General features: G+C 43.1%; 1 protein-coding gene, 1 long non-coding RNA gene and 1 pseudogene across 3 annotated transcripts; 2 read left to right on the forward strand and 1 right to left on the reverse strand.

Moving 5' to 3' along the window:
- Positions 1 to 20,432: 20,432 nt before the first annotated feature.
- On the reverse strand, positions 20,433 to 37,868 carry LOC105235535. Of its 2 annotated transcripts, none has more exons than XR_853874.3 (3): positions 37,737 to 37,868; positions 21,263 to 21,463; positions 20,433 to 20,709 (listed from the first exon to the last, which is right to left on the reverse strand). It is a non-coding gene; the product is annotated as an uncharacterized LOC105235535 (long non-coding RNA). The 2 variants fall into 2 exon arrangements; XR_004626041.1 differs by having other exon boundaries at positions 21,213 to 21,463.
- Positions 37,869 to 39,192: 1,324 nt separating this feature from the next.
- On the forward strand, positions 39,193 to 90,278 carry DCLK3 (doublecortin like kinase 3). Its single transcript, XM_002914655.4, has 5 exons — positions 39,193 to 39,224; positions 59,984 to 61,779; positions 77,198 to 77,330; positions 79,827 to 79,994; positions 87,261 to 90,278. The coding sequence occupies exons 2-5, from the start codon at positions 60,409 to 60,411 to the stop codon at positions 87,452 to 87,454; spliced, it is 1,866 nt and encodes a 621-aa protein (XP_002914701.1). The 5' UTR covers positions 39,193 to 39,224; positions 59,984 to 60,408; the 3' UTR covers positions 87,455 to 90,278.
- Positions 90,279 to 125,019: 34,741 nt separating this feature from the next.
- On the forward strand, positions 125,020 to 126,025 carry LOC100482070 (annotated as a pseudogene).
- The last annotated feature ends 18,154 nt before the right edge of the window (positions 126,026 to 144,179 follow it).

Below are 144,179 nucleotides of genomic sequence, written 5' to 3' on the forward strand. Positions count from 1 at the left end.
GTGGGAAATTATGTCCCCCACAGTGAGAGATCCTTGAACAAGTTACCTAAGAAAGGCAAAGGGTATGGATATAAAGAGGAGTGAAGAATTGGGGTCATTAATGAAAATCTAGCATTTCACCTAAATAGTGCTACATCTGGAGAGTTGAATTAGTTCTCATAAAGCTATCTTTTATTACTTATCATTAAACTGAAAACAGCTATTTTGGATAATATACTTTGAAATTAGTTAATTTTGACTGGGTTTTTACCTATAAACACAAAAACTATACACACAGGGTAAAACATTTAAACTGCACAAGAGTATACTATGAATATTAAGACTTCCTGAATTTTTAGTTTTTCTTCTAAACAATATTGCCCTTTCTCTTTTTCACTTAATAACATACTTTATATATATATTGGTACATAATAACATATCACTCTCTCTCCTTTTTTTTTTAAAGTGGGCTCCATGCCCAGTGTGGAGCCCAATGTGGGGCTCGAGCTCATAACCCTGAGATCAAGACCCGAGCTAAGATCAAGGGCGGGATGCTTAACTGACTAAGACATCCGGGTCCCCCCCATTCTTTTTACAGTTACAACATATATTACCTAACAAGTCTCATAGATTGTTTCCAATCTCTTACCATCATAAACAATGATGTAGTTGTCCATTCATCTGCATACATAAGAGACATGTCTGTAGGATAGATTCTTAGAAATGGAATCGTTGGGTTAAAGTGTGTGTGCATTTGAGATTTTGCTAAATTTCCATAAACTAATGGTTAATTTATTCTTCATTTTACAATGTCTGAGAAATGTATTTTCCTATATCCTTACAAATGTGTTATTACACTTTTTGACCTTTGTCAATGGAATAGTTATATCTAGTAATCTGAGTTTAATATTCATTCTTCATATTATTGGAGAGTTTATGAGAACTTTTTCAGACATTTAAAATCCTTTTGTGTTTACTTTTCAGTGAAGTGTCTATTCATACTGTAGTAACTTTGTGTGGTGACATATGGTAACTACACTTATTGTGGTGAGCATTTTGTAATGTATACAATTGTTAAATCAATATGTTGTACACCTGAAACTAGTATAACATTATGTGTCAACTATATTTCAATTAAAAAAAAGATGAAGTAATGGGGACTGGATTTACTTTTCTGTTTTAACAATAATAAATGGACAAAAACAAATGTTTCTTGACAAAAATAATACAGTTTATCTTACACTATCAAAAGTGAAAAGGTCCTTGATATGAATTTGATAAAGTATGTACCTGATTAATATGTTGAAAGTTATAAAATGCTGTTGAAATAAATCAAGTACAAAAAAAATAAATGACACAATGGCACTTAAGACTCTGACCATCAAGAAAGTGATCCTTGAGAGATAGGGGTGAGCCCTATAATGGCCACAGCTTACTTCCTGGAGGGTGTTCCCAGGCCATAATGCATGGAGAAGGAACCCAGGCAGAAAGCAGTAGTCTCCCCAAGCTGGGATGGAGCTGGGAGTCTGGTGAAGCCAAAATGGCTAGAATTCTCAGGGCACAGTGCCAGAAAGCAGTGAATTGCCCAAAGAGAGAACTCTGGATACTGCAGAAGGTGCTGATCAAGTATTCAGCCTAGTACTGTATGTGAGGAAACTACCAGGGGCTAGAGGAAGAATCATTCAAAAGGATTAGAGGGGATAGTGCATGAAGCTCACTCAGGAATAGTGACATATCTGGAGGGATGGAAGTCCACATGCATGCTTAGGTGTGTGCACATGCTATTAGGAACAACTGAAGACGGTCCTAAAGATTCACCTTCTCCTGACCTTGAGGCTCTGAAGAAGCAGGAAGTGAAGGTTAAGGCAGGGTTGTGAAGTGTGCGGTTGAGTGTTAGGCATATGCCTCAACACACACACAGAACTTCTCAGCAAAGACTAGAGACTTTGTGGTTCTGGGAATTTAAGGAAATCTCTGTCTCATCATTAGGTAGCCACTAACGAACTATTGGAATGGAGAACTCAGATTACACATGACAAATACTACAGACTATAAAATTAGTTCACTAAATAAACCACTGCAATAAACAGCAGTTACAAAAAATTCTGGGGAGGGGAGAGGGTCAGATTTCCAGAATTGCCAATTATAACATTAAAAATGTACGGTTTTCCACAAAAATTAAAAGACATGAAAAGAAGCTTGTAAATATGGTTTAATCATAGGAAAAGAGAAATTAATAGAAATTGTCCCCAAAGAAACCCTGATATTGGAATTACCAGGCAAAGAATTTAAACCAACTGTCTTAAATGTGCTTAAAGAGCTAAAAGAGGGGCGCCTGGGTAGCGCAGTCGTTAAGCGTCTGCCTTCGGCTCAGGGCGTGATCCCGGCGTTCCGGGATTGAGTCCCACATCGGGCTCCTCCGCTGGGAGCCTGCTTCTTCCTCTCCCACTCCTCTGCTGTGTTTCCTCTCTCACTGGCTGTCTCTCTGTCACATAAATAAATAAAATCTTTTTAAAAAAAAAGAGCTAAAAGAAACCATGGACAAAGATCTAAAGACGACCAGGAGAACAAGGTCTCATGACATAGGGAACATTGATAAAGAGACAGAACTTACCAAAAAAAGGACACAAATAGGAATTTTGGAGTTGCAAAGCACAACGGAAAATGAAAAATCACACTTAGAAATGTCATATCCAAACTGTCAAAAGCCAAAACCCAAAGAAAGAATCTTGAAAGCAGCAACAGAGAACTGGTCACATGCAAGAAATCCTCAATAAGATTTAAGAGTAGGTTTCTCATCACAAGGGGTGGGTTGATCGTCAGTAGGAAGAGATCTGAGTAGCATGTTTACACATTCCTCCACTGGGGCTAAAGAAATGTACCTAATGCTCGTGGTTGGGGAGATGTTAGAATGAGGGCAAGGCAGGCAACCCTCTGCTCAATACAGGTGTCCACACCTCGGAGCCCTTTGGCCATCCAGGGACAGCCCCTGCTTTAGGTGTCTCTCCTACTGAATGTCAGTTTGCCAGATGTATGGTGGGACCAGGGAATGCAGCACAAGGCCAATCAGCTGAAAGGGGGAGAGGTGTAATCAAAAGAGACAGGGAATGATCTTTTTGGCCAGGATTTTCTTAGTCTACTGCTAAGCATTGTTGCTGTTCACATTGTTCTTTTTGAAAAGAAGTTTCAATCTTGCCTCTTCCATGGACCAAGAATTAGGACCTCTGACTCTGCCCCCTCAAAATTGCTTCTCTTCCTCTCTCTCTTTCAAGGACCCACAGGGCAAGGCCACCCAGATACCAAGATGCTCTGGGTGGGAGGTTTCTTGCTTAGCAGAAGTTGACTTTGCTTACCTGGGTTCCAAACTCACAGCCAAGTTTGCCTGGGGCATGGCTGGGTTGCCTGGCAACAGGGCTCAGATGCCAACAATCTGCTGAACTGACAGAGGGATCCACCCCACACCACCCCCACTCCCCCAAGGTGCTTCTCTTCTTCCGTTGGAGGGTGAAGACTGAAGGCTTCAGCTGCTACCAGCATATGAGTCCAGAAGCCACCGAGAGGCCCTCCTTCCCTCAATCATGGCTTTCTGCTTTGCTCACTTTACAGAATTTACCACAATTAGAATTTATCTTGTTATCTTCCTTGAGAGTTGGAATTATCTGCTTTATTCACTTTTGCCTATTCAGCACCATAGGGCTCTAATACATATTTCTTGAACAGATGAATGATTAAAGGTGCGGAGGTGAGGTAATGGGCCTCCTGGAGTCTGTCTAGCCTTCCCTCACTCCTTTCCCAAGGATGGGGAGAGGCTGGGTTGTCAAGGCTTCAAAATGAGAGAGGAGGAGGAGGAGGTAGGGCTGAGGAGTGCATCCCAGATCAGCCAAGGGGTCTGGATTGGCGGGGATGTGAGGACCACGAGAAAAAAGGATCACAATTGTGGCAGTTGACATTCACAGCAAATAATTCTGTGTCAGCTGTTCTGAGAGCTTACTTTTCTAAAATACCCAGGTGTACTTGGTCCCCTCCTCCTTCTTCTGTTGCTTTCCATGGGAATAGATTGAGTACAGACCCCAGGAGCACACACGTCTCTGCATTTTTCCTGAACAAGTTACCATAGAGAATTTAGTGCCTATAATTGGCATGCTGACCCTCCAAGCCCACTGAACTGGAGCCCCTCAGACAGATCTAAAGGCATTTAGGGAAGTAGGTCTATCATAGCTAACCTGGGTGTGGCCCTATATTTTAGCATGATTTCTCATGATCTCAACTAGGTGCTACCTGGCATTATAGCTGTATCACACTTGAAGTGTTTGCAAGGCTCTTCTTCAACGTAGCCTTGTAGGCAGGCAGCCCACTCAATTCCTCACATTTGGGAGAGAAAGGAGGAACATTTTTCCTCCAACCTACAGGGACTTAAGTTTCTTTGCAAGTTTTGCTCCTCTGAAGGGCTGGGGTAGATACTGCTTGACCAGTCCCACCAATATACAGTATATAGTTCCACCAGTGTAAATTGCTTCTAGGCTGGTCCCAGTTGGTCCCACCCAATGCCGCACCTCACAAGAAAACTCAGAGGGCATTGCTGCTGTAGAAAAAGTGATTCAGTCTTATCTTCTTCCACCAACCAAAAGTTAGGACTGGTGATGGGTATTAAGAAGGGCACATATTGCATGGAACACTGGGTGTTATGCGCAAATAATGAATCATGGAACACTACACCAAAAACTAAGGATGTACTGTATGGTGACTAACATATGACTCTGTGCCTTCATGCATAATGAGGCCAAGGTCCTGTTACCTGGGCTGCAGGATTGCTTTAGGCATGCTCCAAGCAGAGTATGGCAATTTCAAAAGTAGATAGGACATCTCAAAATCTTGAGTTTATGCTCATTCATGCACAATTAACTCCCCAGATTCACTAAGCTTTAACTTGTTATTTTAATACAAAAGCTTATCACTTTATATTACCAGTTTCTTTCCCAAATAGCCCTTGCTATTCCTTTTTGAGTTCTTTCACATTCCGTACACCAAGTCTCTGTAACATCATCTCAGCACAGAATCCCCTAAATGTCCAGTAAAGCACAGACTCCATGGTAGCAACATTTAGGGGACCATGAGCACAAATAAGCAGGTCAGTAAAAGCCAGTTGAGAGGCATACATGAGGTAACCTCTTTGTTTGGTTGTTGTCGTAGTAACTGTTTATAAGGCATTACAGATAAATACCCAGAGCTCCTGGAATGCCTAGTTTGTCACTTTTGGAAGGTGGTTTTTGGTTCAGCACCCATTCCACTTCCATGGAATGGGGGGGAAAGTGAGTCTGCTTTATTGAGAATTGAACAGTGCCTGGAGAGACATCTCCAAAGGAACATCGTTGCTCTGCTCAAATGCTTGCCACATCAGAGTGTTGATTCCAGGAGGGGCCAAGATTTTAGCATTAACTATCCCTTGGGTCAGATAACCCATGAAGCATATTTTAATATATACTTGCAAACACTTTAAATCACCCTCCTTTCTGGCTTTTTGCTCAGTCTCTCCTTGGATCTTACTCCCTTTGGGAAGACTACATCATCTCCCAAGTCTAGGTTTGATCACTTGTTTTATATGTTGTTATTGCCTTTTTACTTGTTTATAACCCCAGCTAGCTCACTGACTTCCATAAATGGGGGATCATGCCTATTTTGATCACTCTTGCATTCCCAGGGCATAACACTGACATTAAATATATTCAGACATAGTGAATATTTATTGTGTGAAAGAATTAGTGTAATCTAAGCAGACATCCATTTTAACCAAACCACTGAACACAGAGGTGGCCCTGAGAATAGGTGTGGTTCCCACTTTACCCTTTTGTAAATTGGCATGCTGAGATTTTTTTCCCTAGCCTTCCTCACTCTGGGTTTATTTTTTATTTTGACAATTTCAAACTTATAGGAATGTTATAATGGAGCCCAGGTCAGTCCCTCCCAAAATAGCCAAAGTGACATATTGATTATTTTTAATTATAGTTACTTAAGAAACAGCTGATGCAGGAAGGACGCTCAGACCCTTTTTTGTCTCCCTGAAAGCAGGAGATAAATCTCCATGTGGAGCAAAGGAGTCACCCTTATTGCCAGAGATGGGGAATTTAAGGCCAAGAAGGCATAAGACACAATTTATTAATTCTTTACTAATTTACTACCCCAAGCCCAAACTTCTTTGTCTTGTCAATTCTTCACAAATTTATTGTGTCTTTGTCTAAAAAGTATAAAAGCTACCTGCTTTGGTCACTTTTTTGGGTAGCACATTTATGAGACCTCTGTATGAATGTATTTAAAATTTTTTTCCTCCTGTTAATCTGTCTTGATCAATTTAATTATTAGACCTGCCAAAAGAACCAGGAAAGGTAGGGAGAAATTTCCCTTCCCTGACAGTTTGGGCACAGTTGGCAAGATCAGATACTGCTTGCTCCCAGAACTGCTGCAGACAAAGAGATCCTGAGACCTCTGACACGAAGCCGGCAGAAGGTAAGAATTCTTGCTACATCAGTCTCCTGGATCTCTGTCTGCAGGATCTGATGGCTCCAAAATACAAGAGTTCTTTTTCTCTTTTTCTAAATTTAGATCAGCAAGAGAAAATATTTGTGGAACTAGTTCCTTGGGTATGGGGACTCAGCTGACGATTTGGTGTGAATACTCTTGGTTTTTATTGATCCTTTTCCTCCCAGAGATGGTTGCTGTTTTTCTTTGTCTCTGTCTGTTGTGCCATTTGTCATAAGGAAAAAAAACCCCAAAGGGTAGGACACAGGCATAGGACCCATCGGCCTGCTTTTCAAGCCAGTCTACCAGATTAGTGAGTTCGCGGTTCTCATCAGATGGACCTCTGTTTAGACAAACTTTGCGGTGGGTCCCCTGTGTAAAAACTGGATGGGGTTTTTCATTTTGTCTCGTTCTGTGTCCTGAGAGGTTGGCTTTGTGACCATTGAGAATATTCCCTCTGTCCTCTGCCATTAGGAAGGCACACCTACCAGTGTGCATTAGTGGCCTGTTACATAGACCTTGAGACACTCAGTTACAAGCAGCATTCTCTCTGTGTGGTTGTGCCAACTCTCAGAGGAGTTTGTCATAAGAGGTCTCAGTCCATAAGAGACCCTTGTCATCTCAACCTTTGTGATCTTGTTAGTGTTGGAAGTTCGCATTCCAATAGAAATTGCCTGGTGTCACATCTTCAGGTGTGTGACTGAAGGTGTCTTACACTCCCATGGTTTTCCTTACACAGTTCTTACCACCTTTAACAGTGAAGGTCTTTGCTGTTTTAAGTTGACTCTGCATCTATTGCACCCTCTTTTGGTTTACCTCTTGTGTCCATGGTTCACCTTAAATAAGGTAGTGGTTGGGGTCACTGAATTGAGACACTTGTTCAGAATAATGGATACGGAAAAGTGGAGATCCAATAGGAAAAAGACTGAGTGAAGAATCTGGAAGCTTCCATGGAGACCATGCCTTTGGAAAAAGCCAAGAACCCTTTCACAACCTTCTGGGAGCTTCCCAGGTGGAATCTGAAACCAGCAGAGAGTAAGGAGAGATGGAAGGAAGAAGCAGGTCATTCCAGGTTGGCGGGTGGCAGGTTTAATAAGGAAGGGGACTCATATATAAGGCTTGTCTTGGGCAGCTCAAGACAAATGTACCCCTGCACTTGCTGCCAAAATCTTAGAAGTTCATAAAGAGGCCCTAACTGGGCTCAGTCACGGATACCGTGCAGGTGTTCTCAACACCACATCGCTATCTTAAGGCTGTGTCCTTGGCGCAGGCTTGGGAGTGGGAAAGGCAAAGGGAACCCACATTCCAAGGATGAGGAGGGGGTAAGGAGTCTCTCTGAGTGCCTGGGTCCAACTCATGGGTCACCTGGTGGGTACATCTTTTTGATGACCTTTCCCAACACCCTGCTCTGTTTCTCCTTTAAGTTTCCACTACTCTGAGATTGTCCCAACTATTTGGTACAGAGTATGTTGTGATGCTGTGGTTTGGTCTGGGTAGGGACTAGCAATTCAGGTTGGCTCAAGGATGGATGGATAGAATTCACCCTAATTATATTATGGGGTTCTGGAAGCAATGAGACCAGAAGAGCAAGGGTTCCCCATCTCCTTCCCCCAGCCACATACAAACTCTCATACAGCTATGAGGATTTCAAGGGGAGACGCCAGTAATTATCAGGGACAGTAGATGGAACCAGGAGTGGGTTGTGTTAGCAAGTAGACACTTGTGTGTGAGAGACAGTAAGTTGGAACTTCTTGACTGCCTCCACAAAGGTGAGGGACACTGGTGAGGGTGATCTGCCGCTTTGGGTCACACGTACAATCAATAGCCTGTCTATGTAAAACTGGAAATGGTTACAGGGTATGTTGTGCATGGAAGCTGTCAATCTTAGGGTAATGGGGGAGACTGAAAATTGTTGGTTTGTGTTAACTATTCAGTTTACTAGGCTAAGAGGGATTGATTTATGGCTCTAAACCCAGTTGGACCAATAAGAGGGGAATCTAGAGATTGGGGTGGAACTGTAAAAATCAGCATCAAAACTGGAAAAGAACTTTAGAGGCTCACTCCTCCTACCTCTCCACCTCTACCCTCATACACACACACACACACGCACACGCAGACACACACACACACACACACACACACATACACACACACTTTATGGCAGAGGAAGTGAGATTGGAAAAGGAAGAGCTGAGCCAGAACTAGAGAACTAAACACCAGTTGTGGTATATTATATCATTCCCGATTGTTAGTTCCTGCTCTTCACCAGGTTTATCATTTGGGTGCCCCTCCCTGGTGGGTGCTCCTGCATGTGGATGGATTACATTTCCTCACCAACAACATCAGAATTGTTTTGTATGTCACAGGAATGGGTTGTCCTTTCAGCCTGGATCCCAGAATGAAGGAGGTATGTGGAACAGATCTGTAGCTGACATGGTCCACATGTAATAAGAATAAATAATAATCCTTTGCTGCTGTAAGCCATGGAGGTCTTCAGGTGGTTGTTGTTGGTGTTTTCCATAGCATAAGTTAACCAAAGTTGACTGGTACAGACATGATATGTTGTGTATTTAGGGGGTGATCAGATCAAGAGGAATCACCTAGGAATCTGATGTAGAGGCTATCCTGAATTAGCTTTTGCTTCATAACAAACTACCCCAAAATTTTATGGCTGAAAACAACAATCCTTTAATTAATTAATTAATTTAAAGTGGGCTCCATGCCCAATGTAGAGCCCAATGCAGGGCTTGAACTCATGACCCTGAGATCCAGATCTGAGATGAGATCAAGAGTTGTTTCCTTAACTAATTAAGCCACCCCTGCACTCCAACAATCTTTCATTTAATTCATGGTTGTTTGGGTCCACAGTTTGGGCTGTGCTTTGCTGGGTGTCTGCATTCAGCTGTTGGGTTAGTTGAGGGCAGACTGGTCAAAGATAGCCTCACTCACATCTCTGGTGTTTGGCTGTTGCTAGCTAAGTCAGGGATAACGGGGTTATTTATCTCTCAACATCTAGTAAACACCCATAGGCTCATTCACGTGGTGGTCAAAAGGTTCTAATCCAAGTGCAGTAAAAGGGCAAGTCCTCTTGAAGTCTCTGCCTGTGTCATGTTTGCTAATGTCCCATTGGCCAAAGTAAGTCTCATGGTGAAGCCCAGATTCAGTGGGTGAAGCGATAAACTTGCTCTGTAATGTGACCATCTGTGGTTGGCCAATATCCTTTTGCAAGGCTGAAGATGCAAGGAAGAGCAGTTTTTACAATCTGCTAAAATGAGATCCTGGACTTTGAGCCTGGTGCTGCGATTGGAATGGGTTTCTGGCATATTTGCTTTGTTTTTGTTTGTTTTTTTAAAAGTTATATATATTTAAGTTTTATTTAAGTAATCTCTAAACCCAACATGGGGCTTGAACTCATAACCCCAAGACCTATAGTCGCATGCTCTTCCAACTGAGCCAGCCAGGCACCACTGGCATATTTGTTTTGGATGAATGGTGACTGGATTCAGATTATGTAAGGCAGGGAAGAGAATATTTGTGACCAAGAGGGAAAACTGCCATAGAATGTATCATTGATCTCAATTATTTGTTGTCCTTCCTTATAAGAGGACGTTTGTCCTTAATGGTTGCCATGTAACTTGCAGTCTCCTCTATGTAGGAGGAAAAGATTCTCTGACCCCAATGACATCAGGCTTCACCAAATATAACTTACTTTGGCCAAGGAAATGTAAATGGAACCAACGAGTTCTGTTTGCTGTAGAAACTTTGGGAGCCATTGTGCTGTCCTGACATTGCTCTCTTTTCTCTGCCATGATAAGGTTTGCTTTTTTCAGCCATGGATCCTATTATGAAAAGGACAAAGAGAGGTTGAAGCTGAGCTGCAGAAGACATGTCAGATGCATGATAAATTAACCACTGATATAAGCCATCAGGGTTTTGTTTGTTACCACAGTGTATCCTAGTAAAAACTGACTGATCTAGTAGGGAAACCTGATCCCCAGCTTAGGTTTCCAATGGATTATTGATGACAGGAGCCTGGAAGCTCCCTGAATCAGCATATTGGAGAAAGTGGTATAGACGGAACTCCATTTGGGCCATATGCAAGGATTTTAACCTAACATCTCTAAGGGTCTAGCAGAGGAGCACAGCTACTCTTCCACTCTTGAGCAAAGAACAGTCTACTGGGGAAGGTTGTCTTCTTTGACCCAGTGTGCAGTTTTGGAAGGAACCCATGTGGAGTGGTGAGGAAGGAAGGGGACATTCACCTAGCCAGCCAGATCAGCCAAATCAATCCTGGCAATCAATGGGTTGACAGATGTTGTAGTCAGATTGACTTCACATCCCTGACATGGTATCTTGGAAGGGTTTTGCTAACTCACATGTAAGCTCTACTCAGATTTAGAGCCAGGTCTGAGAGAGTTGGGCATAAGCAGAATGGATTTCAAAAGGCTTCCACCAGAAAAGGATAAACCTAGGAAAACAATTAGAACTAATGGGTGTAAGACAGCCAGAGTGCTGAGCAGAGATCATTTTGAGTGTGGCAGTTAATCAACCCATTTTGGTGTTGGCATATAGGATCAAATATAAGTCTGTGGCCACTGGATGCCTCTAGGCTTTCATGCTTGTAGCAAAAGACAAAAGATCTGTCTTCGATCAAGTCCAGAATATAGCCATCTTTAGCTCTACATGGCTAATTGGTTCCTTTAAGTTTTCTAAAGAGACCTTTACATGGAACAGGCTGAAAGCTGGCCCCATCTGGGATCCAGCAGATCCACAGCTGAAAGAGCTGTTGAGGACTGTGGATAAAGCACTGTCTTTGCCAATTTTTCACTGAAATGATCCCATGGCTTGTCTACAACTACCAACACCTCACAGTACCCCCTTCCCCTAAACAACAGCTCAGTTCTCAGCAATAAACACCTGCTGCCCACTGGACTCCCTATCTTGGTGGCTTATAGCCACTTCAGACTTAACACCTTCAAATTCAAGTGTAATTCCTGGCCCCATTTGGCCTTTCCTCGTCCTCCAGACCCAGATTTAGTTGCTGGGATCACCATCTGTCCAGGCTGAAAGCTCAGCTCCTACTGTACTTTTTCTTGTGAGAACTGAGACCACTTTCATCCATCAGCTTAACAATCAGGACAGAGAACTAGGGGCACCTGGGTGGCTCAGTTGTTAAGCGTCTGCCTTTGGCTCAGGGCATGATCCCAGCATTCTGGGATCGAGCCCTGCATCAGGCTCTTCCACTGGGAGCCTGCTTCTTCCTCTCCCACTCCCCCTGCTTGTGTTCCCTCTCTTGCTGGCTGTCTCTCTCTGTAAAATAAATAAATAAAATCTTAAAAAAAAAAAGGATGGAGAACTAGATCACCTGTCCACTCCAAAAAATTCTTGCCTGGGAATTAAGGCTTTGAACCAGTACTTCCTCATTTGCTTCAGGGAATTCTTATGACCTGAAGAGCTCCCTTCTCAGGACTATATCTTATTCATGAGGGCAAACACTCACTTATCAAGCTAATGTTTACTTATTGAGAAACTTTAAGACCTTCATCATGCTGTGCCCACTTAGGGTAGCAGAATGTGCCATCCCTAAGTATGTCACATTGGAGTAAAGCTTTCATCACTTGCCCTTGTTGAAACGTTACCCTAACTTGCTAAATTGACTTTGAAAGATTCTTGTTAAGACCAGGATAGGCAGGTCAAACACAGGATGAAGGTCAATGCTGAGGCCTAGTTGAAAAGAGGGCTCAGAAGAGCCTGACTAAAGTTTGGTTAAGGGTGAAGTCTTTGTCATTCTATAGCATAATGGTAAAAAAGACAGTATAGACACTATCATTGTAGACATTGCTAACCAATTGTGGCACTTTTCCTCCTGAGTCCAGACATGATTTTAGAACCCTTCTTAGTGAATTACATATTAATCAGTATTTCAGATATTATTGAAACTATTTGTTAAGGGCAGGGACTCTGAGTTCGGACTGCCTGAGTTTGCATTCAGACTTTTTACCACTAACTAGGTGTGTGAGTTTAGGCAAGTTACTTAGTTTCTCTGTGTTTCTGGTTTCATATTAATAAAATGAGGATGGTATTAGTACCTACTTCCTAGTGTTTTAAGAGAATTAAGTGAGTTAATATTGTCAGGGTATAAGAATTTCTGTCCCCTTCATGGTCCTTCTGGCTAGATTAAGAATCAATTTGCCATAAGACAGATTAATAGGAGAAAATAAAATTTAATAGTGTATGAGTGTACATACAAGGAATCCACACGGACTGGAAATTCCAAAGACAGTCAGGCATAATGAGGTATATATATCATTCTGAACTAAGGAAAAAGGGGTATGGGTTCAGATCTTTAAAGGGAAGCAATGCAATCTTCAGGAAGAATGAAAAAGAGTACATGTTTTGTAAATGAATGTTTGCTAGGCCATTCAGAAACAGTGGGACAAAGAGAGATTTTGTTCAAACAGGCCTTTCTAGGTTCCTCCCTGCCTACCATACCTAGTTCATATCATAATGTAGTTATCTATGGAAATAGCTGTCTTCCTGGAGCAGCTCCTCTATCTAAATTCTTTTAGGCAGTTCTGGGGGTAGATAAAGAACTTTCCCCAAATCTGCCAAGTCTTGATTATTTTAACTCAAAATAATCTTTATGCCAAAGTGGCTCATCTTGGAACAGCCTGTCCTTGGTCCCTACAGTATATATAAAGTTCTTAGAATAATGCCTGGTACAGAGAAAGGGCTAGATAATCTGATGATGATGATGGTGATGATGTTGATGATGATGATGGTGGTGATGATGATAAATTAGATAAGAAGAAACTGAGACCAAGCCACTGGCTGAACTGGCCCAGCTGAGATGGGGTTCTCTCCCATGCTTCCCTATTCATCTTGGGAGCAAGGGGTGCTGGGCAAAGCCTAGGCAGTGAGGTGGTCCCCATGCTGTGGAATGTCACAGCTGAAAGTTAATATGGTCAGGGAATATGATAGATAGGCCTAAACACAGTGAAATGAAAACATTAAACCAGGTCAGGAAGAGATGCCTAGAAAGAATCTTGCAGTTTCCTCAGCCTCAACCTCTACTGCTTCCAGGAGCTATTTTTTCAGACTGAAGTCTCCTGATCCAATGTCGTTATCTGTCATTCATTTTACAAGTGCATCCTCATTTTCTCATTTCCTGGTCCTGTGCATTCCCAGGGTCCTGTACTAGTCTCTTGACACCTGTTTTGCTGTCCTGCTCTGCCCCTTAGCTGCTCAGGATGAGTCTGCCTGTTACTTCCCTACTGGTGAGCTCAGCAAAGGCATCCACAGCGTGAGGGAATGACTCTTGGACAGCGTGGCATTGAGTTCTTTCCAAGGGAGAAGCAGAATCCCCTTGTGATCCAGGTGATAAAACAATGCAAGTGATGGAGGAACTGAGTCTGTAGGCATGCTCTTCTGTAAACTTTCCAGGCTTTGATTTGGAAACTATTGTCTGGGTCTGTGTGGGAGCCATCTCTGGCCCTGGGGAGGGGTGAGATGGTGGCATTTGCTCTCACTTTTCCTTCTTTTACTCTGCTTTTTTAAGAGAGGAAGTGTGAAAAGGTAAATATATGGGGGAAATTAATGGAAGATAAAGATTATTTAGTAAGATGTGTTATGCAGATTCAAGTTCTCACTTTTTCTACTGGTAAGAGTTGATTAAGAACCTAAGCTATCCTCCTCTTCCTAGTAGGGGAGGAGACACCTGTGCAGAGACAGATTTATGTTACTTTGACAAAGGAAATTGACACCCTGCCTTTAGGCAGATGGGGGAAGGTAGAGAGCTTCCTTTGTGTCTGTTCCTTCTCAAATGTTTTCGACTAAAAAATAATCCTTATGCCAAAGTGGCATATTCTGATCTCCTTCAATATTATTTTATGTCCTACAAGATTATCTAATTGGTTTTACTTGTTTATAGGAATATGATTATCTATTTTAAATATACCATGCAGAGAAACGAACATATCATAAGAAGACAACTCAATGAATTTCCATGAACTGAGCACATCCGTGTAACCAGCGCCCAGATCTAGAATCTGCACATGACCAGCACCCGCCTGTGCCTCCTTGGAGTCACAACTCCCTCTGTGATAACTGCCATTGCCTTGACTTTCAACTTCCTACATTAATTAGTTTTGCCTGTTTTTATACCTCATATAAATGGAATTAGACAACGTGTATCTGGTTTCTTTTCTTCAGTTTTGTGTTTGTGAGATTCATATATACTGTTGCTTGTGGCTCTAAATTGTTCATTTTCATTTATTGTTGGGTACGTCAGGGTGTGGATATATCACCATCTATTTAGTTTATTCTATTATCAATAGGCATCTGGGTAGTTTGTAGTTTGTGGGCTATTGTGAATAACACTGCTTACAGTTTTGCACATATCTTTTGGTGAACGTATGTACATATTTCTGTAAAGTATCTACCTAGGAGCTGAGGCGCTCCATCATTGGGTTTGCGTATGTTCATTTTTAGTAGATACTTAACCAAAATGATTGAATTGCTATTGATTTTTTTCAATTTTAAAAATTGTGGTAAAATACCCATAGCATAAAATCGACCATCTTAACCATTTTAAGTGTACCGTTTAGTGGTTCTAAATATATTCATAACGTTCAACCATCACCACCCTCCATCTCTAGAATTCTTCATCTTGTAAAACTGAAACTCTATACCCATTAAATGGTATCTCCCTATTCTGTCTCCCCTATAACTGATTTTTATGTATTAGCTGTTTCTGAAATCTGTGATGCGCTCTTTTATTCAAATAGTTGATTCTGTTTTTGTTCGAATAGTTGATTATATTTTTGTGCATGGAATCTTCCCCTTCTATGAAGTTTTTAGATCAGAAAACATTTTTGCATTCCTGTATGATTTGGTGTGTTGGTTATGTGATTTGGATGAGAATTACCTCATTGTTTTAAAAGATTTTATTTATTTATTCGACAGAGATAGACAGCCAGCGAGAGAGGGAACACAAGCAGGGGGAGTGGGAGAGGAAGAAGCAGGCTCATAGTGGAAGAGCCTGACGTGGGGCTCGATCCCATAACGCCGGGATCACGCCCTGAGCCGAAGGCAGACGCTTAACCGCTGTGCCACCTAGGTGCCCTAGAGAATTACCTCATTTTTAAGAGTTGCCCACCAGTCTTTTAATTATCTCTAAATGAATCGTACTTTAGATTTGTGTGAGAAAATAAACCACACTAAGGATATCTTTGTCTTAGCAGTCGCAAATGTTGTATTTCCTTCAGGTTCTCTACCACTTTCCAATTTTTTTGTTTTGTTTTCTGATTTCCATAGTGCTGCTATTTACTAGTTAGGTGTTGAGAGAGGCTCATGGGGGAAACCTGGCATTTATTAAATGCCAACTAAATATGAGACACTATACAAGGCACATTACCAGTGTATCTGGTATATGAAACCAGCATAGCTCACATTTTTTTACTGCTAATGTAAAGTTATGCAGCAGGGCTTATTCTTCCTTATATTGGTCCCTTATAGGTCAAGGAAAGTCTGAAGTCCAGTATCACCAGTTACATAATAATAAACAAAACCTCCATGCAAGAAAACTGCTATTCAGTCCTTTTTAAAAAATAGGTTTATCGACTAACATAATATAATAAAAAACATTAAAATAAAAAAATAGGTTTATCAAAACATCATTTAGATTCAGCAAAATCCCCCCTCCTAGGTGTACAGTTCTATGAGTTTTGGCAAATGTTTTCAATTGTATAGCCACCACCACCACCACCAGTGTCAAGGTACAGAATTTTTCCATCATCCTGAAAAGTTCTCTCATACCCCTTTGGAGCCAATCCTGTCCTCCATTTCCATCCTTTATGTGATTTTTTTCCCTACAGTTTTGCCTTTTCCAGAATGTCATGGAAATGAAATAATACACTTGAAGTTTTTGTGTCTGACTTAGCACATTTAGCAAATGTGTTTGAGAATCATCTGCGTGGCACCATTCCATTGTAGTAGTGGTCCATTAGATGGATGGACTGTAGTTAATTTCTCCATCCACCAGTTGATGGGTTTTGTGGCGTGTTTCCAGGTTGGGGTGATGATGAGTAAAAGTGTAGTAAACATTCAAGTACAGGTCTTTGTAGTTTTCATTTCTCTTGGGTAAATACGTAAGAGTGGGAGGCCAGTTCATAGAAGATGTGTATGTTTAACTTCATAAGAAATTGTCAGACTCTTTTCCAAATCATTTTTCACTCACCAGCACAGTATAAAAATTCTAGTTGTCCCCATTCTTACCAGCATCTGGTATTATTAGTTTTTTTTTAAAATTCATGTTCATAGGTGCACGAGCATTTCTGCTCATATTTCTACTGCTCCTTTGCTTGGTAATACTGGTTTCTGGTCCTTCCAGGGTAGAATAGGGGAAGAAAGGACTGAGAGGAGCTAGAGCTATCATAAGATGTCTCTGCAGCTCTGGATGTGGCAAGCATATGACACTGACTCCTTTTCTTGCAGGGTGCTTTCTGAATAAAGCCCCATCCTTGGGCAAACCCACAGTTCTCTCTAACCAGGTCAAGTCGTCTTCTTCTTCCTCTTTTTAGAAAGATCTTATTTACTTATTTGAGAGAGAGAGATTGAGAGAGTGTGAGCAGTGGAAAGGGGAGTAGGAGCAGAGAGAGAGGGACAAGCAGACTCCATGCTGAGTGTGGAGCCCGATACAGGGCTTGATCCCATGATCCTAAGATTGTGACCTGAGCAGATATCAAGAGTAGGACACCCAACCAACTGAGCTATCCAGATGCCCCAGGTAAATTCTTTATTGCAGCTGCTAACTCTTGGTTTCTCAAGGTCAGCTAAGATAATGCAGGTCACATGGTTGGACCCTCAGGCAGTATCCTCAGCTTCTCCAGAGCTAAATTCCATTTTTCTTTCTAGGTTGTCCTCCTAGACAACACCTAAGGCAACCCACAGACTAGCTTTTTCTTCTGCATTCCCCAAATCCAGCCCGTGTGAAATACTCTCACGTTCTCTACCTAGACATGCTCAAGGAGTACAGGATAATTCCACTGCAGTGGAATTATGTGTCCAATTCATCCAACCTATTTCTTGCCCTCTGATTCCCTCATGGGAATCAGGTAAGGACCACTGTAGCTCCATAACTGTAGGGCAGTCAGCTTTCTGAACCACTCTTTCCTGTCTCAAAGCAAAGTGAAAATTACCACTCATCTTTACCTCCAGAAATGAAGAGTGAATCTCAAAACTACTCTCTTTTAAGATGTATCCTGGAATCATATTATTTATAAACTGGCGTGTAAGGAATTCTAAGGGTCCTGCAGACCATTTTGGGATAGCTACTTTGAAAGTCCTGCAGGGAGCTCTGTCCTTCAATTCAAATTGGTATCTGATATTTATAAACTTGGGATCTCATTCCCAAACTCCATGTTAACGTTCTGTCATGTAATATAATTTCCATTAATCCTAAAAGCAAACTTGCAATGAAGGTATTATCAGCTCCATTTGATGAGGAGGCTAGAAGTTTAAATTACTCTCCCAAGACTTCCCAGCCCCTGTATGCCAGTGGTAGGATTAAGGCCTAAGTTTGTCAAACTCCAAATTCTGTGTACACTGTGTAATACCACAGAAATAAATGTTGTAGTTTGGGTTATCTGGAAGGACATGCTGAGACGGAGCGTGGGGTTCAAGATGTTTATGGGAATCAAAATCTGGGACGGGAAGGGGGTCAAAGAAGATTGGGCAGAGAGAGAATGCTTGTCCAACAAGGTCTTGGCCATCCTGGCAGGCTATCCTGGAGTGAGTATCCTGAGGTGGCCTGAAATGCCTAGACCCTAAAGTCCCTACCTCAGTCAGTCACCAACATGGACTGCCCCAGGAAGTTGCCTTACTCAGCTGAGGCAGCTTTCTGCAGCTGATCCTGAAGGAAATGATGATGTAGACAACATGTTCTCTCTTGGTGGGCGCCCTGGGTGGCTCATTTCTACATCTGAAGCACACAGAAGATCCAGAGCCCCCCTTGAGGGAACTTGGTCCCCTTCCTAGTGAGAGGCATAACTGGTTGTGGAGTAGGACAGAGGGCAAGATATCATGGGAGCTACTTTTGTGAAGGTCATCTGCTGGGAGAGGTGTCCAGGAAAGGCCCATTCCAAGGAGCCAAGAGGAACTGCCGTGTCTGAGGAATGAGCAGCCTCTGTTGAGGGGAAAGTGAAAGTAGGACTCAAGGGTGAGTGTGGGCAAGGTCAAGAAGGGCTTCAAAGTTGGAAGGGGGTGGGACCTCAGGGCCCCAAACAGGATGAGGAGCTGCCAGCATTGGGGTGTTTAAACCCAGTAAGGGGGTGGCCTCTCTTATGTTTGATCTTTAAGCTGACATGTGAAGAAGGAGCAAAAGTTGTGTAGATGAGAAGTTGGGAAAGAGCATTTGAGGCAGAAGTTATAAGATGGGCAAGGACCCCAAGGTATGGAAGAACTTGACTGAGTCTTGGAATGAGGCCCAAGTTCAGATCAGATTAAAATGAGCGAGTGTAGGGGGAAAGGCCAGAGAGGTACACGTGGGCCAAATCATGTGGGGTTATAGGCTGTGAGGAACTTCACCTTTTACTCTTGAGAGCAAGGGAAGCCATTTGATGACCTGCAACAGTAGGGAGCCATAGAAGAAAGGTGTAGGAATATGTAAAATATGGACCTAGGCTTCCTTGAACAAAGAATGTGTGTTGAACTCTGAAAGGTGATCAGGAGTTAGACAGATGAAGGTAGAGCAGGCATGAGAGAATGTTGACGGCCAGGGATTGCTAAGTTTTTCTATAAAGGTCCAGGTAGTAAATATTTTCAATTTTGTGGGTCATACAATCTCTGTTGATCTTGTACTAGCAAGCAACTATAGACAATATATAAATGAACAGGCATGGTTAGCTGCCATCCAATAAAACTTAATTTACAAAAACAAGTAGCAGGCAGGTTTGGTCTGTGGGCCAGCCACAGTTTGCCAAGCACTGTTCTAGGCCAAGAGAACAGTGGGCACAAAGCCATTGAGGTTGGAAGAAATGAGGTACAATCAAGGAACTGATTCCAGGCAGTGTCACTGGAGTTAGTAAGCCAGGGGCGAGTGGTTTATAAGAAGGGTGGAGGTGTGGGGCAACTACTAGATGATTTGTGGTCTTACAGACCATGCTAAGGATTTGGAATTTTTTTCTTAATGGGAAGTGATTTAGTAATCTACATAATTTTTATTTAACCAAAAACACATATGGAAAAGTGCACATAAGCACACAGCTTGCTGAATTTTTCACAAATGGAATACCCATATAATCAGCATCCAGATCAGAAAATAGAACGTTACTAGAAACGAAGAAGGACTTCCCTTGCACCTGCCTCCAGTCCTCACTCCTTCTTCCAAGAGTAAGCACTATCTGGACTTTTAGCAACATATACTGTATTTGTTTGCCTGTTTTTGTACATTGTATAAATGGAATTACACAATATGTTCTCTGATATCTGGCTTCTTTCACTCAAAATAATATCTATGAGTTTCATCTGTTATTTTCATAGTTGTAGATTGGTCATTATCATTGCATGAATATACCACACTTGGTTAATCTATTCTAATGTGGATGAGCATTTGGGAAGTTTTTAGTTTTTTGGCTGTTACAAATTATGCTGTGTGGAATGTGTGTGAATATAATAAATAAATATATATTTGTGTTGGATATATGCAGTTAATGGTGTAATTGCAGAGTTATGGCATGGATATATGTTCAGTTTTAGTAGGTACTGTAAAATTGTTTTCCAAAGTGATGGCAACATTTTACGTTCTTATCAGCAAGAATGAGAGTTCCAGTGCCTCTATATATTCTGTATACTTGGTATTTTGCCCCTTTTTCATTTTAGCTCTTCTGATTGTTTTGTAATGGCATCTCACTGTGTATTTTCCTAATGAGTAAACAGGGAGCAACTTTTCAAATGTTTATTGGTCATTGGAGACTTTCATGCAGGAGTAGACCCAATCATATTTGCATTCTAAGAAATCCTCTCCAGCTTCTAGTGTGAGATAAGTGAGTGAAAAACAAGAATCTAGGCAGGCAGATGAATTAGGAGATCATGGCAGTCATTGAGGCAGGTTGTGGTGACAGCTTGGACGAGGGTGGTGGTAGTTGAGATGGAGATGGGTCATTTGAGAGTCACTTTGGAGGTAAGTTGACAGGACTTGTGATGCACTAGATGCTGAGGCTGAAAGAGAAGGAGGTATAAAAATTGTGGCTAGAGGGGCACTGGGTGGCTTGGTCATCAAGTGTCTGCCTTCGGCTCAGGGCATGATCCCTGGGCCCTGGGATCGAGCCCCACATCGGGCTCCCTGCTTTGCTGGGAAGCCTGCTTCTTCCTCTCCCACTCCCCCTGCTTGTGTTCCCTCTCTCACTGGCTGTCTCTATCTCTTTCAAATAAATAAATAAATCTAAAAAAAAATTGTGGCTAGAAAATTTCTGGTGAACTCACCAGCCCTTCCTATTCTATATTTAGGTTGCTTTCATTACATATATTTTCTTTAAGATTTTTTTTTTTTGGTTACTTTCCAAAGACTAAAGAAGAAAGTTTTAATTAGTAAAAAGAAACAATACAGTAATTGAGTATGACCTTTTTATTATTCATTTTTTTATGTGATGCTTCTTTCCTATTCTCTAGGGTTTCTAAATTTTAAAGTTGCAGATGACTCAGAAATGAAACAATGCAAGGACCTGGATAAATATTATGTTGGTCGTGAGAGAATTCTCAGAAGCACAGAGACCTTTAGAGACTGTGGGTCTGGCTGGTGGGTGAAGTGTTTCAGGAGATCTTATGACCTGTTCTTTCTGTGGCTTGTCTTCACGCAGATTTTGGGAAGGATGCAAATCCTGTGGGAGTCCAAAGGATCACCTGGGATCTTAAGTGCACCCATGCTGGGAAGCCCTCCTCCAAAGCTGGCAGGGCTGAGAGGGCTTCCAGAGGCCTGAAAAGAGGTAAGAGAAGTGTAGTAAAGTAGGGAGGGGAGGGCAGCCTCATTCCTGGCAAAAGCTCAAACAGGCTATGGTCACGAGCGACCATCACTTTCTTTCATATTTTTCATTCTTTTAAAAAAGCCCCAAATTACTGTTTCCTTCCAAGGTATAAAGCCTGATCTTAACCAAGACAACAAACCTTGTCCCTGGCTTTCAACGAGGCAAGTGCACACCTAAGTGATCTTTAGCCTCCATCCCCCGATCAGCATGACAGACATCAACCATTGCTCATGGTGCTTTTGTCCACGAAGTCCATATTGTAATGGAGGATGTGGCATGGCAGCCATTTATGAATTCTTTCCTTGAGTCCCTTTCTTTGGGGGAGCGTCTTCTTCCCCTGACCTGACTACCCAGAGCACTCCAGGCTTATGGGCCTCCTCAGCCTCGTGTAGGCTGAACAGAAAGAAGGGCTTTGGGAGTCTTATTCGTTATTCCCTAGAATGTCCCTGAGTCATGTTGGATGTTCCATGATTTAGGTCTCAAGGGAGTTGTTGATGACTATTAACAGAGGAATTATTTTTATGTCTCAAAACATATTTTTTCCATTAAGTGAATTTCTTGTGACCAATTCCCATGACATACTGACATCTGTCTCTATGCACTTGAAGATGGACTTTTCATTGAGAATTGAGAATTTTATGATGAGCTCCCACACTTGCACACTTGGGTTTCTCTCAGAACTTCCTTCCAATCCAGATGTTTTCATCTACCTATTTCCCAAATGTGAAAAGAGTAAAATTACATCTGATGACCTTTATTTGGAATCTAATCAGTATCCTCCAGCTGAGGGCTTCAGTTGTGTCTCTTGAAACCTCAAATTCCCACTCAGCTTGTCATAGCCATTGTGACTCTAGGTAAGAGAGAAGGAATATGAGGTGGGATACCAAGAAGTATGAGAAATGACGGTTCTTCTGAGTATAAGTGCTTGATAATCAAGAAACTTCAAAGATACAAAATTGTAGTCTTCAGAGTTAGGTCAAGCTGGACAGGAATGTGCGTGTGATGTTAGGTAAGTTACTTAGGCATTGTATAAAATGGAATCAATAGTATCTATTTCATATCTAACTCATGGTTTTTTCAGGGTCCAAAACCCCTATCAAAATGTCTAACACAGTAGGTATGGGATAAATATTTGTTTCTTTAATCTTTTTGCATCTAAGATTATTTCTTCAGCACAGAGTCTTAGAAAGGAAACTTCTGAGGAAAAGAATGCAAGTATTTTTTTAGAGTCTCAAAGCTAATTATATTTTGAAGACCATACCACTATCAAAGCAATGATTGTGAACGTTCATCTCTCCACATTCATCAGCATTGAGTACTATGGACAAAAAGAAGTTCTGTCTGTTGTTACATATTTTTTTCTCACTGCATTATGTTGCTTTGAGAGCAACTGCAGTTGAACATTTTCCCACAAATTTTTAACACTCCACAGACTTCTGGGTTACCTTCCCTTCTGTATACTGGGGTATTTTGACCAATGTCAATGGAAAAGTCTTGCCTTCTGGATTCTGGGACTTACATAATATCTTCCATAAGTTTTCATTTCAAAATTTTGTGTTCTCAAAACAGTCTCATTGTACTCATCCTTTAACTTTACCGTGAGTATGTTATAAATTTGACCATATAAAATGAATCTTTACCAAGATAATTCTACTGCTGTGGTCTTATACATTAAGATACCATGTAAGATTTCAGCTGGAAAACAGTCTTCTGTTTTTTTAAAAAAAGAATGTTTGAAAATTGCTGTCATACCTACTATCATGGCACAACATTAAAAATACAACTCTAAATAATTAGTACATAAGCCTGTAAAAAAATCACTAAAGATAATATAAAATTTGGAAACACAGTTAAGGAGAATAATCTAGAAGACATGTATAGGGCATTGTATTTGGGAATGGATGAATGGACATTCTTTTTAAGGACATGTTGAATACATAAAACGTTGACCACATGTGAGTCCATAAGCTCTCCTCAGCAATTTTTAAAAAATTGGGATTATGTCCATATACAATTAAGTTAGAAAATGATAATAAAAATATACCTAGACTCTCATGGTTCATTTCCCCTTCTGTGGACTCTTGGAAACAAACTGAGGGCTTCAGAGGGGAGGGGGATGGGGGAATGGGATAGGCTGGTGATGGGTATTAAGGAGGGCACATATTGCATGGTGCACTGGGTGTTATACGCAACTAATGAATCATCAAACTTTACATCAAAAACTAGGAATGTACTGTATGGTGACTAACATAATAAAAATATTATTAAAAATAAAAACATAACTAGAAAAATTATATGCTTGGAAATTAAAAACAAAGATCCTATTTTTAAAAAATTTTAAGTAGGCTCTATGCCCAATGTGGGGCTTGAACTCATGACCCGGAGATAGAGTGTTGCATGCTCTACCAACTGAGCCAGTGAGACATCCCTAAAGACTCCCATTTTTTAAACAACTCCTGGGTCAAAAAAGAAATCATAATGGAATTTATTAAATACTTAGAATGGAACAAAACTTGTGAGTATACTTAGAAAAAACTATAAATCCTTCAAATGCTTATCTTAGAGAGGAAGAAATCCTCCAAATTAATGAACTAAGCATTTAACTCTAAAAGACAGGAAAAGAGTGATGCCTGGGTGGCTCAGTGGTTAAGCATTTGCCTTTGGCTCAGGTCATGATCCTGAGGTCCTGAGGAGGAAACCTGTTTCTCCCTCTCCCTCTGTGCCTCTCCACCCCCATGCTTTTTCTTTCTTTCTCTCTCAAAAAATAAAGAAATAAAATTGGAAAAAAATTTAAAAAAATAAAAGACAGGAAAAGAAAGACAGGATAACCCCAAAAAGTAAAAGGGAGTAGAGAAAAAGGTAAGTGCAAAAATTAATGAAATATGAAACAAGCATATAACAGATTTTGATCAAGCTCAAAGTTCTCTTTTTAATGAATTAAATATGCAAAAAGAGGGAGGGCTCAAATAAATAATATTCAAAAGAATAACATAATGAGAGTGCTGCAGAGATTACACAAAAATTGAGAATGTGGGATGTCTGGGTGGCCAGTCGGTTGAGTGCCTGAGTCTTGGTTTTGGCTCAGGTTGTGATCTTAGGGTCATGGGATCAAGCTCCATGTTGAACTCCATGTCGAGTGTGGAGTCTGCTTAAGATTCTCTCTCCCTCTCCCACTGCCCCTCCCCATGACTTGTGCTCTCTCTCTCTCTCTCTAAAATAAATAAATTAATTAAAAAAAGAAATTGAGAGGGTGTTATGAATTAATTTATACCAATAGATTTTAAAAATTAGACTAATGGGGGAATTTTTAGATAAACACAACTTAGGAAAACCAATTCCCGAAGCAGCAAAGAATTTACATAGTCTGATAGCCATATGATGACTTGAATCAGGCATTCAAAATCTTTCTACAAAAAAAAATACTAGACCTGTCTGACTTTGCAGGCAAATTTTATGANGATCCCATAACACCGGGATCATGCCCTGAGCCAAAGGCAGACGCTTAACCGCTGTGCCACCCAGGTGCCCCATCCAATTTTATATTTACTGCTATAGACAACATAAGAAAACGGAATACTTCTGTTCATTTTAAGAGGCAGTGTAGCACAACCTTGCTAACAAACTCTTACAAGGAAAGAAGGAGGGAAGATAAATTATAGATCAACCTTATTCATAAATATCAATGCAAACATCCTAAAGAAAATATTATCAAACCAAATTCTGCAATGTATGAAAAAAATCAATATATTATTATTTAGTTGGGTTACTCTAAGAATACAAAATTGTCTTAAAAAAGGATTGTCATAATTCTAGGAAATTATGTAAATTAACATATGAAATAATAAAAACCATACGATTGTTCTAGTAGACACAGAAAAAAATTACTAAAATTCAACATACTTTTATTATGAAAAGCTCTTAGTAAACTAGGAATAGACAGGAATTTCTTTAACCTAATAAATGCTATCAGTTAAAACTACAGAAAATATCATAGTTAATGATATAATAAGGAAAGCATTCCCTTTAAGGTCAGGAATGAGTAGAGTACCTTTATAACTTATCATCCAAACAGCACACTTTGCTTTTTAATGAAACTATAAGTTTATTTGGATTTCTCTGGTTTTCCATCAACGTCCTTCTTCTGTTTCAGGATCAAATTCACAAACCTATGTCACTTTGAGTTGTCATGTCTCCTTGATTTGCTCTGCCGGACTGTAATGGTTCCTCAGTCTTTCCTTATCTTACATGACCTGGACACTTCTGAAGAGCACTGGTCAGGTATTTTGAAGAATATTCTTCAATTTGTGTTCCTCTGATGCTTTCTCATGGTTAGAGAAAGGCTGTGTATTTCTGGGAACAAAATCACAGAGGTGGTGCACATTGTGGCTTTGCAGCTCCTCTATTCATGAAGTGAAGTCTATGTTTTCTCTCTTGAATGTGAGCTGGGGTTGAGACTTGTTGTGGACAATAGAATGTGATGGAAATGATGTGATGTGTCTAGGTCTCAAAAGGTCTCACACACTTCTGCTTGTTTCTTGGGACACTGAGCAGCTCCTTTGTGTACAGGCCTGAGCTAACCTGTTGTATGACTAGAGACCATATCGAGCAGAGATAAGCAATGCCAGCCAAGGCTGCCCTGGACCAGATAACCTCCAGCCAAACTATCATCTGGCTACAGGTGCATGAGTGAGCCCAGCCGAGACAAGAGGAACTGCCCATCTGAACCCAGCCTAAACCATTAACTCACAAATCATGACCTGAATAAGTGATTGTGATTTTAGGTCACTAAGTTTTGGGATTATTTGTTACCCAGCCAAACTAACTAATACACTCATTTCCCAGCCTGCAATGGTGTGTATAGTAAGCAAACATAGACTTTGGTGTCAGATAGACCTCAGTTCAAATCCTGTTTTTGTTGCTTATTAGCTGTGTGGTCTCGGAGAGTCACTTCATCTGATTCATTTTTGGAAAGGAAATAACAATTTCTACAAATAGGTTGTTGTGAGAGGTAAATAGAACAATTCATATAAAGCTAGCAACATAGAACTTAGTACATAATAGATGAGCTATAACTGAGGTTCTGTCCAAGAACCAAGGTGATATTGTCTTAAAGTTCAAGGTGTAGGAGGTGCTATCTTTCTGGGAACCAAGTCTTCTGTCACTAATTGTGTGTCATTTGCTTTCGTTTTTCAGAAAAAAAGCATTCTTTAAACCATATCTTGTCTGTTTTCATTACCATTAATTTCCATTTGCACTTTTCAACTTCTGTTTTCCTAAAGACTGAAATACAGTGGCTGTTTCTGCAAGACATTTCCTTGGTGATAACCTTGTTCTGCACCAGAGATCTCTGGAGATCGAAGGCACAAAGTTCTGTAGACATGAAAGAATAAAACAAATCCCACCCATTCCTTTAAACGAAAGTTATCATGCTGCCAAGTGCTGTGGAATTATATAATTATCAGTTTTGCTTTGTTAGATAATTGTGCTTTTTAAATGCTTTCCTGAAAATAGCTTTAAAAAAACTATATTATTCTACCTTCTCTGAAACTTAAGGATAATGTGAGGGGGTTTTGTCCAATTTTCTTGGCCCTAAATGCTGCAAGAAATGATATTATTAAAAGTGAACCAACACAAAGTTAGGACATTTTTTTTTTCATCCTTAGTCTTTTCAGTGACACAGAAAAGTCTGTTTCATTTCCCTGGGTCTCATGTTCTCCACCCACTCTCACTGCAAGTGGGATGGTCTAAAGATTCATGGAAGACTTGCAGCATTCTTGAAATTTTAAACCAGGAAGGTTCTATGCAACTGTAAAGACAAATGCAAGGACTACAAAAGACAATGGGTATCCAGACCCAGCCGTGACTGCCTAGCTTTCATACTGCAAACATAGCTGTGTTGGGGTTGTAGTTTTATTTTTAACATGCTTATTTGGGAACTTACTCTGTATTTTTACTTTAGACCACTCATGGGGATTTGGATCACGCACCTTACCAACTTTAGGTTCAAAAAATCATCACAATTTTCAAATATGACAAAGCATGACATAAAAAGTCAGGATGAACAGCAATAGTTTCAGATCACCTAGGAGAAGAGTATTTTTTTTTCTCACAAGGGTATCTACATCTCCAGCATGAACAGTAGGTCAGGCTCACTTTCTCTCTAACTGTTTTCTTTCCTAACTCCTTATTTCTACTAAATCACAATTGCAGGCACTCAGGAAACCAGCAGGAGTTTGATAGCTCTATTAGTTTGTTTGGACATTGGAATTGGATTATCACATGGAAATCGAATGCTGAAGACTACACTCAAAGTCTTTTGACAGTGACATTGCACACCAAGCCCCGGAGGGTGAATGTTTTGAACTTGGAAGACATTTCTTCCTGCATTCCAGTTCTGCTCTTGTTTGGCTTGGCCAAGAAAAGATTTTTCTTCATGGTCTGGTGCAGTATTTGAATGTGGCCTTTAAACATGCTCCATAATATGATAATCACTTTTCTCTGATGAATAAAGAAATAAAATGTTGGGTAAAGGTCCTACTCAGTGATGGACTCATCTGTGCCACAGCTCAACCTCCCTCTGGAATTTTGCTATCTCATCTTTGATTATTTCCAATTGTGATATATTTATTAGCTTTGAGATAGTAAGTTCCACCTAAGATACTGCATATGGCACTGACACTTGCCATTTGGAATCATAGAAGAGGTCGTATTTATGTTATCAATGACATAAAAAAAACACTTTTACAATCTCATCTTCATCTCTGTAATTCTCGGTAATACTTCTTGAGTGGTCATTCTTGATGGTGGGAAAAGCAGAATTGTTCTTAATGCTCATTCCTTCTCACAGTGTGCTGAGAAAGCAAACACTGACTGAATCACTGGTCTTTGATCATGTTCATGATTTTCACTGGCTCCTTCGACTGGTACCAGGACCAGCAGGCATGCTGGTGACCTCTGACTATCCTCTGTTATCAGGCTGTGTGTGGCTTGGCCCTGAATCTTCCTTTTTGCTTCCCATGTGGTTGTGGCTCCGTCAGTCCTGACCCCAACGCTTGTTTTCCAGTTTACAGCACAGCTGCCAAAACAATCTCTTCTCCTGGAGCGTGAGAGTCATTGAGGACTTTCCCCTCATGTTTGGGTCAAGAGCCGGATTACATTTTGCAGTGGTTTGTCCAAATCCAGGCCAAGGTAACTTCTTTCACACCCACACATGGCACAGACTGCCCTTTCCTCTTGTATCCCACTGATTTTATGTGATTTCCCACATTCTTATTTGATAAGGGACTTTTGCCAATATCCTTCTCTGCTTTCTCTCCAGGCATAATTCTGTCTTGATTGCTGTGGCTGATTTTACAAGATATTCACTCCTGTTTTCGCTGTAAGGAGTAGAGCATGCAGTCACACACCTGCAGCCTTGCTCTTTCTTTCAGCCATTAATGAACAATTTGTCAGTTTCATACCGGGGCATGTAATGTTCTGGGAAGAGTCTGGAGAAACTGGCTAACCTATAACTGTGGCTCTTTCACTCTACTTTGTTTGAAAATATTGAAAAGTGTAGATGACCTCCTGCCATTTTTTCAACTGGGGGTCAAGACAGATTGCTTCTGAGCATTACGGTTCAGTAAATTGATGATCCAGTGATGGTCAGATTTTATGTCTTCACTGTTGAACCTCCTACTTGCTTTTAAGCTAAATAGCAAAAAACCCCACGTGTGTGTGAAATCACATGCCAGTCCCTAGCATCAATCACTTGTCACAGCACAGACATCACATTTGAAACTTCTACTGGAGTCTTCATTATTTACATTATAAACATTACTTTAAAAAACATTATTTAGAGTGGCAATGTTTACAATACTATTTTCTTTACCACTTTTAAGCTTCTATAAAAGGCTTCATACAGCTAGGAAGAGTCAGTGGAAAGAAATAAATATAATTATCTTAAGTACCCAGAGCTGCCATTGGAAATATAGGATGCTCTATCAAGATTGTAGAAGAAACTTCCAATATTTTAAGCTCCAGACAAGAAAGATTGCCCAAGACCATACTGAAAGAATAATGACACCAAAGTTAGAAAGCACAGCACAGTGATTGTGTCTGACTTATCACAGTCTGGTGGGTTCCATGCCAACAGGACAACGAAGTTATGTCTGAGGTGGTGGTTAATAGAAATTCAAACGTAAACTAGATATAAGAAAAACTGAATTGTCTTGAGAAATTGCTTCAGATTTCATGAGCTCCTTCTCTGACATCATGCCAATGGTCAATACATAATGGATAGACTTCAGGGTTACAACCTAATTATTCAACACTACATCTTTTAGAAAAATAAAATCATGGAACTGTCACAAGTATATTCTTACTCTTCATTTTTTAAATTTAGATTGTGGATTGAGGGGGATTCTGAGGTGGGGGGTCACCGCAATCTTACCTGGAATATCTCTTATTGTGGGATCAATCACTCTTCAATGTTTTTGAGGATCTTTGTGTCCTCATAGCCCGGCACAGTGACATAGTGACTGAACATAGTACCTGGTAATTATTTACTGGATGAATAAGTGGATAAATTCATCAGGCAGCAAGACATGGTGGAAGGAGCATGGACTCTGGAGTCAGACAGACCAGGATTCTGATTTTACCTCTGCAACTGATGAGGCTGATCCAGTGTGACCCTGGGTAAGTTTCTTAAGCTTCCCAATTCTCAGCGTTGCTAAGTGTTTAAAACGGCCTCAGAAAAAGGGTAAGATGATCCTATCTCACAGAGTTACGAGGTTTGCGAGAGGTGTCCCTTCGTGGAAGCTCCTGATAGTTCAGAAATGCTTGTCTTCCCTCTTGCATTGGACTTCTCTCCTTGGTGGGGATTTTGAGAATGTTCAGATAGGAGGTAAATCTACTGAGTGGCTGGACACTGGAAGGATTAGATTAAACCAGAATGACTGTCTTGAACCTGAGAATGAGGAGCTCTAATTTTTTTCCAGAAAAAAGTTTTCACAGTAATTATACATACAACAAATAAGTACACTTTGGTGGCTTGCTCTTCTCCATTCCATCCAAAGACAGACCACAGTAACGTTGTGACAATACAGCAGGGGTCTGTAAACTTTTTCTGTAAAAAACGAGGTAATAAATATTTCTGGCACTGTGGAATACACAGTCTCTGTCACAACTTTTCAAAAGCAACATAGACAATATGTAAAGGGACAGATTGGCTGTATTCCGATAAAACTTTATTTACACACACTGGCAATAGGCCATATTTGGCGGTGAGTTCTGTATGGTATATGCAAATCCCTGCCTTAGAGCAGCAACCCTTCAGCTAAATATAAGGACCAGGAGGGGCGCTTGGGTGGCTCAGTCAGCTAAGTGTCTGCCTTCAGCTCAGGTCATGATTCCTGGGTCCTGGGATTGAGCCCCTGTCAGGTTCCTTGCTCAGTGGGGAGTCTGGTTCTTCCTCTGCCTCTCACCTGCTAGTGTTCTCTCTACCTCTCTCAAATAAATTAATACAATCTTAAAAAAAAAGAATCAAGAAAGGTCTGTCCACTTTCTCTCTGTTTATCTTTGAGGATAGCACCCATATCCAAGGTAACCTGTCCTTTCTATTTGATAACTAGATGAACAGGAAAAATCCATCTAAGGCCAACCTAGTCACTGATAAATTTATTTTAAAATTTTATATAAAAGGATTTGAGCCCATAATTTAAGAATTCCTTTATAGGGTTCTCAGTTTCATTGTGTCCAATATATAAGCATCAACCATACGTACGTATACATTTTGCAAATGTGCATAGGCCTATGTACGTTTTTAATTCTGTGTGCCTACATGTCTTATTCTGAATCTTAGGACAGGATATCATTTACTTATCATCTCTTCTTATTTTGACGGCAAATGTGGTAATTCAGTAGAGATTACACATATTTTTATATAACAGTCTAGCTTTCTCAGACTTAAGCCCAGTTCAGTTTTCTAGCGATTATATCTACTGATAGGCCCAGTGTTTTGAGAAATGCTGCTTGTTTCCAAAGAAACATAGTATCCTCTGATACTTGAACTCTTGCCCGGAATCTGCTGCTCTATCTACTATAAGGAGTTGAGAATGCTTTCAGTTTACTATTGCACATTTGAAAACTGATTAGTAGTTTTGCAAATGGGTTTGATTTTATTGCTAGAGTACAGAAACAATGATCTGGGTCTTACTTTTACAGCACTGAGTGCCTTATTCTTGGGCATCAAGAGGGCCCAAATGGCAATTTTAGCAGGAGCTTGTATCCAGAAAAAGTGGTAACATTTTAGATACATTCCTTCAATCATGTCTACACACAGTTGACACAAAGTTTTCTAAACTAGAGTGAGAAGAGAGATTACATGCATGAAGGACCTCCACAGGAAACCCTTTATTTTATTTTAGGCAGTAGTTTTGACTTCTTCCCTTTTAAAACCTTTCACAGGTGTTGACTCAGGCCAAACCTGATGAGTCTTTTAAGCCAGACTGAGGCATTTGGGCTGACTTCAGGGAGATAAGAATCACCGGCTGAATGGAATGTGCCAGTGACTGGGTCAGTTGTCAGCACTGGGGAGAGATCAGATTGGCCATCCTGCGATCACTTCAAATACCCTACTTTCTTTCTTTTTTTAAAAATTTTATTCATTTATTTATTTATTTATTTATTTATTTTATTTTAATGTTTTTTTATTATATTATGTTAGTCACCATACAGTACATCCCTGGTTTCTGATGTAAAGTTCGATGATTCATTAGTTGTGTATAACACCCAGTGCACCATGCAATACGTGCCCTCCTTACTACCCATCACCAGTCTATCCCATTCCCCCACCCCCTCCCCTCTGAAGTCTTCAGTTTGTTTCTCATAGTCCATAGTCTCTCATGTTTCATTCCCCCTTCTGATTACCCCCCTTTTCTTTATCCCTTTCTTCCCCTACCGATCATCCTAGTTCTTATGTTCCATAGATGAGAGAAATCATATGATAATTGTCTTTCTCTGCTTGACTTATTTCACTTAGCATTATCTCCTCCAGTGCCGTCCATGTTGCAGCAAATGTTGAGAATTCGTTCTTTCTGATAGCTGAGTAATATTCCATTGTATATATGGACCACAGCTTCTTAATCCAGTCATCTGTTGAAGGGCATCTCGGCTCCTTCCATGATTTGGCTATTGTGGACAATGCAGCTATGAACATTGGGGTGCATATGGCCCTTCTCTTTACTACGTCTGTATCTTTGGGGTAAACACCCAGTAGTGCAATGGCTGGGTCATAGGGTAGTTCAATTTTTAACTTTTTAAGGGACCTCCACACTGTTTTCCAGAGTGGCTGTACCAACTTGCATTCCCACCAACAATGTAGGAGGGATCCCCTTTCTCCACATCCTCTCCAACAATTGTTGTTTCTTGCCTTGTCTATCTTTGCCATTCTAACTGGCGTAAGGTGGTATCTCAGTGTGGTTTTGATTTGAATTTCCCTGATGGCTAATGATTTTGAACATTTTTTCATGTGTCTGTTAGCCATTTGTATGTCTTCATTGGAAAAGTGTCTGTTCATATCTTCTGCCCATTTTATGATTTGTTTATTTGTTTCTCGTGTATTGAGTTTGAGAAGTTCTTTGTAGATCTTGGATACCAGTCCTTTATCTGTGGTGTCCTTTGCAAATATATTCTCCCATTCCGTGGGCTGTCTCTTAGTTTTTTTGACTGTTTCCTTGGCTGTGCAGAAGCTCTTTATCCTGATAAAGTCCCATAAGTTCATTTTATCTTTTATTTCTCTTGCCTTTGGAGATGTGTCGTGAAAAAGGTTGCTCTGGCCGATGTCATAGAAGTTGTTGCCTATGTTCTCCTCTAGAATTTTGATGGATTCCTGTCTCACATTGAGGTCTTTCATCCATTTGGAGTTTATTTTTGTGTATGGTGTGAGAGAGTGGTCAAGTTTCATTCTTTTGCATGTAGCTGTCCAATTTTCCCAGCACCATTTATTGAAGAGACTGTCTTTTTTCCACCGGATGTTTTTTCCTGCTTTATCAAAGATTAGTTGCCCAAAGAGCCGAGGGTCCATTTCTGGGTTCTCTATTCTGTTCCATTGGTCGATGTGTCTGTTTTTGTGCCAGTACCATGCTGTCTTTGTGATCACAGCTTTGTAGTACAGCTCGAAATCCGGCATTGTGATGCCCCCAGCTTTGTTTTTCCTTTTCAACAGTTCCTTGGAGATTCGGGGCCTTTTCTGGTTCCATACAAATTTAAGGACTATTTGTTCCAGTTCTTTGAAAAATGTCCTCGGTATTTTGATCGGGATAGCATTGAAAGTGTAGATTGCTCTGGGTAGTATGGACATTTTAACTATGTTAATTCTTCCAATCCATGAGCATGGAATATTTTTCCATCTTTTTATGTCTTCCTCAATATCTTTCAAAAGTGATCTATAGTTTCTAGGATATAGGTCCTTTACGTCTCTGGTTAAGTTAATTCCAAGGTAACGCATGGTTTTTGGTGTTATTGTAAATGGGATGGATTCCCTAATTTCTCTTTCTTCAGTCTCGTTATTCGTGTATAGAAATGCAACTGATTTCTGGGCATTGATTTTGTATCCTGCCACCTTACTGAATTGTTCTATAACTTCTAATAGTTTGGGAGTGGATTCCTTTGGGTTTTCCATATAGAGTATCATGTCATCTGCAAAAAGAGACAGTTTGACTTCTCGTTCTTTCTGATAGCTGAGTAATATACCATTGTATATATGGACCACAACTTCTTAATCCAGTCATCTGTTGAAGGGCATCTCGGTTCCTTCCAATACCCTTCTTTCTTATCTTTCTGCTGGTAGTGAGTGCGGACTAGTTAGGGCTTGAATCATGGCTTGGCAGTTTACTTACTGGGGCGAGGTGATGCTGGAGTAAAGGTTGATCAGGGGCAGATGGAGCAGTCTATGGGAAAACATGGCAGTCAAGACAAAACAAGGAATGTGTGCTAGCTGGAGCCCAGAGTGTCCATGGGGGTATGGCAGGAGATGAGGGTTGATATGTAGATAAGATCAGAGGTTGAAGAGCCTTGAAGACCATTCTAAGAGGTTTAGAAGTTAACTCTCAGGACAGATTTTTATTATTTTCATTGGCAGATTTTTAGTGGAGAAATCATGTAACATATACAACAATATTGAGAAAGATTTCTTTGAGTTCAGTAAGGCTGATGATCTGGGAGTAAGTGGAAAAGATGTAGCAGAGCAAGGGAGGAGATACTTGGGCTGGCCTGGATGGGATGTAATCAGAGTGTGAACAAGGCGATGGCAGGTTGGAAGGGAGGAGGAGTAGGGGACAGGAGAGGGTTTAGTGACTGGATGTAGAGTTGACATTCATTCCTGGGTTTATGGCTTGGACAACTGAATTAAATGAGACCAAGAATCCAGTAGGAGGAACAGATCTGGGGGGAAGGATGATAAGTTTTGTTTTGGATATGCTGTGAGAGCTGTCTAAGAGAGGCCTCTGAGGAGCTATCTAGTTGGCCACTGAGCTGATCTTGGGAGAGGGGAGATTAAATTGGTCTGAAGTTGTCACTAAGGCATTGGAGAAGGTCAGCCAGGTCAGTGAGTCTACTAAAGCCAAGAGCAAAGCCCTAATACAGAGCAACTTAAGACCTGAACAGAGGAAGAGACACCCACAAAGCAGTAAAAATGTTTGCTTTGAGAAGGTGGGGTAGAATGAAAAGCGACTGGTACCATAGAAGCCAGGAGAGGAGAGAATTTCAAGACTGATCACATGCTGCAGTGCGATGAACTAAAGCAGGGACTATATGGTGCTCACTGAGTCTGGCAGATAAGATTGTTAGCAGTGCAGTTTAAGCAGCAATGCAGAAAGATAGGAAACAAGTCTCATCCCAGCAGGTCTGAGGAGCTGGGCAGAAGGGAAGGAGTGGAGATGGGCAATGTGCAGTAATCTCTCAGGAGATTGACCTGGGGAGGGAAAGAGAGACATGGTGACAGGTGGGGTTGGGGGGGGTGCCGAGAAATGCCTTATTTGTATGGTAGGGAGACATGTAAAGTGTCACTGGAGAAAGCACATTGCAGATTTGTTCGAATAGTGGTCTGTGTTAAGATGCTGAATTTTTCTTCTTTTCCTTGATCTCAATCTGGAGTCATCCTGGGCAATGCTGGGAAGTAGAGCAATTTCTCTCAGAGGCTTCATTATTCCTTTATCTAGGTCTTTCTTGCAAGTTTCTCTGGCAGTGGTATTCCAGCTGGGCTTGACATACTGGAAATTTTCTAGCTCTTTCCTCAACAAAGCCTACCTGGTGTCCTGGATATGTCAGTCAATTTCCTTGTCATTAGCAATTTCCCCTCTAGGCTTAGAATATCCTAGGCACAGCCTCTGAGAGGTTCTCATTGCCCCACTCCCCAGCCTTTTCTTCCAATCCACTTCCTTTACAGAGGAAGTGTTCTGTGCTTTCCCACAGAGCCATGGCTATTTGGACTAGGGATGGACACCTACCCAAAAGCAGCTGATCCAGTGGTTGGCCAGTGATATAAGTGGCCTGGTCAGAATAAATAAGTTGGGCTGAGTATATTCCCTACTGGAGAAACTGGAGTCTCAGATGCATCAATTGCAGGGGACATTTGAGAGTCAGGTCACGAAGTGGTAGCCAATCTGCTTTTGGATATCTGTGAGATTTCTTCATATATCCTTCAACTATCCTGTGCTCCCTGCCACCTTGAGCTACCTAAGTGAATTTTGATCACTTGCAACCAGAATAGCTCTGATGCCTCGACTAGACCAACAGTATTATTCCATTCTCTTCAGCTATGCTCAATGAGCTGCTAGTTAAGTGGTTCACTCTAAACATGATGGTTCTTTTCTGTCTTCTATTAGACATAAATGATTACAAATGTATGTGATCAATGTTTCTCTTGATATAAAAATAAAGTGATTTCCTTTTTGAATGAAATGATACAGATCATCATTTAGGAGCTAATAACAATGGACTCTAACTATGGTAACTTAAACATAAGAGGATTCACTCTCTTAAAAGGAAAGTCCAAAGTCGATAGTTGATACATACCACCATATGGTAGCTGCATGATGTTGTAAGAGACTCAGGGTTCTATTTCTTCTGCTCTGTAATTCTTAGGGCTTGGCTTCCATCTTCAAGTTGACTGACCACATGACCCAAGATGGCTGCTGAAGCTCCACCCATCATCAACCATCACGTTTGCTAGCTTTTGCCATAATGTTGAGAAACAAACCAGCCCCAAACTCAGTAGCTTACAATAATGGGCATTTCTTTGTCTCACTCCTAGGTCTGCAAGTCTGGTGGGGTAGCCCTGCTTTAGTCTGCAGATTGGCTGAATTCAGTAGCAGGTCCAAGTTTAGGTCTGCTACATGTTTCTTGACATTTTGCTTGGACCAGCAACTACTGGGGTTGTTGGCAGGACGTACAAGGGTTAAAGCAAATCACAGGAGTACATTCCAAGCCTCTATTCCTATTATGTCTGATAACATCTCATGGGCCAAAGTCAGGAAAATGGTCAAGTCTAAAATTGAAGTTTGGGAAGTACAGTCCATGTACCATAAAGGGTGGGTTGTCTAATTCTATTAAGGGATGGGGTGAAAAGTTGAAAAATAATAATTGAACCAACCACAAACACTATGTGTGAAATCCTGGACAAAAGGAGGTTGAGAGGTACAAAGGAACATACCTGTTAACTACATCCATCTTTAAGGAGCCTATTTGAAACTCCCACACAATGCATCTTATTCTATTTCATTGGCTAGAAAATTTCCACGCGACTATTCCCGATTGCAACGGAGCCCAGGAAATGTATTCTTTATTCCAGGCTGCAGGGTGCTCAACTAAACACTGGGGTCTGTTTCTAGGTCAGAAAGAGGGAAGAAGTATTTAGGCAACTAGTGATGTCTTCCACAGCGTTCAACAAGATGCATCATATTTACCTCTCACTGTTGCTAGGTAATCTGACGACTTCAGTAAGGTGTTCTTTGTATATCTAATTAACATATATATGATTATCTAACCAGTAATTAAACACTGCTGGACTGTTGCTTTTGCAAGAAGGAAAATATAAGTCATCTGAGTTCTCTTCCACAAGTTAAATGTTTTTCTCAAACTCAGTTTCAGTTTTATTTATTCCTAAAATATAAATGATGGGGCCAGGAGGAGTGGCTGTTAAAGGCTTCTAAAAAGAAAGTATTTAAGTAGCTGAAGGGCACTTACCTCCAAGAAAAATTTCCAAATAGGCTCTTCCTTCAGGCTTTTGCTTAAATGTCACCTTGTCAGTGAGGCCTTTCTTGACTACCTAACTTAAAATAACAACTTACCCCTTTCCTTCCTTCCTTTTTCTCCATATCACATATAACCATACTTGCTTATTTCATTATCTGCCTCCTCTCGCAAGAGGGTGAGTGACTTGCAGGCAGGTTACTTGTCATTTTGGTCACTGTTGGTGAACTGGATGGCTGACTATGATCGCTTTGGGTGGTCTGGTCATTGTGCCAGCTAGAAGCAGAAGTTTCTTTTTCACACAATGGCTTCATGAGGTTGTCACAGCTCTTCTGAGACTCTGAGGCAACAGCCTGAGTCTGAGGAGAAACGGCAATCTGTTGAAGGTGGACATTTAGAAGCCTGGAACGATATTTGGTCCTAAACTCATCTTTGAGAGGCAGAAACAGCCTTCTTTTAGACTTGTTCTGTGTGAGAAAGACAGACAAATGCTGACATCTGGGACCCGGCATGGTACTCTCAGCTCAGCCTGGGTGTTCTATTGAACTCCAACAATTTCACACAACATCAACATTGGACAAGGCTGCTCTTCGACCTGATGGATCAGGGCAAAATCAAGACCACTTCTGTAATCTTGTCAGTGGCCACGTAGAGAGGTGTGTGTATGGTGGTCCCCTGCATTCACCATCTCTCCCAGGAGGGGCCTGGGAGCCCTTGCTTGAGGATATGGGTCCCCTGGGTCTGAGACCATGACCACAGATATCTGCAAATATGAGGGTTGGGCGGGTGGTGCTTGGAAGGGGTACAACAATGCAAGGGGCACTGAGCAGCCTTTAGATGGTACCAGGAAGACAGGAGGCTGAGGGCTGTTTTGTAGCCCATGTCTTAGACGCCACGGGCGTGGGTGTGGTCAGAGTGTGAGCAGGTCTCTGAATCTAGGGGGCCACAGTATGTAGGTGGCTTCCGGACCTGGGCTCAGCATGCTAGAGTAGTGGGAATGGGGTGGGATGGAGGGAGTGGTGCGGGAAGTGTGGACTCGGAACTGCCAGGAGGAGCAAGGGCTTTGGGGTTCCAGAGGCTGTCTTTGGTTTGCCACCTACAGAGAACGTGGGCGAAGCTCACGTTCAAAGCCGGATCCCGCTTGGCTCCAGGGCGCGCAGGGCGGGGAAAGAGTGCGGGAAGCTGGGGGACCGCCCAGGGGTCCCCAAGGGCCACCTCTAGTCACTAGCTGGCGGAGTAGGGGTGTGGGCTCCGGTTCCCCGCCCGCCCCGCCCCGCCTCCAGGGCCCAGAGCTGCGCGCACGCGGGGCCAGCGCGGCGAGCGAGGCTGCGGCGCCGCGCGGTTGCTAAGCCCGGCGCCCCCGGAGACGTTCCCGGTGGCTGTCGCAGGGCGCGGCGCGGGGCGGGCGGCGGGAGGGAGCGGAGAGAAGGCGGGCGCGGGCGGNGCCGCCGCCCCCGGCCCGGCCTGCGCCGCCCGCCCCGGGTAAGTGCCGCGCACCCGGGCCCCAGCTGGTCGGGGGTGCAGAGACCCCGCTCCGTGCGGGGTGGGGCCGCCGTGCCAGCCCCGTGGGGGGTGCCCCAAACGCTGTGTGTGCGTGTGTGTATGTGTGTGTGTGTGCGTGCGCGCGCGTCTACACCCGCTGGAACTCGCTCAGGGATAGGGGCATAATGCTGTCCGCAGCTGGTTTCCTCTCCGTTGCCAGCCAGAGGGGCCTTCTCGGGAAACGCGTGGGCATCCTTCGAGGTGCGGTGGGGCTGTGGAAGAGTGCAGGCACCCCACAGGCACCTGACGTTTATTGAGCATCTCAGTGTGCCAAGTGCTTTGCTGTAGTTGACCACCTTCCGTCCTTTTCACAACCTGTAAGGAAGGTGGAATTACCCTCATTTCTCAGAACCCTTGGCTTGCCCGACGGAGGTCATATGGGTTGGTAGTGGTAGAGCTGGGATTTGAACCCGGGTCTCTGGAGCTCTCCGACCGAGCTAAAAGAAAGGAAATCCCTTAGAACTAGGTAAGGAAACACACAGAGGAACGAAAGACCATTAGGATAAAGACTACCGGCAAAGCTTTTGGGAATTAACAGGAAAAAAAATGAGTTCGTGAAATCTCCCATCGCTTAATTTCAAATCTAAGACCGCATTTACACTGCCTTCTACGTCTGGCTCTGGGGGCGAGGCGTTGGGAGGTGGAGAGAAGACTGCGCCAGGGCTGGGCAGAGGCGGCTGGGGACACCTTCTCGCAGATCCGCCTGCTGGGAGTTGGGGGTGGGGGGGTGAGGAGAGGTTGTGGAGGGAACTCAGTTGTTATTCATCTCCAGTGTTAGTCATCTCTTCACCTCACTCCTCCCCGTGGATTCCATTTCCTCCCTTTACTCCGTGTTTTGTCTAAGACGACAGTGGTCAAATGGAAGCTGGTCCTCCTGCCATCTCTGGGTTTTACCAAGCGTCTTGGCATTAGATGGTCCTGTGCTTCGGTGACTATGTTAAGCACTGTGAGGTCAGTCTGGGTTACTGCCTGGAGAGGTGGTCTGGTGGGCTGGTGCTGAGCTGACAATCACCATCACAACCAATAAGGCATCTAGAGGAAGAGGTTGCTAAGTACTGGGCTTTTCCTTACTGGGCAAGGGAGCAAGAAGCAAGGGCTGCGGGAAATAACAAAGGAAAGGCGTGTTGGGGTTGCCTGGCAGCCCAAATTTGGAAAAGCATTTCAACTTAATATTTGAATTGCTTTGGGTGGTGGATAGAATGCTTCACTGGAAAAGAAAGGAGAAGAGAAAACGATGGCTGAAAGATGCTCTGTAACTCACTTCATTTAGGTTTAAAAGGTCTTTGAGTCGTGTTCTTTGATGGTGAGCTAAAAAAGTGTGGGAAGGGAGTCTCCACATGAGAACCCCAGGACGCCCCCAGAATAACAGAGATGAAGTCTTAGTTTATGGTGGCCAGGCTGTGGGCAAAGCTTGGAGAGAGAAATGCCGGACCGTCAAGCTTCAGTGCTAGGTTCATTGTCTGTGGTACCCACGGTTTTCCCACCTTTTCCTTTGGTGGCCTCCCGCTAAAGTCTAAATGTGGCCCTTCTGGTGGTGAAGCAGAGCCCCTTTTGAAGATGCATATGTGGGGTAGTTCTTTGGAAAGGATGTTTTGTTAACTGCCTGGTAATGTAGGTCAGGAGAGGGAAACTCAGGGAGAGTGAAAAAGTGGGGAAGAAGACATTCGTACTGGCGATCAGGGAGTGGAGTTCCACCCCAGATGCTGCGGCTTCCTGGTGACCTGGGGACCAGTCACTAAATGTCCTGGGAATGTCAGTGTCTTCAACTTTCTTTATTTAATAATAGTTGTCGAGCTGACCTCAGAGGTTGTTTGATGATCAAAGGGGAAATATTTTCATTGACTCATCAGACAATTACTGAGCAAGTCCATAAAATCAGTACCCAGGGACAACAGGCAGTCTTTCAGGGACGGTGGTGTGTATGGAGGCTTTGTGGTGTAGGCAGTAAGTGATGGGATAGAGAGAATCAGTTCAGTGGTTGTACGAGGGGACAAGGAGGTCTTCAGAGGTGCTTGGGTTGGTCTGGAAGGCTAAGCATTTACAGAACTTGGCAAACGGCAGGGTGCCTTGTAGTGTGTAGTTATGGGGGTTAGAGCTCTTGAGTTCATCGGGACTGCCACCAAATCACTTCAAAGCTGTGTGGTCCTTGGCAGGGTATGCAACTACTCTGAGCCTCCATTTCCTCATTGCTAAAATGGGCATGATCAAATTATTCTGGGGATTTAGTGATGTAAGGTGCTTAACAGATATTATTGCAAATGGAAAGTATTATATTAAAGTTACTTTTTAGGCTGAAGAGATTCTATTTGGGTGCCTTGGGCTAGTGCTTCTCAAATATTCTTAGGCATATGACTCATCTAGGGATCTTGTTAAAATGCAGATTCTGATCCAGGAGGTTGGGGTGGGCCCTGAGATTCTGCTTTTCTCACCAGCCCCTAAGTTCTGTAAGTGTTACTTGTTTGGAGACCACACTTCGAGTACTAGGTCCTAGGCCCCTCTTAGGACTGAGGAGCATTGTGCTTGAGGAGGTGATGGGGCAGGGTTGGGCCTCCTGAGCAGATCTGGTCTGTTGCTGGGGAAGAGACAGGTGGGACTTGTTCCCTGCAGGGGTGATGGATCTAACTTCCCTCAAGTGCCTGAGACCAGCCCTCTGGAGGAAGCTCTTCCTGGACAAACGGCCAAATGGTGCCTATTCTCCCTGCATGCTGGTCTAGATGAGGAAGCTGCTGACCTTGTCACAGTGTGGTTGGGGGTAGGGTGGGGACAGGCATGTGAACGTGTGATTTTTACATGGTAAGACAAGCATTCTGTACAGTCTATGGGTAATGGTGATGGGGATCAGATGGGAGGAAGAAGGAGGAAGACTTCCTACTGGTAGTTATATCTGACCTGGGTTTTGAAGGATGTATCACAGTGGTGGGCTGGGGGAGGAGAGCAGAACAGTAAGGGGGCTGGCATTCTAGGATTAAGGAACAGCATATGCAAAGGTAGGATGTCATGAGACAACTTGGTATGTTCAGGTCAATGAACTAAGCTGTTTGGAGCATGAGAACGATGAGAAGGGCTTAAGCAGGGAGACTGAGCTCCATTCCCGAGAATGTGTTAGTCAGGATAGGCTCAGTTCTGCTGCAGTAACAAATCAACTAAACCATCCTCATAGCTGAACCTGACCAAGGTTACCCGTCACTCACACTCTGTGTCCCTCCAGGCCAGCAGAGGGCCAAGTTGGCAGAGCTTTGCCCACCTTGCAGACACGCCATTTGGAAAATGTGGCCTCTGTAGTCACCAGTGTAGGAGATCATGGGAGAATTGCTCTCTGACTCCTCTGTGCTTCGCTCTGGAACTGATGCCTTGCTGCTTGTGACCATAGCCCGTTGGTCAGACCTCACTGTGAGGGGGCTGGGAAAGGGTGGGGGGTGGCGTGTGTGGATGGAAAGTTCAAAGAACAGCACTGTCTCTCCAACATAGGCCTTGTTATGGACCTTAAGCCTCATCCCGAAAGGCAGAGCTTCTCAAATGGGAGTAACATGTGAATGCCTTTAAAAGAAACAAAATGTTGTAGATTCCTAGTGGCGGCTTAAATTATTTTTATTATAATGCAGTTCAAAGATGTAGTAGCATGAAATAGGACTATACTCTATGCTTGGGGCTTGCATAAGACTGTAAAACCAAAACAAATATATATGTAAAATATCAACACAGCTACAAATCGAGAAATTTGTGTGATGGATAAAGTTATTTTTGCTACAATGAAATCACTGTATCTGATTCTAAAAACAACTGTTCAGGTCTTGAGAATTTGGTGTGCTATGTGCGTGCCACGTGGGTTGCCTGATGGTTCAGTTCTCATTAGTTCTCTATGTTAAGTCTAATTTATTACTTTCTTATTGGCCCATGTTCTCTATGTTAAGTTCTCTATGTTAAGTCTAATTTATTACTTTCTTATTGGCCCATGACAGTTAAAATACTGGTCACCAAGTGTATCATAAGTGCATGAATATACTCCATGAAACGATGTGGCAGCACTTGGCCATCACATGGTTGTTCACATGATCCAGAATATGTTTCTGTTGATTTTCTATGGATCATCTTTAAAAAGATTATCATGGAAATGGAAGCACACAGGTAAACAAACATAATTTGAGAGAACCTGCAAATCCCCTAGAATGTGCTGAGGATCCTCGGGAATTTGAGAAGCAGGTGGAAAAACCCCTGGAATGTTTCATGAAGGAGACAGGTGACCAGCTTTATGGCTCAGAGACATCGCTTGCCCAGGCGTGGGTAGGTGGGGGGTTGGGAGGAAGGCCAGAGACAGGGGGTTCAGGTCCCATGTCCTGAGGGTAGGCACCGAGGCAGTAAGTAGTTAAGGGAACGGAGAGGAGGTGCCAGATTTGAGAGAGATTTGGGAGGTGGAATCCGTAGGACTCAGAGATTGGCTGTGGGAGGTAAGGGGAGGGATGAGGAGTCAGAGATGGCCCATTGCCATGGGGTTGGAGTGGCTGACGGTGCCACTGACCATGGAAACCCACCCAAGTCCACGGGAAGCACAGAAGAGCTCCAGGCCGGAGCTGGTCTACCCACATTCGTCATCCCATCTTTCCTGACTGACTTGAGTTTTCCGGAACTGATTTCTGAGGAACTGGAGTGTCTTGCAGTGTCTGTTTTTTCCTCTCCAGGACTTTTCGTTAATCGTTTGGATGATACGATTGGCTTTGTTAGACTTTCTGTTGTGCCTGCTGCTCTTGACCCACTGGAGCAGGTTCTCTGTGGCCTAATTAGGCACATACTTTGTGTCTTCTCCATGTTTCTGCCTTCAGTGTTTAAGAGCACCAAGTCTGGTGTTTTTGGACAGAGATACTCAAAATTCTCTGAGGAGAGAACAGGCAGCGGCTCAGGTTCAATGATCTCCAGGTAATTATGTAACAAGGAATCTGGACACTCTGCCCTCTGGGGAAGCTGAGGGCAGAGAACTCGAGGGCACCCGGACAGACACACAAATAAAATGTTGCAAGCTGAAAGCAGATCTCTGTGGTGGCCAGAGTGAGATCTTATATTAATTAAAGTTATCAGCATGAAATAATTTAAAATGTAACCTGGTGTTTCCTGTTTGCGTGAATTATTAACCTAACATACCCCGATGGCCGCCTCAGGAGCAAGCCGCCAGAAACGGCTTCCATTCTGCGTGCTCCCACTCACCACCAACTGCTACTCCTCTCTTGGCCTCGGCACAGCCATCACCTTCGAGGCCGAGCTTCTGATGTCCTCCAGGGGACCCACAGCCCAACTGCATCTCTTTGGAACTTGGGACAAATGGTCAGTAAGCAAGTTCTGACCGGTCACCCCCAGATACCACACGCTATGGGAGGACAGGCACTGTGTCTTTTCATGTTGGAATCCCCCCAGACTAGCGGAGCATTGCTCCTAAGGGCTGGCTCCACACCCACGAACTAGTCCAGGGCACATTTGAAAGCCACCGTTAGGCCTCAGGGCTGTTCGGAGGAGTAGCTGTCTTGGCCACAGTGGCCTCGTTTTTGGAAAGTCTATTCGGGGAATGGGTTGGGTGGAGCTGGTTGTTCAATCTAGTTCAGATGCTGTGTTGATTTTAGATTGGGTATAACCAGAATCCTTGGGTCTCTCCATCTGTGGCAGACAGCTCATGCTCCCCCAATATCCATGTGCTCCCCTTCTTTAGCAGACGCTAACTATCAGCCCTGGCCTTACCTCCTGTTCTTATGGTTCCCCTGCAATCCACTGCAACCCCATTTGAGGGCTTTTTCTGGCTGTAGGGGAATGGCTCGCCCATTCTTGAAGAAAGCCAGGAGTGCTGGGGAGTTAACGCCCCTGGAAGCCACCCTCAACCCCTCATGGAGGGGAATGGGTGGATAAATATCAAAGTTACCTTGCCCCTCTGGTGAGACAACCCTTGGCCATGTTTTACCCATTCTCCCAGAAGGTTCCTCTCTGAGCTAAGCCCAGGTTGTCCATAGCAGCGACCAGCTCGCCCATGCTGCTGTAGGTCCTCATTGCTTTACCCTCCTCCAGCGCTTCCCGGGATCACCTCCCAACTCAACTCAAATCCTCACCCCAAGCTCTGCTTTTGGGAGGGTCCAACCCAAGACCCTTTTGGGTTGCCTGGGGCCACTGGACTATGGGTAGAAGTGCTGTGTGTCGTTTCTCTTGCAGAGCAGATAAGAGCCAGGGCACTGCCATTGTGTCCATTCCCCTTGGAGGGTCAGAGATAGAGGAGGGCTGCTCAGTCCACATGGAATTCACATGGGCAAGAACTCTTCTTATGGTAGCTACTGAGCTTGGCATGTATCAGTTGCAGCCCCTACCTACCTACCATGTGGCATCAACACTGTACCTGTGGGGTGCCAACACTCGAAGTCAGTCCATCCTCCATTTTCCCATCCTGTACTGATGCCTGAAAGCTCGGGATCTTACACCTGTGACCTCCTTTAATGCTTCCAGTGTCCAAACTCATTCTCTCTTCTGTGGTTTGATTAATATTAAAGTACAATTTATTTGTGTGTTTCTTTGGCTTTTAAGTCATCTGGAATACAAATTCATTTTACTTCCAGTTATTAACCAATTGTTTTAATATTGAATAAAAATGATTCTTACCTTCCTGATTAGTTTGTAATGATCTTATATTATACATTAAATTCTCACAAGAAGTGGTATCTATTTTGGGGCTACAATTTTCTTTTTTCCTAAAATCCAGCTATTCTTGTGTAAGGACCAAGATCTTGGAAGTGGAGCTCCATAATATATTTTACTATCTTCATTACTTATTCTCATCTCTCTCCTGTCCTCCCTCAAAAATTGCATCAGTACTTAAATGGCATCAAACCTACAAATTACAATTGGGAAGAACTGTTGTTGTTGTTGTTGTGTTTTTTTTTTTTTTGAGAGAGAGAGAGTGGGAGGGAACATGCAAATGGGGTGGGGAGAGTAGGGAGAGGGAGAATCCCAAGCAGGCTTCATGCCCAGCATGAAGCCCGATGTGGGACTTGATCTCACTACCCTGAGATCATGGTCTGAGCCGAAATCATGAGTTGGACACTTAACCAACTGAGCCACCTAGGCGCCCTGGGAAGAACTGATATGTTTAATTGACTAAGACTTCACATTCTGGAATGTAAAATCATTTAAATTTGCTTGTCCGTGTCTCTGACTGGCACTAGGCATCACTAGCCCCAACATCATAGTCTTCCCTTAGATGATTGACACTTGTTAGTAGTAGCATGTTTATATTGTGAGTCTGGATACAAAGATGATGTCAGTGACCTTCATTGAGGCTCAAGACAGGCCTAGGATGTCAGCTGTTAATGTAGAGCAAAATAAAAGAACACACAGCCCTGGTCAGGGTCTCACCTTGTGTTTGAGTCAAGAAAACCAAAATCATTGGCCATATTAATTTAAGAAGGAAAAGGAGACAGAAAGCAATTGAGTGCATTAGATTGAAGCTCCTTTACCTTTTTGGAACTTGGAGTCAACCGATGACCAAGGGTTGCAGACCTTCTCAGGAATGTAATTTAAAGGAAGCTCCTGAGCAAAATTTTAAGTCTGCTGTGTGCTGGCTTTTGAACCTTGGGGTGCTTTCTCTTTAAATCCATTAGTATTAATTTAGAATTCAAAGGTGTTGATCATTTTCTACAAGAATGGCATAGCTGAAGATGTCTTATTGGTTTTCAAGATGGTATTTTCCCGAGATGTCCCATGGTGTAAAAGGGAAACAGGAGTCCACACTCACATTAAGGAGAAATAAAGAACAAATGAAAAAAATCTGAGAACCAGTTGAAAGACCCCTGGGGTTCCCATGTTCCCAGGAACATTTGTTAGTTATTTGCTTTTTTTCCGAGTTGCTTTGTCTATATTACAAAGCAAAGACAGCAGAGGCTGCCTGGTTCTCTTTTTTAGCTTGCTTTCTGCATCATGAGTACAAAGTAGGTGTCTTTGTGAAGCTGTTTTCTTAGAAAGGAAAGTAGAGTGTTGGTGGAGAGGTGGAGAGGAGATGGGTAGGGAGACAGAGTGATATCTCTCTTTATCTTGCCCTCCCCACCCCCATGTTTGCTTGGTCATAAACAGGATGTGTGGGCTTTTAAGTAGTCTTAAGTGAAGATGTTAACAAAGAAAAAAACATACATTATGGGTTTTTATTCTGTTGGGAGGAGGGAGTGGACTTTTACATACCTGCCCGTCCCAGGGGGAAAAAAAGAGGAAAGTTTTATATTCTCTATGCTGCCTTGAATAACAGTCAAAAATTCTCAGCAGTTTCTGGCTAGCCGACTGCCTCGATCTGGAGGCTGGCATTGTGCTTTCTTAACCTACAATTAACTACCATCGCTCAAAATTCAACTAGTAACAGTCATATCCTTTGTGCTTTTTAAGGAACTCTTTCTTGAAGGTTCTTACAGTTCTTTCCCCACCCTTGAAAATACCAGTTTTTAGTGTAAAAGTTACAAATTAGATATTGGGAAATCACTGATGATCACCACACACTGTTCTTTTCATTCACTCACATTTATTTACTGAGGGTCTCCCAGGCCACCCACCCTAGGCACAGTAATTTTAATAAGTTTAAATTGAAATTGCAAACAGCCCCATGTAGCCGGTGGCTATTGTATTAGCCAGTACAGAGCTGGAGGGCTGGGAGACAGGGGTTAGAGCATCAGGTAAATATTGTAACACCAGTAGTGGTAAGCTGGGAGGGAAGCAGCCACAGGGCTGGTGAGTGAGGGGGATGGAACGGTTGAGGGTCTTCATGGAAGGCCTCTTGGAGAAATGATATTAGATGATCGATTGCAGACCAGTTCAAAGGTAAGAAGGTTGGTGTGTGTGACAGCAATACTTTGAAGACACTCTAAGCATCTCTGGGTAATTAATTACCTTTTGTTTTTAATGAAACATGAAAGATGGATTGGCTTCTACGAATGAATTTGAAAAAAACATGTTATAAAACACTCAGTGTTCATTCTTATTTTGAGATTTAAAGGCCTTTCATAATTTTAGGCAATGGTGTGGGTTCATGTTCCCTAGAAGCAGAGCCCGAGTTTGGGATCCTTGTGTATATGATTTTGAGGGGAGAGCTGTCAGGAGAAGGGAGTTAGGGAGGACAAGGGGAGCAGGGGACACAGCTAAACAAGGATGTGGTCTCCGCTGGAGACAACCTCAGCTCAAAACCACGGGAGTTCTGGAGCATGCACTGCACACAGAGCTGGGCCCCCTAGGTGAGGGACTGGTCTTTGGTACCCTTCCCTGTCCCCATCAGTCACTGACTGTGGGCTGCACTTTCGAAGGTGGAGGTGGCTGTGTAACCTCCTGGGTGGGGGTCCTAGTCAACAGAGGGTAATTCTGAAAACTAGAGTAGTGATGACCCTTTTACAGCCAACGTTCATAAGAACTGGTAGGTGGGGTCCACCTCCTGGTAGGGGGATCGAGTTGGGCCTCTGCGTCCATGACTGTGCTGGCCCTATAGAACGTGGATGACTGAGTAGCTTTAGATAGATTTGGGGGCAGAAACAGATGGAAGGTGTAGGATTGCTTTGGTCATTGTGTAACTTCCTGATAATTGTGGACTCAACTGATAGGTTGTTGTCATTAACATGATTATGGATCTGTTGGGTTCTTTCATGCAACACCTGTTTATTGCCAGCCTACCACCTGCCTGGCATTAGGTCCGTGTGCTTGGAATCTTGCCAAGCAAGGTCCATTTATTTAGTAGACATCATCCTTGCCAATGATATATTTTTGGCAAATGTCAAAAGAGCGCATTCCAAGGGATCCTGAAGAAGCTTAACCGCAGAAACTGCCAAGGTTTACTCCTATCAAGGTTCTGAAGGCACCAATCTTTGATAAAAGTGATGCTCTCAAAAGACCTACATGCAACAGTTGGGCTCTTTGAAGGAACTGTACACATTTCTGCCCACTGAGTTTGGTTTCTTTTTTTTTTTTTCTATTTTAAGATTTATTTATTTATTTTAGAGAGAGAGTGACAGAGTGTGTGCCTGTGCACCCACACGAGCGTGAGAGGAGCAGAGGAAGAGAATCTCAGGCAGACTCCCTGCTGAGCGTGGAGCCCCCACGACCCCGAGATCATGACCTGAGCCAAAGTCAAGAGTCAGATGCCCAACCAACTGAGCCACCCAGGCGCCCCCGAGGTTGGCTTCTTAGCAGAGGAGCTGGCTTGCCTTGGTGCCACTGTTGTCAGTGTGATTTAACCATGATGTACTGAGTGTTTACATATGCAGGTGACCTTATGCCTGTCATCTTGTTACAGTCTTCACAGCCATCTTGGGAGACCAGACTGGTGGTGGCCATGCAGGCCCCTATGGCAGCAAGGACCACTGGGTACTCTGCCAGCAGGGATGAAGGCAAGGTCCCTCTTGGTTCTGGCTCTCAGAGTGGGTACTGGGCCCACTGCCAGAGCTTTATGGTGCCTGTTGCAGCTCAGGGTCTTGGCACATGGACCTCCTTACTTTTAGGTTAGAGGAAAACCAAACCCAGTTTGAATTCCTTAAATGAAGAAAAGTTTGTACTTTAATCTGCTTTACCCCAACAGCACTCTGTTTGGAATCTTAATACACTTTGGGGAGTTGTGTTTTTAGATCATCCTGTCTACGGGGATATCAGGGAAAAGCTCACTTGTTTATTGCCAGCTGCAGGAACACTGTGTGAGTTCATTTTGCCCAGTTGGGATGCTGACTGCCTTAACAATTAGGGCAGAGTTAAACTGAGGCTGCTTTGCTTAGGTCCTGTTGATGAGTTGGCATCCTGCTCTGTTTCCTCTCATTGGTCCCACGAGCTTTGCTTTGTTCCGCGGTTACAAATGACACCCCTAAATTTTTCTGAGGCCATTGATTGTTTTTGTTGTCGCTAATTGGCTGTGTGGCCTTGGGCCCATTGCATATCCTCTCTTGTCTACGTTTGTATCTAAAAATTGAGGGTGTTGGGTTATTGGCCTTTTGGTTCTAACATACACAGAGTTTCACCCACACAGTCTCTACTCCCACACATCCTCCTTAGGATTCCCTTTGCATCCTTCTTAGAATGGATCCAAGGCATTACTTTTGCTTACAAAGGATGTGTATTTCAACATAAGCAATTTCTGAGAATTTTTACCAGTAAACACGATCCATTGTGTAATGACCATGTCTTCAATATTTATGGAAAGTTATTCCTCCGTCTGATGTACCCAAACCTCAGACAAAAAGCACAGTGGAGCTACTCAGGTTATTTCTTCCTGAGGGAACTTTGGTAATATGTATCTTTAATGAAATCCATCCATTTTATTAAGTTGTGTTCTTTATTGGCATAAAATAATTCATAGTATTCTCTTATCATTATTTTATGTAAAAGGCCCCAGTACTTTTCCAAATATGTTGTTGTTCCTGAATATAAGGGAAAACTATGTATTTTTTGGGAAACATTTCCTTTTAAGTTGTTTTACTTGTTTGCTATTTAATTATATGTTGTACATGGTGGTTGTCTTATCAAGAGGTCAACCTCATTTAAAAAGTGCTTTTTAAGGAATCCACGGGCTCTTTGCCTCCTTTGGCCTGTATAATAATAATGCTTAGTGGAGGTGTCCACTGGCCCCACAGATAAGCAGCTGATTAACCAGGGTTCAGTGTCTGCAGGGCCAGGCACTTTCCGATGGTTCAAATGTTCCCAGTGTCTCCACATCAATCTGAGATCCATCCAAACCAAAGCATGAAGATGCAGAAATGGAATAGATATGCTCAGTTTCTCTAGAAAAAAGAAGATGGGAGTTTGCTTGTAGAATTCTTTTTGGGGCTTCCCCTATAGAAATGGACTACAGTGTGGCTCTAGCCAGCCCAGTGTGTAGATGTTGCTACGACACAGGCCATTGGAGACTGGTGGTCTGAGGAAGGCCCTTGGGTGTGATTACCAGCCAGAAAAAGGAAAATATAAGGTCTTGGAGGCATCAAGTTAGCTGGAGACTGTACTTTCTCCTTCCAAAGACCTCCCTGAACAGGACTGAGAAAAGCAAAATTCAGCCCAAATCAAGTTTCTTGGGCCACAGCAGACAATTGGGAATAAAAATTCAGGTCATAGAAAACAATAGCCCAGCCTGGGAGCCATGCCCTGTTGGAATTTTACTGAGTGAGAGGTGACACCCCAAGGATGAAATCGTGGGTGAGTTGGGGTGTGTTGGGAGGAAGCAGTAAACGCAGGGGTGAGACAGAAAGATAAGCTGTCCCCAGGGGAAGCTTCCGTCAAAGCAACCCAACATTGGATGTCACAAAGAGGCACAACATTAGCGAAAGGGCCGCATCTGGTGAGTCTCAGCAAACCCAGAGCTGAAGGGGAAAAGAGGAGCATAAAGGCTTCATGTGATGAAACCACTGGAAAGCAGGAGAAGGGTTCATCTGGAGGAAAACCTGTTGAAAAGAAATGGTTATTCTTGTGGTCCCTGGAATGTCTGAGGCCTCATCAGCCCAGGGAGCAAATGAGGCCACGTTAATATTAATGCCCGGCTTGGAGTTCCAGTGGCCTCACTGGCCTACATGGGACCTCAGCCAGGGTCCTCCGAGGCCCCAGAACAGGATGTCACCTGTGCTCAGGTACACTGCAGCTCCTATTCTTTTTCCAGAGGTTAAGTCACTCCTCACCCCTCCACCCCTGCTGTCAATGTGTCCCCAAGGCCCTGCATTGCCTTCATCTGCTGTGCTGGGGAAGGTGGGGTGGCTACCTTTGCTTATTCTTGTGCCTTTTCACTTGGGTCCCAGAGCCTCACACAGGCTTTTGAAACCCAACTCCTTTAGGGTCCCTCATTGATCCTATGCTCCAAGGATCAAGAGAGCAGGTTGCAGATGCCATTCCACTGCCTCTTTTGTCACTGTCTCTTATCTTCTTACTTCCTCCCAGGTATCTGGGGCCTGTGCACGAAACACCCCCTTCTCCCTTCACTCACTCCCTTGCCTGCCTGTTCGGCAGCCGGCGCATGTAGATTCCAGAGAAATAAACCCACCCCTGGGCCAGAGCCACCCCTGGATCCCACGCTGGATTTGATTGGGTCATGCTGCCATGATTTCAGGATTAATCAAAGGAATATGCACTAGTGCAAGGACTTAGTGATCTCCCCCGTCATGGTCTGAGTGTTTTGGTTCCGCTTGCCACTTTGGCGATGTGAGAGGTAGTTTGTAGCAGTGCTTCTTAAACTTCCATATGCATCAGACCACCTGTTAAATTGCAGAATCTGATCCTGTAGGTCTGGGGTGAGGCCTGAAAATCTACATTTCCAACAAGTTCCTCGGTGAGGGCCGGGACCACTCTGGGTCGTCGAAATGGTCATTCCCTCCTTCACTTCTGTTTGCTGTACTTAAGTGAAATCTCAGGCAAGGAAATTCTGACAGGACTTTCTGTTGCACTGCACCAGTGATGTCATGTTTTAATGACATACCATATGTTCCTTACACATATTGTGAAAATAAAAGTGCTGTGGGTTGTAATACTACTTTAAGGAGTTGGTTTATGGGCCGCTTTGAAATTGCTTATAAGTGACTGGCATTCCCAGAAGGATGCACTGGAACTTGTCTCTGTATCTGTGTTTCTCAAGGTGTGGTCCATGAGCCAACAACACAGGCATCACTTGGGACCTTGTTAGAGACGCAGAATCTCAGGACCGATCCTAAACCTTGACTGGCTGAATTAGTTCCTGTACATGAACGCAGTCCCCAGGTGGTGTGTGTGCACACTAACACGTGAGAAGTCCTACCCTGTGGAACACAGTACATCGGGGATGGGAGCTGCTGGCTTAGCCGTTTAGTTGGACGCCAAAGGAGGCACATTAGTGACAGTGGGGAAAAGTTCCTCCCTTGGTCATCAGTTCTCTTTGTCATGGGGTGTCCTGAGATGTTTGGGGAGAGCAGAAAATGCTTTCTGGCTTGCATGGAGCATGAAGATTCTTCAGACAAAATAAAACCAGCAGAAGGGGAAATGAGAAGTGTGATGTGGTGATGGGGTGGGTCGTAGTGCGTGCAGGACGAGATCAGGGGATCAGGGTGCGGGGAAATGCAAGGGTGGGAGGAGGAGTACTACCGAGGGGGTTGGGAGGAGCTTTGGAAGTGAGGAGATATGTAAGCTTGTTCACTCTAAAAGCCTCTTCTAACTAACTCATCACAACTCCAAAGTAGCTGGGAGAGTAAAGTTCTTTTTTTGGGGGGGGGGTTAAACAACAGAAATTTGTTGTCTCCTGGTTATGGAGGCTTGAAGTCTGAAATCCAATGCTGGCAGGGATGGTTCCTTCTGAGGGCTGTGGGGGAAGGAGCTGGTGTAGGCCTCTCTTCTTGGCTTATGGATGACCATCTTCATGTTCACTTGGTATTCTCCCTGTATGATTGTCTGTGTCCAAGCTTAACCTCCTTATAAGGATACCAGTCTTGTTGGATTACAGCCTATCTCAGGGACATCATTTGAACATGACTGCCTCTGTGAAAAAACTATCAAAATCATGTCACACTATGAAAGACTGGGGGTTAGGACTTCAGATGAATTCAAGGGTGGGGGGACACAATTCCACCCATAACAAGGTTGTATAGGCAACTATTAGTTTTGCCTGGTCAGTATCCAGTGTGCTTTCTTCTTTTTCTTCATTGATTTTTTTTTGTTAATTAAGTACAGTTGACACACAATGTTACATTAGTTTTGGATGTACAACATAGTGATTCCACAAATCTGTATGCTATGCTGTGCTTACCACAAGTGTAGCTCCCATCTGTCACCGTACATTGCTATGACAATATCATTGACTATATTCCCTGTGTTGTATCTTTCATGCCTATGACTTATGCAATCCATAGCTGGAAGCCTGTGCCTCCCCCTCTCTCCCCCATTTTGCCCATCCCCCAACCCCTCCCCGCTGGCAACCATGAGTTTGTTCTCTGTATTAATGGGTCTGATTCTGCTTTTTGTTTATTTGTTTAGCAAATTCCTTCTTTAAATCAGTGAGTAGTTTAGGAAAAAAGTATCAAGCATCTGTTAGGTGGGCTATAACAAGGATTGGCAAATATCTTTCACTCAGAGACCATACAAGGTTCTTGTGCCAATAAGCTGGGAGGCACATAGGAAAATTGGCATGAGTAGGTCAGCAGATTAAAAGACAACCCAGACCAGGTGCACCTCTCAGATGAGAGTTGGAAAAGGTCTTTTTAATTACTCTGTTTCTGATGTCTCGGTTGATGTGCTGTTGGTAATAAAGATTAAGTAGTGACAGCATTAATTAAAGACCGAAGTGTCATCAGCAATGACGGCCAATAAATAGCATGGCAGGTTCATCTTATTACCTTACCTTTATTAATTTCTCCGGTTTTGATCAATACGGACATTGGCCAGGCTTGCAAGTTATGAAACGGTAGCATTTTTGAGGCTTAGTGACTTGGAGGCTGCATTCCAATTTTTTATTCGTTTAGAAAACCCTTCTTGGGATGTTTGCATAATCAAATGTAAGTTCACAAATGTTTCTCCTGCCTCATAATCTGCATATGAACAAAATGAGTGTGTTCCCAAACAGCCCCTGGAAAAAGCCCAGGACAAATGATTACTCAGTGAAAGGGAAAATGATTCCAGCTGGTCCTTTTTCATCTTCTACAAAAGAATGGAAGGGAACAGTTTCTCAGCACTGTGTCCTGGGGCCACACGTGATCAATCTGGTGAAACCACTCAGGAATATGAAGTCAATAAAAGGGAAAGTATTTTAGGAGGAACTTCCCTGCCAGGAAAAGGGGTTATACACCACTAGATGCATTGACTTCTTTCTAGTCATTTTTTGTTGTTGAATTGCTTATTGTCAGATGTTTTGAAACACCAATTTCTGTTTCTTTTAGTACTCATAATTTATAAATACTTAAAAAATGATTGGGTATTACTTATGCCTGATAGCGATTTGGTATGATTCTCCCATTTCTTTTTCTCATGTGTCATTATAGCTCTCTAGGAATCAAGGTGAGAAATCCAAAGTTAGTGCTGACCTCAGACATAGTTTTTCTTTGTTAGACATATGGATTAGGATTTAAAAATGACTAGGAAGAGGTACACTCTTTTTGTTCTGATTTAAAAAGATAAGTAAAAGTTTAATTTTACCAGGATAGCTTCTGTTTTTAAAAATCTTGATCCTAAAGTCCATGATTAGCAGCCTAAACAAAGTGTTATTAAATGATCATGCAGGAAACTGGATTAATGTGACTTCCCATCATTGTGGTAGCCTGGTCAGCATGATAAAGTGTAGACCTGACCCTTGTAGAGTCAGGTTATGCTAGCTCATCTGAATTGTGGAAGCAGATGAGAGACGGGATTGCCAAGGGCCAAAGCCATTAGAGGCAATAAGAGCAAAATGCCGGTGCAGTTACTGGCTCAAAACAGTCAGAGAGTCCTAGGATCAGTGAGCAGGAAGTTCATTTAGCCTCCCAGGATTGCTGTACGCTTCGATTTGCTGGAATGTTCCTCTTATTATCCTGTTCTTACTGGTTTCCTATTTCAATCACTACGTGGATGACAAATTCACTTGCTGAGTCGCATTTAGCATTGTTTTCTCTTTGCTCTTGAGATGTACAATGGATTTGGGGGAAATCCAAGGTTACAAGACCTGTTTTCTTTCAGAGAGGGAAGAAAACAAGGACACGCTGGGCACCTTCAGTGTGAGTGAGGTATCATGGTGGGCAGATGTGGAGACTGAGGTGCAGAGAGATTCTATAACTCTCCCAAGGTCACATGGCTAGGAAGAGCCTGGTAGAACTGGGATTTAAGTGAGATCTCTGACCCTGTGTTTGGTATTCTTTGCATGCCTCTAAAATGAAGCTATTGCAAACTCCGAAGAAATGCTCTCCCTTGCCTGTATCAGTCCCTCTTTATAAACACTGCTTTGGCAGATTTCCTTGTAGCAAATGGATGTCTGTGATTGTGCTTCCTTCTATCTCTCTTATTTAATCTCTTTATGAGGTCTGGGGTGTGATGTCTACCAGAGCTGAGAGGAGTAACACTCAGTCGTCTACAGGGAGAGCTGGCAGACTGAGACTTGGTACTTGTGTTGGATGTTAGTGCTGGGAACTGGTTCCCCAAATCTGTGGTGCCTAGTATCATTAATAGTGAGATGTACTGAAGGGTAGACCAGATGTTCTGCAGCCAAGTGTCAGTATCTGGTCTCAAGCATTCACATGAAGTGTTGGCTTAAGGAATGCACAGAGCTTCAGAGGAGGGAGCTGACTATGAAAGTGAAGTCAGGGAAGGTTTGGCGGTGGTCTTACAAGATGGTGAGACTTAGGTGGGTGTAAGGAGTGAGGGGGGTGTGGGGTCAGGATGGGTAGAGGCACTGGATTATGGAGGGCCTTACATATCAAGCTGAGTAGTTTCAGTTTGGTCCCCAAGAAGGCAATAAGGAGTCATTGTAGGTTCTTGAGCAGAGGAGTGGCTCAGTGAAAGCAGTGTCTGTTCTGCTGTGTGTGTGTTTTGGGGGGAGGGTTAGATTGACTCTGGGGAGAAACCCTATAAACATTTGTATTTAGGGTGTATGAGGCAAAAGCAGCAGTATTGTCAAGTCAAGCCAATTTATGTTGCTGTAGAAACTTAGAAAACAGAGTGCTACAACAGCATCTTTTTTCTGTGTCACTTTCTGGGAAGCTGCAGGCTTGACGACCGAGGACTGGGAATTAGGGTGTTTAATTTTCACTATCTGTACCTTCTTTAATTATTTATGGTTGATGTAGGGACAGAGTAGGGGTTATTAACCTAGATCATTTTAGGTTGAGCCACATGAAATTTCCATTTTTTTGCAGGTCAAAATGGAAGTACTGGCAATTTCACATGGTTCCATTTAATCAATTTTGTAAATTGTTGGCAATAAGTAGACACAGGCTGGTCTTTGGCTTTCTGGTTGGCTTGATGTGGGTAGGTACCAGGACACCGCTGCTTATAATTAGCCTAAATGTACCACTGTGCTGTTGTCCTCAGGAGGTGAGGCTGTTGCTGGAGACTGAGACCCAAAGGTTTGCTATATTCCTCCTCTCCCTAATTACAGACCAGGCATTCAGAGTCTCCTGATTTGATTCTCTCATCTTTAAAGAAGAAAACTTTGCTCTGGACTAAGGATTTTTAAAGGGGGAGGAGGGCTTGCACCTTGAGGTTGTGTTTTCCCAGCACTCCCTAGAAGCTTGATGCAGTCAGAACCCGGTTATGTTGGGGACGTGAGGGACTGAGTTCTCACTCTTGCCCCCAGACACCAGAGGTTTTGAATGAGTCTGTGATTGCCTGGGCAGTGGACTGAGCATGCCTGATGGTGGTGGAGCAGAGCTGCTCTGTCTTCATGTCCTTTGTGTCTGTGTCCTGGGATGGGGGCCACTCTTATGGAGCCTCTGTTGGGTTCAGGGATGGGGTGTTCCCAGTTTACTCCCCTCACCACCAGGAATCAGGGCCGGATCTGAGGTAAGGTCTGTTGAATCTGGCTGGGCACTGCCACCTCCAGAGGGCATGCCCCTCCCCCACCCCGACTCTGGGTACCATGGGACCAAGTCATGGATCACCATACCCAAACTTCCTAGTTTCACTGGGACCCTGAGGTCACAGGTCCCATCACGACTCACCTCACTGACATCCTTGGTCACCATTCAATGTGTGAGCACTACCAGTGTCTGTCCTGTTCCATGAGGACTCTTATATGGTTCTCTGACATCCCATGCTGGACCCTTCTCTGGGACCCTCCTGAACCCTCTTCCATGCTAAACTCTTCCTGCATCCCTAATACATTCATCAAATGCTCCCTTGTCTTTCTGGTTCATCCCTGAAAATCCCTCTCCTTTCCCTTCCCTGGAAGAGAGAATTCTTTTCCATTGACTTAGCCTGACAAATATGTATAGTAGGTCCTACTCTGTGAGAAGCACCACAAGGACAACAAATGCCAACACTAGTCCCCTTGCACACACACATTTGAGGGTCATCTTCCTTGGTATCCTTCCTGAATTTTCCCCGTGAGGAAACACAGACTAGTGTTACTGCTGGAGATCTTTCTTTCTTTCTCTCAACTCTTTTGGACTAAAATGGAGGCAGATTACAGAGATTATGAGAAGAAAAGGAATAACAGATGTCCATAAATAGTTGAACTGTAAATGTGAGTATTGGGCTCATAAATTTATGGCGTGTGAGATCAGTACCAGACACTTGTCATCTAATCTGACACCTGTGTCTAGATGGAAATCATCTCAGAACAGATTGTATGTTATAATTAAAAAACAAAAAACATTCTGTGTAAATATGCTGGGCCAAATTGCGCATCCTGGCACAACAGGGGTTTTTGCTACGATTCAAATGCACGTAAAAATAATTATCTTTAATCTCTTTTTAAAGGAAGCATAAACGGCAGATTTCAACATATAGGGTAGGACAGATGGATCCTGTGGGGTAACGTAAGTAATCCACAGCCCACCCTCATGGTGTAACTCAGTGACACATTCTGTCATTTTCCTCTTTCATGACCTGGACTGAAATGGAAATTGAACCACTTTTGCCTCAACTGCTTTATTCTGGCTGGGAACAGCTGGTCAGGAAATACATCTTGTTTTATTCAATTATGCAGTTTATTAGGAAATACATTGAGAATGAGCACATTTTCATTATTAAAGCTCTGAACATTAATATAACCTTTGTTTCTTTCTTTCCTTTTTTTTAAATATCGGGAAGAAGAACCATTTAGAGAAGAAAGTTTCTATACCTACACTGAAATGTCTTTCAACTTTTCTTTTCTTTTCTTTCCCTCCTTCCCTCCCTCCTGCCCTCCCTCCCTCCCTCCCTTCCTTTCTCTCTTTCATTCTTGCATCCCTAAGAAATACCAACCATGTCAGGCTGGTCCATGAATTCTTGTGATGCCAAGTGAATTCTGCCTTACCAATATAATGTATCACTACCAAAATGATAATTATCGTACAAAAGAGATTTTGAGACTGTAAGGACAGTATTAATAATTGGCAATTACTGTACCCTTACTGTGTGTGAAACACTCCTTTAAGTGAACTGTAATTATTTTCCCATTTGCTCACACAAAAACCCTGGAAGGAGGGTGTTCTCATTCCTACTTCCTATATGAAAAAACAGACACATGAGTAATATGCCCACATTCACTCAAGTAGTCAGTGGCCATGCCAGGATTCATATCCAGATCTGTCTCAGAATTGTGGTCATTACCTCTTCACATTTTCACCTCGAGTGAGTTGAAAGTCAAGCTGAGAAAACTCTTCTTGGCAAAGAGGTAGGTGAGATTTGAGTTCTTTAAGGTTCCAGAATGTTCTGACCTCCTGTTGGTATTTCTTGGGCAGTGAAGCTTAGACCTTTTATCTCAGTTGTATATCCCTGAAAGACAGCTCACTTTAGGGTAGCGGAAGTTGTGTTCCCAGGGTCAGGCCTTGCCTAGTGAGGACTCCCAAGGTGTGGCACATACTGGGGGCTCCTGGGAGGCTCGGAGGAGCCACTCAGGTCCAACCAAGACTAGTTCTGCCTTCCTGATCTCTTATAGGGGAGACTGGGGATTAGACCCAAAGGGCACATGCTCCAAGATTTCAAGCAGACCCCCAAAGATCATAGCCCTATAAAACCGTAATAGAATCAGTGACCTTTAGTAAAGTTTTGGTGAAGGCCAAGGGGCTCTTTGAACCCATCACAACTGACACTGTGTTGTCATTTTCCTCTTGCAGGACATCGAGGCCTGTGTGACCATTCTCTAAAATCTTTAAGCTCGAGAATCACGGAGCGGAAGCTGCAGGGGACATGGCTGCCTGCTGGCCGAGGGAATCTGGAGAAACCACTCCTGGGGCCACGTGGCTCCGCAGTGCCCGTGTCCAACCCTCAGAACGGCCTTCACTCCGTGCATGCTGAGAGTAGTACGCTGAAGCCCAGGGTGGTGACCGTGGTGAAGCTGGGTGGGCACCCCCTCCGGAAGATCACTTTGCTCCTCAACAGACGGTCCGTGCAGAGCTTCGAGCAGCTCTTGGCGGACATCTCCGAGGCCCTGGGCTTTCCCAGATGGAAGAACGATCGCGTGAGAAAACTCTTTAACCTCAAGGGCAGGGAGATCAGGAGTGTCTCCGATTTCTTCCGGGAAGGGGATGCTTTCATAGCCATGGGCAAAGAACCGTTGACGCTGAAGAACATTCAGGTAGCTATAGAGGAACTGTACCCCAGCAAAGCGCGGGCCCTGACACTGACGCAGCACAGCCGAGCCCCTTCTCCGAGGCTGAGAAGCAGGCTTTATAGCAGGGCCCTGAGAGGGGGGCACCACTGTGGGGAGACTGAGACTGCCAAGAGCTGTGGTGAGGCTGCCCGATCCAAGGTGGCTATCAGACATCAGGGAAAGGCCCCGGTGGAGCCGGAGCTGGGGGACAGGGCCAGGCCCCAGAAGAAGTGGGTCGGGGGGAAGTGGGAACCTGAGCCCAGCAGCAGGCCACCCAAGGAAGCCACTCTGGAGAGACCTGCCAGCGGAGAGAAGCACCTGGGTGTGGAGATCGAAAAGACCTCGGGTGAGATCATCCGATGTGAGAAGTGCAAGAGAGAGAGGGAGCTCCAGCAGGGCCTGCAGAGGGAGCGGCTGTCTCTGGGGACCAGTGAGCTGGACTTGGGGAAGTCCCACAGGTACGAGGCAGCGGAGAAGCTGGTGAGGACCAGGAGCTGCAGAAGGTCCCCCGAGGCCCACCCTACATCTGGGGAGGAAGGGTGGAAGGGCGAGAGCCACAGGAGCAGCCCCAGGAACCCCACTCAGGAGCTGAGGAGGCCCGGGAAAAACCCGGACAAGAAGGAGGACAGAGACCCTGAAAGTCATGAAGGTCATGCTCAGGCAGCTGCCAGGACCAAGAGGGAGCTTGGAGAAGCCCAGCCGGTCAGAGAGGAGGGGCTGCGGGACGTGAGGAGGGAGGCCAGGAGCGCCTGCAGGAACAGGCCCGAGGCGCCTCCCGGCACCCGCGGGGGTGAGCAGGACGTGGACCGGGAGAAGCAGCCCTGTACGCCTGCGCCAGGGGCCAGAAAGCCGGCCGCTCGAGGGGAGAGGGAGTCTAGGGGCAGCCGGAAGCGGCGGCCCGTGGGGCTCCTGGCGACCGACGTGCACAAGCACTACGAGACCGGCCGCGTGCTCGGGGATGGCAACTTCGCCGTGGTCAAGGAGTGCCGGCACCGCGAGACCCGGCAGGCCTACGCCATGAAGATCATCGACAAGTCCAAGCTCAAGGGTAAGGAGGACATGGTGGACAGCGAGATCCTGATCATTCAGAGCCTCTCGCACCCTAACATCGTGAAGCTGCACGAGGTGTACGAGACGGAGGCAGAAATCTACCTGATCATGGAGTACGTGCAGGGCGGGGACCTCTTCGATGCCATCATCGAGAGCGTGAAGTTCGCGGAGCGCGACGCCGCCCTCATGCTCATGGACTTGTGCAGGGCGCTGGTGCACCTGCACGACAAGAGTATCGTCCACCGGGACCTCAAGCCGGAAAACCTGCTGGTAAGCCCTGACCTCCTGATGGTCGGGAAGTACATCTCCTACGCTGTTATCTCCACATTCTGGAGCGCTGCCTTGATGTTATTTTAACATTCTTGCGCCAGTATTTAAAACTCTGGTTTGCTGAGATACATTGATGTTGATGAAATTATTGAAAAAGCAGCCTTCCAACTTAAATAAAATGGGAAATGTTTCCTTGTTCCTGGGAGAAAAATGCTTCCACCTTGACAGTGACTTGCACAGCCTCTGGCCTCGGTGTCAGCAACAGCTTCTCCCGTGGGCTTTGTGTCACCCTCCCACTGAAACTCCCCCCTTGCCTTTTTTTTTTTTTTAAGGTTTTATTTCTTTATTTGACAGACACAGTGAGAGACAAGGAACACAAGCAGGGGGAGTGGGAGAGGGAAAAGCAGGTTTCCTCGCGGAGCAAGGAACCCATCGCGGGGCTCCATCCCAGGACCCGGGATCATGACCGGAACTGACCGCAGAGGCGGGCCCTGGTGGACCTTCTTTAAATAGCAGTTAGATGAAGGAATGAATTCAGACCATAGCATGCTGCATGCCAAACTGCACACATTCCGTCAGTGGTGGCTACCATCATTACTATTCCTTTAGAAATGACTGTGATGTTAAGGTAGATATCACGAGCAGGCAGATAGAGCACCAGCGAATGGGGATAATGATCTCCATAAGCCACACTTTCGTGTTTTTTTTTTCTTTTTGGCAGGTCTTTAGTCTGTTTTCTTAAATTTCATGCCTGTAGACCCAGCCTGGGAACATCACTCCACGATACATTCATCTGTCTGTAAACTGTTCCCACAAGCAAACAGAAATACCGAGTAAATCAAACTAATTATCTGGTGATATGAGGTCTATGTTGACCACTAAGTTGAGCAACCTTGTTTCTGACCAAATTTATAGAATCGAAGAGACAGTTTGACAGGTTTTCCTGAGAGGTCTGAATTATCTTTGGGTGTCTCCCTTTGAAAAAATTTCATTTCTGCATTAGCTGAGTGTTCTCATCCTTTCTTCAGTGGCTTTTTTGATTGTTTCTGTCTTTGGGTCCAAGTCCAAGTGTTCTCCGTGTGGTGCACTGTGCACTGTTTGTCATGGACACGTTGGAATGAGCTTCTGATATTTTTGGTGAACTGTCTCAGCAGAAGAGGATCTGATTAGAGGCCTGGGTGGGTGCCCCTCTGCTGAACATTTTGGGCGTGTGCCCAATAAAGCTTTATAACGGTTATATAAGTTCTTGAGTATGTGGAATGAGATAAGGTATCCTCTAGGATTGTTTTCTTTTGGGAACAGTCATCTCAGCATGCATTTTCTCAACAAGGTCCCAGAACCAGTGCGTCGAGCCAGCTTATCTCTTGGGCAGTAGAGGCTCTCACTTATGTTACGGGATTTACTTGTCAGCAGTTTTTAAAACAGAGGAAGCACCGGTTTAGATTTCATGGAGAAATTTACTTGAGGAATTAGAGAAACTGCAAGGAACATGTTTAGTATGGACAAACTGACTGCCTTTGAGAGGTCATTTGACAACTCTGCATGGATTTAAATGTCAGGACATGTGTGTTTTTAGTGCCTTTAAGGGCAATGAAGCGTGTATGTGTGTGTGCGCGTGCACGTGCCTGTGTTCTGAGAGGCGCAACTGCAGGGGAGCCATAATTTTCCAGTTTCAATACATGAGTTATTTATTGGTGTTGATTGTAATTTGTATTTAGACCCTTTCTTTTTTCTGATTTCAAAGAAGGCCCACTTAAAAAAAAAAACACCACCTTTTTTTCGTGGTGGCATGGCTCCTTCACAAAGTGCAAAAGGCTCCATATTTGAGCCATCTTTTGTGAAACAGGTTAATATCTTTTCTGTCCTGTGGATAGTTTGTCAGCTTGCATTTGTCAAAATGAACAGGTCTGTCACATTTATAAGCCACGTTAGTCCTTTTTCTGAGAAAGTTCAACATATTGTTACGTCAAAAGTCTAAATGCTCTCTAATGTCAATGTTTTTGGCTTTTCAGACAGAGCTCTGGATAGTGTTGGATTTGGCAGTGGTCTCATTGCTGGGCTTAGAAGGGTGTCATCTCTCAACTTGCTGGTCTGATAAACACATCACAAACTTGCTTGGTCTTCTAAGACTTACTATTCCTAAATACCACTGTGGTGACCACTGTCCCTCAATGAATATTCTTCAGTTGCCTTTAATTTAGTGTTTTGTGCCTGTGCTGAGCTTTGTATTATCAAAGTGATTGTTACTTTATCCTTCAGCGGATGGCCGCTGTCTGTATTAAGACCTGACTTCGCTAAACTTAGGAAAGTGATTTCACGTTAGAACTAATATCCAACTACATGAGTGATTATGACTGTTGCTTCTTTTAGAGACTTTCTGGATGTGCAAAGAGCTCTTTATGAATATAGCAAGCTTATCATGTTATTTTAATCAACAGAAATATTCGTGTCTAATAATTGGGTCCCAGGGTACAATTTTAGGACTACATTACTGAGTTTATCTATTTCTACTGATCACATTTCCTGATAAGATGCTAGTGCTCCTCTTCCCTTTGGGTTATTTCGACTCCTGAGATCTTGCAAAAGAAGTTTTAATTATGAGAACTTCCAGCTTGCAGAAATGTTAATTGCTTTTTCTACCAGTATGTGCTCCCTTGGTAGGGTTGGAACGTGCTGTGTGGTGTTGACAGGGCCCTGGGAGGAGGGGAGGGGGCAGACAGGAGCCAGATAGGTGAGGATGATGAAAGTAGCTCACACAGGGTGGGAAGTGGGCAGGCCAGTCTCCTGATGGCCAACAGCTGAGATATTGCCTACAGCAAAGAAGGCTGAGAGAGTGGGTGGGGAAAGACACTGAAGAGATGTCAGACAGGCAGAGACCCTTGGAATCCAGGGCAAATGGTAGTGGGCAGCTGTGGGGACAGGTCACAGCTCATCATGAATAAAGGCTGTACTCTTTCTGGCCTGTTGTGGGTTCTGGGAAGGAGCAGACTTTTCTAGATTTTTAACTGCTGAATGCAACTGGGACAGGGCAGTGACTGATGTCCCCAAGGCTGGTAAGGAACATCTGGAAAGATAAAAAATGGTCCAACATACTTCTTGCCCATTCTCCCTTGAAAAGAAACCTATCCAGTCACTTTGTTCATTTTAATTCTCTAAGTTCTACTTAGAGATCTACTGGGATGTACAAGAAGGACTCAGTAATTAGTGCTGTGAGTGGTTCTGTGGTGCACAATTCTCCCTGGCCAGCATGACTTCTCTTTTTCCAGTTCCAGTTTCAATCTCCTTTCCCCTTAGCATCTAAGATAGAGATGTCCAGGTCCTCTCCTTAATGGTCCAAGTATTCATGAATGCATTTATATACCAGTTGCATTCACTAAATATTTGGTGCCTATGAAGCATATCTTGTTAAGGTAGTCTTAATAAAATCAAGAAATGGGGATTTCAGCAATAACATGAAATCACTAAAGAAAAAGTGCAGTGATACAAGCCTTTAAGTCATTGGCCAATATTGATCAAGTTTGTGAGAAGACAGGTTCATAAGAGATCATCTTAAGAATCCCAGGGTAAATTCCAGCAGGAGACCTCAGAGTTATGACTGTAGGTTTGTATGAGTGAGAGTGGCTCCATTTTAACAGTTTCCAGGAAGATTAAAAAGTATCCATATAGTCAGTGAACCCATATATTGTATAAGGCTTGACTACCCAGCTAGAAATTTCAGGAAATTTCTTAAAGCCTTCAAAATTCTATATACTGGGTCATTTCGATAACTGAGATTTTCTTCTGTTTGTTCCTTTTGAAAGAGTCACCCACACGGGTGGATGTCTGATAATTTACTGTCTGTAGTAAATTATTAGTGGCAGAGACAACTTTAAAGCACGATTGAAAATGTTGTTGAACGTTGTTAAATTACTTCTAAAATTGCAACTCCATTTCCCCAAGGAGTCCTGAAGTTCAGGTCCTTTAGTCAAGGTAAATAGCAGCAATCTGCTAATGTCCTCTTAATACTTGTGTTCATGTGTGGTGTTGCCACTCTGAGAGCAATTTCTTGTGAGCCATTTGAGGATCTAAGATTAAGTTTCTTAAAAATCTGTATTTTCAAAATGCCCTTAATCTGAGGAAGCAAATTGGTGTCCAGGTTCTAAGATCTGGTTGCCTAATTGCAGTAATATAAAACCCCTGGCTCTGTTTCAGCTTCTTCCAGATGTCCTACATGTTAGGCGTTATGTGAGGATATGGAGAGGAAAGATGGAGAGAAGGAAGGGAGTGAGGGAGGGAGGCAGGGAGGAAGGAAGGGAGGGGTGGGACAGATTAAAACAGATAAAGGCATAGAGATAGAGGTGGGGAGGGGACAACTCAGCTGTGTATCATGCATTAAACCTTGCCGACATGATTGCATGTTCTGACTGGGCCGTCTGGCTAAGGACTGGGTAGAACTGGGCATTCTGTGTGGGTGCAGATATACTGTTGATCCCTCCCCAACCTTTAATTTCTAACTACCATTTTGGGCAAGGAGACTCCACTTTCCCGTATTGAGACAAAACTCTTAAAATCCCTTTCAGTCAGTCACATAGAATATATAGAATCAGGTTAAAGGATTATTTGTCTAAGACTCTCATGTGGGCAGCACACTCAGGCATTTGACCCCAGGTGCCTTTTCAAGGTGGTAAATTTCTCCTGTAGGAACTGTCTCTGATGTTTTGACCTTGTCAGATCCCAGGGCACACTGGAGGCCCATGAATAAGTAATGGTGACCGTGACAATAGTAATTCTGTTGATAATAACTTTGGCTTTACTGCGTAGGACCTTGACCTTGGGAATTTTGATAAATTATGTGCACGGCCATACTATGGTGGGCTTGGTGTTTTAGGTCAGTTCATTACCTTTCTGGGAAGGACTTGGAAGCAGAAACATAGAGATGTGTGCCCATGGAGACACTGCCTGAATGTTTGCATCCAGGGGAGTGGGATGAATTGTAAGGGCCATGAAGAAGCTCAGGAGAGGGAGAGGACACCCTTACTGGCTCTCTTTGTTACAGCTGAGCTACCTTCCAGCTGCCGTGGGACCATGTGACTAACAGTGGGGTAAATCAGTACTTCTTAAATCCACCATGTGCATGGGAATCACCCAGAACTTGGATCTTGATAAGATGCAGATGCTGATTTAGTGGGTGTGGAGAGGCCTGAGATGCTGCATTTATAATAAGCTCCAAGGTGATGTTAATGTTCTGCAGAGCATACCTTGTGGAACAAGGGCTCAAACAATGAAGACATCTAGTTGTCTCAGTGACAAGCAGCCTGGAGACAGGTGGTTACAGGGATGGTTAATGGAGCAGGTCAGAGATCTCAAGGCAGTTTTTGCCATTTCCCTCAGGGCCCCCAAATGTCTACCATGCTCCAAGGATCGCATTGTCACACTCACATAAATGGCAGGAAAAGTGGGGGGTGGACTCTTGCTGGTGTTCTCCCTTTCTCAAGAGGAGGAAAGACTGGCTCAGGAGCTCCTCAGTACACTTCCTGTTCTATCTCATTGGCCAGGATGCATCCCTCAGCATGGAGCCGGCTCAGGGTCATTTTGGAGGGGGGAGCTGCCACGTCCTCCCTCACTCTTCTTCCCACCTCCATTGTGGGGTCACAGGGATGCTACCGAGTCCTCTTTCAGGAGATCTGGGGGACTGCTGAATGTAGGGCAAATCTGGGAGACTACAGCTTTCAGGAAGCCATAGATAAGAAGTGCCCTCCAGGTCTCTGTTTCTAGAATCATCCAAACTTCATGGGTAATTTTTCTGGATCTCTTAGGGGCCCCCAACTTCATAGAAAGTAGGGCCTCCTCATCCCATGGGACAAGGCATCTCTCAAATGCTTTCCCTTCCTCTTGGCCTGCTTTTCTTTAACTTGCCCTGGTGGAGAGATAACAACCCTGCTGTTCTGCACACAGAGCCCCAGTCCTCCTGCTCTGATCCCCACTGTCTCCTTGTCCAGCTGTGGCTGCCTCTGGGATAACCATGCCCTTTGGTCTTGGTTTCCACATGTGTGGTGGCAGTGGTCTCTGGTAGGGAACGAGAAGGGTCCTTGCCATAGGGAAGCTTATTCAAGGGCTGTGCCAAGAATGACCTTGTGGTTGCAGCCACCCTTCCCCGCTAGTTCTTCTGTTTTCAGATTTAGATTTTATGTGTCAGTTTGTCTGTTAGGTGCGGATCAAGCCCCTCCCACAATCACTGGTTGGGGGTGGGGCAAGTGAAAGCTGTTTAGCTTTTAGGTACTTAGGTGTGGCTGCAAAGTGGTAATGTTTCTCATTATTTTACATAAAAGTTTAGTTTTAGCAAATATCAGGAACTCAAGGTGGTGAAGGATAGAATCAGGGAGACTGAAAAAATCTATACTTCCTTTTAGTTAAGTAATTCAAAGGGACCGAATTATTCCTGTGACATGGTACATGGTGCTTGCAATAGACCCAGACCTGCTCCAGGCCCTTTGGTCCTGCTGCCTGCTATATACACCCTGTGCAGTAAGTGTGCTTACCTCTCTTTACAGGGAGGAAACTAAGGCCCAGGGAGGTTGAGTAACTTGGTCAGAGTCACACAGCAAACGAGAAGTGCGATTTGAACCCAGGACGCATCCAAGCTCCTGGGCACTCTACTAGACTGGTGCTTGGCCGATCTTAACATTTTTTTTTCCTGTCCCTAAATGATAAAACCGAGATGAAAAAGATCCTTTCTTGCTGCATGGTTTCAAATCCTGGTGATTGTAGCATAACCACAGAAAGTTAGGTCTGCATGGGAAGTCTAGAGACCTCTCCTATATTGTAGGTGGTAGCATAGGCTCAGAAAAAGTCAAGGTGGGGGCCATCTGGCTCTTTCGGTGTAAGCAGAGCTAAAACAAAAATCCAAGTAATTTCAATCTTACTTCTGAGCTCTTTTGCAAAATACATGTTGGCAGTTCAGTTGCCTGACTTTGGATTACATTATTTCCTTAGAAAGTTCAATGCTGAATGTGGATTTTGGTCGTTTGAGAGTGGGGAAACTGGGTGGGTTCCAGACTGGGAGGCTGGTGGGGAGGAGCATACTCCTTATGTTTCCATACAGAGAGATAGGAGAGTATGGAAATCACACGTCAGTCCAAGCATTGGTTTGGAAACATCCTGCTAGTTACCTCAGTGGTCTCTTTTACCAGGGAGTTATCACTTTGGTCTGAACCTGATGATGATGGCCCTGTTTCTCTTGATCTACACCAGGATCCTCCCCCATGGGACTGCTGGCATCCGGGTGGGCTGACCCTGCTGTGGGGCTGTCCTGAGCATTGTGGGAGCTTTAGCATTTTCCTGGCCTCTGCACACTAGATGCCGCTAGCATCCCCCGAGCTGTGATAACCAAAAATGTCTCCAGACACTGTCCGGTATCTCTGGGGTGGTGGTGGACCACTGTCCCTGCTGGAGAATCACTGCCTATACTTGTTGCACTGAGACATTGACTCTGCGCTCTGTGCTCCCACCTGCTTAGAGCCCATGTCCCATTAGAGCAGGCACAAACTTCATGGTCCTGTCAGTCTGGCACATTGGTCACGATTCTATGCACTTTGCATTTTCATAGAATTCTCACATCAACCCTATGAGGAAGGCCTCACACTACACTGAAGGGATGGCCAGAGGTCCCCCACTGGGGCATGTCTGGCCACAGAGCCTGTGGGGTAGTCCCTGGATGCCCTGTGTTTTAAACTCAGTGCCAGGTTCAGATGTGGCCAGCCCCGCTGATGAAGGAATGGAGGGTGGACTGGAGATTTTTCCTGGGTCACATAAGGTGGGCCCCTGGTCCGGTGCTCACTTCAGGTCACCGCCTGGTTGTCTGATGTGCTGAGCATCTCAAACTCAGGATGCCGAAACTGGGTTTCACATGGAACTTGCGCCTCTCCCAGACCTCTCTGGCCCAGAGCGTGGCCACATCATCACATAAACAGGGTGCTATCTCCCAACTGAAGGAAACAAACTTTGTTTTCTCCACGTCCCCCTCCGCTACTACCCTACCTTTATGGACTACCCCCCCACCCCTGAAAGAGGTGTCTGTCCACCCTGTTTGCAGTTTTCCCGTTCCATTCTATCCTGAACTCCAGGAGGGCTCTCATCCCCATACTATGCCGCAGCCCCCTTCTCTGTCACATGGGGCTGCCACCGGCCCAGCTGCTGGTGGCGGGAACCTCAGTGGCCCCGGAGCCTCTTTCCTTGCCCTCCCCGTTCAAGCCTTCTCTTCGCCCTTAGGATGACACTTCTCCCCACCCGAGACCAAGCCACCATCATCTCCTGCTGGGACTGCGGCAGTGGCTGCTCACTGGTCCTCCCTCTTCCTCTGCAGGCCGTCTTCCTCCCAGGAGCCTGAGTGGTCTCCGAATGTAAATCAGACCCCATAACTCCTCTGCTCAGAGTCAATACGGGCTTTCTGTCACACTCCAAGTTCATTTCTGTGGGCTTCAAGGTCCTGCACCATGACCTGTGCACTTGCTGTTTCCTCCACCTGAAAAGCTTTCTCCTCAGATTTGAATATGGCTCACACTTGACTTTTTTCAAATGCTACTTTCTCAGTGAGTCCTGCCTGAACCACCCCATTTAAAATAGCAGCCCCTGCTGCTGTCAGTTCGAGCACTGTCCACTAGAACTTTCTGCGATGATGGAAATGTCCTGTCTCTGCACAGCCCAGTACAGTAGCCACTACTACATGGATACTTAAGATGTACCTTGTGTGTCTGAGAAACTGAACTTTAAATTTTGTTGAAAATAAATAGCCACATGTGGTTTTTGGAAACTACCAGGCAACACAGCCTTTATCTCACTTTTTATTTTTTTTACCACACTTATCACTGCGGGACCATACATATTCGTTTGAATATCATTTATTAATAGAAAGAAGGTTTTATAAGATTAAAGACGTTACCTGTTTCATCCACTATTCCTAGTACCTAGAACAGTACCTGCCACAGGGTAGGCATCTAAATATTTGTTGGGTGAATATCAGATGTTAATTAAGTAGAAAAGTCCTGGGATGAAGGCCTGTCTTTGGCCTGTCATGGCAGGTCCCAGGGAAGGCTTTGTTTCCACTGATGCTTTCAATCATTGCTTTGTATTTTGGTATCTTTTGCTGTTGAAATGTAAATTGATTCTAGGCATTGATATTTCAGTGTGAGTTGGTTTCTAAGATCATAAAGTCCTCATAGCCAGTTGAAAATGGAACCTTAGAGGGANTGGGTGGGGGGGAGGGTGGCTGCTTGCTGTTTGGTCTATAATCTGCTGCCATCTCCTGTTCAGAGATGAACATTGCAAGATCACATTTAAATTGAGGTTACCTTGAAGCACAGGAGGCTGTTCATTGTTCAGAAGAATAAAGATTCCTCTTGAAGCGTTGAGGCCCTCCAGGTGTTTGTTGTGTGGGTGCTTATGTAAATAATAGAGACCACCTGGATTCAAATCAGGGAACTTTGGTGTGGCTGTGAAAGGGGGTGATGGATGCAGATGGATCAGCAGTCCTAACAGGGCCGTGTGAATTCATCTCTAACACCCTTGCAGTTGGAGAGGAGCTGAAAACCGAGCTCTGGAAGGAACATGACCCAGAGCAGTGAGTTTCGATGGGCCAGAAGACAGAGAAATGGAAATATCGGTGAAGCAAGTTCAGATGTGTGTGCTGGGGTGGTGGGCGGGCTCTCAGCCAAACCTGGCCCACTAGGGTGTAGGGAAGGGGAAAAAAAACCTTTTTGTCTCCATCCTCATGGGTTCTTTGGCAGGACATTGGAAATCAAATCAACAAAAGACAGACAAACAAAAGAAAAACAGACGGCGTGCACGTATGCAGCACACACATGGGAGGAACTCTGGGATGAGTAACTCAAATGGGTAGTTAGAATTTGGGGCTTTATAGAGCATCTTGAAAGAACAATAAATTTTTTGAGAAGTGACAAGATAAAGCAAAAAGGGTTTCTAGGCTTTTAGGGGCAGCAAACTGTGGCAAGTAAAATTAGGGGAAAACTAGTGGAAGATAGGAGTTGTTTAATAATCAGCATGTCAAAGCGGCATAATTTGGGGTGGCATGTTCTGATCCCCTACAAGGGCTTTCTGAGGAAGGGGCATCAGAATGGGACTCTGAGTGGAGTCTTTGTCTTTATGGCAACCCAGCATCCCATCCACTCTGAGGTCTGAGGTCCACTGTCCTGATCAAATCACATGTGGCATGTAGTGTTCATTTCTGGGTGTTCTTTGTTAAAAGAGGCATCGATGAAATGGAGATCACCTAGAACTTGACTGGGCACACGAATCACCCTGAGGTCTTGTCGACATGTAGGTTCTGGTTCAGTGGGTCTGGGCAGCCTAGATCTCTGCCCAGCTCCCAAGCGATGACTGTGCTGTTGGTTCAGGCAGTGAACTTAGTGTAGGAAGGAGCGAGAAAGGGAGGATGATGAGAGTGGGTCTTATAAGGATCAATTGGAGTATCCTCAGATGTGAGTTAGAGAATCCAGAGGTGACCTGGGGACCACAATAGTTGTTTCCCTGTGGGACAAGTGTGTCTTTCTTCATTACCCTCCCAGAGGGCAGACTTAGACAATCGTGTAGGGGATGGTTCAACATAGGGGTGAACCTCCTCGTAAGTTAAACTGGCCACAAATGGGATGAGATGTCGGATAAAATTGCGGGAATCCTTCCGCGTTGAGATTTCAATCAGAGGTGAACAGTCGTTTTTACACAAGTTCCTGTCTGGGTGGAAAAGTTGATGGTTTCAGAAGTCCCACAGATGCTAGAAAGAAGAGTTATCCCGGAGGATGTCACTCATTTGATTTCACGATTAGGGTAGGAATTATTCTGAGGCCAAGAATGGGAGGTGCCTGTTGAAACAAAGCAAAATGAAACTCACACCGTCAGTGCCGGACCTTAAGTGTAATTAAGCTGCTCACGTGGATGAAATAGGTGAGAAGCCTGAAGTCGCGTGGATGGCTCTGAAGGATGTGATGTCCCTACTGAGAGCAGAAGGTGGAGAGAACAGAATTAAAAACACCGGTGGTCTCGACCCACTTTCTGGACGGGACAGACAAGTCCACAGATCTCAACCAGCCCGGGGCTCAGCGTCTGCTGTGGGGGGTGCCATGGGGATGATCCCGAGACAAGGAGCAAGACAAAACTGTGAAGAGACAAGCAGCAGCATACTATGTGTAAGAAAGGCCATGGAATAATATAAAACACGGATTTAGCGTTTGGAAATGCATGCACCAGCATCTGGACATTTAACCTAATAAATGTGCGAAACAAAAGACGGACTTTCCACCGTGTTGCAACTGCTGGTACTTCAGTGGAGCCGGGGTTTGGAGTTGGGGGGTTTCTCTGAGGAAGGGACTAGTTTGTTATTTCTCATGGGGGCATATTTTATTTTGGTGTATCAAGGCAGCCAGATGCTTTTCCTGCTGATCATTTGGTTGGGAGAATATTTACAAATATTTACAGGGGACACATTTTTTCAGCAATTACCCAGCAAATGTGATTAATGTAGGTGATCCAGCTGGAAACTCTAGGCACCACACTACGTTTTTGTTCTTCCCTTCCAAACTCAACTTTCTAGTCTAAGTTATTCTAATCATTACCTCCCCGTCTCCTTCTGGGCTCTATCTGTCTTGCTCTGCAGACCACAGCCGAATCGCATTTTTGACTGCATCTGTGACTTTCCCTTCAGTTAGGTTAATTAGGGAGGCATCGATTAGGTTGCCCTGCGGTAAACTCAGACCCAGTAATTAAGACACATTCTGCTCCCAGAGATGTAAGCTCACTGGCAGAATCCAAAGCAAGTGCAGAGAACTCACTCTTGTCTGGGGAAACCGGGGAGTGCCTGCCCTGTACTTTTGGGTGCTGCTGTGTCCATGGCTCTGTTGGGGTACAGGGAGAGCCAGAGTCTTCCCATTGCCCTCGGCCCCCCAGGCACTGGTGGGAGCATTGGGAACCTTTGTCCCCATTGCAGTAGAGATGGGAGAGTATGTGCCTGCAGACAGGTTGATAATTTCACCTATAGGTGGTCCCAAGGAGCCTCTCCCCTGGGGTGCTGTCAGTCAGCCTTGTCCCTGTTTTATCGTACCTCAGTAATTAATGGCTCAGCTCACCTTTGCTGTGAGCGTTCAGCTTCTATGATGAGATGCAGGGCAGGCAAGAGTTGGGAGGGGGTGAAGCTTACACAGCAGAAGATGGACCAGGGCCCTGCCCCATATGGGTGCCTTTGGTTTGGATAAGGAAGATATCAAGTTCAGCTTCCCATACTTCTCATTTTGGGTCCAGGAGGGGTTCCTTCCAGGGGGGAGGGTGTCTGTGTTCCTGGGGACACTTCTGCTGTGTGGCCAGAATCCCCAGATCACTGGCTGTCTGTCTGGGTTTCAAGACAGCCATAGGGACTGTAATTATTTTTTCAAGCAGAAAATAAAAGTTTTGTTGAGAATGTGCCTTGGAAAAAAACCCCAAAGTATAAATTTACTTAACTTTATATTTAACAAAATTTGTTTTAATTAAAACTATGCATTAATTTCTTCCCTCCATCTTTATTGAGGTATAATTGACAAATAAAATTGTAATATATTTGAAGTGTACATGATGATCCAATACACACATACATTGTGGAAGGATTTCCACACTCAAGTTGATTTCCACGTCCATCACCTCATAGAGCTGCCTTGTTTTTTGTGGCTTTTTTTTCCATAAGGATGTTTAAGATCTCTCTTAGCACATTTCAAGTACACAATACAGAATGATTAACCGCAGTCACCATGCTGTACATTGGATTCCCAGAACATATTTGTCTTACAACTGAATGTTGATACCCTTGGACCACCAGCTTTCCCCAGTCCCTGGTGACCACCGTTCTACTTTTTATTTCTAGGAGCTGGATTTCTTCCTTTCTTCCTTTCTTTCTTTTCCTTTCTTTCTTTCTTTCTTTCTTTCTTTCTTTCTTTCTTTCTTTCTTTCTTTCTTTCTCTTTCTTTCTTTCTTTCTTTCTTTCTTTCTTTCTTTCTTTCTTTCTTTCTTTCTTTCTTTCTTTCATTCCACTCTTCTCTCTGCCCTCTATGGATAAATTCCCCTCTGGGCCTGAGACCTTGACAGCCCCCAGCTTTGTCCTTTCTGTTGAGAGGAAAAGTGCCAGGCAGGATGTGATGACAGGTGTCCTGTGGGTTGCACCTTTCCCAAGAGGCAGACAACAGGAGGGAGGAAAAGATGCCACACTTGCAGAATCTACCATTCAAAGCTCCCTGCTAGAGATTGCGTGGGCTGCTTTCTGTGAACATAAGGTCAGAATGATGGGTGGCAAGGCTGCTAAAGGGGCTTGGAACGCCTTCCCCACAGGGAACCAGCATCTTCCAGGCGTGCACAGACCAGCTGCCAGGTGTGGCTGCCTGGATTGCTGCAGAGTGGGGCCGGAGCGGGGCCCAGGGCTGCTTTAGCTACAGAGCTGGAAGCGGGCAGGTATCGCCTGGCTGTGCTTCGCTTCTTGCCTCCCAGAACGAGGGGCTATGGGCACCTCTGGTTTGTGCCTTTATTTCTTGGTGTCCTGAGATTCGGTCAAGGTGAAGCTCCTGGGGGAAGGCAGCTGCTCTGAGTCTTAACACTCTCTGATGTGTGGAGGCCAGACCTCCTATGAGTCACCCTCTACCTTACTTGTTTGGGTACCAACTAGCATTGCAGAAGGTTGGAGTCTGATGTGCCCGAAGATTTAACCTTTCCCCAGAGTGGAAAACGGCCTGCGTAGCATGGAGGGAACCAATGCATCTTTCACTTGCTGCAAAATATGCTAGATTTGTCCCTTTGCTGTTGGTTTTTATGTGAAATATAACATATCTTTACTTTTATCATGTCTTGCGTGGTAGTCTAAATACCTGCTAGGCTCACCTCTTGAGATTCATTTCTTTTAGGTGAAGACCCATCTCTTCCTAACACATCATCTAGCATGCAGATACCTTGAGGGTGAAGGAGGACAGTACGCATTAGCTGGGCAGTGAGAATTGGTTTACCATGACCAGAAAGCCAGTCACCGGGATTTGTTTGAAAGAATGTGATGCAGGTGGGATCCATTTTGAGGAGGACAAAGGAGAGCAGGGGTTCTCCTTCATTTCAGAGTGAGGGTAGCTGTCTTTTCTGTGCTCTGAAAATGACTGATTTTCCCCTTCTCTAAAACCCAGTGGAAGTGGGGTCTAAAGAATCAGAACTAACTTCTTTTACCTTCATACAAAAATGTTAACAGAACCCATTCTGATTGCGCGGGCTGCTTTCTGTCAGTTCTCATATATATATATATATATATATAGGAATAAATTCCGATTTGTAGCATTAATTCTGTATTATGTGCAAACAAGGACAACAATATCATCCCAGTTTGCCTGTGACTGTCCTATTTTTTATTTAATTAATTAATTAATTTGAGAGTGGGAGAGGGATAGAGGGAGAGAGAGAATATCAAGCAGACTCACCAATGAGCTCGACACAGGACTCAATCTTACAACCCTGAGATCATGACCTGAGCTAAAATCAGGAGTCGGGAGCTTAACGGACTGAGCCACCCAGGTACCCCAGAAATTGTCCTGGTTTTGAAAATGAAAATCTCACATCCTGGGAACGCTTCAGTCCCTGGTAGCCTGGGACTGGTGGTTACTTTAGATGAGGACTTTGTAGGGTAGATTATGAACACTGATTGGAACTCCTGACACAAGCCTAATTGCTGGAAATGATCACCTCCTTCCCCTTTTAAAGGAGAAAACAGAGGCTTAGATGAGTAAAGAAATTTGTCCAAGACAATCCAGAGGCAAATCTTGGATTTGGAACTGAAGACTCCTGGTCTGTTTGGTCCTTAATGCCCCCCCACCGCACCCAAATTAGGGTCTGTACCTATTGTGTCTCCCCTGCTTGTTTACTTCTTCCTCCTAATTCCTAGTTCTTTCCCTTTCCTTTTTTCCTCTGCCCAGATTTCACATCCCCCAGAGGCATTTTCTAGTCCTCACTAACAGTCTGTGCCCAAAATATCATTGATCCTTGTTCTAACTCAGTGGTGCCCAATAGAAGTTTCTGTTATGATGGAAATGTTCTATATTTGCACCATTCAATATGGTAGCCATTAACAGTCAATGGCTCTTGAGCACCTGAAATGTGACTAGTGCATCTGAGAAACTAAATTTTTAATTTGATATGAATTTTAATAGCCATCTGTGGCAATATGGTGCTACCATAGCAGACAGCACAGTGAATCTAACTTGTTGTTTTACTTGAAAATGTGAGTACCCATCACTGAAATCAGGTTGGGTTTATCAACTATGAGCTCGAGTAGGTTTATTGTTTGCTTATCCTGACCTTGCATGCTTGTTGTCTCATTAGTTTTTCTTCTTTGTTCTCATCACAATTTTGGTGATTTGGGGATTTTGTTTTCTTACAGGTTCAGCGAAATGAGGACAAATCTACCACCTTGAAACTGGCTGATTTTGGCCTTGCAAAGCATGTGGTGAGACCTATATTCACTGTGTGTGGGACTCCGACTTATGTAGCTCCTGAAATTCTTTCTGAGAAAGGTACGTGTTATACATTGCTCCATGGGATTCTGGCTCACTTACTAACAAATGCCTTATTTTTAATATTTAATATTTTTCAATATGGAGCAATCAGAAATCTCAGAGTTGGCAATAGGCTTGCACATGGATTTTAATGGGAATATTTGAAACAGATCTTGACAAAAGCATGTAGACCTTTACATCTGGGCTGCCCTTATAGAGGAGGGATTGTGTGTGTGTGTGTGTGTGTGTGTGTGTGTGTTGGCAGGACAATAAGATAAAAGATGATGAAAATTTGCCATGGAACTCAAGCAAGCAAGGCCATTTGTGCCACTGACCCAAGGCCATTTCTACTGGAAAAATTTTGAAGCAGGTCCTATGTTAATCAGCTTAAAAAGTCCTCCACCAAATTTGCATTTTAAGGAACAAGGTGTCCCATTTCAAAGCCCATGAGTAATATTTATTACCAGTTTTTATATTATATGAGGATCCAGTGAACTGTTTTAGTGACACATTCTATAAAGTACATAAAAACGAAACCGTGATTATTATCACATGGCTCCAAATGAGCTGTGTGATATCACATGAATGACTGTTTAGCCATTGTGGCACTTCGGGAGAAATCAGTTTAGGCGCCCTATGTCAGATGGTAAAGCTCTGGAGGGGCTGTGGGGTTGGTGGGGAGAAGGGAGAGAGTTTCCCAGCAGCTGGCACATCAGGGAAGGGAAGACAGGGAGGCAGGAATATGCACGGAGGTTGGGTGGTAGAGCCACTGAGAAGACTGGTCTCGGTGTTGCAGAGGGAAGTTGAGTTGGCTGACTAGGTTGAGTCTGGAGTTTCCACAACTGGGGAGGCTGAGCAGAGGAATTTGGACTCCATGTGGCCGGCAGAGTAGCCATGGCAGCGTGGTGACAGTGGGACAGGAGAATGCTGAGCAACCCTAGACATTTTAGTGGAGGCGTTGATGACCTGGGTAAGAGAAGAAGGAAAACAAATAGTCTCCCTGAATGCTGAGGGAACCACAGCCTTGGTGCTAATACCAGCTAAGACGGAGTGTTGGAAAGCTCTTCTGGGAGATGGGTGGGTGGGTTGAGATTTTAAACACACTGATTTGGTGGACGCATGAGGTGGACAGATGCAGTTGTCCAGTTGGCAGGGAGGTCAGGCGCTGGGCTGAGCGGGTGCTTTTGAGACTCCTTGACTTGGAAACAGCAGCCCAAGTGGGCGAGAGATAAGGAGCTCCTCCTGCAGCTAGCAAGGGCAGCTGGGGACAAATTTCAAGATGGGAGGCCAAGCTGAGCCAGACCCTCCTGAGTGTGAAAGGTGGTACAGAACTGAGAAAAGGCCAGTAAAGTTGGCCAGAGAGAGGTCAGCAATGATTTATCTCTGTAATATTTTTTTTGCTGATTTTTCTTGACACCATTGCTCTGGGGCTTAATAATGAATATCCAACTTCCAGATTACAGCTGCTGAGGGGTTTCCTTTTCCAAAGGTAAAGAGTTAGAACGTGTTTGGAAATGTCCACACTGCTATTACAGGGTTTTGTGGGGATGATTGGGCAGTATGTATCAAAAACCTTTACTGTGTATTACATTGTGCATTTAATTTCTGGGAAGTTATTTCAAGAATATAGTCAGAGATGTGCACAAATATTTAATATATAAGGATGTTCACCACAGAATTATAATGTAAAAACACTTAAATTACAGCATAGAGGATTCATTATATAAGGGGAATACTGACAGCTATTAGAAGTCATATTTTTAGAAGAATCTTTTAATATTCTTTATAGGAAATGGCATGATATATTACATGAATGAAATAGGGTATAAAATATGTCCAATGGAATCCTAATTTTGTCACTGGAAGTATAAATGTGTGTGGGTATGTGTTTGTGTGTGTCTGTGTGCTCATGGGGATACAGCGAGTAATGTCTGTCTTTTTATAATCACAGGAGAGAGCCATTAAAAATATTTTTTCAGTGCGAGAAGATAATGAATGACGAGGACGGGGAGGCTGCTGGGGTGGACCAGGGCTTCTCGAACTATCTCTAGTGAAGGTTTTAAAATTTCTAATATAGTGCGACCCTGCTACACAGGGCGAGGTCATTGCTCATGCCACGTGACTTACCACGTGTGTTTGACAACCCCTGAACTCTGCCCTATACTCCATTCTGTGAGACGTGTCCTTGACCACGCAGCTGGATGTCATGGCCATGCCCCACTGCTAGAGTTTCCAAATGTTTACTTTCAGCTTCTATGTTCATTTTCTCCCAGACCAGTAATAAAGGATTACAAACTGGCATTCGTCTGAGGACCAAGCTTTGGGTAACACTGGTGTCAACCCCCCGTTTGTAGGGGTTGGCAGCAAATGCCCCCCATGCATGTGTTTAGAAGTGGCTCATGCTTACTGAAAGCTGCGGTCCTCTGTCACCTAGAGCTACCCTTCCCCACGTTTGTCTCCTCCTGTCTGATACAGCCTGGTCTCAGTTTCGCTTGTGTCTCTGCCGTCGCACAGGTTACGGGCTGGAAGTGGACATGTGGGCCGCGGGCGTGATCCTGTACATCCTCCTGTGTGGCTTCCCCCCCTTCCGGAGCCCGGAGAGGGACCAGGACGAGCTCTTTAACATCATCCAGCTGGGCCGCTTCGAGTTCCTGGCCCCTTACTGGGACAATATTTCTGACGGTGAGATGAGCTCCCCCAAGCAGGAGAGGAGGCACGTTAGAGGTGGCAGAGCAGGTTAGGTCAGCTGTGTAGTGAGGCGTGCAGGGGCCCACCTGAGATCCGGGCACGGAGGGGCTGTCGACCTGTGCTTCATCCTTTGTGAAGTGTGGGCCTCATGTAGATTTATTTGTGTAGCACCCTGGGGAGCAAGACATGCTGTAGAGTCAGTGAAAAAGTCTGACCGCTGGTTGCAGTCACTAGATACTTTTCCTTAAGGCAGTGAAGGGACCTCAGAACTGAAGAATATCAGAAACCTAAACCCTCATTTGGAAAGATCACAGTCGTCTTGTATGGAAGCAGTGGGAATTGAGCAGATGGGGGAATGCATACCTTCCTTACGAACAGCCAGGCCTTGTGGAGGGGTGTAGTTGGAGCGCAGAGGCTCTGGAAGGCAGGGGGTGGTCTTAGTTACCTTCAGTGGAACAGAGGCATGAGAGGTCTTCCTCCTTTTTGGCCCTTTCAAATGCATTCTTTCCCTTTTTGCTACTGATTTGTCAGTACCATCCGCTACCCTTGTAAAATTGGGAACTAGATATTCGGGGGGTTTGAGCTTATAAAGTAGAATAGCAGTGATAACTTTATTTTCCCTCAATTTCCCCAACCACATCATCTAAGATGAGTTATCAAACTGCCCTCATCCCCAGCCTCAGTCTCCTTACTTGGGGTTGGGGAAGAGGCAAGGAGAAAGCTTCATTTTTTCCTCCTTAAATAAGGTAGGGAGAGGGGTGGTGTGCTGTAGGTAGAGTGAGGGTCTTCAGCTACTCAAGCCATTGGTGACTTGGGAATTGAAGGACTGAAAATCATTTTAGAAAGTTCTGTGCAGCACTGTCTTAGATTTGGGTATAGTGGCCCCTACCCTGAGTTTCATGCCTTAGAGGACCCTAATCAGTTTACATCCACCCCACAGAGCAAGGGGACTCTGGAGCCAAGGAGATGCACCCTCCAGAACCCAGATGCCCTCTTCTTGGTCACATAATCAGAACCCCACAATTCCCTGACTGAATGGTGCAAGCCCAGTTCCAAGACTGGGGAGACCTCTTCACCCAGACACTTCCCATCGTGCCCCAGGATAGCCAAGCAGCCTCTGTTCTGAGGGGTAGAGAGAACTTGGACCTGTTGGTGGGGTGTCCAATTGTCCACACTTGTACATGTGAGTCTGAGAATTCCCAGTTTAAACCTGACCCACTCCCCGCTGAGTCCTTTGAAGATCTTGATGGAGTGATGCTGGAGTGACGCTGGTCAGGGTGGGTGCCTGGGTGCTCACCCAGTTTGAAGTGGGTGAGGTGGGAAAAATCCTGTGCCTGCCATGCGTAAAAGGCAGCTGGATGAGCCAAATGCAGTCAAAACTAGTGGCTCTGACGGCCAGGGTCACCGAGGCAGAGGAACGCGTTAGCGAATTGGAGGATGGGTTAGTAGAAGAAAAAACGAAAATAGAAGCTGGTCTTAAAAAAATCCATGCCCAGGAAAGTAGATTACAGGAGATTACTGACTCTATGAAATGATCCAATGTCAGAATCATCGGCATCCCTGAGGGGGTGGAGAAAAACAGAGGTCTAGAAGAGATATATGAACAAATCGTAGCTGAAAACTTCCCTAATCTAGCAAGGGAAACAAACATTCGTGTCCAAGAGGCAGAGAGGACCCCATCCAAGCTCAACCATGACAAACCTACCCCACGTCACGTCATAGTGCAATTCGCAAATATTAGATCCAAGGATACAGTATTGAAAGTGGCCAGGGCAAAGAAATTTCTCACGTACCAAGGCAAAGGTATCAGAATTATGTCAGACCTGTCTACAGAGACCTGGAATGAGAGAAAGGCTTGGGGGGGCATTTTTAAAGCTCTTTCAGAGAAAAACATGCAGCCAAGGATCCTTTATCCAGCAAAGCTGTCATTCAGAATTGATGGAGAAATAAAGACGTTCCAAAATCGCCAATCATTAACCAATTTCGTAACCACGAAACCAGCCCTACAGGAGATATTAAGGGGGGCTCTATAAAGGTAAAAAGGCCCCAAGAGTGATACAGAGCAGCAAGTCACAACCGATACAAAGACTTTAAAGAGAAATGGCATCATTAAAATCATATCTGTCAATAATCTCTATCAATCTAAATGGCTTAAACTCTCCCATAAAACGCCACAGGGTTGCAGATTGGATAAAAAGACATGACCCATCCATTTGCTGTCTACAAGAGACTCATTTTGAACCCAAAGATGCATTCAGACTTAGAGTAAGGGGATGGAGTACCATCTTCCACGCAAATGGACCTCAAAAGAAAGCTGGAGTAGCAATTCTCATATCAGATAGACTGGATTTTAAACTAGAGGCCATAGAGAGAGATACAGAAGGGCACTATATTATTCTTAAAGGAAGTATTCAACAAGTGGATATGACAATTATTAATATATATGCCCCCAACAGGGGAGCAGCAAGATACACAAGCCAACTCTTAACCAAAATAAAGAGACATATAGATAAGAACACAGTAATAGTAGGGGACCTCAACACCCCACTATCAGAAATAGACAGAACACCCTGGCAAAAACTAAGCAAAGAATCAAAGGCTTTGAATGCCATACTCGACGAGTTGGACCTCATAGATATATATAGAACACTACACCCCAGAACCAAAGAATACTCATTCTATTCAAATGCCCATGGAACATTCTCAAGAATAGATCATGCTCTGGGACACAAAACAGGTCTCAGCCAATACCAAAAGATTGAAATTATCCCCTGCATATTCTCAGACCACAACGCTCTGAAATTGGAACTCAACCACAAGGAAAAACCTGGAAGAAACTCAAACACTTGGAGGCTAAGAACCATCCTGCTCAAGAATGACTCGATAAACCAGGAAATCAAAAAACAAATTAAACAATTTATGGAGACCAACGAGAATGAATACACAACGGTCCAAAACCTATGGGATACTGCAAAGGCAGTCCTAAGGGGGAAATACATAGCCATCCAAGCCTCACTCAAAAGAATAGAAAAATCTAAAATGCAGTTTCTATATTCTCACCTCAAGAAACTGGAACAGCAACAGAGGGACAGGCCTAACCCACTGACAAGGAAGGAGTTGACCAAGATTAGAGCAGAAATCAATGAATTAGAAACCAGAAGCACAGTAGAGCAGATCAACAGGACTAGAAGCTGGTTCTTTGAGAGAATCCATAAAATTGATAGACCACTGGCAAAACTTGTCCAAAAACAAAGAGAAAGGACTGAGATTATTAAAATTATGACTGAAAAGGGAGAGGTCACGACCAGCACCATTGAAATTGCAAGGATTATTAGAAACTTTTATCAACAGCTATATGCCAAAAAACTAAACAATCTGGAAGAGATGGAGGCCTTCCTGGAAACCTATAAACTACCAAGACTGAAACAGGAAGAAATAGATTTCTTAAATAGGCCAATTAACTATGAAGAAATTGAGTCAGTGATAAACAACCTTCCAAATAATAAAACTCCAGGCCCAGACGGTTTTCCTGGGGAATTCTACCAAACATTCAAAGAAGAAATAATACCTATTCTCCTAAAGCTATTTCAAAAAATAGAAACAGAAGGAAAGCTACCAAACTCATTCTATGAGGCTAATATTACCTTGATCCCCAAACCAGGCAAAGACCCCCTCAAAAAGGAGAATTACAGACCGATTTCTCTAATGAATATGGATGCCAAAATCCTCAACAAGATCCTTGCTAATAGAATCCAACAGTACATTAAAAGGATTATCCATCATGACCAAGTGGGATTCATACCTGGGATGCAAGCATGGTTCAACACTCGCAAATCAATCAATGTGATACATCATATCAACAAGAAAAGACTCAAGAACCATATGATCCTCTCAATTGATGCAGAAAAAGCATTTGACAAAATACAGCATCCTTTCCTGATTAAAACCCTTCAGAGTGTAGGAATAGAGGGTACATTTCTCAATCTCATAAAAGCCATCTATGAAAAGCCTACTGCAAGCATTATTCTCAATGGGGAAAAGCTGGAAGCCTTTCCCTTAAGATCAGGAACACGACAAGGATGCCCACTCTCGCCACTATTATTCAACATAGTACTAGAAGTCCTTGCAACAGCAATCAGAAGACAAAAAGGGATCAAAGGTATCCAAATCGGCAAAGAAGAAGTCAAACTGTCTCTCTTTGCAGATGACATGATACTCTATATGGAAAACCCAAAGGAATCCACTCCCAAACTATTAGAAGTTATAGAACAATTCAGTAAGGTGGCAGGATACAAAATCAATGCCCAGAAATCAGTTGCATTTCTATACACGAATAACGAGACTGAAGAAAGAGAAATTAGGGAATCCATCCCATTTACAATAACACCAAAAACCATACGTTACCTTGGAATTAACTTAACCAGAGACGTAAAGGACCTATATCCTAGAAACTATAGATCACTTTTGAAAGATATTGAGGAAGACATAAAAAGATGGAAAAATATTCCATGCTCATGGATTGGAAGAATTAACATAGTTAAAATGTCCATACTACCCAGAGCAATCTACACTTTCAATGCTATCCCGATCAAAATACCGAGGACATTTTTCAAAGAACTGGAACAAATAGTCCTTAAATTTGTATGGAACCAGAAAAGGCCCCGAATCTCCAAGGAACTGTTGAAAAGGAAAAACAAAGCTGGGGGCATCACAATGCCGGATTTCGAGCTGTACTACAAAGCTGTGATCACAAAGACAGCATGGTACTGGCACAAAAACAGACACATCGACCAATGGAACAGAATAGAGAACCCAGAAATGGACCCTCGGCTCTTTGGGCAACTAATCTTTGATAAAGCAGGAAAAAACATCCGGTGGAAAAAAGACAGTCTCTTCAATAAATGGTGCTGGGAAAATTGGACAGCTACATGCAAAAGAATGAAACTTGACCACTCTCTCACACCATACACAAAAATAAACTCCAAATGGATGAAAGACCTCAATGTGAGACAGGAATCCATCAAAATTCTAGAGGAGAACATAGGCAACAACTTCTATGACATCGGCCAGAGCAACCTTTTTCACGACACATCGCCAAAGGCAAGAGAAATAAAAGATAAAATGAACTTATGGGACTTTATCAGGATAAAGAGCTTCTGCACAGCCAAGGAAACAGTCAAAAAAACTAAGAGACAGCCCACGGAATGGGAGAATATATTTGCAAAGGACACCACAGATAAAGGACTGGTATCCAAGATCTACAAAGAACTTCTCAAACTCAATACACGAGAAACAAATAAACAAATCATAAAATGGGCAGAAGATATGAACAGACACTTTTCCAATGAAGACATACAAATGGCTAACAGACACATGAAAAAATGTTCAAAATCATTAGCCATCAGGGAAATTCAAATCAAAACCACACTGAGATACCACCTTACGCCAGTTAGAATGGCAAAGATAGACAAGGCAAGAAACAACAATTGTTGGAGAGGATGTGGAGAAAGGGGATCCCTCCTACATTGTTGGTGGGAATGCAAGTTGGTACAGCCACTCTGGAAAACAGTGTGGAGGTCCCTTAAAAAGTTAAAAATTGAACTACCCTATGACCCAGCCATTGCACTACTGGGTGTTTACCCCAAAGATACAGACGTAGTAAAGAGAAGGGCCATATGCACCCCAATGTTCATAGCTGCATTGTCCACAATAGCCAAATCATGGAAGGAGCCGAGATGCCCTTCAACAGATGACTGGATTAAGAAGCTGTGGTCCATATATACAATGGAATATTACTCAGCTATCAGAAAGAACGAATTCTCAACATTTGCTGCAACATGGACGGCACTGGAGGAGATAATGCTAAGTGAAATAAGTCAAGCAGAGAAAGACAATTATCATATGATTTCTCTCATCTATGGAACATAAGAACTAGGATGATCGGTAGGGGAAGAAAGGGATAAAGAAAAGGGGGGTAATCAGAAGGGGGAATGAAACATGAGAGACTATGGACTATGAGAAACAAACTGAAGACTTCAGAGGGGAGTAGGGTGGGGGAATGGGATAGACTGGCGATGGGTAGTAAGGAGGGCACATATTGCATGGTGCACTGTGTGTTATACGCAACTAATGAAGGNGCATGGTGCACTGTGTGTTATACGCAACTAATGAAGGATAACTTTACATCGGAATCCAGGGATGTACTGTATGGTGACTAACATAATATAATAAAAAAATCATTAAAAAAATTAAAAAAAAAAGAGGCAGCTGGACAGTGGTGTAGAGGAGGGGCTGATTGGTGGGTGCACAGCTGATCTGGAGCAAGAGTCATCCCCCAGGAAAGGTGGGGGGAAGTGGGTGTTGTTGATCTCACGTGATTGAAAAGGAGGCTCAGGGAGCTGGCCAGGGAGAGCCAGCAAACCCCAGAGAAGTCATCTCTCCTCCTTGTCTGCCACCTGGCCCACCAGTTGCTACCCCATCTCTCTAGAATCAGTAATGATCTTGGGCAGAAAATGAAATTCATTTTGAATTTGTGCTATTTTTTACTTAGGTTTCCTTCACATGTTTCTCAATTTTGTCAGTGTGAAGGCATATTTACCAACTTAGGAAGGAGATTGAACAGATTTTATTTAACAGCCCGATGATTGATTTCAAAATGTAAGATATGTGGACATATGGCATGTGGTCTCCATTTGTTCTCTTGCTTGGGGTACCATGGCTGTCAGGGGTAGGCCTGGCCCTGTGACTCTAGAAATGAATGGACATCCTCTAGAGCTGTACTGACCCAACATGGTAGCCCCCTAGCCACTCATGGCTATTGCAATTGAAACGTGCACTCGTTGAAAGTCAAAACAATAAAAATTCCACTCCTCAATCTCCACAGCTATATTTTAGAGAATCTTTTTTTTTTTAAAGATTTTATTTATTTATTTGACAGAGAGAGAGGGAGAAGTAGGCTCCCTGCTGAGCAGAGGGTCCAATTCGGGGCTTGATCCCAGGACCTTGGGACCATGACCTGAGCCAAAGGCAGATGCTTAACCAACTGAACCACTCAGACACCCCTCTGTACCCATATTTCAGAAGCTCAATGGATAGTACAGACATGGAAGGTTCCCAGCATTACAGAAAGTTCTGTGGGACAGCGCCCTCTAGTGTGTGGTGCTGACATGGGTGTTTGTGATCTCAGTTCATTCGAGGGGCAGACAAATTTGGAACAGCCTGCATTCATTTAATTTTCCCCTCCTTCTCGCACTCCCACAGCTGCCAAAGATCTGGTGAGCCGGTTGCTGGTGGTAGACCCCAAAAAGCGTTACACTGCCCACCAGGTCCTTCAGCACCCCTGGATCGAAACGGCGGGAAAGACTAGCGCGGCGAACCTCCAGAAGGAGGTACCCCTCGGCAGTGAGGGCCATGTCCGGAGCCAGCACAAGCGGTCTGCTGAGCAAGCCTCGTAGTGGCCGCCTCGGGTGCTATGCAGCCCCCTTCCCCCCAAGGACAGAGAACGAGACAGAAATCCAGGAGGCCGACTGTGAGGAAGACTTCTGCCCATCATTGGAGAATCAGGGGAAGGAGAGAGATGTTTAGTATATTTTAAAGCATATTTTAAAAAATAAACTTGAGTCTTAATGTTAAATGTTGTAACATATTTTTAGATTTGTATATTTGAAGACTTTAATATGTTTCTTTTGGGAGGGGGGTTAAGACTATCAGCGAGGACTTTTTGGTAGTGATGCTGTGTTTTGCTTCCTCCTCATAATCAAGTTCATGGTATACGACATGAGTGGTGCTTACCGGGATCTAAACTCCCCCTGTGAGGATGAACAAGGTGAATCATGGTCTGTCTGTATTAATAAAATGTGCTCTGACTGAAAAAAGTGGGTTGTATTCTGATGACTTCTTAATGCTTGTGAGGGAACCAGGGAAGTAGAGTTTAGACATGCCTCCTAAAACCATTGTGACTACACCTAAATGTTGCGATGGACCCTTGATTAACTGGCTGCACCTGTTCGTTCGGGATGTGCTGGTCTCGCTGTGCAGCACTGACTGAAAATCCGTTCTGGTGCTGGCGGAAAAATGGAAAGGAGAAGTCACTGACGTATTCTTGCCCCTACAGCACCCCTTTATACTGTTTTTCAGCCGATTATCCCCGAGCCTGAGTCATTTCCACATGAAGTTAGGCACTCAGGCTGTGACTGTGTTAACGTTTGCAGATCACCAGGGAGCCATTTAGCGCATTAATATGTCAGCAGTGCCGTAAATGGATTACAGTCAGGCTCCAAGTTGCTCAGAGAGTTCAGGCACGTTCCTACCTGCAGGGCAGACACACGGAGGGCTCAGGGTACATGTTCTCTGATTCATTCCAGATTTCTGTATGGAAATGTTGGTCTTTTCAGCCAACTCGGGGGTATGCATGAGCCAGAAGCAAAACATAATCCTGATATTTCCCAAATTGACCTTTCTGGGTTATATGTGTAACCCAGCCAGTGGGACACAGAACCAGTTCACAGGCATGGGCTTCTCACCCCACCGCCTCCTCCCTAATGGTGTTGGAGTCATTTGGGCTGGAGGAGCACATCAGGAAACCGGGAAGAGCGAGAGAGTGTTTACTGTAAGGAATCCCTTAAATGGGCATTGGAACATTGCAAAAATGCACCATAGGCTCTGAAGTGATCTAGCAATGGCAACGGCAGGAAATGGCTTCCAGTCCGAGGTGGGGAACCCAAAGAAGAGACTGGGTGATTAGAACCTGGAAACTTGGAGGAGAAACCGCTTGTAGTGGATGCCGAGTGTGCCACCCTGATCCCTCTTGAAGATGAAAGGAATAGGTTGCCGGGCTGGCAGTCCTCAGCAGAAACTATCTATGGGCCTCACTTTCAGCTGAGAGAGTCGCCTCACACCCAGGGTCACACCTCCCTCCTGGGGCAAGCTGTGTCCAGTGACTGGGCCATGCAAGGAAGGAAGGCTCAGCCCCCTTGCCCCCAGTGGGGACAACACTGAAGGGCCATCCCAGCCTCAGCATCCTAGCATCTGCCTCGCCCAGTCTTGCTTCTTTCTGTTCTCAGAGGTGACCGGCCGGAGAATACTCCCTAGGGAAACTTCTGCATGCTAATCTCCAAGTCACGGTCGGCCTCCCAGGAGACAGAGCCTGTGCCCCCCTCTGGAAACGTGGGACTGCTACAAGGTGGTGTCAGCTGGTGCTTTCACCTCAGGGGCTCCAAAGAGGGAACTGGGGCCCACACCCCTGAGGAGAAGGTGCCACCCAGCAGGCAGGACCGTGGACTCTTGTTCTGCAAAGGTGGAGAGAGGCTGGAAGGTGGAACCAGTTACTACTGGAATATCACCAAAGGCACTAAATCCAAAGGAGAATTTTCAGGCCACATTAGCATCATTTGATTCTTTTGACCACTTTCTCTGAGCCATTTCTCCTGTTAACCTCTGTGATGCCATGTTTTTCTGGTCTTCTTCCTGCATCTCTGTCTTCTCCTTTGGGTCTCCTGTATAGATAGGTTCAGTCTTCTTCCAGTTACTGAAAGTTGTTTCATCATTAGTAGCTAGGGAAATGCAAATTATGACCACAGTGAAATAATACTATGTACCTATTAGAATGGCTACAATGAAAAGAGTGACCTACCAAGTGTTGGTGAGGAGTTGGAGCAACTGGAACTCTTGTATATTGCAGGTGGGGATGTTCAATAATCTCCACCCTTTGGAGAACAATTTGGCATTTCCTTTAAAAGCTAACCATATGCCAACCGTATGATCCAGCCGTTCCACCCCTAGGTTCTTACAAGTGAAGATACAGTGTATGTCCCCACCAAGACTTGTACGCAGATATTCATAGGTGCTATGTTTGTAGTAGCTCAGAAGTGCAAGCAGTCTGAATGTCCGTACATTGACGACATATAAACAAATTGTGGTGCATCCATACAATGAATACAATTTAGCAATAACAAGGAAGAAACTCTTGATACAAGTGACAAACATGGACAAAATAAAAAAAAAAACAGAAACAAAAACGAAAAGTAATTAGAGTGAAGGAAAGAAGTCAGACCAAAGCAGATTACATTTTGTGTGGTCCCATCTACATACAATTCTAGAAGATGAGAACTTATTCTAGCAATGGAGTAGATCAGGGGTTGCCTGGGGACAGAAGGGAGGGAGGGATTACAAAGGAACACCAGGTAACTTTGGAGGTGAAGGGTATGTTCATTATCTTGAATGTAATAATAGATCTATGGATATATACATGTCAAAACTTACCAAGTTGTCCACTTTCAATATGTGCTGTTTATTGTGTATCACTTATACCTCAATAAAGCTCTTTAAAAAATGGTTGTAGTTCCATAAAGACAAGTCCTAGACCCTCTTCCTTACCCCCATACTCCCCCTTCACCTGTACCTGCTATCAATTTGTATATGATCCTCACCCCCTCCTCCCAGGCTTCTCCTTGTGGCTCGGACCATCTGTGTGGACATAAATTCCTCCAGACCAGAATGTGTAACTATCACCCCACACCTGGCCCTTCTCCATTGTTCCTTATTGCATGGAGTGGGTCTGCTGAGCAAGTTCAAAACACAGGCACCCTGTTTAATACCTCTGTCCCCCACCTTGAATCCAGGCCAACCCCACTGGCTTTACTTCCTTAGTGTTCCTTGAATCTGGCCCCTTAACTTCCTTAGTTCCTCTCCTCATGGACATCAAGGTTGTTTCTTACTAATTCTATATTGTTACAAAGACACTGCATTCACCATTGTATATACATCTCCTTGTGCACGTATGGGAGAGTTTCTCTTAGACCTAGAAAAACTTCAACTTGTAGGGTATTGCCAACTTGATTTTGAATTGATCTACCTTCTCACAAAAAGCCATGGAAGACCCTCTTGACAGGGCCACTTCATACCTGGAATGTACCCCCTAATGCTTGGCTGCCCAGACTGAGGTGAACCCCAGGCAACCAGGGCACAGAATGGCTCTGGGTCCAGAGCTCCCTGAATGGGTGGACCCTGGTGACTTTGGCAGGGTCATATAATTCAGGGACCGACAAAGCTCAGAGAGGGGTTACAGACTCAACTGTGGTTTCCTTTCTTCCAAGGGGGAGATATGAACTAGTTCCAGTGTGTCCACAAGACTCTTGGAGCCTGTGTGAGTAATGGGGCTCCAGACCTGTAGCTGGACTGTGGAGTGGAGGGAAGAAGCTGCAGCAGGTGGTCCTGGAGGTTTCCGGCCAGGAGATGAGGAAGCCAAACCTGCCTGGGAGAATTCTGGGGACCTGAGGTTCTCCAAAGCAGAGGCTGAGACAGGGACATGTCTTCCAAGAACTGGTGAGTGTAGGAAGGGAGTATGGAAAAGGAGAAAAGCCGAGAAAGCAGGCATTCAAGCCTGAGGACTGCTGTGGCCAATTGAGGCCTGCTCCCCGTTGGGGTGGGGGGAGCTCTGAGATACCCTGTAGGATACACTTCAAATCCTCCCACTCCTGGCCAAGAGAGCTGGGGTTTTAACCACCAATGCCCGTCCTTCCACCGGTGGAGTGATTTTCCTGATGGACGAACTCCCTGCCACTTCCGGCCTGTTTTGGGCTAAAGCTTTCACATCTGTTGATGCCTTCATGCAGAGTCATGGGAAGATGGGGGCACCTGTAGCAGCTATGGCGGGGGACCTCTGGGTAACTGATAGGACAGTGGGGGATGCTGTACACACAGGAAGCGAGGATGCAGGGCCTCCAGGATTTGGGGACGGCATGCATGGTGCTGGTGTGAAGTTGGGAAATGTGGGAGCCACTATACACTTGCTGTGGTGCTGACACTTCCCTTCAGTGTCCCAGAGCCATGGGGGGGCAGGGACATTGTAAAGATGACAAGGATGACAGAACACTGGATCAAAGTGATTCTGGAGAGGTTTTAAGGCCCTTGTGAATCCATGGCATCACAGTGGAGGTTGTGGCATTTGGGGCTTGCTCTTGGATGCTGTTAAATTATCCTTTGGCTGGGATTGTCGCTCACTGGGGTTGGCAGCCTATTTTCCTGGATGTGTGGTGTCAGAGGCACATGGGATCCTTGGAGGTGAGCCATTTTGGTGACAACTTTTAAATGGCTCAGAGAGAGAGGACCCTGAGGCTTCTGCCTGCATGCTTTTCAGAGATTGATTTGGGGAACATGGGGAAAATTATGACTTCTATTTCTTCCAACCCAGCTAGGCGGGGGAGTTCCAGTCATTGGGATGGGGAATAAAGGCAGGTGCCACCAGTGACATCTTACGACGGATAAAGAGCAGGCTTTTAGAAAGGGCAGGTAGGTGGAGGGGGCTGGCAGTACAACAGAGGATCCGGCCATGTCAACAAGGCAGCAGAATACGGGGACCCTCTCCACTCTAAAATGGGGTAGGGTGGTGTGCCATTTGCATGCAGGAGTAAAAGAGGAGTCTTGCTCTTCATTCATGCTTTGGAGTTCACTGCCTTTTGTATATTCTCCTCTTTTTAACTGGTCTTTCTTCCCCTGCTGACTTGCTTTGGATTTCTACTCTAGCTCTGCTGTGTTAGCTCTTGTTGCAAAACAACCAAACTTAATGGCTGAAAAGAATATAAATTTATTATTTCTCATGAAACTTTGGACTGTGATTGTGGACTGGGCTCGGATAGGCAGCCCTGATCTAGGCAGTGCTTTGCTGTTCTTGGTTAGAGGAGGTGGGATGGCTGGGACTCCTCACTCTACATGGTTGCTCATCTTCCAGCCAGCAGGCTGGCCTGGGCTTGATGACATGGTGGTGGAAGGGTTCCAGGCATGAGGTTGGCTTAGCCTTGGAGCTCGCATAACGTCACTTCCACCACATTACTGGCTAATGTAATAGACACAGCCAGCTCAGATTTAATGGGCAAAGAAGCAGGCTTCACCTCTTGATGGAAGAAGCTTGATGAGATTAGACTCCATGGCCATTTTGGCATCTTACCACATCTACCATGCCCAGTAAGGAGCATCAACCATCTTTACTAACCCACTCATCTTTGCAAACCTGAATTTCCATCTCTCTTTTTTTTTTGGCTTTTAATATAACTTTTATTTTATTTTTTTAATAATACTTTTTATTTTATTATGTTAGTCACCATACAGTACATCCCTAGTTTTTGATGTAAAGTTCCATGATTCATTACTTGCGTATAACACCCAGTGCACCATACAATACGTGCCCTCCTTACTACTCATCACCAGCCTATCCCATTCTCCCACCCCCTCCCCTCTGAAGCCCTCAGTTTGTTTCCCAGAGTCCATAGTCTTTGGTGGTTCATTCCCCCTTCTGTTATCCCACCCTTCATTCTTCCTTCCTTCTCCTACAGATTTCCCTGCTATTTCTCCTCTTCCGTAAATGAGTGAATCCATATGATAATTGCCCTCCTTAATACCCATCACCAGCCTATCCCATTCCGCCCCCCCACCCCGAAGCCCTCAGTTTGTTTCCCAGAGTCCATAGTCTCTCGTGAATTTCCATCTCTTAACCCTCATGGTGGAAGAACAGAAACTATTTGGGTTCCTTCTGTCAAGAAAAAAATCATTTGTATATTCAGCTCTTTACTCAGCAAATATGATAGAGTGCTTGTCATGAATCAGGCACTGTACCAGGTCCTGAGAATACGATGATGGATAGAGCATGCTATCCTCTGTCAAGAAGCTATGTCTTGTCAGGGACACAGGCCCCAAAGCTGACCATTTCATGCAATGATTAAATGGAATGAAGGAGATATTCAAAGCGTTCCATATATATTATAATTAATAGTGGTCATTTAGGAGCACAGATGCGGAGCCAGGAACTCTGCCAGGACCCTGATATTTTCTCAGCGAATCCCAGAGACTTTATTTAGTATCCCACCCTGCACCTCTTGCATGAATGCTCATAGCCAGAGTGGAATTTTAAAAACAGGAATAAAATCATGTCACGGCCATTTAAAATGACTTCCTGCTACATTTGGAATGCAACCCCGTTCCTCACTGTGGCCTATAGAAGTTGAGCACACCTCCCACCCACACTGATCGCATCTCCCACCCTCTCCCTGTGCTAGTGCTGCTGTCCTCACTCAAACACCCCAGTGCCTCCTCAAGCCCAGTCAGCGCCCTCTGGGGCCTTCAGACCGGCTCTTTCCTTTCTCTGGAATGATGTTCCTCAGCCCTCTGAGATCCCGGCTCAAAGGCTATCTCCTGGAGACGCTGCCTCCCCGAGACGCTGTCCCTTCCGCTGTTTAATTTCCTCCAGTGAACCCAGTGTCTCAGATGCTTACTTCATTGCCTGATGTCTGCCCCTCCCTATCCTCCACGCTGCTGGAAACTAGACTTCAGGAGGGTGGGGACCTTCTCCGTTTTGTTCCCTTAGGTATCAGCAGTGTGTAGAACAGTGCCTGGAAAATTTAGGCTCATTATTAATATTTGTTGCATGAATGAAGAAATCCCTGATTTACTGATGAGGAAACTGAGGACCCGTGTCACACAGATGGCAGAGCTGAGATCCGAACCCACAACTGTGGAAGGTCGTGGCTCTTCCCACCACGGCATCTTGCCTAGAGAACCTGGGAAACCATACCTCTCCCCTTTTCTGGATCTCAATCCCACGTGTTATGAGCTGGCCTTTGGTGTCAGTGTGGGATCACTGTGGCCACCCGCCTAACGGCAAACACGAAGAGTTGAGTTGCTGTGCGATAGAATCTCCATGGCTGTTCTCTCTCATTCGAAGTGGACGCTTTTCCATATGGTAGCATTTCTTCAATTGAAGTGTGTTTTACAATTGATGAGTAGTTTCCTTGGCCCCTTGAAAGCTCTTCTTAAACCTAGGGTGTATCCTGCAGTGATGGTGTCCTAGAATCTGGAAACCAATAGCAGTGAAAACTCTGTAATTGTTCTCAAGAAAGCAGTGGTACTGGAATAAAGAGTGGAGATTTCTCTCTTTCCCATGGGTTATGTTCTTTCAGTTTTACACAGATACCATACAGAGTAGCATCAGATATTTCTTTTGTTGTTAATGGTACATTTTTTTCTTCCTCGTCTATCTCCCTGATACGATCTGGGAAGTGAATAATAGAAGAACATAAAGATATATCTAGATTTGTTCTGACAAGTTTCATATCACCGAATATACTTGAAGAAGAATATTTGACCTTAAGAAAAATTACATTGAGAAATCCAGCTGCTATTATAAAAACCATGCAGCACAGAGAAAATGATGCTTCATCTATGGTGGTACCAGTGTAATTTATGTCAACAGAAAGCCAATAGTTTCATCATGATCTGAAAGTATATTTCACTTGAGAGATCTTGGGCCCTCCCCTGATCTGACAGAAGGAAGCATGTGCATAAATTCTCAGCTCCAACTTCCCAAAAGAACTTCGGGGGGAGGGGCGAGAAAACAGGTGGTTCTTAGATTGCTCTCCTTTCTCATCAGCCTTCCCCAAGGTTCCAGGCTTTTTTTTTTTTTTAAAGATTTTATTTATTCATTTGAGAGAGAGAGAGAGAGACAGCCAGCGAGAGAGGGAACACAAGCAGGGGGAGTGGGAGAGGAAGAAGCAGGCTCATAGCGGAGGAGCCTGATGTGGGGCTCGATCCCAGAACGCTGGGATACGAAGGCAGGTGCTTAACGACTGAGCCACCCAGGCGCCCCTCCCAGGCTTTTAACAGAGAGATTTATGCAGGAGCATCATGGAGGTAACTCAGGAAACAGAAAATATTTTAATAAGCATTCTTTCTAAAACTAAGGATGTCATTTTAAATTGATATGTTGAAATTGATATTTTTGCAGTTGAATGTAGATTCATGCAGTCTTTTTTTATTTTTTTTAAAATTCAAGTTTAATGCAAGTTACTTAATTAACCTTTTGGCTTCAGTTTCCCTGTCTGAATATGGCAGGTGTTACTATCAGTCTGAAACCACGGGTGTGCAACAATTCCTGCATAATTTTATTTTCTGTCAGCTGAATGTTGTTTTGACTGTACCCCCATCCTGCTGGCGCTGGGCAGTGACCTCAGCCATTTGTTCCACATGTGATCACGGTTCTGGGTTCTTGTCAAATGTCACATGGAGGGGGGCAGCCTTCAGCGATCAGTCCCCCTGGGTTCCTGCTGTCACACCCTCTGTCCCAGCCCACCTCTCTGCTGCTCCCTTGCCACTCCAGGGCTTGGGAATCCTTTGTACAATAGTCCATAATCTGGTTGCACTGACTATTCTTCTTTGGGGTCCTGACCTCTGAGCGGGCTCCACTTGGATCCCTGGGGCTTCTGGAACCTGTAGGATTCCATTTCCTCAAGCCGGGAAGGATTGCTTTGTATGGTTGGGGCGGCGGGGCGGGGGGGGGCTTTCTCCTTTTCTGTCTGTAAGCTCCTTTCTCCCTCCTTACACCCTCCATAGGTCTTCCAGATTCTCCCCTGGGAAGTGCTGGGATTAGGGTGAGGTGAATGAAGATCCCTACTATAACATTAAAATATTATCTATCCTGACTTCTGAGTTTCTTGGTGGCTCTTTAGATTTTGTAGCTGAGGATGGTGCCTCACCTGCCTCACCTTAATGCTGCCATGGACGGATTTTGGACACAAAACCATAAGATCCAACGGTTTACTTGTCTTTTCCGTCTTTCTATGTACCTTTTGAGAATCAGCTAGAATTGAAGGAAAGAGGGAGGGAAATGCAGGGAGGACAAACCATCAATTCATATCTCAAGACACATGGAGCCACACAGAGGTAGAGGGTGGGGCTCTCTCTCGAATGCGGTCCAGCTCTCCTGTCTGCACTGTGGATCACATGGAGAGGCTCCTGGACAGTGTGCCCAGAGGAAGACACCGGCTTTCTCATCCACCGCAGGAAGCAGCAGGAATTCAAATTGTTTTCAGCTCAGATTCTTGGCTATGGAGATGCGGCCACTTGACAAATCCTTCCCGGCTAGAAAAATCACAACAGGAAGGAGAGTGGCCCCTCACCCTCTGGAAGGCTCTTCATTCCCTTTCCCTCATTTCTTTGAGGCTCACCTGCTTTCTTTCTGGTTAGGGCTGCTCTGCAGCTTTGCGCTCATTAAAAACCGAAACCCAAACCAAAAACACCTTTTCAAGAAGAGTCTCCATTCTCCAAAATGTAATCCGTGAAGCTTGATTCTATTTTTACAAAAGGCCCAACTTTGGCCCAAGGCACCCACACAGCACTCTAATTGAGGAGGGGAGCTGAATCTTCAAACCGGAGGGTAATTCCTTTTATTGTGTTTCTTTCTTTACACTTGCCCTCTGGGGTGGAAACCAATCCCAGGGAAAGAGTGGGAGGTTGTGAAAAGTCAGCAGGACTATTCCCCCTGCCTGGAATCAGAGAGCCCGGCCTTTGAAACTGGCAGGCAGTCCCTTTCAAGCTGCCTGGTGAGGCTTTTCAGCCTTCCTAAAAATCACTCAAGGGCTGAACATTGCTGTTTTTTCTGCTTTGCCTACTCCCTTGAAAATAACAGAAGCACCATGGGATGTTTTGTCCCACATTTATGGCTTCTGAGTATTTTCTATTGCCAAGCTCTGGGATGCAGGCCACCTTCTGAAGGCTGAGTGACTGCACGCTGTTTCCACTGTCTGGTTTTCTCAGGTCTGCTTCATTGTCCCTTCTGATCACTCTCAAACAGAATGGAGCCAGCTGTGACCTGTCCTCCCCACACCTCCCTTAGCTCTGATTTGTTCCTTCCTTCTTAGGGTGCTTTTCTTAGCATGTGCATCCTTATAAGCTGCATCTTCATTAGGAATCATGATGTTGCAAGGGCAATGAGCAGCTCAAGTGACTCAGGTAGAGAGGGGGCATACTGCAAAGTCATGGGGGACCCCACCAAGAAGGTCTCACGGGAACCAGAGGTCAACTGCACTGACTGTCCAGCCTTACGGAGAGGTAGCCCAGGGGCTTTCTGCTAGGCCTTGGGCTGGGTATTCTCTCCTCATTTCCTGCACATCAGCCTGCTTCATGCCAGCTTTTGGGTCTTGCTCGCTCACAGTTACGGCTGTCCTGTGCCTTCTCCAGCTTTAGATTCTCTGTGACCTTATAGCATGTCTCCTTGGAGCTAACTGGCTCACCCACAGGGATCTGTTTCCAAATTCCCGGGAGAGGAATTCTGATTGGCTGGCTTGGGTCAGGCGCCCACCCCTAGCCCATTAGCTGTGTGTGATGGTGGTGGCAGGTGGTGTGGGATGTGGGCTGCCCCTTCTGGAGAAGCATGAATGGAGAGTAGTCTTTCTAAGAAGAGGACAGTGTACACTGGGCTGGAGAGAGCCAGCATTTCTAGTGCCATCCCTAGGTGTCATTTCCTGCTTGCTGCCCAGTGCTCCGGGCACACCCTGGTAAGCTTCCCTTTTAAGGGAACACAATGCTCTTCTGGTGGTCTGACTCCCTGATCTTGTCTGTTTTGGGTTCTGATGTTGATCTATTGCCTGGAGAGCAGCACCCCCCCAACACTGAGATTAAATATTAAAACTGTTTCCTATGTGTATTTTTATTAAACATTTATTTCATCTATCCAGAATTTATTTTGGTGCAAGGAGTGAGATAAGGAGTTCAGTTTTATTTTCCCCCCCACAGTGGCTAGCCAGCTGTCCTGACACCGTTTTTTGACTTACCCATTTAAAAAAAATTTAATGAATATCTTATTTATGATATACTAAATTTTCTTATGCATTCAATCAATCAATGTATGCATCAATATATCTTGACTATATTCAGCTTCATTAACCTGTTAACCCATGTTCCAGAAGCCCTGTATTTCAATGACTATGGGCTGCTGCTTCGACACTGTGGAGTCATTGTGTGCGTCCGGTGATTCTTCTCGTTTTTAATTGCAGTACAGTTGACACACAATGTTACATCAGTTTCAGGTATACAGCATGGTGATTTGACAAGTCTATATGTTATGCTGTGCTCGCCCCACGTGCAGCTCCCATCTGTCACCATACGGTGCGATTACAGGATCATTTACTATGTTCTCTATCTTGTGCCTTTCATCCCCAGGATTTACCCATTCCGTAACTGGAAGCCTGGGCCTCCCCCTCCCCTTCCCCAGTTTCGCCCCTCCCCCACCCTCTCTCCTTCCGGTCATTTTCTGATTGCTCCTCCTTATAGATTAGACTGGTCTGGTTTGTATAATATTGGACACTGTGAGAGAGCTAGTGCGGATCTTCCTCTCCATGGAGGGAGCCATCTCACCAAGGGAGACCCTCCTTTCTGTGGAGCACTTCCTGTCCACGTGCATGTCCGCAGACGGAAGCTGCCAGGATCAAGATGCCCTCGCCAGCCTGCCCAGTGCCATGGCGAAGCCATTCTCAGCAGGAATTGTGTACCATGCAACTCCCTACCCACACCCTCAGCTCAGGGGGGCCTCTGAGAAACGAGGTCACCCTGCGGCCCCATTCCCACAGGCGTGGGCATCAGGCCAAGGGCCGCTCTTGTTGGATTTTGCTTTTGGGTGACTGCAACACCATTCACCCCTGTCTCCGGCCACATCGGTTCAGAGCTGCGGTGAGAGCTAGGGTGCTGGAGTCGTCTCTCACTTTTCCAGGTGGGCCCTTGCTGGAAGTCTGTGTGGCAGGCCAGGAGGAGGCCAGAGCTCCTCCCAGAGGGGGCCCTTTTGTCGGTAAAATGCACAGACTTAATTACCACTTGGGTTGGAGGTTCTATACATATTTCTAAAAGGGAGCAATAGGAATGTAAATGATCCTTTCCTTAAGGCAGTATTTCCAGGGCTCCTGGGTGGCTCAGTCTTTAAGCATCTGCCTTGGACTCAGGGCCTGATCCCAGGGTCCTGGGATAGAGCCCTACGTTGGGCTCCCTGCTCTGCTGGGAGCCTGCTTCTTCCTCTCCCACTCCCCCTGCTTGTGTTCCCTCTCTCACTGGCTGTCTCTCTCTCTTTCAAATAAATAAATAAAGTCTTAAAAAAAATAAAGGCAGTATTTCTAAAATGTGGGTTTGTAATAGGTTGAATGGTCTGTCCACAACCCTACCTTCCTCCCCCCTGTCCTGGCTTCTTTCCGCTTCCATGGCAGAAATATACTTCCTTACCCTGTTGTTTTGGCCAAAAGAACGGGAGCAGATGTGATGGGAACAGAGGCTTAGATGTGTCCGCCTGTTTGATGTGGCCCCTGTGCCCCTGTCATCGGCCACAAAAAGAGTGAGCCAGGTTCAAAGATGAGAGACACGTGGAGCAAACCTGAACTTGGCCTGCAGACCCAGAGGGGCTCTAACTGACCCGCAACACTTGTTGATGAGGAAGACAGACAGTTGTCACTGTAAGCCAGTGAGACTTGGGATTGTTTGTCATGTAGCATGCCACCACTGCAGCCCAAACCTGACTGATGCTGAGTCATATATGCGCCCCCATTAGAGGGAGAAAATTCTAGTGAACCCTCTGTGTCAACACAATTTGTCCATTCATTCAACAAATAACACCGAATATGTGTGTGTGTACATTGGAGGGGAAAGATAGAGATAAGGAGAGCAGTTAGGAGTCAGAAGTAAATCATTTTATGTAATTTAACAATTTTTTAAAAGATTTTATTTATTTACTTGGGGGGGGAGAGAGAGAGAGAGAGAGCACGCACAGAAGGAGAGGGAGAAGCAGACTCCCTGCTGAGCAGAGAGCCTGACATAGGGCTTAATCCCAGGACCCTGAGATCATGACCTGAGCCGAAGGCAGATGATTAACCAACTAAGCCACCCAGGCGTCCTAATTTAACAAATATTTCAAACAATACTAGGTATACATTTCTTATCCTTATGATTCATACTTCATCATACAAGCAAAACCAAATTACAAATTAGCTTCAAATAAAGCTACATCACAATTTGTATCACGTTGATGGGATAGATGATGTTTTGTTTCCACTAAATTGCCTTTTGCACTGCAGATATGGTCCTTTCTGTTCTGTCTACATTCTTCTGAGTTAGGTGTGCTTGTACCATTGTGAGTCCCCTGTGACGACTCAGTTTTTACCCCGTTTTTCTACAATTGCTATGAAGCTCGAAGCTGAGTCCTTTGGCTTTTACTTAGTATAAATACTTCCTTGAGGAGGCTGTCCACCAATGTTCTGATCCAGGACCATGCCACAGTTAAAATAGTAGGCCCGGACACAACTTCCTAGCGATATCCTAACAAATGCAAAATAGAGGCCAGGCGTGTTTTAATGATTTTCCTTTCCTTTATCAGTCCAATGATCCAGCATGTGACCGAGTGTGTGTAAAGTGTTTTAGGCCATCATAAACACAAAAACAGATAAACAGCTCACAGGTCTTGGAGAGAACTTCGGATCCTGAGCACAGGCACCCAGTTTGAGATGAAAGCACTTTCTGTTTGGTGTTGCTGAAGAGACAGGCAGACTGACAACGCAGGCTTTCCCCAATCTGGGCAGCAGGTGGTGCTCTTGACATTCGGAATCGCACTGCGCTCTGCAGTGCTGGGTTTCCGGGTCAGCTTTGGATGTAATTTGCAGGTGTTGCATTGCAGTAGGTTTGTTGTTTCTTCGTTTTTTAAAAACACCCTCTCTGCAATGACCTTATCTGGGCCAAATTTAGCCCTAATGCAGCACAGGCTGGTGACCAGGCTGTGGTTTGGTCGTTGGGCTGCGTTCTACCTCTTTCTAGGCTATGTATGCCGTCCTGGTTCTAGCCTAGCAGCAGATGGTTTGCTGGGATACTTTCGGGCCCTCTTTAGACACAGGCAGCCGGCTTCCTGGCTCTAGTCTACTCCAGAGCCCCACACCTGCAGGCTGGAGGGTTGCTTCTAGTGCTACAGCAAGGGGGTGGGTCTGCTCTGGTCCACAACCAGTCTAAGGAGCCTGTAAAAATGCAGTTATGGTGATTTTACCCCTAGTAACATGGAAATCCAGCGTGCATTTTTCTTCAGTGGTGTGGATATCAGAGGGCACTTCATTTTCAAGTTGCTATGTGGCCTTGGTTTTCCATTCAGAAACTTGGAATAGCAGCATCTTCTTGGGGATGGTCGCTTATCAGAAGCCTCACTTACATCCTCTATGATTTATAATGCTAGTCACCCGAGTGCTACAAGATAGATAAATACAGAATCAATCATAAAATTTAAAATGTAGAGATCACCTTACCCATCTTACTCCTTTTACCGTTGAATATCTAATGCATGGGGAGGGGAAATCAACTTGCTCAAGGGAGTACAGTGGGTGTGTAATGAGTTTAGCTCTCCCCCCTCCCAATCCAGTTTTTAAAAAAGTCATAATGATATTTTCCTCCACCACAGCCCCAACTCAATGCACGTCACCATGCCAGCACAATGTCATGGGCTGCTCACCTGCTCTGTCCTACCCAGGTAATGCTTAGTGTTGAGAATGATTGAACCTGCACCTAGAATGAGAGTATTACATATATTCCATCTTCAGTAACCTAATCCAAATCTCGAGGGTCCTAAAGCGTGGAAGTATCATTTTTTACAGATTGAAGATGTATTTGATGACATATATACATTTTTCTGTTTCCAGATTTTAGAGATGCCCATAGTAAGTGTGTGTGTGCGTGAGTGTGTGTGTGTGTATGTGTTTTAAGGCAAGGGCTATTTAACATACAATAAAATTCACCAATGTTAAGTATTCAGCTTGATGGGTTTTGACAACCATGTAATTGCTTTTTGAGGACAAACCTGACTATATATCTAAGTCTTAAGGAGGATGGAGTAATACAATTTGTATACAAAGGAAGGCAAATCACTGTCTCAGGGCTTGTCTGGAAAGGGAGGAAGACTGACATCTCCATGACCCTGTAGGTTCTCTTGAGTTTCTTAAGAGGACCAAGCCCTGGAGTGTCCCAGGAATTCACCGTGCCTCCTACAGCTTGTGGGAGAGGATGCTTGGGGCCAGTGTTATTAAGGTCTCAAAAGGCAAGGGGGCCACACAAAGTGCGATTGCTGCCTACCACAGGCTCTGATTTGTGTGTCCTTGCTGACAGTCTGGGAGTCACCCTCACCAACGTGGTCAAACACCAGGCCTGTCTAGGTCCACTGAGGGCACTGTGTGTGGCTCTGGGCTTCAAATGCTTGGATTTTAATTCCATACTGCAGAGTCTTTACGTTCAGTCTCCATTTTATGTTTCCTTCTGGATCTCTGTAACTCTAGTGGCAGGTTCCTGCAAAGTCTGTTCCTGCCAGTACGTTTGAAGCAGTGTGAATACGAGTCTTGAACTCAGGTGTGCGGGGAGGATCACCTTTCTTATGTCCTAATGCTGAGCCCCATTCTCCTGGGTGGACCGGTTGCTGTAAGCACCTCTAGGCCCTGAGGTTGTGCCAGGGTCCTGGGGTCACTTACAGTAGAAAGCCAAGGCAAGGTCTTTCCAGTCATGAGTCATGGGTCCGCACTGGCTAATGCTGAGACATACCCCTTGTCCCAGCCTGTTGGGGATGTTCAGGATCAACTTGGAATGCCAGAATCTTTGGTGAGGCTTTGAGCTTTGGGTCCTTGGGTCTAGCATTCCCACCCCTAGTATCCCCTTGAGGTCTTGTGACCCCCTCATCCCCCACCCTGACTCAGAGTGCTATCCTCATGACTCAGACATTCCCAACATCATAGATGTGGGACTCATAGATATTCCTAGCCCTGTCCTGCATTCTCTCCTTGCCAACATAAGCTTCTCTCTCTCCACTCCACACCTGGGACACCTAGTATTTATCAGGGAGTCATTACAGAGGACAGGAAAAGGATAAGCTTCTGACCTCAAGTCCCATCAGTATCCTGCTCTGTAAAAAATGCCCTGAGGGGAAGAATTACAAAGGCTACTTGCATGAAATTGAAGGATATTAAAATAGCATGAGAAAAACATAGGCTAATATCTCAAAAACGTATTCTGCCAATGTTTATATTACCCTGATGGACTGTTATGCTTATGATGCTCTAGCATTTTCTCTCTTGCTCACTGTCCAGAATGTTCTGTATCCCCTTCTTTGCTGTGATTTCTCTGGTATGATCAGGATGATTATGGAAGGGGTGTAGTGAATATTTTTACGTGAAAAGAGTCACTTCCTGTGCCTGGTTGAGCTGGAAGAACACACCCTCACAGCACAATAATCCTAGCTGAGGCATCTGTCTTCAGTGATGTTACTGCTCGGTTACCCCACCCATCTTCTCGTGTTTGCAGTAAGATTTTTGAGGAGACCTGGATATTGTTTCCTCGTGGCATTTTAACACTGGGATGAACATTAATTGTAAGGAGAGGTTTGCTCTGATGTATTTGAAAGAGGACTGCAAAAGGTAAAAAAAAGGCCTCGACTTTGTATCACTGGCCACTAAAACATTTCGCAGCTGTAGATTTTCCTTCTGGGTTGAGGACAGCCCTCGGAGATCACATTCAGAGAGTAAGAGGACCCTGCAGGCCCAGGGGGGCAGCTGGGGAAGGCTCTCCCCATCCTCATCTTCTGCCTTTGCAAAGTCATTGAAGGGGAGGACAAGTGGGAAAAAGCACTGCACTCCGGATGGGCTGGAACATTCCAGCACTGGTCTGGCTGTTGGGATGTCTAATACATCCCAGCGAAGCAAATGGGTTAATTGCTTTATTTCAAATGGAACTGAGGTTTGGAGGAATTTTTTCTCACCATGTTCGTTACGAGGACAAGGAAATCTTGACAATTAAACAAGAGTGAGCAGGTGGGAGAAATAACTAAAGGCAGGGTGAGATTTTGACTTTTCTGAACCCTTCTGGTTGAGATTTTGCTGGGGTCTTTAGGCTCTGCAGGCTGACATGTCATCAGGGAGCAACCAGATGGCGCTGTGAGCAGCGTCTTGTAGGGCCACTACCAGGTGAGGCAGGTTATCCTGGAATCTGTCCTTGTCCCCAGGGCACTGTGTTGGGCTTGAGGACTCAGAGTGGCTCTGATCAGGGACGACCTCAGTTTAACAAAGCGCAACAATGCCTGGGTCTGGCTTCTGCTTCCTGACCCTGTACCCGAGGGATCTGTGTTGTATTGGCTTCTGATAAATGCTTTCCTTGACAATCTGGGTTTGGTATCTTTCTCATTTTCTGCGCTGCTAGGTTTAGTCTCTCAAAATGGTATATTTCTGTCAGACAAGATAAGGATTGTGTCACTGTAACAAGATGTTCTTGCTCCTGGCAATGAAAAGCTTCATGGATAAGCTCTAAAGTGTGCAGCCCTGCCCCCGTCCTTACCTAGACTCCTTGACTTAGCTTTGCCCCATCCGTCCCAGACGTCAGGGTGAGAGGGGGTGTAGATGGACAGACCCAGGCAGGGGCTGGAGCTCGGGCAAGGGGCCAGGGGAAGGATGAGACGAAGTTGTTGGGGGGTCAGAGGACAAGGCTGTTAAAGGGGAAAGGTTCAGATTCCAATGCACCAAAGGATGGGATGCAGCTGTGGGAGGGGCTCAGCACATACCCTGCAAACATTCAAAAGGAACACTTTAATACTTCAATAAGGTCCACATTTCTATATATGCCTTAAAAGACTAAATAAAAACATCCTAAATGTTAGGAGAGCCTTGTCAAATAGCTGCTTTGAAAGGTCCTGATTTGTTCCATGGGAGGCTGAGGGAAATCATCTCTTCCTGGATTAACCAGGACACACGCTGAGCAGCATCTGCTGGGAAGCAGTCTCTGATGCGTGTGGGCTGGGGACATGAAGCAAGCTGGGGGCTGTGGCCACATTCAAAGGTACAAAGCAGTCTGGGTTCATTTCTGCCCAAATCTCCATCTGTGAGAAAGACAAAGTTCATTAGGGTTTGAATGTCCATTCTGGGGACAACTCTCTCTCTCTCTCTCTCAACAGCTAACAGCCCTGATTCCTGGCTTAGGGAAGCAATAAATGCTTATGGCTACTTTGTCCAATCTTGCCTGGAACTAGCTGTCATGAAAAGGAGATACGATCTCGGCTGAAATGTTCAAATTGTACAATTTTTCCCCCTAATAACAGAGTTGTTGACAGTTGTGAGGCCTCTACCAATTTAACCTTCTAAAATAGTTAAGGGTCAGCCAACATTTTAAAATCATAGTGTGAACTGTGCCCAAGACACCCTACTGGTTATGGGTTCCAAAGCATGAGTTTTCATATGTTGAAGAAGATAGATTGGTTATAAAGGGAATTCTCTTTATATGATAAGAACGTGTTTTTATCCCTGCACAATGCGAAACCTTAGAAATATTTAGGTTTGAAAGGTGTTGTGTGCATGTGTGTGTGTGTGTGTGTGTGTGTAAGAGAGTCTAAAGTTTTGGGACTTAGAATGTCTACTTTTCTAGAGCAGTTTTTTTTTTCTTTTTCCAACTCCCAGGATTGGTTGAAAGTTTCTCAGAATCTTCTAGGAATCTAGGAAATCTAATTTCCAAATCTCTAGGAAAAAGCATTGCTTCTTCTAGTTTAGGGAGAGTTAGGCCAGGTCAAATACATAGGAGGACTGTGTGCATATTTTCTTAGTTAGAGCCTGAGAAGAAGAGAGACATAATCCCTAACTTTAGCTTCTCAGGTGCCCATGATTTCCATGAATTGACTAGTCTTGACAAAATTCTCTGAATTTTGGGGAGAGAGAAGCATGGTGAGTGCATCAGTCAGTTATTACTGTGTAACAAGCAACCACAAACAAATCCCAGTAGCATATAACAAAAAGCGTTTATGCAGCTCATTCATCTGTGGGTCAGCTATATGCCTCTGCTAATCTCAGCCTGACTTGTTTAGCATCACGAATTGGCTGGAGGTTGTCTGATCAAAGTGGGGCATGGCTAAGCCATTCAGCTTTGGCTGTGATGGCTGGGGAATTTCCAGTTCTCACTCAAGTCTGTGGATCTCAGGCAGTGTGTCTCATCCTCTCTGGACCAACAGCCCATCCAGGGCATATGTTTGTCATGCAAAGGCAGAAGTTCAAGAGGGAGGGCCCTCTGCAAAAGCTAGCTTTGTCTCATCTCCTAAGATCCCATTGGCCAAAGCAAGTTTTATAGTTGATCTCAAAGTCAAGAGATGGGGAAATGCACTCACTCATGCTTACATGGGGAAACTGCAAAGTCATATGGGAAAATGTATGGATATAGGGAGGTATAAAAATTGGCCCCCAGAATATAATCTACCACGTTGTGTATGAGATGCTTCTCTGCAATCATAGAAAGCATCACTGACTCTGCATTACCCTGAGCCTAGCGCTCAAATTTGAAGGGATTCTTTTCTTTACCTTCCTCTGTAACTTTTTATAGCTCTCCTCTGCCTACTCCCCAGACAAATACATCTTAAACATGTCCACATTTGCCTTAAGTAACCCTCCCTAGTTTTTGTTTGCCCAAGCCCTACCCTTGCTTTGAGTGGAATGCAGGTTCTGTTTCCTCTAAGTAGCCCCACCCCAACACAGACCTCCCCTTCAGAACTTACATTATCACCCTCCTTTGTGGCTGCCGGTCTGGGCTTGGAGTCCCTGAAGGGATAAACAGACCTACTACACTTCTAAATCCCCAACATCCTGCCTGCACACTGACCAGCATACAGTAAGTATGTTAAGTAATATATTTTTTTTTGGCCAGGAGCTGGGAGTGGAAAAGGAAGGAGAAATAAAAGTTAATCTTTCAAAAGCTGGGAGGAGCCAGAGCTTCTGCCTTACTCAGGGATCCCTCTTCCCTTCATTCTCACATTGGAGTTAGGACACAGCTGAGACAGCAAGTCACCGGATCAGTTCAAGTCCCAGAATCACCCTCAGATTGCTCAGTCATCTGCTTCAATCCTGATTCTCATCGTTCTTCCTCTGTTAGTTTACTCACAATTGATCAGGCAATGAGACAATCAGCTCGTATCAGCTGGGTAATAAAATATGCACTTATGAGCTGCAAAACCATCTTCTCATAGTGTGGATCTCATCCTGTAGGTCTTATCTGAGGAGGTTTGTTCATGTGGTTCCCTCTCCCAGGACGCCTGTATATTCTGAGAAGTCAAGGTCCAATTCCAACTCAACCTCTTCATGAGCCCCTCATTCTAGTTGGACAGCTCAAGGGAAACCCTGGCTCCAGCACTCCAAGGAAATTACCTCATTGCTTTGACTCTCAGATTCTTCATCTGTAAAGCAAATCATATTTTTAAAAGATTAAATGAGATAACGTGCAAAGCATTTAAGATGGGCATCACACACACTTGGAAACAAACAAAAACAAACAACCACATCCTTTTATAATGAAGATTTTAGGTCTGGAAAATTTCACAGAAAGGAACACATTTCCACGTACCCAAGATGCAGCTTTAATAATTAGCAGACTTTTGCCAATCTTGTTTCATCTGTCCTCCCACTTTTTATCATATTGGAGAATTTTAAAGCAAATCCCAAAGTCATGCCATTTCACTCCTAAATACATGTAGCAGCCTATTGATAAGTGTTCCCCTATCCTTTATCTTTTCCATCCTCCCTGAATCTTTGGGCTCCTAAAGCCTCCTGGTTTCTGTTCAGTCTTTTTCACAGCCAATCACCTGACATTGCCATGCTTTTCCATTTGTTTCCCAAGGGAAATTGCAAACAAGATAAAGGATTTTGTTTTGCTTTGCCTCTGTGTTCAGCTACGTATCTATTGTAACGATAATCATCGAGCACAAGACACTGTATTTGAACACATAATAAAGGAGGGTGGGCGCCGCAGCAGGTGCCACTGATGCATTGTGAGGATCAAGTGGTTGAATCTGCACTTGGACACTGCACTACATCTTCTTGGGCCACCTGGGATCAGCACACCTCTGGTGGACAGTTCCACAGACTCTGTCAGAGTCCGCAGAACACATTTGAGAGCAGAACTCAAGATGCCTCTCTGTTTTGCTGTCCCTGGGATTCCTCTGAAGCTGTGGGAGGCTGCCCAACCTCATGCAGGCACAATGCGAAAACGCAGAGGAGTTAATACCCCAGGGATGATTCTCAAGTAAAGGAGAGTGGGAGTCGGCTATTAATTCCCTGGTTTCTTCCATCTTCTGGCACAATTAATTCTGAGATGTGTTCTATGCAGTTCTTTAGTGTCCATAGTGGAATTGAATCCCAGCTGCCCACAATGGTAATTAATTCAGTAACTCATCTTTTATTGGTGTCACTGTCCATCAGCCAAAGGCCATAGGACCCCATCCAAAGTCAAAGTGTGGTTGATTAGTTTGCTGCCACAGGGAGAATACATACCATGGGCGACTGTGAGAGAGTTAAAGAGATTTTAGTACAGAAGGACTTGTGTTGGGTGATTTTGAAAAGGACTGTAAGAAGTGAGTTGATCCCCCCACTCCTGAATTGAGTGCTGAATTGGGAGCTCAGGGCAATTTGATGACTGCGTATTTTAATAATTTTTATCTAAGAGGCAGGACTAACAAAGCAGATCTTGGGTTGTTGTTGATAAAGAAGCAGGACTCATGTCAGAAAAAGGGGATATTTGATTATTTTCATGATCACACAGCATCCTTACTTTGTGTTCATTCATGATTATGGAGTGGTCTTACTTTTGTCTTGACCTACCATGAGTGGCCTTATCCGATTCTTTTTGGGAGTCTATGGAAGTTTTTTGTTGTCAGCAAGCAGTTGACAGCATTAAGTCCTTTTATCCTGCCTATATTGGTTTCCCTTCCTTTCCTGTTTCTCCTCACTCAGCACCGTACTTCTTAGGAATCACACTTCTAATAAACTGGTCTCAGCTTTGCCCTCCTGGGAACCCAAGCAACATAAGATTCTTTTAAGTAACTGGACTTGGGTTCCTGGGATACCTTTAAAAATCCAGAGGCAGGTCTGGATTTTCTAGAATCTTAAGGCTTTTTCTTTGTTTTAATTTAAATTTAAATTATGGGAATCTCGACAGTTATCTCCTCCCTACCTCAGAAACATTCACTAATGAATGAAGGAAAGTTAAAAAAAAAAAACAACAAAATGAAATGTAACCACAGGAGCATTTCACAGCCCTTCCCAATTTCTGTCATATGCTCTCAGTGTTATCAAGAAGGAGTCCTCCTATCATTATAACTTTCAGCCTTAATTCAGAGACGTTTGACCAGGAGGTTCCTCCCACTTTCCCCCACTGAAGTCTCAGCATCCTCTGATACTCATTTGCAGCTGTACACGTTGATGCTGGACCATCCCCCATGTCCTGCATGTACACATCAGCCACTATTCTCAGTCATAACATAGCCTATTCTTCCATTGGGAGAAAGGCCAGACCCACTACAAAGCAATAGGAAGGGCAGGTGCTCAAGTGTGTGGTATTATTATTACACATCGTTGTAATTAATAGATTTAATTTTTTTAGTATAGCTCTAGATTTACAGAATAATTAGGCAGATAGTACACAGATTTCCATGTATTCATTGTTCATCCCTTCCCCCACTCCCCATCCCAAGCACAGAGTTCTTGTGTTAGTGTGGTCCATTTGTTACAATCAGTGAACCAATATTGATACATTGCTACTAACTATAATCCATAGTTGTATTAATTTTTCAGTCTTTGTGCTATACAGTTCTACGGGTTTTCACAAATGCATAAAGACATATACCTACCATTACAGTTTCGTACAGAATGATTTCACCACCCTAAACATCTCCTGTGCTTCACCTATTCACACCTACCCTCCCTTCTCCCCTTTCTGAAACCCCCTTGCTCTGTTTTGATAAATGGATTAGGAAAGGCAGGACACTCTTCTATGACCCTGGAATATTTAACTAGAGTGGCTTTGCTTCTTGACTTCTGTTTCACCAGGAAGGCCAGGAGGGCTCCTTCTATCTATGGCCATCCTGCAGGACAATGCAGAGAGTCATCCTGAAGGAGACAATGTGTGGAAAGTGCTCCACACACGGCGGGAGGCTTGGTACAGGTTATCGCTCCATTGTAGCTTAGCTGAGGTTTGGCAGTTAGAGAGAAAGGTGAGGCAGCTCTAGACACCCAGGTAATTGTATATTCTTATGATAACTCTTTTCTCTGCCTCCATCCCAAGGGGATGAACAACTGGCTTCTCTAGCCCCAGGCAGGAGAGAGATATGGTGGAAAATTTAATTTTCTTTGTGAGTTTAAGGGAGTCAGAGACCAAGGCTTTCATTAATCACCATGAGAACTCTCAGCTGCCCTATTGCTTATGAGTGTCACCTGCTCTGAATTGTCTTCTTGGGGCCAGCCATTCAGAACAGCCTGAATTAACCCCTCCAGATTGGTTCTGACCCACCCTGACACCACCTGCTGAAGGTTGGCTCCCTCCAGCAAGCCCCTCCTCCACCCCTTGTCACCTTCAGTCTTCTCTGACATTGGAATGCTTCTTCTTTGATGCAGACTCAGTCCTTTGTGGCAGGATTTCACAACACAGACGTTTCTCTCTAGCACAAACTTTCATAATGCAGATTGGAAATGATGTGCTGGTTTACTGAGGAAGCTTGGTTTGCAATGTGGAGAGCTACCGGTTCTAACATGGTGCTTTCTCCATGAATATAGGAAAAAGTTGTTTCTCACAACCCATACTTTGTTGGAGTGGCTCTGTGCTTGGTTTATCCTGACAGTGGTGGATTGGTCAGGGTCCCACAGAAAACAGATGGCACATGCAAATATAATTTAGGAGAGTTTAATGAGAAGGTGTTTATAAAAGTGTAGATAGGATAAAAGGCACCGACAAGGGATAGTGAATCACCGAAGGACCCAAATCAGTGTGAAGTCATTGTCTTGCATGATGGGCAAGAGGTGGGAATGGCAATGGGAATGTGGCAAAACCTGTGGTTGTCAGAGAGGGGCTGTTTGAAAGGAGCTGTAATCTTGAGTAGAAAAATGCAGACATTTGTCAAGGTGTCGTCTAGCTAGGAGGGAGCCAGGGAATAAGCACGTAACTTCTCTCCCCTGCCCTTCCAGTGCTTGGTGGTATCCCCATTTGCCAACAGAAGCCAGAGGGAAAAAGAGCCTGGGTGATTCATTGCACCAAGGTCACCCTTCTGAGGTCAAGGGCAGAGCAGGGAAATGTGGACAAGAGCTGGGGTGCAGCAAATGGAGAGTACCCAGCACAAGTGGGTTATAAGCAGAATAAAAGTGATATGAATGAGTGAAGAGACCAGGGCTACTAAATGAGCTGGTGGTGAAAGGGAAACATGAGCATTAGTATTGCCTAATAGCCATGTGAAATAAAACCCTACATGAGCTCAATGATGTTTGATTTTGCAACTATGGGATATAACCACAAAGAAAAACTCTTATTTAAAATGTCTACAGGAAAAATAACCCATGAATCTAAAATTCTTGAAGCCCTACCTTTTCACCACCTCTACCCCTATGGTCACTGAGATAATAATTATTATTTTTTTATTGTAGTAAAAACCAAGTAACATAAATTTACCCTCTTAACAATTTTTAGGTGTGCAGTACAGTATAGTTAACTATATGCACATTGTTGTACAGCAAATCTGTAGAAGTTTTCCATCTAGCATGACTGCATCTTTGTGTTATTAAGCAACAACTCCCCATTTCTCTCTCTCTGCAGCCCCTAACAAGCACAATTCTTTTTCTCTATGAATTTGACTGTTCTTGGTACTTCATATAAATGGAATCATATGGTATCTGTCTTTTGTGATTGGCTTATTTCCTTTAGCCTAATAACCTCCAGGCACATCTGTGTTACAGCATATACAATCTAAGAAAGAGATAATTTTACTTCTTTCTTTCCAATATGAATAGATGTTATTTATTTTTATTACCTAGTTTCTGTATCTAGGATTTCTAGTATTGTGTTGAGTAAGAGTGGCAAGGGTCAGCATCTTACTTTGTCCCTGACCTTAGAGGAAAAGCTTTCAGTTTTTCAAATTTGCTTATGATTTTAGCTGTTGGCTTTTCACATATAGCATTTATTATGTGGAGGTAATTTTCTTCTAATCCTAGTCTGTTAGGTGTTATTATCATAAAAAGGTGTTGAATTTTGTTGAATGTTTTTTCTGCATAATTGAGATGACCATGTGATTTTTTGCCCTTCCTTCTGTTAATGTGGGTGTATTACACTCATTGATTTGTGTATATTGAATTATACTTGCATCTTAGGGATAAAACCCAGTTGGTCATGGTGAATGACCCTTTAAAGTGCTGTTAAATTCAGTTTGTTAGTATTTTGTTGAGGCCTTTTGCATCCATATTCATCAGGGATATAGGCTATAGTTCCTTTTTTCCTTGTATCTTTGTTTGGCTGTGGTTATCAGGGTAATGCTGGCCTCATAAAATGACTTTAGAAGTATTCATCTTCAATTTTTAAAAAGAGTTTGAGAAAAATTGGTGTTAACTTTTATTTGAATGTGTGGTAGAATTCTCTAGTGAAGCCATCTGGTCCTAGACTTTTTTTTTTTTTAAGAAAGATTTTGATTACTGATTCCAGTTACAGATCTGTTCAGATTTTCTATTTAGTCATGATTCCGTTTTGGTAGGTTGTATTTTTCTAGGAATTTATCCATTCCTTCTAGGTCATGCAGTTTGTTGGTTTATATTTGTTCATAGAAGTCTCATGATCCTTTGTATTTCTGTGGTATTAGTTGTAATGTCTCTTCCTTAGTTGTAATGATTTTAGTTATTTGAGTCTTCTCTTTTTGTTCTTAGTTGATTTAGTTAAGGGCTTGCCAATTTTGTAAATCTATTAAAAAAACAACTCTTGTTTCATCATTTTTTTTCTATCTCTATTTTGTTTATTTTTGCTCTAATCTTCATTACTTCGTACATTCTGCTAGAGTGGGTTTAGTGGTTTTTTTTTGTTTTTATTTTTTTTTTAATTCTAGTTCCTTAAGGTGTGAAGTTAGGTTGTTGAGTTGGGACCTTCCTTTTTAATATAGGCATTTACTGCTATAAATTTCCCTCCTAGAACTTCTTTTGTTTTATTCCATTAGTGTTGGTATGTTTTGTTTTTGTTTTTACTTGTCTTGGATATTTTCTTTCTTTTTTTTTTTTAAAGATTTTATGTATTTATTTGACAGAGATAGAGACAGCTAGTGAGAGAGGGAACACAAGCAGGGGGAGTGGGAGAGGAAGAAGCAGGCTAATAGCAAAGGAGCCTGATGGGGGGCTTGAACCCATAACGCCGGGATCACGCCCTGAGCCGAAGGCAGACGCTTAACTGCTGTGCCACCCAGGCGCCCTTGTCTTGGATATTTTCTAATTTCCTTTGTGATTCTTCTTTAACCCTCTGGTTGTTCAAGAATGTGTTGTTGGACTCTGGGAAACAAACTGAGGGCTTCGGGGGAGGGTGGGGGATTGGGACAGGCTGGTGATGGGTATTAAGGAGGGCACATATTGCATGGTGCACTGGGTGTTATATGCAAATAATGAATCATGGAACATTGCATCAAAAACTGGGGATGTACTGTACGGTGACTAATATAACAAAATAAAAATTATACAAAAAATTAAAAAATAAAGTAAGTAAAAAAAAAGAGAATGTGTTGCTTAATTTCCACTATTTGTGAAATTTACAGTTTTCCTACTACTCTTCATTTCTCATTTCATTCCATTGTGGTTGGAAAGATAGTATGATTTCAATCTTAGGTTTGTTAAGACTTGTTTTGTGGTCCAACATATGATCTCTGTGCAGACTGTTCCATGTGCACTTGAGAGGAATGTGTGCTCTGCTGCTGGTGCATGGAGCATTCTGTTTATACCTGTGGATCCAATTAGTATTGTTTAAGTCATTTATTTCCTTTGATCTTCTCTGTAGTTGTTCTATCCATTATTGAAGGTGGGGTACTAAAATCTCCTACTGAAGGAAATATTGGTTTCCTTCATGTATTTGGGACCTCTGATGTTAGGTGATACGTATTTATAATTGCTATATTCCTGGTCACTTGATCCTTTTATCATTATATAATGTTCTTCTTTGTCTCCTGTGACTTTTGTTTTTGACTTAAAGTGTATTTTCTCTGGTATAAGTATGGTCACTTCTGCTCTCTTGGCTACCATTTGCATAGGAAACCTTTTCTCATCTTTTCATTTCAGCCTGTGTGTCTTTACATCTAATGTGAGTCTCTTGAAGATGGCATATAGTTTCATCTTATTTGTTTATTTACTTTCATTCAGCAATTCCATTTCTTTTGATTGGGTTCCTTAATCCATTTACATTTAAAATAAAGACTGATAGGGTAGGACTTATTACTGCCATATTGTTAATTGTTTTCTGTCTTCCTTGTAGTTATTTTTTCCTCCTTTTTTATCTTGCTGCCTTCCTTTATGTTTTATTGATTTTTTTTTTGGTATTGGCATGCTTTGATTTCTTTCTCATTTCCTTTTCTGTATTTTCTTTAACTATTTTCTTTGTGATTACCATGGGGCTTATGTAAAACATCTTGTAATTATAACAATTTTAAGCTGGTAACAATTCCAATTGTACACAAAAACTCCATTCTTTTACATCTCTTCACCCCACCTTATGTTATTGATGTCACAAATTGCATCTCTATATATTGTATATCCATTTCTCATAGTCTTAAAGTTATAGTTATTTTTAATACTTTTGTCTTTTAGATTGCGTGCCAGAATTGAAAGTGCCTTATGGACCACCATTTCAGTATTATAGTATTCTGTATTTACCTATATATTTATCTTTACCAGTGAGCTTTACTTTTCATATGTTTTCATTTTGGTATTTACTATTTTTTCATTTCAATTTGCAGGACTCCCTTTACCATTGAGGGTAGGTTTGGTGGTGATCAACTCCCTCAGTTTTTATTTATCTGGGAAAGTATTTACTTCTCCTTTGCTTTCAAAGCATAATAAAATAATTTTTTTTCAAAGGACAGTTATTTTATACTTTGGTTATAATCCAATACGACTTAATTTTGCTTCTCAAATTGTTCCAGCTTGTGCTATTAGGAGCTCTTTCAGCTGGCTCCTGTGTCCCTTTCACACATGCCTGTCATTGTGAGGTTATTTGTTTAAGTACTGCCTTACTTCCTGACACTGCAACATGCTCTGGGCTCATGTTGTATATTTCCTGCTCCAGTCCTTGAATCAGCCACTTCTCTAAGAAGCCCTGGTTCCTTTTGTTGGAGAATGATTTTAGAAACCAAGATCTGGGTGCTAGTTGTGCTAGTTGCTACTGGGGTGTCATTGTTAGATCTTCTAAGCTGACAGAGCAAGAAAATGTATATGTATATACTAACCCATCTGTATATATACCCATACATCTTTCTGTATATGACAATCTGTATCTATACTAAGCTAAATAAGTTTATACGGATGTCTCCAACTGTACTCTGTTACTACATGGATCATTCTAGCCTCCTTTCTAATCTTAACTGTAAATTCCCACTCCAACAGTGAGAAACCTGGCTCCTACCATTTGCCATCCATTTACTTAATTTTTCAGCTGCATATATGTATGCAGTATCAGAATTGTTAAGTCATTATTCCTGTAGGAAACTACTTTATCAACCAGAGTACAGTGCCGATGCACAGGTTTTTTTTTTTTTTTGCCTTTAGTTTTACATACTCTACTCATTTCCAAAGACACTTAGATCAACGTCTTTCCTCTCCAACCCCTTTAGCAAAGTTATTTCTTACATTTTTAAATACAGTTAGGTTATTTTACTATATTCTGCTTTCCATTCTAGGATCCTCTTGACCTCCCAAATAATTTTTAAAATTTGCGTGGATTAAACTTCACTCTGTATTATAAAGTTCAGTGGATTTTGATGAAGCATAGTCATGTGTCCACCATGACAGTATCATACAGAATAGTTCCACCACCCTAAAAATTTCCTGTGTTTCACCTATTCATCCCTCCTCACAGTATGATAATATTTATGTGATCTATTTCTGTACTATCTATTCTTTCCCATATATCTATAGCAATATTCTTTTTTTCCAATACCAATAGCATGCATTGAATTTTTCAAAGCATGAATATGAATCTCTTTCCATTTATTTAGATCTTTCATCTCTTTCATTAGGTTTCATAACTTTTATTTTGTTAGATTTTTACCTACATATTTCATTTTCTTGGGTGTAATGTGATAGTATTACTTATTCAATTTCAAACTCTAATTGTTCATTGTTGGTATACAGCATGGGTTTTGATTCCAGCCCATCCCATGCTTTTCCCATTGAATCTTTGGACAGGACCAGGGGGCAAAAGAGCCTATATTTTTAGGAATAATAGTAACATTTGAGGTTTTCACTGTTATTGAAGAAAGGGAAAGGCTGGCACCTTCTTTCTCTGAATTTTTGGAATTCAGCCTAACTTTAGACCTTATGTTCACCTTTGTAGAGGATTAGTTCTTTTGCCACCTTATGATCTGAACTGATAGAGATTTCTTTCCCTTAATAACTATGAATGATACAGAACTTTAACTCTACATGGAGGGTAGTAGCTGGCTCATTGGCTATGTCTGGATTCTCTTCTCAGGTCCCAGATTTCGCACACAAAATTCAATCAGCTTGTCTTTCCATTGGAAATGCCACCGAGGCTTATGTGGGCTTATAACACTTAACTTCAGATTCCTTTCTCCAAAAAGAAGCATTGGAATGAAGTCTTGGGTCTCCAGAAACAGAATTCAACACAACGATTTATGTACAAATGATATATGAAGGAACTTCTCCCAGGAGAAGGAGGAGAGAGTATGGGAAGCCAAGCAAAGGTGTGGTTTCAGGGGAAGTCCTGCTTCAACTTAATTCTGAGAGGGGTTCTGGGGTATAAACCACACAGCAGCATGTGTTTACCCTCAAGGAGGGAGCTAGACTTTTATACCCATCTACCTGTCAGTCACTGCCCATGGGCCATAGAGGGAGGATATAAACTCCCCGGAACCTCTGGCTTTCTTTACGTATATTGTGGCAATACAGCTCTGGTAGCACAAAGTCAGTTCTCTGAAGAGATCCCCAGATGTAAACTGTTAGGAGTGAAGAATACAGAGGCTGGGGAGGGGCATGTCTAACCAGCGGGAAGATCCAGGGGATCTGGGTGGAGCACTGCCAGGAATATCCCCTTAGAGGCTTATGTACTGAGAGAGCATGGTGGTTAGGGACAGCTTTAGCAAGATTTAACATTGTGGCAGTCCTTCCCATTTTCATTTCTCTCTCCTGATGGGAGGTGCTTCCAGCCCCTTTCCTCCCCATACTTAATACAGAAAAGATACTTTTACAATGCTTTGCATTTTCCTCTGGAGAGAGACCATCAGTCCACCTCATCTTTTATTTACAATGTCATGGGACTTCCCATTTCATTTCTCACTGTGTCAGAGCCCAAGATTGTAGCAGATGAGCATATACCTGTTTCTCTCTCTCTCTCTCTATAGATAGATAGATATAAATACATATATATGTATTTACTGGAAATAGATACAAAATATATTTACAAAAAATGTGTTTTTACAGGAAGGTAATGATTTAGTTTTTTGACTATTCATGCAGTTTGATATCATTTTACTTTTAATTATCACATCTCTCAGGGGACTGGGAGGTGAAAAGAGAGAAAGTAATACTCAAATGGGTCTAAAATTCAAATGAGCTTGGTTAATAATGAGCTCCTTATTATTATATGCTGATCCTGTCTACATGGTATTGACATTAATGTGACTCATTTAAATAGGACACATTTCCCTAAAAGTAGTCTTAATTTGTATGGATGCCATTGGTAAGTTTATTATTGATTTTGTATGATGAGAGAAATGCATATCATTGATCAATTCTAGAAGCTAAAATTAGTAGCTGAAGGCAGTGGACATGTGACCTCTTCTGTCTGGAGTGAGGATAAGGATGAGGTGGGACTTTTAAGCCTCCTTCCATTCCTACCTTCCATCTGCTCTTCCTCCTTCATGTAGACAGGACATTGACAGAGGTGGTGGGCTGACCCTTTCATCCCACACTCCCCTCCTGCCCAATGTAGTTCATGTCAGTGATACATCTGTGGCTACTGCCTTTGTGCTATTCCAGCTGGCTGGTCCCCACCATTCTGGTGTCCCGCAGCAGCTAAAGCAAACACAAATTAACATATGTGTATGTTATCCTGGCACATTTAATGCAAAGAATGATTGTAATCTTAAGGACTTGTCAAGACAATATAGATCAGTTTTAGACTTGTTTTGTTTTAAGAAATCAGACCTCATGCCGAAACTCTGCCAGTAAGCACTTCTTAAAAGGCAGTTTAAATGAGAATCCATTGAGGAGTATTAGGCTTCTACATTCCCTTGAAGATAAGGTTAGTATGCCACATTATTAAAATCTGTGTGATTTAGGTGCCTAATCTAATTAAATTTCTCTGTCTTACATTTCCTACTATACGTACTCATAATGCACAGGTGCAAGCTGATATACACAGAGACAGAATTCACGCAGGACTGAGGGGTTTCCTGAGACACGGGACTTCTGTGCTAAAACCAGGAAATTCCCAGGCAAGCCAGGACTAGTTGGTCAAGCTGGATCACTCAACACATTGACATGCAATGCCAACTGGGCACCAACCTTGACCCTAAGATGCAGGCTTCTGAGTTCATTCTGCCTCTATTGCTGTGGGCCATTGGTAACTCCATTCTTCCCCACTTCCCTCTGTTCAATCTGCTATCAAACCTTTGTATGAGAGGCTTTCAGGTTTACTCACATGATATTCATATGTGGAAAGAAAAGCTTGCTTCTTAATTTCTCTTATTACAGATCCAGCTTTTCTCCAGAGCCTCCTCACCTACTACATACTATGAAATGCCTGGGTCTTCTGGATCTAACTGGTGGGCTTCCTTTCTCTTTTGTTGGGTGTGGGCTACCCTCCATCATGTCTTCCTCTTTGCTGATACAACATTTGCCCTGCTTTCTGTTCAGGCATAATCGATTTCGTGCAGGCAGAGAAATTGTCTTACTGCTAAGAGGACATGAATTGGGAAATATTTACAAAAGTTTAACTTGTTATATTCATTCAATGTATATGATGTATTGATTCTATTCATTCAATGTACCATGATAAAGTTTTGCTCTTGAACCAAATTCAAAGATGAATATAACAAATGTGGTATAAAGACATACATCTCTGCTGGTATTTTATAACTAGAAAGCTGTAGCAGAAGGAAGTTAAGACCAATGAAGATTGGAATGAAGGTTTTGGAGGATTCTTCAGTCTCACTGATAAATTTCCTCTTTCCCGCCTCTTAGGCAGGCACAGTTGGGGTAGCCTGCCTTGTGAGCCAGCAACCTCCCTATTGTTAGGATGTTTCAGGATCAGGGGAACTGCTATAAGGCTCCATTTTTGCACTGCTATTGTGAAAGCATCTTGACCTTAGCACTGTATCTGCTATTACTGATACAGAACCTTCATCTCTCATTATCTATAAACTGGGAACAGACGAGTGGTTTTAAATTCTCTTCTGATGGAATGAATGTATAAAGTTTCATATTTCCTAGAGAATGATTTCACAAAGCCATTTCTCTAAGAGGCACGTTTTTACAGTTAGTTGAATTTACTATCCCAGTAATGACAGTTAAAGATATTTTTCAGGAGATATTCACCCTTCTCCCTGTTATTTACTGCCCGACTGCTAAAACTGTAGATTCACATCTGGTATCATTTTTTTTCCTGGTTTTTACATGTTTAACTTTTTGTTTTGGTAACAGCACCTTTAGAGGAGATGGTATATGAATTTTGGATATAAGCATGACAATGGTGAATACTTCTAGTGACCCCTGTGTTTCAAATGCAAATATGAGATACAGAAAAAACCTGTTCCTTTGTCTTCTTTGGCTCTAGAAGCATTTACTACTCCTTTTTGAAGCTTTTCTTCTCCCCTAGAACGTTCAAGATTTGTAACTGCAAGAATCAGAAGTGATGATTGTTAATTACACATACCTTTTGAAAGCAATCATGTTTCCTCAATAGATAACCCCTTCCCTAAGCCAATTCCAGCACATCCAGGGTATATAAATCCATGTCCAGTCATTGGCTTACCAGCAGAAACAAAGTTTCTTGAAATTTTTTTTTCCTTGATCTTATTCTTTTTGTGTGAATATACTTATTTTAAATCTAAGACCGGGGTATTGGTTGTCTGCGTAACAAATTGCCACACACCTAGAAGGTTAAAGCAATACCTACTTATTAGCTCACAGGACTAAGGTCAGAAGTCCAGTTAGGCATGGTTGGAGTCTCTCCTCCAGGGCTCAAAGGTACATCTTTACGTGGAATCTCTTGGAAAAGAATTGGTTTCCAAGTTTATTCAGATCATTGGTAGAATCCAGTTCATTGTGGTTGTAGGACTAAGATCTTGTTTTCTTGCTGGCTGTTGGCTGTAGCTCACCCTCAGCAGCTAAGTTTCTTGTAGGTTCTTTTCACATAGCCTTCTTCATGTTCAAGCCAACAGTGACATGTTGAACCTCCAGATGTTTGAATCACTGACCGCTTTTGCTATCAGCCCGAGAGAACTCTCTGTTTTTAAAGAACGCACGTAATTAAGTGAGGTCCATCTGGACTATCTCCCTTAAAGTTAACTATGCCATATAACATAACCTAATAATGAGAGCAATTTCTCATTTTCATAGGTTCTTCCCACTCACAAAGAGCAAATGTCACTTCAGGGGCATCTTAGAATTCTGCCAAACAGGATTGGTGATAATGATTAATGGTAATGTGGTCATCAGTTTCTTTGTGCATTGAAAAGAAGATATTTTAGGTCTTGAATCTCATGTTCAGCTCTACAAAATATGATAATAAGAATAAAAATGTTCAATTCTTATATATTAGAAAATCCACAGCATGACTATATTCCATGGAAAAAAGAGAGAAAGAAAGGGAAGATAGAAGGAAAGAAATTGCTGAAGTAATTGTCAAAAAGAAAACCACAGGCCCAAGATGTAGTTGCTTATGCTAGGCCATGTCTCCAAACCAGGGTTTAATACCTAACCTAAGTGCAGTTTCAACCTCCCCCAGAAATGTAGTCTCAATGGGTCAGTCAGGAATTTTCTGATCAGCACCAGTGAAGTAATCTGTCACATGGGCTGTCCATCTCCCAAAGGAAGGAGATGTAATCTGCATGATATGACCCTCTGCCTTCATCCCTAATGGAAGGTGACCTTGACTGGAATAATCCTTTCTTTTCTTTTCCTAGTAACTCTTACCCCACCCTCTTGCCTATAAAAACCTTCCACTTGTGCAACTGGTTTGAGCATCTCTCTACCAGATGGGATGCTGTCCAATTGTTTAATAAAGGTCTTCAAATTTACCAGTTGAATTTTTGTTCCTTAATAGAATGATAAACTTCAAATGTTATATTTCTCCAGATTATGCAAAATGATGCCTGTCTACTTTGTAGTCTTGGTGCTTGTTTCTTTGAGCTGAGAGACAGGTGACTTGAATTCTAATCTCTGCACCGCTTCCTAACTATAGGACTCTGGAAAGTCTCTGGGCTTCATGTGGTTCATGAAGATACATACTGCACTTTCCTAAAGACAAGCAACTTTGAAGGCCTGTCTGACTCTTAAGAAGGAAGCTGGGTGTGAATGAGATGTGAAGGATTCACCCAATTGTGCAGAGTGCAAGCTGTGTGTTTTGGGATATTTAGCAGGTGCGTATTGTGCTTCCTTTCAGTCTTACCTCAACTAGGAATCTGGCCCCGTGGCTTCTTGTTGGGCCTCATGTAGTTCCCATGGGTGGCAGGCCACTCTACTTCCTCCTTCCTGGAAAAGTGAAAACTTCAAACTTCATTGGAATTTTTCTTCTTTTTTCAAATCACATTTACGTTGTAGGGAGAACTTACATGAAAGTCTATTTGCAAAGCCATGAATATCTGATGGGCAGGACAGCAAAGTCCAGTAGAGGAAGAAGACTCTCTTAAAGGTCCATCAGTGACATGTAAGGCATCCTGGAATGGAGAGTGGAAAAGGAAGTGGACTTCAACTTTCCCTCCTTTCATCCACTTTTAACTAGCTTGCTCACAGACTCTAGGGAGCCTCTGTCCTCAAAAGTTTTACTCTCCCACATTTCTTTTCATGCTCAGAGCTTGAAACCCTCTGCTGTCTCATCCTCCTCACCAGCTGTCAATGATTTCCTTCCCTTCCCTTCCCTTCCCTTCCCTTCCCTTCCCTTCCCTTCCCTTCCCTTCCCTTCTCTTCCCTTCTCTTCCCTTCTCTTCTAGATAGAATTCTCAAAGGCCAAGGATCCATGAAAATAGGGGAAAAGATGAAGGACAGCCATTTTCTAGTAAAATATTCAGAGTTTTACACTGCCAATCAAGGTTTAGCAAAATTCCTGCATACCATTTTCATTTACAGAGCCACTGTTTCTTTTCTTAGTGTGATTTAGGTTGTCCCCTTCTATAAATATGCATTGGTACACAGCCCAGTACTATAACTGAGTTTTTTGGGTTTCTCTTAGAAGAGTATATAAGTTTATCTGCTCACTGACTGTTTCAATGCCTGGGAAAACATCAGTTTTATTCTTCATATTTGTGGTTTAAATCCTCCTTGCACTTGGGAATACCATTTTTTCACACATAAGATTTCATTTTTAAAAAGTTAAGTCACAATATGCATGTGCCATTGGGTGATGCCATTAAACTGGTCAATATTAATAAATCTAGGATGTTTATCTCAAAGCTTTTAAAATTGATCATTGAAGAAAATAGGCTCAAAATACTCTGGACTATTGTTGCTTTCCGTATAGGGATGGGAATCATAAGGTCCTATATTAATATGTTTATTTGAATTGAAAAACGAAATTAGATTATCTGGATGGAAAGGAGCTCTGATTTGATGATTGATTTGATGTTAGGAGTGGCATTATCATCAGGTTATATGAAAATAGTTTACCTGCTGCTACAAGCTTAGTTATAAAGTAAAAGCATCCCAATGTTCACAGCAGCAATGTCCATAATAGCCAAACTGTGGAAGGAGCTGAGATGCCCTTCAACAGATGAATGGATAAAGAGGATGTGGTCCATATATACAATGGAATATTAGTCAGCCATCAGAAAGGATGAATACCTACCACTTGCATTGACATGGATGAAACTGGAGGGGATTATGCTAAGTGAAATAAGTCAAGCAGAGAAAGACAATTGTCATATGGTTTCACTCATATGTGGAATATAAGGAATAGCGCAGAGGACCACAGAGGAAGGGGGGGAAAACTGAAGGGGAAGAAATCAGAGAGGGAGACAAACCGTGAGAGACTCTGGACTCTGGGAATCAAACCGAGGGTTGCAGAAGAGAGGGGGTAGGGGGATGGAGTAACTGGGTGATGGGTATTAAAGAGGGCATGTGTGGTGATGAACACTGGGTGTTACACGCAACTAATGAATTGTTGAACACTACATCAAAAACTAATGATGTACTATATGTTGACTAATTAAACATAATAAAAAAATAAGGCTGTTACAATAAATAAATAAATAAATAATAAAGTAAAAGCATCTCCTCATGAAATATTGCCTTAGCACAGTTGAGTTAAAATTAATTATACTGTATTTCCCCATCCTTTTTTGAGTATATTGTGTTAAACAAGGTGACCATAAATGAGAGTATCAGGAATAACCAGATATAATTAATAGTCACTTGACAGGTCCTGATAAAGTCCTTTACATGTACATCCTAGAAACTGAAAAAGTGAATAAACAGAATGACTGTGTAATAAAATATTTTGGAAAAAACATAGTTTCCTATTCTCTGCTTTCAGCAAAATTCAAGGAAGACTGAAATTAAGTTGTCAGCATATAGATCATTAAAATTAGTTTTTGATGGTGGATCACCATGTGATTTTTGGTATATAATGAAGAGTTCAAAGAATTGAGTACATTGCTATGAAAATCTCTTTATAGCTATAGTTATTTAAACAAAGTTTCTCAATGCTCTTATCTATAAAAATGAAAATTAGTTAAGAAATTAATGCTGAATCTTGCTGTTTTTATGTTTATAATATTTATGCACAGTTATATGTTACAGGACATATTTTTGAAAATTTCTTATCATTAAGAGATGTGTTTCCCAAAAAATTTATTTATGTTTAACAATTATTTTTCAGAAATTATATTTTTGTGTTTTGATATCTGTTTGCAATAATTATAATGATAATTCAATCAGAAGAAAGTTTTTAAATCTTAAATGATCAATTGGATTTAGACCAAGAGCTGGCACCCAGGAACAGAGCACTTTACTCCTCCCTCAGAATGGATGGAGACCAGGAATTGGACCCGTATGCCCAAGCAAAGTAGATTTCATCCAGCACTTCTCCCAGATTGTCAAGGTGCTGACTGAGGATGGCATGGGCCACCTGGAGATAGGAGATGAAAATGCCCAGCTTAAGGAGGTCTTGGAGTACAATGCCATCCAAGGCAAGTACCAGTGGGGTTTGACAGTGCTGATAGCTTTTCAGGAGCTGGTGGAGCCAAGGAAGCAAGATGCTGACAGTCTCTGGCAGGCCCTGACTGTGGGCTGGTGTGTGGAACTGCTCCAAGCTTTCTTCCTGGTGTCAGATGACATCATGGATTCATCTCTCACCCTACAGGGGCAGATCTGCTGGTATCAGAAGCCAGGCATAGGTTTGGATGCCATCAATGATGTTTTGTTTCTGGAAGCATGTATCTACCACTTGCTGAATCTCTACTGCCAGGAGCAGCCCTATTACCTGAAACTGATTGAGCTTTTCCTACAGAGTTCCTATAAGACTGAGATCAGATAGACCCTCGACCTCATCACAGCCCCCCAGGGTAATGTGGATCTTGGCAGATTCACCAAAAAGAGGTATAAATCTATTGTCAAGTACAAGACGGCTTTCTATTCATTCTATCTTCCTGTGGCTGCTGCCATGTATATGGCAGGCATAAACAGGGAGAAAAGCATGCCAATGCCAAGAAAATCCTGCTGGAGATGGGGGAGTTCTTTAAGATTCAGGATGATTACCTTGATCTGTTTGGGGACCCTAGTGTGACAGACAAGACTGACACAGACATCCAGGACAACAAATGCAGTTGGCTGGTGGTTCAGTGTATTCAGCAGGCTTCTCCAGAACAGCCAAGATCCTTCAGGAGAATTGTGGGCAAAAGGAGGTCAAGAAGGTGGCCCCGGGTGAAAGCGTTAGATGAGGAGCAGAACCTGCCAGCTGTGTTCATGCAGTAGGAGGTAGACAGCTACAGCCAGCTACCTTATGGGCCTTATTGAGCCGTGCCCCTGCCCCCAGCCATAGTCCTGGGGCTAACACACAGGTCTACAAGAGGAAAAAATGACCTAAAGACTGAGAGGGTGGGAAGGGGAGGTTCTCAATAAATTGTCTAACCTTCAAAAAAAATGATCAATTGGATATATGTACTCAATTCTTCACTCATCACCCTTGCAATAAAGGGAGTACATTTCCCTACTCCTTTGATGTTGGGCTTAACCATGTGACTTCGTTTAAGCAACGGAATATTAGCAAGTGGGATGCAAGTAAAGATTTTAAATGTGTTTGTGTGATTTGTCTCACCTCTTGAACTTATGCCATCCACCTTGATAATAAAGTGCCTTGGTGCAATGTTTTTCAAGTTTCTCTTAGGGTATATGTGAACAAGAAGTTTGACGCACCACTATAGATATATACAACTGGAAGATATCTTTCAGATCCTTTGATACAAAGACATTTAAAGACCCTAAAGCCCCAAGTGCAAGCATTGTTATACACAAAAATGTTAGCATCTGATCTGCTTTCTGGGTTTGCTTTGTGATGTCCCACCTAACCTGTAGTTTGATTGCTAAAAAAGAGATGTATATAAAACCCCAGTTATCTAGATCTTTGCCCCATGATTTATGAACAGTAACACAAAGACAACATTCGAAAATGAAATCTGGCAAGAATATAGAGGGATGTCTTAATTCACCTATGAAAGAAGACATTGAGAATATTCTGTAACTGCAAACTAAGTTCAATCTTAGCAATTTCCCCATTTTAGATATTACATGAATTAGTTCCATTTAGGAAACTCGCTAAGACTGAAGCTCTGAGAGTGGAAGTTTGTGATCCCTGGGGCTCTTGTGTGAGTAAAGACCACAGCCTACTCAATGTCCAGAGAAATATGGCTCGCTTCCTGGAATATTTAACTTAAATACTAAATTAAGCCTGGACCTTTTGTGGAACAGGATGCAAGGTATACGATTAACTTTAAAAGGTATCACCCAAGACTTCCAGGAAATTTGAAATTGTGGTAGGATCTAGCAGCCCTATCTCCAGGAATCGTGTACACACAGTTCACCCTTTTCTGCTGGAAGGGACTTTTCAGTGAAATGCTGGAGAAAGCTACTTTAAGGGCTTCACCTGCTTAAGATGGCCAGTGTTGCCTTGGGGAGAGAAGGGATCACAGACATCACTAATGCCTATACTTCATGATGGTCAGAGGCAGCCCTTGTCATCCGGTCATGCTGCTGGCTCTTTTCCTGAGGCCATTCTACATATGGGGTTTGAGAGGAGTTTGTGGAAGTTCTGGAGGGTTTTCTTCTTGGCTGACATTCAAAGGGAAACTTTTTTTGCTTGGATTACAAGGAGGTCGATATCTCATTAACAGCGATGACAGATTGTAGGGGCTCTAAGACAGCCTCATACCAAATGTGAAACAACCAATATGTTTATGAAATCATTTAATCCATAATCACAGCATATAATGAAAGGCGCTGGTGCCTTGGCATTGGCATTTACAAGACCGACACCATGATATGTTTCTGTGAATTACAGATTCAACGAACTGTGTAATTTATGAGTCATGAGAAAAAAGGATCCATCTGGGCAGTTCTCGAAGCTTGTTGAGGCAAGGTGACGTCTTTAATCAACCTGAATACAAAAATCGCACTATTGAATTATTTCGCTGTTCTGTGCAACATTCCTCTGGTCCTTACTGTTTTCTGAGGGATTGGGGAAGCAGAGGGGGTAACATTCTTTTCAATTTTGCTACAAATATGCTATAGATGTGGTGCAGTTATTTTCTTTTGCAATTCAGAGGCAACAGAACTATGACTTAGAGGTCACTGCTTGTATTGACCTTGAAAAATTCCTTGAGTTACCTTTCATCAGAGAGCTCGAGAGCCATAATTTGGCCCTAAACAAGACTGCAGACAGAGCATCTGGGAGATTTCTATGGACTCTGGGCTTTCTCATCATTTTCTAGTGGAATGAAACCCCTCTCTGAACTCTAACCACACTGATCTCTATTTCAAGGGGTCATTACTGTGCTCACAGATATTTATTTCTTTATGACCACCTTAGAAAGACCCCATATGTCAGCCTCTACAATCGCATATCTGTGCTGTGTTTGGGACTGCAGGTCAAATTTAATATATATTCAGCAAATCCATGCCTACCATGATCTGTGGTGTCTTTATCTGGAAGGTGATGATAATAAGATTAATTTTTATGGTGGTCATGAGAATAAAATGGTCAGCAAGTGTGAAGCACCAGCACAACGGTGCTCAATCAATGCCAGTTTGAGTGCCTTCCCCACACCAGGATATATATTCAATAGGTACTCCCAGGGTAGGGAAAGGGTGCTAGGGTGTAGCGACATGCTCTCTCAGTTTTTATGGGTATAAGTGATGCTCAGAACTTGTAGGATGAGCAACAAAAGAACCAGACAAGTATTGGTTGCATATCATTGTCACATGGGTTTCATACATATTTTTTCTTGCTATTCCATATTCTTTAAAACCCACAATTTGAGGAAGAAAAGTATAATTTCATCTGTTAAACTTCAGCTCCTCTTATAGCCCTCAAGTGCATTGCTCTCTGCAGTAGCATTTTTTCTATACCATTCTGCATTTTTGTATTAGAGCTAGATTTAGTATAAAGCTCTAAAAGAGCTTTCTGTGAGTAGCCCGTATTCATGGCAGTAGTGGCTTGGTATTGGAATCCAGTTCTAGGTTTCCCTACATCTGTCTCCTCCCTACTTCTGTTTCTCATTATATTTGGGATGTTTGGGTGATTTGGGCTATGGTCTGATGTGGCCAGGGGACCTGAAGATCACACCGTACAAACCTTAGTCCAACCTTGGTATTCACAGGTACACCTCTTTCTGGCATAAGAGAATTGTTTCATACTCATGACCCATTCCTGGGGTTTATAAAAAGAGAAATTTAGAAACTTTAGGTCAACTTTTACTTTTTAGAAAGAGTCACCATCCCTGCTATCATCAGATAAATAATGGTGCAGACACAGACATGATGATAAGAATGTTCATTGCAGCTGTGTTTATAAGAGCAAAAAAAAAAAAGAAAAATTGTAATTATCCATAATTATTATTGAGATATCAATTTCTTTGTAACCTTCACAAAAAATGATTCCACTGTAAATGTCAATCCAGAAGAAAACACTCTAAAGCCACGTCAGTCCTGCAACTCTTCAACAACATCTAGAATGGTTTCAAAAAGATGGTCATTGGCAGGGCTGCAGGGGAAAGGGCCATATCTATAAAATACAAAATTTATTCCCATCAACAGGAACCACCTTAAACAATGGGAAACAATCATAAAGCCTTGTCTCTCCAATGTTCTCAGTACTGAGAAGAGTGAATGCCTGCACCTGGGGGACAATGGGGTGGTGTGAGTAGGCATAAGTCGTCTGCAATCATGCTGATATTTTCCACCCAAATTTCAAAATCTCCTACAAGTCTTAGGTTTTATCTTTAAGAGTTAATATACATTCTGTGTTTTACTCCACAATAATTCATACTTTATTTTAATATTTAAGAAGTTTGAAGATACTGCTATTAAAGTGAAGTTGATGCCCCAAGAAGCTGTGCCATGTATATCCTGGGCTTTGAAGACCCCGTGGCCTTCTGCCAAGGGTCAGTCACCCTAGTGTAAGGGCTGAGGGTGGGTGCAATTTCTCTTATATTAGACATATTTTTTGACACCCTATCTTAGAAATGTCTGATTTGATGGCCCCTCAGGCAGTGGTAACTCTTGGGGAAGTAGTAATGCCAGCTACGGAGCATGTCAGGAGCAAAGGGGAGTGATGAAGAGGGCAGATGGTGAGGGTGCTCTCAGGAGAAGCCTGGAGATAACTCGGCACAGAGAAGTGGTCTGGGTCCTTGTGAGGATCAGCCTATTCAGCTTTGTCTCAGCAAGAACACGGCCACTCTTCTTGTGGCCAGGCATGGATACAGGAAGAGCATCTGATTCTGGGGAATGAAGAAGGTGCAGCACAGATAAAATGTGAGGATCAGTTAGTTGTTCTGGCTGTAGTCACAACTGGAATGAGGAGAAGTAAGACCTGTCCCTGTACTGGGCTGTCTTGAAGGAGGTGGGAAAGCAGGGCTCAGTCTGCAAGTCATGTGGGGCCAGAGCATAATTTCCCTCTTGGTTCCAAGCCCCTAGAAGGGATAGTATACTTGTGGGGGGGGGCAGATAGGCTGGTCTTTGGTGGGAGAGGGATTGCATTCAGGCTTTACCCAAAATCAGTGGCTGAAAAAGATGGCCTCCAACTCCATTGGCAGCCCTGGGACTTCTCTGGTTTTAGGAGGAGGCATCAAGGGTGGCACTGGAACTGAGTCCATGGACTGATGTGTGTACAAGGGTGGAAGGCCAGCAGCCAGAGGAAGAAGAGGAAAAGAGAACACGTATTAAAAGCAAGAACACAATCTCAAAGGCAGAGGAGTCTGAGAGTAATCACTAGCCAAGGAGTGATAAGAGGGGTTACTCAGAAGTGACTGTATTTCTGGCAGTGTATGTCATCAAAGGAAAGCAAGAAGTTGGCTTTCAGCATAGTTTCAGCTTGGGGATAATGAGACAACATTTGGTTAAAACTAAAAATGTTCAGGAATAGATTTACTGTGAATGAGTCACACAGATGATCAGCTTGAGGTTGAAAAGAGGTTTGGGATTTTTCAGAGCTTCATAATTCATTAGAATGGCCTGGTCTTCCAAGCAGATAGACAATTCCTTTTTAATTTTTTTTATGAGACGAAAAATATGGGTTTGTTTTTGTACAGGGGGCCTGGTTTCCTTCTCTCATTGTCATTATTTTAAATATGAAACATAGTTGGACAAGTAATGGTGAGAAAACATGGGGCACATGAGATAGGTAGGCAGAGGCTGAGGAATTTATGACTTTATGAATTCCTTTGAAGTCACATAACTGCATCTGGTATTTTACATAATAAAACTGACTATATAAGTAACTTTTTTTTGATATAAGTATTCAAGAATTATATGTAATACTATGTGAAAAGGACTATCTATATTCTGCACCTAAAAATCCTTTAAAAAATTCATTTGTTTCAAAATGGGATGTTTTTGATACAAACATGAAAAATATATTTGGATGTAACTAGGCTGATTGATGTTCACTGTGAATGTCCAAATGAATAATTCTTTTCTGAAGGATTATTTTCCATTTTCCATTCATTGGAAATCTAACAACTAATTCCAGGTTGAACACTATAATCTTTACGGACCCATTATACACCCTGTCCTCAGCAAGAGATGCCTGCTGACTACATGGACTCTATCTCAACTTTTTCATGGTGGCTTAAGTTTGGAAAATGGGAAACATACTTGCTGAAGAAAGTCCATATTGTAGATTTTCCCATGTTTGCCTTCTGTAGGAAGATGGTAAAATAATTCACTATACTCTGATGTTGTGGAGGGAGGTGTCATCATCATAACCATCATCATATCATCATTATCACCATCATCATCATCACCACTGTTGCCAACATCATCACCACCATAATTTTAAAGACATGACATACTTATTTATTCATATATTTATATATTGATGTAGTACTGTGTTATCTTTCCATCACTGAAGGGAAAATGCTGGTGTCAGGCAAGTGTGCAAGTACATCAAACAGAGTATGGTTGGTTCAAGGTATGCTTTGAACCAGCTCAAATGAGTTCTAAACATAAGTTGCTTTATAAACAAATAAATAAGTAAACAAAAATTATAGTAGCAAAGATGTACAGAAAACCCTGGGGGTTCCAAGCTAAATGGGGAAGATAACCACTTCATGATGTCATCTGTGGGAAAACCAACTCTTAAATCTTGAGCTTAGTAGCTGATTAAAATCAGATTTTAGAAACTCAGGGGAGAATTCTGCCTGAGATTGCTGCTTTTATTGCCATTATGTCAAGATCTTGGTATAGCTGTGCTCAAAAGAAAGCAATATTTTAATAAATCAAGGACATTTCTCACACTTCAATCTCCATTTTACCTGTGCTGTTATAAATTGTGACCTGATTTCAAAAGTACAGCTGATTAATTATGATAGCTATCTCTAAAGGGTGAGATGAACCAGACCACCACACCAGGAGCGAGTCAGGTGGAATTGACCTTTAGCTCCATCGTTTGCTGGGTAACTTTGCACAAGTTAATCTGTTTGAGCATTAGTTTCTTCCTTCATGTAAGGCCTGTTTGGTTTATAAAGTTTATTACGTGGATTCACTGAGCTAATAAAGGTAAATACATCCAGAAAACTGTGACGTAGTATTCACATGTGAATTAGTGTGATTGTTCATCCATTCCTATAGTTTTACTGATATTTTAGCATCCCGCATTATTCTACTTTTTAAAAATGTTCTTGAACATTTTCCAGATTAATTTGGAATTATTTTGTCAATTTTTCCAAAATATGTTGTTTCTACTTTCATTTTTATTGTATTAAATTTATATACTAATTTGGGAAGGATTGATGTCTTGACCACATAGGTGCTTTAGTTGGATAGTGCTGTACTGAATATTTTAATAATTTTCTTTTATATTCCATGGTGAAATTTTACTATTTATTTATTTTGCTTTTCAGATTAATTATCTTTTAATTGGAAATCTAACATTTATATTTAATGTAAGAACAGATGTATCTGGGTTTAAATATATCATTTTATTTTGTGTTTTTTACTTGGATCTGTAACCGTTTTTTCTACTTTTTTTTTAAATTAAACATTCCACTTCCCTTCATTTGTAAGTTTACATAGTATTTACATTCTTTTAGTGGTTACTCTAGAAATTACTCTAGGAAATATTACCTTATCACAGTCCAAACAATACCTTTACTCTCATTCCAGAAAAGACAACTACCTGAGGACACTTCTGTTTACTTACAGAACTTACAATAAATACTGAATAGTTCTTATGCCACCTCTTACATTTTCTCAACCCTCTCTCTTGTCTGCAAGAACCTATCCAGCACTCGTGCATCCATAGCCCAGAAATGTGAGGAGGTTAATGACCAACTGCAGACAGAAGCTGGGGAATACATATGACTCTGTTTTGCCTTTCCTGTGGACAATTGTAGGTGGCTTCTCAGGAGTCCCTGGTGAGACTGAGTTCCAGCTATCCACAGAAGTGAACTGCTCATTAATGAACCCTTTTATTGGCTTTCACTCCTTTCCTGTTTTGTTCTGTTATTCCTCTCCCCTGCAGTTATTACCCCAAACAAAAACAAACTGCATTTATGTGTTTTGTTTTGTTTTTTTGTTTTTGTTTTGTCTCAGAATCTGCTTTCTTGGGAGGTGGGAGAGAGGGATCCACAGGCTAAGACATTGTATATTTTAGTTATGTATCTTAACCTCATTATTTACCTCTTTGTTTGCTCTTCATTCCTTTTCACACACCTAATATTCCATGTGAAATAATTTCTTTTCTTCTTGAAGTACTTTCTTTGTATCTGGTATGGGACTGCTGGCAATACAGTCCTTAAGCTTTGTCAGAAAATATCTTTATTTTACCTTTTTTCGTGGAGAAATAATTTGTTTTTCTGGGTATGAAATTCTAGGCTGATAGTTATTTTCTCTAAACACAACGAGAATATCATTCCACTTCTGTTTTCTATTGTTGCTGTTAAGAAGTCACCTGACACTGGTTGTCATTTGTTATTTTTCCCTTCCTTTAGCTGCTGTTGTAACTTTTTTTGGTCTCTTTTTCTGTAGTATTGCTATGAAATGTCCATATATGAACTGCTTTTTAATTTATTCTGTATGGGATTTTTCATCTTCTTGAATCTGCGAATTGATGTTTTATTCAGTTCTGGAATATTCTTAGCCATTCCTATATTGTCTCTGCTTCACTCTTTCTCTCTCTTTTCCTCCTTGGATTCCAAGCAAATATAGTAGACCCTCTTATTGTGTCTTTTACCTCTTTTATGCTCTCTTCTGTTATTGTCCATCTCGTTTCTATGTGTTGTATTTTGTATAATATATTCTCCCCTCTTTGGCAAAGTTAAATCTGCCATTAAATTTTTGCTTATTGATTTTTTCATTCTTAATTTATACCTGGTTCTTTAAAATAGGCTATGTCAATTTTTATAGTTTTAATTATTTTCCAAAACTTCTAAGCTTAGCTTTTATGTCTTTGAACAGTAAGCCAGTAGCCTATGCTTGATAATTACAATATAGGAAAACGTCCAGAATCTGTGTATTCTGCTTCTGCTGGTTCTTGGTTATAGTGATTTGTTTCATTGTGTGCCTGGATTTCTTTGTGTGTGTGTTGCACATTGCACATAAATTATTTTTAGGAATAATTTTTTTTTTGTTTTTGTTTGATAATTTCTCTTTTCTTAAAAAGAATGTTTCCGCCAGAGTTTTAGACATCTTTAGCAGGAGGGTTTGTCTGAATCACTTAGATATTCATTTAAGAAGTGGAAATGCCATTCCATTTCAGAAGTGGAGCAGGAGATGATCTAATTTGGTATCATATTTAAAAAATATCACATTGGCTGCTATGTGCATGTTGGAAGCAGGGCAAGATTGGCAACAGGGAGACCATTGAGGAGGTCTTGCAGCTGACCAGGTGAGAGATGAAGGTGATTTGGACTAGAATGGGTGAGATGAAGAGAAGTAGACAGATTTATTTCTGAGAACCATCAGGACTTTATCCTTCTATAACTTGGCTTTAATAACTCAGTGGAGATTGTGCCATTCACTAAGAAAGAAGAGACAGTCACTTCCTGTTTAGTTTCATTTCCTTTCTGCATCCTACCCATGCTATGCTCTATGTCATAAGACCCTTTATTTCTCAGGCTCCATCGGCAGCTAGATTTTGGTAGGTTTGGCCAATGGAAGCAGTGGCAGAGGACTGATTAGCAAGAGGAAGGCTGAAGCCAAGGGTATTGGCTCTCATTCTTCATTAGATATCCCCAGCAGAGGCTTTGTCTCTTCTATGGCCCTAGCTTCTGTCACCTTCATGGTCCCAACTGTCCCTGGATGGTGCTTGCTTCTGGACTCTGATGACACCTCCATCTCTCCTTTCCTTCCAGCCCTTCAGGTGGTGGTGACTTCCGCTAGCTGTGGCTAATCTGCATGTGGCTTCACCATCATCTTTTCCATCACCTGTCTTGCCAATTCCTGGTATTAAATTCTCTCTTTTGGAAAGACCTAGAGTGACTCTGTTTTCCTGACTGGAATATAACTGATAGACTTGGGTTAGGACCAGGTTTGATGGAGGGAGAGGGGAAAGTAATTTCCTGACATTTGTGGTATCATATAGATATCAAAGTGGAGATGTCAAAGGAAGAATCACTCTTGACATCTTCCTTGATGGGAAAGGCCATATTATAATGCTGAGCAGTTCTATGCAGACCTGTCTAGGAACAGCAGGAAGACATATAAGGGCCAACAGGTCTTGGAATCAGACAAACTTAGGTTCATTTCCTGTTTCACCACTGATATTAGTGAGAGTTAAACTATGGCAAAAAAAAAAAAAGATCCTCAAATGTCTGCAGCTTAACACTATAGAAATGCAATGCAGCTATCCTACAACTAAAAAAGAATTCAGGGGTGTCAAGAAGGTGGCTGGACCTGGACCCGGAACTCAGGGGAGAGTTGAAGAGATACAAATATGGGGCTCCTTTGCATGCAGGTAACATTCAAAGTTAGGGAGAGATTATGTAATATACAGAGAGAACATAGGGAAAGAAGAGGAAGGATCTGGGATGGCCCTGGGGAATTTCGACATTCAAAATTCAGACGAAGGAAGAGGAATCTGAAAAAGGGAACTTGAAAGGTCAGCCAGGGAGGTAAGAGGAAAATCAGCAAAGGGTGGAGTTGCTGAAAAGAAGTGAGTAGTATGACAGGAAGGAGAGGAGACTTCAAAAGTTTGCAGGACATCTAGTAGCATGAGATGAGAACATCTACTGGCTGTGTCAACGTGGAGCTCACTGATGGCCGTGGTGAGAGCAGCTGTATGGGACGGTTATGGATTGGAGTGGGTTGAAAGAACATGAAAACAGCTCTTTTGTGAATGTTTGCTACAAAGGGACACGGTGTTTCTCAACATCTTTTTCATTATTGTCTCTTAAGGAGCCTGCTTAGACATTTTTCTCTAATTGCTCCTATCCCCTGAAATTTCAAACCACAGGTACACTGTGTATCTGTTTATGTCCTATATGTGTGTTGTTGTTGATACATAAAATGAGTAAAAAATTTTTTTCACTCCCCTAAAAATCAGTTTTATGTGATATCATCCCTGCTGAGAATACATGGTCTTAACCTAATAGTTTCTTAGTGTCTACAGAAGGGCTCAACATTTCTTATTTTTTATTTTTGTAAAGGGCTAGATAGTAAATATTTTAGGCTTTGCAGGCCGTATATGGTGTCTGGTCTCTGTCACATCTTCTTTTCTTTGCTTTTTAAGAAAACAATTCTTAAAAAGTAATAATAAAAAACCACGATTCCTAGCTTGCTGGCTGTGGGCCAGGTTTAACTCACATAGTTTGCCACCTCCCTGATTTGTAACGATAAAACTAGTCCAATTGCAGAGTTTAAATGAACAAATTTTTGCAGATTTTTTTGCACAGCATTTTGAAATATATGATTTAGTTACAGATTTGAAAGGCTACACAGAGTTTACTCTTTTATTAGCCAAATAATGATTGACAACTTGTCGTGTGCAAAAGGTATGAGTAATTTTTATATTGTGGCAAAACAGCCAACTAAGTAACCAAGTATTAAAATGAGTCAAGGGGCGCCTGGGTGGCTCAGTCAGTTAAGCGTCCAAATCTTGATTTCGGTTCAGGTTAACTATAGTAAGATTACAAGGTGCCTGATCCTTCATAGCAGCTCTGTAGTGTTGGTTTCCTTTTTCTCTCCTTTGCTCTTAACGTGACTGAAGAAGGTCTTCTGAGTATTGTGAATTATGTCTGAAAAGCAAATATACATACTCATTTCAGACATCGAAGAGAATGGTGGCAAGCTGTTTCTATCATGAGGATGCTGATGGAATTCAGGAAGTGTTTACAGAGCACCTATGGGAAAAGAACCGCCCTGACAGTCTGGTTTGGGAGGTCTTGGGGCACCTGAGAATGTGCATTTTTAGAGCTTCCAGGTGACTCTGATGGAGGCGGAACCTAGGCTGCACTTTGAGAATCACTGCCCTGTTTTTAAACAGGAAAGGCTGGCTGAGGTTCCAAGATCCCAGAAAAATGTAGTCTTCCCACAAGGTTTCCTGAGACTCCAGCCATAAGAGAGGGAAAATGTCAGAGTCTGGGGGTGTCTAACCTGAATGTCAGACTGGACTTTCTGCTGGGGTGAGCAGTTTAAACAGGCTCCAAGAGGAACGAAGTCTAGCTTGATCCAGGCCGAGGTTGACATCCCAGGTGCTCCATTAGGAGCTGGGGCCTGCAGACAGACAGGGCCCTAGCACGGTTCTGGGTTTTCTGTCTGGGGGTCCTGGACAGTGGAGAATTCTGGAAAAGGGATCGAAGTCAGGAGGATGAGGATGACAAGAACTAGATGGGGTTAAGGGTTTCAGCCATAGTCCAACTTTGTATGTGCTGGAGGTGAAACAACAAGTTTAACCATTCACTAGTTGTGTGCTAACTTTACAGGCCTTCATTTTTCAAATTTGTGAAATGGGATCATAATTCCTACTTTCGAGTGATGCTGTGAGGCTGATACAAGGTCTTGAAAGCACCAACTATGGCACCTAGCACACCATAGGTTCTCAACATACAGGGATGCTTACTACCATCATTGCAGAGCAGAATTCTGGTTCCAGCTAAACCCTAGATAGCCCATCAAGAAATCAGACTCAGGCCAGTCTGGCAAGGGCTGGGGGAAGGGTCAGCTCCCATGCTGTGTAGGCAACCAGGTTTTATGACAGCTGGGTAGACCCTGAATGTCTGTAAGAGGAGTGTGAGGCCCTCACTGTCCTGGACAGAAGAGACCCAGGGTCCAGGTGGCTGAGCCTGCAGCATTGGGGGCTCGGCAAAGCAGATGTATAGAGCTGGACTTCAGGGTCCAGGCCAGCAGGGGTGGCCTGCTTCACTGGGGACTAAAATTTCCAGAGCCACCATTGTTTGGGATTCACTCTCTGGGACTCTGATCTTTTGGATTGTGGCCAGAGTTGGGAACGTGCATTTACTTTAAAGCATCACTTCCCTTTGCCTATGACCTTGCCTCACTTCTGGTTCCCACCCTGAGAAACACTGTCCTGGGAGGTGGCAGACAGACGTGTGGAGGGGGTTCTCAGCTTTTTGTGTTTGTAGCACCCTGGTGGATTTTGGGCAGCACACAGTGAGGGTGCTAGAAGTCAGTCTTGCACCAGCAAGCCAGCCACCCCTCTAGCATCACCCCCCACTTATACAATGTCTCCTGCTGCCTTGAAATGTCGGCCGCCCCCTAGTCCCAGGTCTGTTCCTCAGAATCATTCTTCTGCTTAAGCTAAACTATTACTGTCCTGACTACATTCTTGCGTACAGCTGGAGGCACAGTCCTTGCATTCTTCCTTGGGGTACTGTCTGACTCTCTGCTGTGCCTTCTCCCTGTCCTTTCCAGCAAGCAGTGCTCCCCTTATGTTGCCCTGCAGCACTCAGATGGGCAGCTGATGGACCGAAATGTATCCCTTGCTGTGGGAGGAGTAAGTCTTTCACAGTGATCAACAGTTGGGAGCGTACTTGTGTGGCCACTGTTTTCTGGGGTGCAGGGATTGAGAACCTTTGACACAGACGGGTGGGGGAGAGACACGCAGAGCCCCAAAGTGGGAGTTGAAGTGGACAGAGACAGACGAAGCGCACTTCAGTGCTGTGGAAGGGCAAAATGTTTCCCCAAAAAGTCTTTTTCACAGAAGGCAAGCAATTGCAAACTATTCCCAAGCCGAGTTGTGGCCTCCACCTCTGGCTTCCCTGATCGCCCGTAGGGTGGGAGTATTTGCCCCATGTGTGTACCGACTCCACACACCAGTTGATCAACGGTTGTTACGAGGATGCTGGAGCTTTCCAGCAGGTGGGTCTGGCTTCAGTAGTTAGGTCATGCATTGATCTGAGCCTTTAGAATTGACTTCTGCTCCTCCTCTTGGGTGCCAGTTTATCCCTTGTGGTTCTCTCTTGTTTGCTGGTAAAATCGCAATGTGTTCCTGTTAATTGGATGTGTCTGGCCGAAACTGTTTTCTGATGTCATTATGAATGTGAAATGACAACTATTAGTTACAAGAATTTCAAACAAAACATACCCCTTATAAATAAATGTAAAGTTAATGTTGTATGGAAACGGCATAATTTTAAAACCGAAAACACTAATGTCTGTCAGCTACTTCACCATCTGCATGGTTTTGGAGACATTGAGCAGTTAAATGCACTGCTCCAAATATGCTAACTTTTCACACACCGTTGAGTGAATCCCTGATGTTTAAAAGAGGTTGTGTCCATTTACCTTGGGTGTTTGCAGAAGGAAATACCGACCGACGGATTTTTCAGGTCCCACAGGCCAGCACCATTCAAAGTAGGGTCTGAGGACGGTACTAGTTGGCCAACTGTTTGTGAGCGGCCATGAGCAGGTAAGGAAATATAGAGGGCATGTTTAGAATTTTGATAGCAACCTGGCATTGTTGCCACCCAAGCAATGAGCTGTGGCTTTGTCTTTAAATGGACGATAGACCAGTCTTGCGGTGGGCTTCATGATGAGTCACATGTGCGTGGGCTGCAAACTAGTCCTGTGTGGTAACGCCACATTAAAAGTTGGAAATGAGGGGTGCCTGGGTGGCACAGTTGTTAAGTGTCTGCCTTCTGCTCAGGGTGTGATCCTGGCATTCTGGGATCGAGCCCCACATCAGGCTCCACCACTGGGAGCCTGCTTCTTCCTCTCCCACTCCCCCTGCTTGTGTTCCCTCTCCCACTGGCTGTCTCTCTCTGTCAAATAAATAAATAAAATCTTTAAAAAAAAATAAAAGTTGGAAATGAGCAACTTGAACCTGTTGAAATTGCTTGAAACCTTCTTCTTACATTGCTGTCAACATACCTCTGTGGGAATGGTTTATCTACTATGAGTGATGAATGTTATTAAAAAAATACAGAAATAATTTGGTTCTACTTTATTCCTTGTGAATCGCATTGCCAATCCAATTTAGGATACCAATCTATTTGTTACATTAAAACCTTTAAACGGTGATGTACATGGTGTTCACTCAAAATGTGCACATAGATGCTTAATGTGGGGAATTGCTAACTCATAATTTTTGGTGTAGTTGTAAGTGTGAAATGACAATGTTATGACTGTAATAATGATTCTCTATGTTCATTGCCTCTATGCCCACTTCCAATGAATTTGATACACAGATTTTGTTCTTTCCCCTGTCTTATTTGTTCTGATTATATTTATCAATGAATTGATATATTTATTGGTATATAATTTTGTACCTGCTGAATCTAATTGTAAAACATTTGGACTTATATTTGTATGTGTCTGTTTTTTCAAAATTTCGTTTTTCTAGTAATTCACTTTTATTGTATTTTATAAAACGGTTAAGTCTGTGATGGACTGGAATTTAAAGAAAAAGTGCTTTTTTCTACCACACAGATAGAGAATCAATTCTATAGGAGTATTTCTTAAATGAAATCCATGGAGCACATACATCCAAATCATTTTGGGGGTATTGATGTAGATTCCCCAAAGCAGAATTTCCGGGAACAGGCTCAGGCATTTACACAAGCTACCCAGGGTATTCTGAGTCTTACTTGAATTTGGGAAAGACCTGACTGTAACGTGACTGTGTATTATATGATAAACACCGCACGAGGTACTTTTGTATTTTAGGATACTTAGAGGGCTGACATACAAAGAAAAGCAGAATTTTCCCTGACTGCTTTACTCAGAACTGATCATAAGGTCATTTTCAAACTCTAAACAAGAACAGAATCCCAGGTGGTGTCTAGGGAAACATTGTCCCAAACCATAGTCTTTCAGTTTTATTTTTGTGACCGTGGGCAATGTGAATGCCCAGCATGATGGGCTGTTGGCAGGTTAATTGCCAACTAATAGAAGAGAATTCACATGGCTCAAGCATTTATTAATATGATTGGCTGTTTGCCTTGACAATCTCAATGACTGAATTGAGTCAAATTGTGGCCCTCTTGTAGCTTTTTTGACAGTTAACTGTTGAAGAATAAGGAAATATCTTTGAAACTGAATTTAGTCAACCCTCCAAACACCCACCTCCCATCTGAACTGGATCCTCTTCTCAATTTCCTCATTTTTATCATGAAAAACCTCCATACTTGAATTACTGTAGTAGCCTCCATGCTCAGTAATTGTCAGAATTTTATTTTAAGAGAGAACCTAAAAAATATATCCTATGGCTCGATGTCCCACGGCTGTCTCCTAGTGGCAATCTTGAGACCATTGCTTTCACTAACTTGCATCCCCCTAATGGCTCTGATTCCGCAACATGCTCATGGGAATCGAATATATTGCTTAAAATTTTGTGGAGAGATGAAGTAGAGGATTCTGAATTTGGACTCAAAATTAGAAAAGGCTCCTCTAACCTACGATTATAAAGTAATTCACCCATGTTTCCTTGAAGTACATTTATATCATATTATTTTTTAAATTTTATCTTTGACATATTTGGAATTACTTTTGTTCTGAAATACAGCTCAATTCCTACCCCTCCTATCCCCAGATGGGTGTTTTCAAGCAGTGGTCCTTAAATATGGGCTACTTTGTCACACAGAGGCCATGTGGCAATGTCTGGAGACATTTTTGGTCATCACAGCTTGAGGGTGGGTATTATTAGCATCTAGTGGATAGAGTCCAGAATGCCACTAAGTACCCTCCAATGCACAGGACAGCCACTCAGGACAAGGAGTTTTCCAACCCAAAATGTCAATAGTACCAAGGATGGGAAACTCTACTCTGAAATCATTTATTAAGTAATCCACATTCACCTTACTGATGTGAGTTGCTTCATTTATCATATGTCAGATTTTTAAAATCATTTGGGTCTATTTTTATACTTCCCATTATGTTTCTTTGGTTTGTCCATATATCCATGCATCAATAACACACATGCATCAATAACACAATATCCATGCTTTATTTTCTTCAGTGGCTTTATAATCTGTTTTAATATCTGGAAGGTAGTCTTCCTTCGTTGCTCGTCGTTCTTCAGATTTTTCCTGGAAATGTTTTTTTTCCTGTATTAAAATTAGAATCAGCCTATCAACTTCTAAAAGCACCCATTGATATTTTTATGGAAACCCTGTTAAATTTATAAATTAACTTAGTGAGATTTGACATTATGATGTTGGATCATCTTATTCAGGAACACGGTATGATGCCTTTCCACTTTTTCAAATCTTCTTTTACTAGTTTTGAAGTTTTCCATTTTATAGTCCTTGAATGTTGTTAAGCCTTGTTAAGACTATCACAAAGACTATTTTATGTCACAGATTCCTTGTGTAAATGGGGTCTTTTCTTTCATTTTATCTTCCAGCTGTCAGCTCTTTATATAACTCAAAGCCATTGGTTTCTGCATTTTAAGTTTGTCCCTTGCTAAGTTAGTGAAATCTCTAATTATTTGTTGTAGTTTTCAGTCAGTTTAGGGGAGGAGACATTCCAAACGCGTGCAACCGTATCATCTGTGAACAAAATGTTAACACCAGTCTTTTCAATTTAATCCAGTAACATCTTTGTGTTGTCTGATCACATTGGGTAGTATCTGGAGTATACTGTTAAATACTAGTGGTAATAGTGGGTAGAGTCAGGTATCATTGGACATCTTTGTATTATTCCTGACTTTAGTGAGAATATCTCTAGTGTTTCTCCATTAGCATGAGGCTGATACGTGGGCTGAGGAGAACATCTTTTATTTATATAATACCCATAGAGTAACATCCATCTATATGTATCTATTGAATGTTTTTGTTATTTATTTTTCATATTAAGAATGGTTTGAATTTAGTCAAGTGTCATTTCATGGTCTATAGTGAGGATTACATGCTTTTTGTCTTTATTTATATAACTATGATGGCTGATAGTAATAGATTTTCTAATACTGAACCATCTTTGACCAAATCTTCTTGGTCATGATATATTGTTGTTTGTATGTGCCACTGGCTTTTCTTTTTTAATATTTTAATAAGGATTCTTATATTAATATGTAAAAGTGGTTTAAGGTTTTCTATTTTGGGTAATCTTTATCGGGGTTTGAGATCAATATTATAATCACATAATTTTAAAAATGTCAACATTTTCTTTCTTTTTTTGTCTTTTCTATATTCTGAAATAAAACTTCCTTGTGAAATCCTCTGAACCTGAGGTTTTTTGGAAGTTAGTAAGTTGATAGCTTTTTTTCCTATTTTCTATGGAAATCAGTGTGTTTAGAGTTTCCATCCTCCCTGGCATTAGTTTTGGTAACTTACACTCTTCTAGGAAAATAAACGTTTCATTCAGTTTTTTATAATCTTGAGTAATGTAGTCAAGTGTTAATCTTTAAATGTTCTCTCTTTCTCTAGTTATTTATACTTAACACTTCCTCATATTTTTTTGGTAAAAACATTTTTATAATAAAATTTCTTAAAAAGCATTTTATACATTTTTTGGGGGAAAAAAGATCCATTTTCTGTCTTCAGGGAATGCAGTTCACTCATCAGTGAGGCCTATCATGTTAGCTCTGTTAGTCAGGTCTTTTGTTGCCCCATTTGCCTTTGCCCAGAGGACTTCCAGGGGGTGGTATGGCATCAGGAGGGGCCCAGCAGGACCTTCAAAGCCTATGGCGTAGAAGGTTCCCACTCTTGCCTGGGTCTAGGATAGCACTGCTCTTATATAAAGATCAGAAGAGTTAGCATTACAGAGACTGACCCCAAGTACAGGCGAGAAATAGGGCTTCTGGAACTCTTAACTACCACTGGTAATAAATTGTGTATAAATTGATAGAACACTGGTATATTGTTGCACAGCTTTTGCTGGGGTCTATGACAGAAAGTCCACTGGATGTATACACCCAACAGAAGTGTGCGCAGACAGCTACTGAGAATTAGTGCGAGGATTTCAGAACAGTCTTGCTTGTAATAGCTCCAAACTGCAAAGTCAACAGCCCATTGACACTAGAATGGATAAATAAATTATGGTACATTCATTCATTCCAGTG

Source organism: Ailuropoda melanoleuca, chromosome 6, assembly GCF_002007445.2.
Source record: "Ailuropoda melanoleuca isolate Jingjing chromosome 6, ASM200744v2, whole genome shotgun sequence".
NCBI classification, from domain to species: domain Eukaryota; kingdom Metazoa; phylum Chordata; class Mammalia; order Carnivora; family Ursidae; genus Ailuropoda; species Ailuropoda melanoleuca.

Bases quoted from the DNA above. Each gene is read 5' to 3' on its own strand.
- DCLK3 (XM_002914655.4), top strand. From the start codon at position 60,409: ATGGGCAAAGAACCGTTGACGCTGAAGAACATTCAGGTAGCTATAGAG. The intron at 77,331-79,826 runs GTACGTGTTATA...GCCGTCGCACAG, and splicing joins TGAAATTCTTTCTGAGAAAG to GTTACGGGCTGGAAGTGGAC. The intron at 79,995-87,260 runs GTGAGATGAGCT...GCACTCCCACAG, and splicing joins CTGGGACAATATTTCTGACG to CTGCCAAAGATCTGGTGAGC.